Here is a 143095-nt window from a genome sequence, read left to right as displayed (position 1 = left end):
GAAGCCAAACCAGCACCTGCTGCCCACAAGGAGGCTGACGTTGTGGTGGAATTAGGCGGTAATAAAATTTCATCTGCTAGTTTATTTGACTATGGTTAATACCTTAAATTATGATTTTCATGTATAGCTGTCAAGTGTCGCTGCACCTTGTTATTGAATCTTCGGTGACATAACACAACACTGATTCAGAAGTGTTACTAGGCCACCTTATTAGGTGCAGCATTGTCAGAAGTGCTGTGTAAATGTGTTGACTCACTGTCCGCTCTATTAGATTCACCTACCTTGTTGGTCCACCTTGTAGAAGTAAAGTCAGAGACAGTAGCTCATCTTTTGCTACGAAATTGTGTTAGTCATCCTCTAATCCTTCATCACTGGTCAGTTTCTGCCCACATCATGCTGTTGGTGGACTATTCTCAGTCCAGTAGTGACACAGAGTTGTTTAAAAACTCCAGCTGCATGTCACTGCAGAGGTGAGAATGATCCAAATAATACCTGCTGTCTTGACCTGATGTAAAGGGGCTTACAAATAATGCAGGGAAACAGATGGACTACAGTTTGTAATTGTGGAACTACAAAGTGCACCTACATGGTAAGTGGACCTGATAAAGCGGGCAATAGTGTAGGTACCCATAAATCACTGAATATGTAAAGATATAGAACTTACAGGTATGTCTACCTATATAAAGTGGCATAATAATAGTAGTTTGTGTGTTGCTGATGAACACGTTTAAGTCAAGTGAATTCAGTGCACCATTTCTTTCAGGATTAGATTCTGACAGATATGAGGTGTTAAACTGAGATCTGTTGAAGATGGCTGTTTCTTTCTTCCAGACACAGCTGTACTGAAAGGAGTGGATGAAAGCAATGCGCTGGTTCTCCCAGCCACCAAAACCAAGAACCAGAAGGCAGTGCAACCTGTCTGCAAGAAGAAACCTCTGACCAAGAAACAGAGGAAGAACCTAGAGAAAGTTCTGGAACAGAAAGAGAAGAAAGCTCGAGTATGTTGTGGGTTTGTATGTGCGTGCAAGAGAGAGTTCGGTGAAACTGCCACATTGACATTGCTGCTGATGATCCTTCATGTAATCAGTGTAGCGTGAGAATATTGTCATTAGGATTAATGAACGTTGAATGAAGTGAATACAGAAGCGGTCACAACTGCACACGTGAAAGATCTGTGTGCACGTGTGTGTACTGTACATGTCTCCATTTGAACTTTGTTCTGATTCTCATGGGAATTGCAGTTAGGTATTCCTAGTGACCTATTCTTGTTTTTGTTAGTTGTAGTCCATCAGGTAATTTGAACATGATGGAATCAAAAGCTTTGTAAACAAAGGGTCTTGCAAAGTAAATTTAAATTGAGGTTGTAATGTTTCATGTAAAGCCAGCAGTGATTGGGGATTTTGTCTTTTGGCTGCTTTTATATATATATATAAATATAAATGTATATATGTATGTATGTATGTATGTGTGTGTGTGTGTGTGTGTGTGTGTATGTGTGTGTGTATATATATATATATATATATATATATATATATATATATATATATATACACATATACCCACACTGCCAGTTTATTAGGTACTAGGCTAGTAAAAGGTTGGACCCCCTTTTGCCTTCAGAACTGTCTTAAATCTTCGTTGCACACTTTCAACAAGGTGTTGGAAACGTTCCTCACAGATTTCGGTTGGTTATTTGAGTTTCTGTTGCCTTTCTATCATCTGGAACCAGTCTGCCCGTTCTCCTCTGACCTCTCACATCAACAAGACATTTTCCTCCACACAACTGACCGCTCACTGGATATTTCCTCTTTTTCGGACCGTTCTCTGTAAACCCTAGAGATGGTTGTGTGTGAAAATCCCAGCAGATCAGCAGTTTCTGAAATACTCAGACCAGCCCATCTGGCACCAACAACCACGCCACGTTCAAAGTCAATTAAATCCCCTTTCTTCCCCGTTCTGATGCTCGGTCTGCACTTCAGCAAGTTGTCTTGACCACCTCTACATGCCTAAATGCATTGAGTTGTGGCCATTTGATTGGCTGATTAGCTATTTGTATTAACAAGCAACTGAACACCTAATAAACCTTTATTAGGTACACATAATGTACCTAATAAAGTGGCCAGTGAGTGTATATACATTAGTGTTGCCTTCTCAAATGTTTACATACAGCCTGCTGTATTTTCAGACTGTGCTTTGTCTACGTTTCTGAGAGTATGACTGTAAGCTTTACTGCATTTTCTCTCTCCATTCAGCGAGCAGATGTCTTGAATAAACTGGCAGAAGTTCAGCTTCCAGAATCAGAAATGAAGCTGCTATACACAACCTCCAAACTGGGCACCGGAGACAAACTCTATCAGACTAAAAGGTAAGCACATTCACACAAACTATTTTGGATGCTGTTGGTCTCTCTGGATTCACCTGAAATCCTTAAAACCTTTTTTACTTTACCTATTTGTAGATCTCTGCATGAGACCCAAGAAGACAGTTCAGCTCCAGTCAAAATCAGCAGCCTGAGTGGTGCTAACAGAAAGAGGAAGAGGAGGAGGGAGGACGAAGGTGAGAATGAAAGCGAAGTGGATTCTTCTGAGGAAGAAAAGAGTGGAGAATCAGACTCATCTGAAGAAGAAGAGGAGGATGAGACAAGACAAGATGTTTCAGAAAAAGCAAAACCTTCAGAAAAGGTGGCGCAGCAAGAAGACGAGAAACCGAAAGTGGTGGAAGTAAAGGAGGAAAAGAAAGTGGAAAATGAAAAAGAATCAAAAATTACAATGAAAAAGAAAGAGGACTGTCAGCCGGCTGTGTTCATTCCAGTGGACAGGCTGCCGGAGATACAAGTAAGAGAAAAGCTTTGTATTGGGTCATCAGACAAAAACAGTAACTGCCAAAATGTTTGTACTGATAATGCAAGTTTGGGGTATTTGATGAAATTGTGTTATAATGCTGCTTTGTTATTTAGTCCAGCATTATCAGCAAAGGCTTGAACAATGGCTACTTCAGAACACTAGGTGGTGGCATAAGCCTTTTAATTGGCTTAAAGGGAAGGACATTCAGCAAAATAAAACAAGTGGATCTCATCCTTAATTGGAGATGGCTGAAAAATTCATATCATTTTATATCGAAATCACTGACTTAAAGTTTGAAGTGCAATTTTAAAATCACAAGTTTATTTTTTTTTATAGCCTATTCTTTCAACAACATTGCCTTAACAAGTTTTAATCAGATGAGATTTAACCTGATAACAAAACTTGTAAACTGCCTGTAGATGAAGCAACCAAATGCCTATGTGGTGTGACATCACATACACAATTAACTGACCAGCTGGTTTATTGTGTTCATTGTTCAAGACTCAAACCAGAAAAAGTGGATGTGTTGGGCTTCTTGGGTAAGAAAAAAGAACTGGCCTAATTCGATAGAAAATGATTGCAGTTTAAATCACAGTCACATTTATTGTTTACAAAGATATTCTGCTCAAATCCTTCAGCCGTATGACCACATTTCCTTCTCTTGCATCCTTTCTTAGCTCCTCCCTCTGAGGACGCTCGGTAGAGATGTGAGGGTAAGATGACGAGACAGATGCCAAAAATGCGATGCCCTTCACTCACTCGGCGCTTTCATCAGCTGCCGCTTAGCTTAAAGGATCTGCGAATATTAGACACCTGACTTTTCACATGAGCGTCTGTTATTGCTATTCAGTCAACGGTTTCTTTAAAGTTAATCATCCAATGAAAACACAGGGTGGAATTAGAGAAATTGCATTATCTATGTCATGTGCTGCAATACAAGGACTTCCGTGTAGAATGCACCTGACACGTGTTAAAGATGGCGGATTTTGATGACTTTGATCTATTCCTGATTCGCTGGCTGGAGCACAGGGGAGACCGAAGTAGAAGAGACATCAGTTAAGAATTTGAGAATCCAGCCAACAACATAAATCAGCATGACAGGAGACTTAGCTTGCTAAGTACACACACACATATATATGACATGACATACTGTTATCCTAACAAATTCATTCAAGACCATGTTGCAAAAATAAGTAACACCTCAATGAAAGTCGTAGGAGCATAGCTAAATTTTAGACAACAAAATTCTAATGAACAAGAATTCAACCACAGGTGAGACTAATTATTCATTAAACAGGTGTCCAGCAGACAGGTGACTATAAAAGGGCGTTACTTAACAATAAAACCTCTTCCCATTTCATGTCATCAATGGCACCACATGGAAGAGAAATGGTCAGGTCACAAGACCTGCGAAACAAAATATTTTCTTTACACAAGAAAGGTGAAGGCTACAAGAAGATCAGCAAAGCCTTACTTATCAGTCAGAATACCGTAGCAAAAGTGATACAGAAATTTAACAAAGATGGAACTGTACTGTTCAAGCTGCAAATTGAGCATTAGGAAATGATGATGATATCAAATGGTATTGAAAAATGTTTTGTGTTAGTAGTTTTGTCTCGGCCCTAGTTTAGGTGTCTAAAACTCTGATTTTGTGTGTTTGTGCTGTAGGAGGCTCGTCTGAAGTTGCCGGTGTTGGCTGAGGAGCAGGTGATCATGGAGGCAGTCAGGGAGAACGAGTTTGTGGTGTTGTGTGGCGAGACGGGCAGTGGGAAAACTACACAGATTCCACAGTTCCTCTACGAGGCTGGATACGCCAGGTACACCCACTCACAGATTTATAGATATTGCTGTTTGATAAAATTCAGTATTATGCTATATTCCAAACGTATCACAGTATCAGGTGATATTTCAGTTTACATTGATAAAGTTAATGAACATAAGCATAATGGGTAGCACTGCTGCCTCTCCGCATGGCACACTGGGTTCCATTCTCTGTCCAGACAAGCACACTATGCTGTATTGATATGAGTTCTTGGGCAAAACTTCTAATGTTACATTTTCCTTCCATTTTAATATGACGTAATTGTAAGTCACTCTGGATAAAAGCGCCTGCCAAATGACAAATGTAAATATAAATGTGAAAAAAAATATTTATAATTTTTATGTACTGTAAAACAGTCTGAAGCGCTTAGCCTACAGCATATATTGCAGCTGGGTGTCAGGTCCTGGATACCACATGTAAAGTTCACAAAATGGAATTAAAAATTTGCTTTGCAGTTTAATGGACTTTTTAATCGTGGATTTAATGCTCATTATCTATGAAATGTATGGGTGAAAATACTGCTTAAACTGAAAAACAAAAATTGACGGTATGATGATGCTTCTATTTAAACCTTTTATTTAGTACAGTTATGCCATAATTCACACAACAGATGCACAAATACAAACTCAAGGTAAAAAGCTGTATTGACAGTTAAAAATCAATTTTAACAAAGATAATCGTTAATATGTTGCTCTCTCTCTCTGTCTCTCTCTCTGGGTCTCCCTCTCCCACTCTCTCTCTCAGTGCTGGTGGTATAATTGGTGTAACTGAGCCTAGGAGAGTGGCAGCTGTCAGCATGTCTCATCGAGTCGCCAAAGAGATGAATCTCTCTACGGGGTGTGTGCATTGATACTTTGATGCTTTCTTGGTACGTACATCTTAACTGTCTAACCAACTGTGTGTGTGTGTGTGTGTGTGTGTCTGTGTGTTATCAGGGTGGTGTCTTTTCAGATCAGATACGAGGGGAATGTCACAAAAGACACCAAGATCAAGTTTATGACTGATGGTGTTCTGCTGAAAGAGATTCAGAAGGTAATATGCGTGAACAGGCACGCTCAGTCCTACACACCCACTTTACTTGCGCCACCTAAATAATTTATATATGTATATTAACATTTCTCTTTTTTTTGTGTTATCTCATTAAATAAAAAGAATACTGAAATGATTTTGGATATTCATCCTGGCAAACACCTTGGTTTCATTTCAGCTTAATTATGTTCATATTTGTGTCTGTTCAGGACTTCTTGTTGCAGAAGTACAGTGTGATCGTAATTGATGAGGCTCATGAGCGCAGTGTGTACACAGACATCCTCATTGGACTGCTTTCACGCATCGTACCGCTCCGCAACAAGGTAACACAGACAGAAGGAATGAGATGGATCTAATTGCGTATTATTTTGTGTTATATGCAATTATTCCTTTCATAAGAACCAATATAGGATTTTTTTGTTTTGTTTTGTTTTTGTTTTTGCTTCAACTTTCAGTCAAAACTGGCCTTTTTACGGGAAATATTGTGACCCCCTCTGCTTTTCTGTTGTGCGATTGGAAATAGACACAGGGACTCTAGCAGTGTGCAGTTAGTTCTGCGTTCAGATTCGTAACCATACTGTGCTGTTCTGCTTTACCTGGTGGAAAATAATCTGAAAAGCTCTTAAAATTCATTTCTGATGCCCCACGATGCAGTAATAATATTACCAATAAAATCATATTTCTCTTCCCCTGCCGCAACCCCCACCCATCACTGAGAGAAAACGCTCAGCTAGCTCAGAGACCCTCAGTAGTACTGGGTGTCATGTAGATATTATAGAAGGAAAAACACTTTGTGCTTTACCTTTCGTGTTTACTTTAGTGTGTTTGTTCATGTTAAATCCTACAGAAAGGGTTGCCTATGAAGCTTCTGATCATGTCAGCTACACTGCGAGTGGAGGACTTCACTGAAAACAAGAGACTCTTCCGCACTTCTCCTCCAGTCATCTCGGTCAGATCCCTCACTTCCTTCTCTTTTTACGTTCATCTATCATAGAGCTTTAGAAACCACAGTCATGTTTTGCTGTCTGTTTAGTTATTCACATTACTATTCTATACATATCTTGTACCTTAATAAAGGAAACTCTTTAAAGGCATGGCTGTGTTTGTGTGTATAGGTGGAAGCTCGTCAGTTCCCAGTCACAGTTCACTTTAATAAACACACAGCGATGGAGGATTACACAGGAGAGGCCTTCCGCAAAACCTGCAAGATTCACCGCATGCTGCCTCCAGGTCAGACAAACACACATGCTCACAGGTCTCCACTCAGCATAACCAGTTCAAATAGCCAGCTTGAAGATGTGCCGCAGTTTCTGAAACAGAATTAGTCTTAACGTAAATTTTTGATTACTACTGATTGGTACCTTGCCATCATGTTCTCATTTGTGTTTATTACCAAAAATAAATGTGTTTAGGCTAGAGAGCTGTCCAGAGCTGAAAGAAAATTATTCAGATAATAAAGCTGATGAGGCTCAGTTCAGCACGTGCTTTGGTTTGAAGTGATTTAAGCAGCTTAAGAACTTAATCACCTCATGACATGAATAGACCAAAAAGTTCATTTTTAAGAAGATGGTTTAAAAGGCACCTCTGCTTATCTACACCATGCATTACTGCTCAGGCAGCCTGCAACCTGATCAGGGTTGCCAGATTGGGCAGGATCCTTGGTTTAGTGTTTTAGTGCAAGTTGCTAAGAAAATAGTCAGCGATGTTACTTTAGTCAAAATCAACATTATTATTATTATTATTATGATTATTATTATTACTTTTGGCTAATATAGTGAAAAATGTCAAACTTTTTTTATTTTTATAGTATTAGAATATTCATAGAATTTTCAAAAATTTAAATATTTGCAGCCCCACAGTCAACTGTGTTCGAGGGTGTCAAATGCATTGATGTTTCCTTTTCCCCCCCAGAATTTATGTGTGATGCACATTTCATTCATGTGTGTGCGTATTCCGTTCTTAGGAATAAAGAAGTGTTGCAAAAATAATTATATTAAGTTTTTTTTAACATAAACACACGTAAACCTCCTAAGTGAACCTCAGGAGAAAAAATACAATATGTAAAATATGACCCCTTTGATACTAGCCAGTGTCTAACAATAAATGGAATAAATGTTTTTTTATAATTTGCTAAAATAAAAAACCCTGACGCATGTACACATGGATAATTTCCTTAGTTACAGACTGAATCTCTCTTGTGCTCTAGGTGGTATCCTGGTGTTTCTGACTGGTCAGGCAGAGGTGCACTCTGTGTGCAGGAGACTGAGGAAAGCTTTCCCCTACAGAGGCAGTGTACAACACACTGGTCAGTGCACACACGCACACACACACACGTGCACACTAACTATTGCTAACATAACCCTGTAACAAGTCTTTGCATACTTATTGTTACAGACGCAGAGGACACATCAGAGGAGCTCAGGAAGTTTAAGAAAGTAAACAAGAAGAAAACAGTGGTATTGTTATTTATTACTCATATATAAGATAAGATGAGTTTATTGTCATTGCACAGTGTACAATGAAATTGAGCAGCAATCCAACGGCATTTCCTACATACAAAACAATTTAAACATAAGGCTAAAATATATAAAGTGCAGTATTTAAGGAAAAAAAGTATAACAAATCTTAAATATAAAGAAAAAGGACTATAAAACTATATATTCTAAGACAGTCAATAGACAGTAGACAGATGAAGTAGCAGGTGTTGTTGCACATTCCTTGGACAGCTTATAGCGTTATATAATATTGCACATCTAAGAATTATTACACAGAAAGAATACAGATTATAGATTGCACTCTCGAGAACAATCACTGTAGATTATTCACTCTGCTTTTGTTCTTTCTAACTGATCTCTCTTTATCCCTCTCTGTCAGTCTCTTCCAAGGATAGATCTGGATAACTACTCTGCTCTGCCTGTGGATGAGGGCGATGAGGATCGGCAGGCTGGTATCGATGATGATGCTGAGGAAGGTTCAGACCTGGACCTGGATTTAGGCGATAACCCAGAGGACGCTGGTCAGATTTTAATCAAATGTTCTGTACAGTTTTCTCTCAGACTCTGTACCGAGGTTGCACTATTGACAGAAAAATTGCGTTATGCTTATACTGTGATTATCATCCCTGTCCCAAAATCTTATATCTCCAAAATGGTAACTTTACTGAGACATTTCTATGGTAATGTTGAACGATTTTATTTCAAGTTATTTTTAACCATTTTTATTTGTCTGTTTATTATATAATAATATAGGACAGCTATATATATATATATATATATATATATATATATATATATATATATATACACAAATTAATTTACCTTTTTTTGATTTTGTGAACACTGAACCAAAAGTGAAACCAAAGGCGTTCTGAACTTGGCCATCCAAATTTGGACATCATGTCTCTTGTTATCATTTTATGCATGCTGTGCACCATAATACATGGTTTATACATAGTTTCTGCATCTAGGTTATACTGTGCTGGTTCACTGAAACAAGGCAAGTAAAATTAGTTTATGCATATGTGTGCAGGAGAAAGAATGCAAATACAACTGCCTAATCTAAGAGATTTCTTAACCTGCTGTTTTGTTATGTTTAGTCTATGTGAAAGATTGAATTAATTGTCAATATATTATACTCCTGAAATGCATAACTGGAATATGTGTCTGTTTTTGACTCGTAGAGGAGAAGGCTGATCCCTCTATTCCGCTGTATGTGCTGCCTCTGTACTCACTCCTGGCACCTGAACAGCAAGCTAAAGTACTTTATTTCTCATGTTTGTTTAGTTTAATATGCAATATCAATTTTCTTACTACTTTCTTCTTGTTTTATTTAAAGAAAAAGTAAAAAATGCTGAATTGTAATCACATTCTGGCTTCATATGTGCAGGTCTTTTCAGACACATTAATCTGTGCCTTTTGGTGTGTGTGTGTGTGTGTGTGTGTGTGTGTGTGTGTGTGTGTGTGTGCGTGTGCGCACGTACAGGTGTTTCGTCCACCTCCTCCACAAGCTCGTTTGTGTGTGGTTGCCACCAACGTGGCAGAGACATCTCTGACTATTCCTGGTATTAAGTACGTGGTGGACTGTGGCCGGGTGAAGAAGAGATTCTACGACAAAGTGACAGGAGTCTCCTCCTTTAGGGTCACCTGGATTTCACAGGCCTCAGCCAATCAGAGAGCTGGAAGGGCAGGAAGAACAGAGCCGGGACACTGCTATAGGTAAAATTTTTATTTATATCTACATTTATGCATTTGGCAGAGGGTCTTATCCAGCATGACTTACAAATTAGTAATGTAACCGAGGTCTGTGAAGCATAGCGTGGTGTACCCACAATGCTTCACTACCTGTGTGTTCCTCGGTGTACATCTGTATCGGAAAGTCTGGTAGGTGGTTGCCTATTGAAATATCAGTTTTAGTCTGGTTGTGGTTGGTAATGAATGCATGTGTGTTTATTTTTCTGTGTGTAGGCTGTACTCCTCTGCGGTATTCAGTGATTTTAGCTTGTTCTCTGAGGCTGAGATTACCCGCCGACCGGTCGAAGACCTTGTCCTTCAGATGAAAGATCTCAACATTGAGAAGGTTTGTGGAGAGTTTCATACTTCATTCTGTTCACATCTGTTCATGCCTGTTGTTAGGGACTAATATGTGTTTATGTGAATATGCACAAACTACTCAATTAAAATAATTGCTATTAATCACATTCTTTTGTGTAAGTAATCAAGATAAATTGTTTGACTCATTTGCACAAATTTGACCCAAAAGAAATATTTTCTTTCCTTTTCACATGCAGTTCATTCTGTTATAGCTGTACGAGTGAACAAAACAAAACAATTCAGCAAAACAGATACATTTTCATTGTGTGAATGTAAACCTGAACCAAAATTAATATGAAACTCTCATAATTTATATACATTTATCACGGTTTCAAGTTCTCATCACAAACATCCAGTGAGCACAACAAAGGCTGTATGTTCCCACTATTGAGCTATATTTCCACTATATTCCCATATATTGAGCTACTATTCCCACTATCTTCCCACAACAAAGGCTGTACGTTCCCACTATTAATGTAGTCTGCCAGGTTACTGATATCGCTGGCGTTGATGGCATGTTTTGTTTTTAAATGGTACTTCAAATTCTGAACAAATTTATTTTGTTGATAAACAAAATTTCACAGCATGGCAGTGTTGACTTCAGCTGGCAAGCATTTGTTTCTCAAAGAAAGAGTGGAGACTCGAGGAAAAAGATATTTAATGAACGTGCGTCTTCCCAACCAAGCAAGTCTAATTCATCTTGCACAACCATCAAACTTAGTCACTCAGGTAACACACGCCCTCTAGTTGTCTCTTTGTGTAAACGACCCCGAAGCCCCCCTACTTGATGGGCGGCTGCCTCTACCTTTGTAATTAAAATAGCGCTGTTGAGGCCCACCCAGGATTTTATAGCCCACCCCCATCTAGAAGCCAGGATGTCTCCCAAGATATCCCTTCAACAAATGGCAATGCTAGAGTGGGGAGCTACAGATAACCAGATGTGAAATAGGCTGACCATTGGGGGTCGTTACATGACAAAATACTGGCTCTCCACAGCCCCCACACAAAATACAAACAAGATTAACACAAAGGGCAAGGGAAAACAAAAGAAAGCTCAAGAAAAGATACAAAGTTAATAAAAGCACATAAAGTGAAATAAACTAATCTTTAACAGCAGTAACTGTTTGGTTTTATTAAGAAACCCATCAATAGAACGTTTCATACAAAAGCTACACTGTGGTGCAGACGGTCAAACTAGGTGTAAATAAATCATATTAATGCATTATTACTTGTTGAATTTGAACCTTTAATCAGAATCCAAATTATTTATTTACCCAAGCAGGCATCCAATACGGCATCTGTAGTTTGAGACGTATAAAACAAATGAAATGGGTTTTAAATGACCATTAATATCACCATCAAACAAATAGTTCATCTCTGCATGCTTTTACTGTAAACAGCTACTCCATTCAGTACGTGGTGCGTTTTTAGGTTGTGAACTTTCCGTTCCCGACCCCTCCTTCATCTGAGGCGCTGGTGTCAGCTGAGCGGCTGCTTGTTTCTCTAGGAGCTCTGGAGGAACCTCCTCGCCAGGGACGGTACGATCCTTGTCTTTCTCTTCTTCTTTCATTAATCTCTCTCTTCACCACCCTTTCTGCCTTTTCAGTTGCTTTATTAAGTATATCCTTCTCTCTCAGCATGGTGGACATGGAGAGGGCTCGTTTGTCTTGCCCTATAACCCCTCTGGGTCGTGCAATGGCGGCGTTTCCTGTTGCCCCGCGCTATGCTAAGATGCTTGCTCTGGGTCGCCAGCAGGGCTGCATGCCCTACGTCATTACTATAGTGGCAGCCATGACTGTCAGAGAGATCTTTGAGGAACTGGACAGGTGAGCAAACAGCCTTTTAAGATCCATACTGTTGCTGTCCCTAGAAAACCTCATAACCCTTTTCAAAATAACCAGCCTTTACATCATTAGAGCAGTTTATGATAGACTTGGCCTAATATATTGTCTTCCGAAATCAACTTTAATGTCTGTTGATACGGATCCGATTTTTTTCCTTGAAAATTGCTCTACGTTAAAACGATTTACTTGATATTTTACTTAAAGTATTTCCTTCAAGATCCAAAAAAGTCTGCTATGCTCAAACTACTCAAACGCCCTCTACCCACAATAGGACCGCAGAGTGAACAGCATCATATGGCACAATGTGAATGTGTGTTTTATTTACATTTGTGTCATACATGTGTCAATCTTTTGTAAAATCCTGTTTAAGAGCCGTGAGGTTTTCTTTACGACAGTAACGACATGTGAAATCTGGAACATTATGTGGAGTTTGATATAAATATATCTATCTTTTTGTCGTTCTCTCGCTCAACGTGTCTCCATTAGGCAGGCGAGTAGTGAGCAGGAGAGCAGTAAGCTGGCTGGGAGAAAGGCTCGTTTTGTTCAGATGAGGAGGCTGTGGGCAGGGCAGGGTCCGTCTCTACTGCTTGGAGACCTCATGGTGATGCTAGGTAAATCACAAAAACCCACTTGCGTACACACACGTAAAATAAAGTATAAATACACTACTGTATTCTCCAATGAGTTTTATAATTGCTGGGTAGGTGCCGTAGGGGCGTGTGAGTTTGCTGGCTGCATGCCAAGCTTTTGTGAGGAGAATGGTCTTCGCTACAAAGCCATGCTGGAGATACGAAGATTGCGGGGGCAGCTTACTAATGCAGGTGAACAAACACACACACACACACACACACACACACACACACACACACACACACACACACACAAAAGAGCTGTCAAAGTTGCCCAGATGTGTCAAATTTCATTTCCATGAAGCGGTGCATGTTTGACATATTTCAATATGATCTGTTTTATAGTGTTACACTGAAATGCCAGCAAAACAAATTCATGAGCTTTTTGTATCTGCTGTAGTGATGGGGTTTGCATGTCCAGATCAGTCATCTAACACTAATTTGTAAGATAGCAGAAAATGAGAGTAAATTTGTAGTCACAAAAACAACAAACCTCCCAACAACCTTCCTACAAACTCATTCACAGCAATATGTCTTTTATGTTCTCGCTTCTGTTGATTCTTAGACACTTTCAGTATGTTCAGCACATAGTATTCAGCAATGATCGTCCATGGGTGCATGCTGAGATACAGAAGGTGAAATGTATGATACCATAATATTAGGCATGTATTGCACAAGAAAGCTAGAGGATTATGGGTTTTAATTTAGCCTTTATTTCAGACAGTGCTGTTCTTAGATGCTCAAATCACATTTACTTACGTTCAAGTAGTGCATTCTGTCCTGACCATTACTAGCACACAGTCAGAGGTGGACAAAGTACACAAATCATGTACTTGAGTTAAAGTAGAGACACCCAAGGTAAAATATTACTCCAGTAAAAGTAGAAGTCCTTACTCTAGACCTCCACTTGAGTAAAAGTACTAAAGTATTTACCTTCAAATGTACTTAAGTATAAAGTAAAAGTACTAAAAGAGTAATTCTGGCTCTGATGTCCTGTTATCATTTTTATAACAAGACTCGCTTCATGAACTCATTTCAGGTGAAAATCCTCCAGCGTCTCTCTTGGTAAACCAGTCTTTTAATAGAACGTCATTAATTAGTGACGCTGACGTCTATTAAAATGATCATAAGCACAAAACACTGAAGGTAAAGAGTTTCCATCAGGGAGAACCGAGTGGCTCTGAAATCACTTTTTACACACAAGCAAAGTTTCAGTTTAAGATTACTTTGTAAATTAGTTACAAGTTGAATAAAAACTGACTTTAAACTCAGGATCACAAATAAGTTTTCCTTTACTGTGTTGATCTGTAGGCCTCTGTTCATAAACACAAACTAACCCAAACTAATTTACTATAAAATGAAAGTGTTTGTATGAATTCAGAAAAAAAGAAACAGGCCAGTCACGACTGCATATGTGGACATATTTCTATATTGTGCTCTATTTACACAAAGTTAGATTAATTCCATAGTTTAGGTAGATGTGCTATGTATGTGCTCATGACGTTGAACCGTATGCTGCACTGGGTCGGTATGACCAACAGGTCAAAACAAGCTCAGAACAAAGTGACCGCTGGGCCCTGATTGGTGCTCTGGCTTTGCGCTTCTTTTGTTTTGACATGTTACATTTTCATACACACAGAAACCAAAAGGAATGACAGATTTCTCAAAATGTAGGAGTAAAAAGTCGGATATTAGACTCTGAAATGTAGTGGAGTGAAAGTAAAAAGTCTCCCAAAATGGAAAAACTTAAGTAAAGTACAGATGCACAAAAACTACTTAAGTACAGAAACGAATTACATTTACTTAGTTACTGTCAACCACTTCACACAGTAAATCTAAGCTTTTTGTTATATGTTTGTGAATTGTCTCTCTCTACCCCTCAGTGAACGCTGTGTGTTCTGACATGGGCGTTTGTGTGGACAGCAAAATGGCACCCCCTACTGAATCTCAGGTTGTGTGTCTGAGGCAGATTGTGCTGGCAGGCTTGGGCGATCATCTGGCCAGAAGAGTACAAGCTGAAGAGATGCTGGATCCAAAATGGAGAAATGGCTACAAGGTGACCAAATGCACTGTGGTTAACAGTCTTCCAGCATTTACGGGAACTGGGATAAGGGGATATATAATTAGTAGTTAAACACATTTCACTTAAGCTGATAATAATTCTGCTGCATACATATTGTCGCCTCATTCTAATAAAATGTGTTTGACCTGTAAGATTGGCTGCTGTACGTAGAGGACCTCTTTTCTGGTTTCCCACTTGAAATAACGTCCATTTGACTTGAAAAACATCTACTTTGATAACCAGTGTGTGTTGTTTTTGTGTAACGTGTAAAGGCACAATAAAAGTGCACTCTTTGGAAATAAAGTGGTTGCTAGGGATGGCTAGCATTTAAGTGCTTTAAAGAGCACTGATGAATAACTTCTAAAGACGCGATGCCATGAAAGTCACACGTCTTTCAGTGCGGCCAGCATATCTTGCTCCAAAAGACTCATCACAGCATGCAGATTGGGTAGATAAACCTGTTTTCCATCTGCGAAATTAAAACTAGTTAATACAGATGTGCAAATAGCCAACAGGGCTGGCAAAATATAATGCAACAATAAAGTATTAGTTAAATTCAATAAAAATGCACATATAAACATGGATAACATTCACTGAAGTGTTTAAAGCTATCTTTGCGGCCCCTAGTATGTTCTAGGCCAGTTAGGTGATAACATTATATTATAGTTGTCGACTTCCAACTGTAAGGAAGAGCATGCCATTGCTGACCATAAACAAACAAAACAATTTTGGCTTTATTTTGGATTGTTTGGGGTTTTACATTCTGAGGCGATATTTGCAAATGCCAGACAGGTTTTTACCAGCAAAGTCATTCTGTACAGGACGATAAATGTTTCTTTTATGAGCTGAATCATCCCAAGGTAACTTGGCTATCTGCTGTAGATGATAGACTTTTTTGACAAGCTAATGTTCTGAATATAGATGCTTTGTAGAGTGCTAAGCTCATAGTAATCTAATATTTATAAGGTAGGAAGGTATGCTGGTAATTCAGCTGTATGGCTATGCTACTCCACAGGTACTACAGCTGCCTGCCCCAGTTACAGGCCTTTACTCTCATTACAGTTGGTGTGTCTTAACCCTTCAGTGGTTTATAGACTAGTAGAAGTACTTAAGATTTTAGATCTGAAGCAATGTGCTTTGTCCTCTCGATCCTCGTTAAAACTCTCACAGCAGCATTCTGAGCTGTAAAAATCTGTTTAATAAAGTCCAGTTAAGACACCATTACTGTAGTCCACCCTGTTGGGGATGAAGACATGGATGAGTTTCTGTAGGCACAAATAAAATGTTCTTGCTTCAGATACTTTTGTGGATTTGGCCTCTGGCTTGAGTTTAATGTTCTTGTGTATGGCTTGTTGTGTAGACCCCCCTGCTGGATGATCCTGTATTTATCCACCCTTCCTCTGCCCTCCACAAAACACTGCCTGAGTTTGTCGTCTACCAGGAGGTCATGGAGACCACCAAGATGTACATGAAAGGTGTGTGTGAGACACTGCATTTGAGCATTTGTGCGTAATTACAGGTGTGAGGAAAAAGTTGTTTTCCTGTTTTTTTTTGATTGGTTTTCATTGTGAGAAGCCTTTAATCTTCAGTAACTGGCCTTGTTGTCGATTAAGGCTGTAGAAAAAGGTTCTGCTCTTGACGAGTGATCTGAATCCCTACTTGAACTTTTCTTCAAAACGTGCATTCCAAGAAGAAATGAGGTCTCCCTGGTGGCAAAATAGTAACGCTTGGTTTAGCACAAATTGTTTTATTATTTTTTTTTTTTGCACTGTATATGTTACCTGTATTATAGATAAATGTGAATATAGCAGATGCTATTGTGCTGCAGGCTGATGTCTGATGTTTGCATTATCACCATGGCTTGTAGGTGTGTGCGCTGTGCAACCTGATTGGATTCCAAAGCTCATCCCGCAGTATTGTCACTTCAGCGGACCAGAGAAAAACCCCGCCCCCTGGTATTGCCCACACAGTGGCAGAGTGAGGTCTCAACAGCAGAGCACCTTCTGTAAGACTCCTCAAACTTTCTCTGGACTTTTATAGTGCTGTTGATTCTTCCAGTTGACTGTTATTGTGTATGAACTAGGGCTGAATGATTTAGGGGAAAGATATTATGTTGTAAAGATGTTACATTATAATATTTTATGGTTGAGATTAATGTTTCAATATTTGAAAAACAGTAAAGAAGTAAATATAAACTAATTAAAAACTAAATAACCAAAAGGACTTAATTATCACTCCAGCAGAGGAAAGAGTGTGGTTAGAAGGGGCTGTAGGCCAGTAGTTTAATATTGTGATGAGGGCACGATGATCTAGACATAATAGCACATTGCAGTTATATGCAATGTAGTGTACAATGTATTGAAAACACAAAAATGTATTACATTTTTTTATTATTTACTTTTGTGCCTTGATTCATCCCAGCACCCAAAGAACATCTATGATAGGTCAGGATGCTCAGAGCGCCCAGTAAAACGCTGTAGATAGACTCAAGAAACTAGCAATTATGTCACTTCTTTTTGGAGGAGAAAAAGTTTGAGTTGAATATTTTTAAGTCATGAATGCAAGTAAATATGTTGTACTATTCTCTTTGCGCTCTGGTTCAGTTTGGCACATGATGAGCAGCAATTTCTGCTTAAGTTGAACATTTTTCAACTATGTCTACAAATATCCCAAAACTTTGATTAACTTACTCTATGTTGTATGTATGTTCACAGTTAGAATTGGTTGGAAGCTTCCTGCCATAGAATTGGATCATCCAGAAGGCATTGAGCGCTACAAACTGTTTGCCAAGTTTCTGCTGGAGGGACAGGTATGTGCTTCTGGTTGTCCGTATATCGACAATTTGTTATTGGTAGAGCAAAAGAGTAAACAGTGAAGTTACAGTACAGAGGAGGCTTGTACCAAGAAATAATACTCTGGATGAATGTTTCAGGTCTGTCCCAGGTTGCAGCAGTACAGTACACATTTACTGTCTAGCCCCTCGACCATGCTGAAAACTTGGGCCAAGTAAGGACACAATGTATAGAAATAAATGTTATATTTGTCTTTGTATAGCAAGAAATAGGTCGTTTTGTTTGACCTTTTTACGTGTATTTTAGGCTGCAACCTCGCACTGAAGCTCTTTTGGAAGCACTGGTGTCTGAGAAAGTCGACAACAGAGATTCCTTAGAAGCTGCATGGGAAAAAAATGGAAAATGTAAGTATGGCCAGAATTTGTTTGGGACTGATTTTGATTGCTTTTCTGTTTTGTCGATGTAAGTTAAATGTGAACTGATTGATTGTGGTGACCCTGCCATTTGATTTTCTAAATGGCTTAAGAATGGGTGTAGAAGTTTTTGTTTGTTCCATGAAAATTACTCAGATCAAGTAATCAGGAATTGAAGAGATCAGTGCGCTTTACAGTTACAGTGCTCTTAAAATGGTATGTATAAACCCCTGATCTTGACTGTAAGAGCCTAAAATTAAATATGTAATCTTCTAAAGGGAAGAATAAAATAATAAATTCTAAATATTGACTGCTGTATCAGGTCGGCATGGTGACAGGCTGAACTGGTGAATTTGCACGCCAAACACCATCATGGTTAAAGAAACAAAAACATGATATTAACCACAAAATTTTCATATCAACTGAAAAACGCACTACAAAGTAGTACCTTTAACCATTAGCGCACTACAGTCATGCATTAAATTCACATTACATACGTAGTGTAATTACATTTAAATAATTAGATACTGTAATTCCATAATTATTTAAATGTAATTACAGTACATTTCTGTTGCATAATTTAACTACATTTATGTTCAGTGTATATGGTGAATAGATTATATGAATTTAAAGTCTAGGATGGACAGTATTGGTAGAATATTTTCACCTTAAATTTCAGTGCTCAATGAATGAGTGTAGTTATAGAAAGTTACATCATGTTTTTTGTCATCGCCAGTGATAACTTTGACTTCTAAGGGTTAAATGGGGAATGGCATGCGTTTTCATTAAAAAGAAATGTTCATCTCTTTTGACAGATCTCCTGTCAGCATACTGTCAGTGGATTCCAGAGTCGCTTCACCAAGAAGTCATGAAGAGCTGGCCCCCTATCTGACACACACACACACACACCCACACACACCCACACACCCACACCCTGTCTAACCACCTGACTCACCTTCACTCACAACACACTCTCACTCAAACTGGCCCTTTGAACTGTAAACCGGTCTCAGAGGATTTATGTCTTTGTAGCCACGAGGGATTTTAAAGACAGATTCTCCCTCGACTCTGGTGGAATGGACCCAAGACTTTCTCTACATTGCATGAGAAATCTCTGGGAACCAAACCAGCATCTGGGCTGATACATCAGTGTAGTTTTGAATATATTTAAATATGCCTGTTTTAAATGTGCATATTATTTTGACACACACACAACAATACATCAACATTATTGGCTGAAGTAAGCAAACCAGAAGAGAAAATAGTGTGGATGTTATGTTTTGTCCACATGGAAATGCTGTGCACATTTGAATCAAGTAAATTCAGTGAATTCTTTTTTTATATTTCATTTTTCTTTTTCTTTTTTTCCAAGAAGTCACGAATGAAAAGAGTCTCTTGAAAATGAGAACTGGGGCTAATCTGGTTTAGTCTGTGTCTAGGACTAGACCTTAGGCTGTAAACGCTATGAGACGTTCAGGGTCAGACTGGACACTTGGAACGTCATCAGCTGTGCAACTTTTTGGGTTGTGAAGCTATAGCAAATAAAACCTTTTCTTTCTCTCGCACGTGACATAGCAAACCATTTTTCTCTGTATGATGTGCATAAGAGGTTTTCATTTTAAGGTTATTTTTATTTGGAAAAACTAATTTGAACAAACGGGACAAACTAATTGGCATCACACCCACATGAGGAACTCCGGTATTAAGGTTGTTTTCTCAATGAGGAAAATTAGTGGGGTTTCCAAAATCGGTGCTATCATGCACCGTGGCAAAAATGGTCCAAGTATGATATGTTTTGCCCTAGACATTTTTCCTCTGAACGAGATGGATGATGAATTCTCTGAATAACGAAGTCATTAAGGAGCTGAAATATAATGCATTGCTGCATGTGAACTAAGACTGCTGTACACTGAATACACTGGCAGCCTCACTAGAACAGCCCACACAAACCAGCGTTTGGCTGGTGGGGTTGCCAAGTTGCTTTGGCAGTTTTGGGCTACAATTTAAGCAGCTGGTAACTGTTGAGCAGTGTGCATTCTATGCTGGTCTAAGTTGGTCTGGTGCTGGTTTTGATGTTCACCCATACACACAGTGCACTGCACAATGTTCCACAGTTTCTTTCTGTTTAAAAGGCTAAAGAGAGGCTGAAAATGGTAAAAATGAATCATTATCTTTTAATTATGATATTAATATAGTTTTTGGCACATAAATCTACACATGTTCTAAGTGCGCCTCAGAGGGGAAAAAAAGGAAAATGTAAGATAAGGACCCTTTGAGGGCTAAATTTGTATGAATGTGCAGGAATTCTGGAACATGGTTTTTAAACAAGTAGTTTCTTCAAGAGTCACTAGCTTCAGTTTTTCAGCTGCAGGCTGTAATTCTAAATCCAAGGGCTGCGTGTGTGATGGGAGGGAAAAAGAGACAAAAATCTCTCACTTTAAATGTCACCGTTCATCACTGGGTGCAGTACGAGTGATAAGGGAATAGGTGGGGATTCCTGTGAAAGACGGATCAGATTTGGAATAGTTCTCAACTTGTCCGGTGAGTTTTATTATCAGGTCCTCCCATGGCTGCTCTGGAAAGGCAGCGATGTGCTAATTGATACTGAAAAGGTCAGTTTTGCTCTATGTGAATGGGCATTCATGGCTTTTCCAAGGCACTGGCCAACTCTTTAGGATCATAGTGTAACACAATTTGGTACTTTTTCCCATTAAAACAGACATCATTGCTGTTTGGAGGGCTGTTACGTAACCATGGTGCAAATGAATGCTCAAGGGCTCCTGAGCTGCTGCTGGCCACTGTGTGAGTGGATCGCATGCTTTATGAAGTGCTTGTTGATGGTCACATTAGCGTGGTGTTATTTGGGCTGACATGCCTTATTGATTAAATCCGATTACTTGATCTTGAAAACTTAATCGTTGATGCAGATGGAACTTCGCACTGTATTGGCAGTGTTTACTTGGCAGTTTGTATGATTGTAACACATTTTCCAATCTGATAGACTCTAGAGATGACATATCAAGATCAATGGGTATTGATGTCAGGCTGTTAGGAATGATCAGGTTTGAAGGAGTTCTATCGGCTAGAAAAAAGACGACATCTGATTATTCCTGAAATGATCCTGCGGGATGGTATACTTAGATGCTTATCCTTAAGGAAATGCTTCAATTAAAAATGCAAGTTTTTAAAGAAACAACATTGGATTGGTACCGGTATTGGCAGATACTCACAATTTCAATATCAGCTTTGGTATTGGACACAAAAAAGTGGTGTTATGCTATTTACATTTGGCTGACACTCTTATCCAGAGCGACTTACAATTTGATCATTTTACACAGGTAGGCCAAGGCGGTGTTAGGAGTCTTGCCCAAGGACTCTTACTGGTATAGTGTAGGGTGTTTGCCCAGGTGGGGATTGAACCCCAGTCTACAATGTAGAAGGCAGAGGTGTTAACCACTACACTAACCAACCACTATATATGGTTGTATTTCCACACAAATGTATATATGTATAGATGTATATATACAAAATTAAAAAAAAAAAACCTGTTTTCAAATCACAGAAAAATGAATGACAAAAACGGAGTAGCAAGGTTTCGTTACAACAGCATGAGTATTTTAATGCTCCCTAGTTTATATATTTTTAATAGTTCTTAAATGCATGGGTTGTTATTACACAGTTAAGTCCATTTTCTAGTGTTTGCCCTTGTAATAATAAAAAAAAACCATTTAATTCAAAATAATTATTGGCTTGTTTAATCTGTAGTGGCAGCCCTGCTTCTTACTGAGGCCTCACATTACAAATGGAAACCCTCAGGCTGTTGATGCAACAACTGTTCTTTCGCCTCAATACAAAAGAAGCGATTGCAGACTCCCAGAAGAGCAGATTCAGGACTGGTTAGGTGTGTGAAGGACTAAACTGCTCCACTCACACACACTTTCTCATCTGCCCTTTAACATCTGAGCCACTTGGGTTGTACTGGATTGTGTTTAAAACTGCAGAACCTATATTCTTACACAGAACTACAGCCAGAGAATTCCTGACTGAAGCGGAATTCCACCCTTTTGTCGCCAGAAATGTTCACAGTGGAGGTGATGGGAACCAGACGGCCCAAGTGTTAAAGGGCGGCTTAAACTGCCACTGAAAGTTATTACCTGAAATGGCTGGAAATACACTGATACCTGAGACATTGTTTAATGAAAGCATAAGATCAGGCTTTAGTCCAAGACATTTTCTAAAACCATTGATGCTGATGAGGTACAGTCAGGGTGTCATAAGTCAAAAAAGCCCCAAAATAATTTTTTTTTTCCAGATTTGCTGCTGTTTTAATAAATATTACAAATTGTTTTACAATATTACATGTACACTCACCGGCCAATTTATTAGGTACACCTGTGTGGACGAAAATGCCTTGTTGATGTGAGAGGTCAGAGGAGAATGGGCAGACTGGTTCCAGATGATAGAAAGGCAACAGGAACTCAAATAACCAACCAAAATCTCTGAGGAACGTTTCCAACACCTTGTTGAAAGTGTGCCATGAAGAATTAAGGCAGTTCTGAAGGCAAAAGGGGGTCCAACCTTTTACTAGCTAACGTGTACCTAATAAAGTGGCAGGTGAGTGTAAATACTCAGGTGTGTAGTTTCATTAGTGGTTTTGGACAGTGATTTGACTTGGAAACGCCCTGGCTCGTGTCACCACTGCTCTAAAGAAATCTCACCCAGTAGGTTTCTCTACAAACATTTCACATTAAGCTACTGAGAATGGCCCCATGTGCATCTCAATGGTTGAATATTCGGTGGAATTTCCCTTTAATAACGCGCTGGATGAAGGTTAGAGAGAGAGAGTGTGTTCGTTAGTGTGCAGGGCTCCACCTTTGCCTGAGGGGAGAGTGAGTGAGTGGAGGAGGGGAGCTCTCTCTCTCTCTCTCTCTCACTTTCTTTCCTCTCTCTCTCTCTCTCCCTTTCTTTCTTTCCCCTCTCTCTCTCTCTCTTTCTTTCTTTCCCCTCTCTCTCTCTCTTTCTTTCTTTCCCCTCTCTCTCTCTCTTTCTTTCTTTCCCCTCTCTCTCTCTTTCTTTCTTTCTCTTTCTCTCTTTCTTTCTCTCTCTCTCTCTCTCTCTCTCTCTCTCTGGCAGATGTGTCGAAGAATGAACGGACACACCCAGTCAAACATGTCTGGCTGAGGCACGTCCAGGGAGGGAGGCCAGAGGCTACTGAGTAAAAGGAGGGAGTGGCTGACTGAGGAAAAGAAAAGCGAGTAACAAGTTTTACTTCACCCACACCTGATAGCAGGTCTCGTGCTACAAGAGGACGACGGAAGAGTTCGGAAGACTTCTGAAGAGGAAAAGAGGAAACGGAGCAAAGAGGAAAAATGAAAGACGCAGCGAAAAGAAGAAGCGGAGAGCAGAAACAAACGGGTGAGAATGAAACGTCGGGTTTATCTGGAGACGCTTTCGTGGCTTCTCCTGCTTCACAACTTCTCTCCCCGTTTCCCTCGTTTTCCCCGTTTCTGCATTGCCGTCTTTTCTCTGCGCTTTCATGCCGAGAGTCGAGAGTCTGTGTGGAAGGAGAAGGAAAATACGCCTCTCCTCCGCGTTCAGTCAGACAGAAGTCGTGCTGAGCGTGAGCTTTCTCTCAGAGCTCTCTCATTGCTTTATTAGTGTGAACAAAGCCGTCTTTACGTGTGGAGTTTCTTATAAACGCTGTTATTCACTTCATGGAAGAGCTTTCACTCTGCAGCTCCGCTGATTGGATCCCAGAGCTCCTCCTCCCGCAATATGTACACTCACCGGCCACTTTATTAGGTACATTAGGTGCTAGTAAAAGGTTGGACCTCCTTTTGTCGTCAGAACTGTCTTAATTCTTCGTGACACACTTTCAACAAGGTGTTGGAAACGTTCCTCAGATATTTTGGTTGGTTATTTGAGTTCCTGTTGTCTTTCTATCAGCTGGAACCAGTCTGCCCATTCTCCTCTGACCTCTCACATCAACAAGGCATTTTCGTCCACACAACTGACCGCTCACTGGATATTTCCTCTTTTTCGGACCGTTCTCTGTAAACCCTAGAGATGGTTGTGTGTGAAAATCCCAGCAGATCAGCAGTTTCTGAAATACTCAGACCAGCCCGTCTGGCACCAACAACCACACCACGTTCAAAGTCACCTAAATCCCCTTTCTTCCCCGTTCTGATGCTCGGTCTGCACTTCAGCAAGTTGTCTTGACCACCTCGACATGCCTAAATGCATTGAGTCGCGGCCGTGTGATTGGCTGATTAGCTGTTTGTGTTAACAAGCAATTGAATGGGTGTGCCTAATAAAGTGGCTGGTGAGTGTATAATCATGCTCTTCACCTAGGCACTAATATACTTGTTTCTTTACAGATCCAACAAATGTGATTCTGCTTTTTTTTTCTGTAACAAAAGCCCCACCATCGCACATCTGCTGCAGATCGACAGTAACCTCGCTCTCTCCTGGCAGAAGGCCAGCGTAATCCACTGCAGGGCATTCCTGCCTCTTCTGAAGGACGCGTTGCACTCGGGGCAGCTGCCTGTCACTGTCAGACTACGCTTTACTCTGCACCTTTGCTGCCAGGCTTACTAGAGAGAAGCAAGGAAGGTCGAAGCAGGAATCTAGTGTAAGACGTAGGAATTTCTCTTGGTGCCAGGGCTGTAACTAGAACTTTCAGAATAAGGTGGCCAAGTAGGATCCAGAGATTTTGTGGTGGCACACTGCTATACACTTAAAGATGGTTCTTTAGTGAACAGAATGGTTCTATATAGCACCAAAAGGGTTCGAACGTGACATCATAACAGTAGAAGAACACTTTTGGTGCTGTATACAACCATTTTCAGAAAAGCTCTATGCAGAACCATACACGACACATCCATCTCCATCAACCTGAAGAACCATTTCCCCCTGCAGAGAACCATTTAATCGTGCTGGTGGTTCTTTGTGTTCCTGATTCTGTATAGAACCAATGTCGTCACAGTTTCTTTTTTTTTAAGAGTGCATTTTTCTCTGTATATACCTCATTCTGTCCGTCATTTAAATGTGAATAAATTACATCAAAGCAACTTTTGCATTGCAACATACTCACTGGCCACTTTATTAAGTACACCTGTTCAGGTGCTTGTTAACACAAATAGCTAGTCAGCCAATCAAACGGCCACAACTTAATGCATTTAGGCATGTAGAGGTGGTCAAGACAACTTGCTGAAGTGCAGACCGAGCATCAGAACGGGGAAGAAAGGGGATTTAAGGGGCTTTGAAAGTGGCGTGGTTGTTGGTGCCAGACGGGCTGGTCTGAGTATTTCAGAAACTGCTGATCTACTGGGATTTTCACACACAACCATCTCTAGGGTTTACAGAGAACGGTCCGAAAAAGAGGAAATATCCAGTGAGCGGTCAGTTGTGTGGACGAAAATGCCTTGTTGATGTGAGAGGTCAGAGGAGAATGGGCAGACTGGTTCCAGATGATAGAAAGGCAACAGGAGCTCAAATAACCAACCAAAATCTCTGAGGAACGTTTCCAACACCTTGTTGAAAGTGTGCCACGAAGAACTAAGGCAGTTCTGAAGGCAAAAGGGGGTTTTACTTTTCCTAGCCAGTGAGTGTATTTTAGTCATTCGTGGAAATGATGATGTATTTGATTTGTCATTTTAATTACACTAAGTGCACACTAAGCTTAATGCACATTTCATGAAGAGAGGCCATAGAAGTGATTCATTTAGGTTGCTTCACTACAAGTTATGTGGGTCTGATGATTAGGAAGGTAGCCAGACAGCACAAACGTGTGTTCAACTGTAAAAAGAAATTAGATAGCATGTTTTCCTCTTCCTGTCAAATATGCTACTTCATGATGTAGCTCACAGAGCAGCACCGCTGAAGGGACCCTGCACACATTCACTCACCCGTTTGCTCAGCAAATTAGCCTGTCACAGCAAGATAGGCTAACTATTAAATGCAGCAGCGCCACTCTCACAACTGCCCAGATGTCAGATTTTCAGCATAAAGTATAACTGATACATTATTAACGATGACTGACTGTTTTACGCTCCATAGCTAAGGTGACCAGAAGGGTTTCCAAGCTTCATTCCAGGTTGGCACTGCACCATGCCACCCCCCCACCCCCATGGCCGGCCCTTGGCCTCTGCTGGGTGCAGAAGTCGCCTTAAATTTCAGTAAAATAAAAAAAATACAAGTAATACAAATCTGCAAATAACAAAAAGGTGAAATATCTATAAATAGTCTGCAGTCTGGTTCGAATTCTTCTCCAGGGTTTCTTCACACAAAGAGTCTACCATCGATTTGATGAGTTGCTAAAATGTCTTTTTGACACATTTTTTTGAGACAACCTCAAGCTATCAACCAGTTTGATGGGGCCCATTCTTTAATTACTTATTTACTTTTTTATTTTCACAAGCTTAAAGCTGTGGATAGCCCATTCTCTTACATGGAAAGTTCTTTGCAAAGAGTTCTGTTCAGGTCTACCACCTGGTCATCAAAGCTTTGTTGGCAAAGTCCTGTGTGCTTGATCTGTTCTGCCAATGTGTAGCACATTGTCACTGTGCGAATCTTGGACTGCTTTCCGTTTGTCATACCCCAGCTGTGCTCACTGGAACAGGACAAGCACCACGTTTTTTTTTTTCTCCAGAAAGCCCCAGGATGTCCCCCCCGACCAGGCAGTATTTGATGTTTTCATCTTTCTTGTAGGCAAATTTGTGCCTGGACAAGCTTACATAAAGTCAAGCTGGGTCTTGCTTAACCTTTGCTGAGTGAGAACCTTTAACCAAAAGGTTCATCTCTAATACTTCGTATTAGGTCGTCAAGGTTGCTCTTGCAACTCTTGTCATCTAGATTGATGGCATCTGCTGTATGGCTCTTGCTTTTGCATCTTGGTTGATTTAAAAAAAAATGTTTTTCTTTTCTTAGAGTACTTCTAACTCATGTAATTTTTGCAGAGTGTACGTGATACCCGGAGGCACATTCTTCTTCTACATTCTTTTACAGTATAGTTTCATTCTACAGATACCTCTCAGCAAATCAATGGCAAAAGGCCTGGAGGAGGCATTAAGGAAGATGATGGGATGCTTTCAGTGAAGGTCCAAGGGGCAGGGGTTGATGCTTTTGAGATACAGGTAAGATTCCTTATGTCTCAGAGAGAATTTATTTGGTTCACACCAAAATATGATAGGTGAGTTTAGGTGATATTTGCCATTTTCACACCGAACTAGTACATCCAGCTTTCATATCAGTTATATTTGAGGTCAGCCTTAAGTAGGCATCTAATCTGCTTAGACTAGCAGGGATCATGTACGATACAGTCTTACTAAACTTGGTTATAAACAGAGTTGAATCAGGTGTATTTCAGCAGGAACAACACCAAACTCTGCTGGACAGCAGCTCTTCAGGGCCAGAAGTAAGGACAGCTAGTGTTCAGTTTAGTTTTGAGCGTCAACCCTTCATGGGCCATTTTACAAAGCAAGATTTCTCAGTTAGCCAGACAGTTGAAGCCCAAAGGTGAATATCCAAGGTTTCCAGTCGAAGGGAGATGTAAAAGGCCTATTGGACAAATTTTGAGCTTAAATGATCCGGCTTTGTAAAATATCCTCTATGACAGAGTTTGCAGTGTAATCATGAATGTATGTATTGTCTGTGCAGGTTAATGGCTTCTGGCTGGTCCAGGATGCAATACTGACCATTCTAGGTAGAGAGGATGTGGCCCCCCGTACATCCCTTGCTCTTGCCCTTTCGGGTGTAACCCTTGATCCCTTCACTGAGCTCCAGAGCATCAAAGGCTTTAAAGCAGGTGTCACCCTCCGACTAATAGAAGGTAAGTAGAGCACTGCCCTTCATAAGGTGATGTTATGTTGTGAATCATGTGCTGTAAAACTGGCTAAATTGTTTGGATGGTGGTAGATGTTGAGTCACTCATCGTAACGTCTGCCCAGATTCTATGATATAATGATTCGTGTGTAATCTTCATGGACAGGCAGCATGGACCCACATGGACAGGGCTACGATCAAAGCATTCAGCAATAGTTCTTATTCCGTTACATTCAGCAAGTGTTAAAATTGATGTAGTATTTAGATTCTATTGCTGTGTCCAGTTTTGTAAATTATAACTGCATGGCAAAGCCAAGTAAAGAGTAGTGCCGAGTTTTGCTGTACAGGTTTTGCCGCTTTACTTTGGCATGAGTGCTTACAAAGCCAGCTGTAACCAAACAAGTCTAAGCTTGCCATAAATCACACACAGTCACTCACTTTGATAAGTGTGAGAATCTGAATGTGCTAGGAAGGAACCGCTTACTCATCTAATGAATGGGAGGCTTTTTGTAGTAAAGCTTTATTTGCAGATTTGAGATTTTTCTCATCTTGTTTTCAACAGCTAGCTCAACAGATGACATGTAATTAACATATAAAATAGAGAACAGCAAACATTAAAAGAAGGTATAAAACAAACTTACAAATATGTTTTATATAAAAAGTAAAACATGACTGATTTGAGCATTTATTTCAGTTCTCTGAACACATTTGGAGCTATAGTACAAGAAACTACATGAAACTAATGATGCATAATCAGAATCACCTGGTTTCTATTCTAAACACTTGTCCAACCTCTGTTGCAATTTTCGGATGTAAATACGGTGAGGCAGTACTCGTGCAGTATTTAAATGCCGCTACACCTTTATCAAAATAATGTGGCATAATCATATATTATGTTGTGCTATTTTGGTGTAGCACTTTATTCACTCTGTAATGAGCTAAACTTGCATTGTAAATTCACAAACTAAACATCGGTTGCGTATTTAAGTAACACGAATCAAATAACGTTATTGTATTGGAACTTTGGTTAATATAAGTGTATATTAAAAAATTGAGCCTCAATTAAAAGAAGATGGTGTGTGTTTGTTACAGAGCCATACTCTCCACGATCAGCACGAGCTCATCTGGCTCGTGTCGATGAGCTGCTGAGAGCTGCCAGCCCCCAGGACGCTCTGCGAGAGGGCAGATCACCCAGCATACTCAACACACTCACACACACACCCGGTAAGTGTGTAAAAATTTTTCAAGGTTATTGTCCTAAAGTGCAGTACTTCCCCGCCCTGGTCCTGTAGTGCACCTGCAACTAATCAACTACGTACAAAGCTCTTTCTTCAGCTGAAATGAGTGTGTTATAGAGAGGAAACATTAAATGCACTTATTTTTTGTGTACTTGTTTCAGAGCTCCCTCCTGCTGGTCACTCAGCAAAGGGCAAAAGAGCTAACAATAGGACTGAGCAGCCCAATGAAGCTCCTCCACCTCCTGACTACATCCTACCCGGGGCCACAGAGCTCCCCCCGCTGGCCACACTTCTACCCTCCAGCACATACACTGAGGTAAATGGAGCGCACAAATGCCACATTCGTTCATTAGCATTAACACTGCTTTAGATGTGCGTTGCACACAGTGTTTGAGGTTGAGACTGAGAACTGATGATCTTTTCAGGCTCCCAGATGCCTGGTAGACCTGTCACTCAGCTGTTGGAACCCTCCCCCTGGCTCAAGGAAACTGCAGGGTGACTTTCTGTATATTAGCGTTCAGACTCTGGAAGGAAAACACTGTGATCTCACTTCCTCCCCACGAGGATTTTACCTGAACAGGTGAGAACACTGTCTTTGCTCTCAGCAACAGATACATGGGGATGAATTTCAGTTCCATAAATGTACTCACAGATGAAGCTGAGTATGTAACCAGTAATACCCTCTCTCACTGGTTATTTGTGATTAATTTCATTTATTTAAGGTCCACTCTAGATGCGTTTGATCCTCGACCTGCCCCGTCCACTCCAGTTTGTCACTGTCTGACTGACCTCCTGTCCCAGCTCAGCCCACAGTTTAAGCACAACTTTAGTGCACTCCGACACAGGTAATCCATTCAAACAAACACTTGCACACATTTAACCCCTTAAAGCTTTAATGCCCTCAGAAAAAACTGCAGCATCTGTTATGATGTCTTTTCTCTTTATTAACCTGGCGTCTCTGTGAAATTGCATTTATATCACAAAAAAAGATGATGAAAAGATTTTGTGTCTGTATGACAAATTATCTGGGACATTATTTCGGACACCTTTTATTGTTGCTCTTGACTAAACAAATAAAGTCTAGTGCTTAATAAATTTCATTCTGCATGTTCAGAAAATATTGCAGCACATTTAGCAACAAAAGGCAGCTTTATACCTCTTTTATGTAATGATGGACAATAAATCCACATGCTGTACGTTTACTTACTGAACACAGACATGCACAAAAATGTAAAGCACATGCCTTTGTTAAGGCCAGAAATGGCATCTAAGAGGTTAATGTCCTATCTAGTATCAGTCTAAATGTCTGTCTCACTACCTCAGGCCCACCCTGCCTACTGAAGAGTCCATGTCCACTCCTTACCCTACTCTGAGCTGGCTGGGAGGCACTGCACTCCACTCTCACAAAATCAACTACAGCTGCAGACTGGGCCTGGAGCAGGGCCTTAATACACAGGTACTCACCCTTTTGTCTGTAATCATAATCTTCCTCTTCCAAGCAAACAATATAACCATTCTGTTTGTCAGATGGTTTGTATCTGTAGTCGGGGCAGGCTTGGTGCAAACATTGTTCATTCTTAGTGGTGCAGGCTGTGTGCATTGCTGAGATGCTTTGGTGTGTCCACAGGCCCCAGACTGGAATGAAGAAATCCAGGCAGCAAGAGATCTACCACAAACCACATTAGAAGAGAGACTTCAAAGAGACAAAGCCTTACTACAGGTATACATTATTCGAATGCCAACACATGCACATCATTTATTCTAGGTGTGTTCATTTTTACAATCATACACAAAACCCATCCTGCTGGTCCAGTGTGTTACTAGCACTGCACAATCATTTTTTTTTTGTTAATCGTTATTGAAATGTTGCCATTATTGATTGCTGAAAGCTGCAGTGTCCAAATGAGCCTTCAAACAAATTGCACTTCTTGTATTGCAATATGCGCTTTCTTAACAATCTCTGACGTTTCACATGCGTTTCTGTTTTGTTTTGATGATTGAAGGAATTGAAGTGAACCAAGAACCATAAATAATTTTGGTCAAAATAATGCAGGCCAATATTTAATCAAATTACAAGTACACAAGTTCTCCACTGTTTTAAGACATGTGATAGGATCGCAACATTTTACTTCGTCCATATCTTGCAGCTCTGCGCTTAACTCTGATTTGCTTTCTCCTACAGGTAAATAGTGCCTTTGTGTGGGCTGTAGCCCAGGGTGCTGAAAAAGTGATTGACGGGTTTGTTGACCCAATCAACAGTTGCAACGACAACCCAGCCTTTCTGTGGGGTGGCTTATTTCTGAGTATGGGTGGGCCAGGGCAGGAGGGGCTGGGCGGTGAGCGAGGTCGCAGGGCAGCGCAAAGACTTGAACTGAGATCCATCCAAGCTTACAGTGATTTAGAGGGCGACTTACAGGCACTCCATACTCTCCCTACTGCTCTGGCGGAATACAGAGGGTTACGGCTTTCTGCTCAGGGCCTGGCCCCTGGCCTGCAGGGTCCCGATCAGCCTGGAGTGTCCAGGGGTCTCCTGTATGGCTTCAACATCGGGCCACTGGAGAATCCCGCACGAAGGAAGCTCCTGGAGCTTCTGGCACAAGCAGCAAAGGCCCTGAGCCTGCAAAGGCACTCGGTTCAGGGGCCCAGTGGCTACCAGCTGCCCCTGTTCACCTCCACGGATGCCCAGGGCCTGCTGGGAGCAGACGGTCGCTATTACATACTGGATGTGTTTCGTACCATGCCTGCTGATGCCAACTTCAACATAGTAGAGGGGGAGGAGGGTGAAGAGGATGGTGTTTCTAGACGCTTCCCCCATGGTCTGTGTCGCCTACGGCCGGAGCTAGTCAAGGCTTTCATACAACTCAAGTAAGTATTGATCTGTGCTTGTGTATTTTTGAGAGACCTAAAGTAGATCAGTGTATCTGTTTTTGGATTCTGAAAATTTTGTTCTCAGTCTCTGTTTCCTCTTTGTTTCAGGCATTCTCAATTCACAAAGCGTGTGAGAGAACGGATGGAGGAGAATGGAGGAGTGGAAGAGTGTGTAAAAGCTGGTAAGGAGGAAACTTACTAAGGTTGTCTCGTAGGTCCTGAGCCAGAAAATACCTCATACAAGTATGCAAAAAGAATTATGAAATAAATTTCACATTGTGGCATGCGTTTCGCCCCTCCACACTCGCAGCTCTCTCCCTGCCGTCTTCGCTGAAGTTTGTCGCCGCTGGGTGTTTGGGCCCCACCTTCCTGCCGGCTCTTACGGCTGTCATCGTCGGGGCCCGGGGGGGCGGGCGCATGCCACACACATTGTTCTAAATAAATTGCATATTTTCTGTTCTAAAATGTGTCGTAACACAAACAGGACAGGTTGGTGCTTCAGTGTGCATAACCCAGGCATAGATTGGGCAAGAGAGACTGAATAAACGCATCTTTCCTCAGAAAACAATTCCACAGTCACACACTTCACCTTCTTTTCCTTTTTTTTTTTGCCTAGAAAACAAATAAAGTAGCTCAAGCTCCTCAACTGTCACAGTGTTTATTGTTGTGACTACTGGAGTAACAACAGATCCAGTTTACAGACAGGCTGATTTCTACTCTATCACTTTGACTTGATTTTCCTTTGCATAAAATGTGTCTTAAACATTGCACTATTTGATCAGAAGGTTTTTACTAGTCATTTATACTAAATATTAGTCAGTAGTAGCTCAGTTTTTAAAATTTGGTGGTGGAAAAACTGTGTACTAACTAAACAGCCTTGTGTAATTTACAGGCGATTCTCGAGGCACAGAAGCAGTGAGAGGTGCTTGTAAAGATGTCGGCTCAGTCAGTGACCTCATCTTTGAGATGCGTTTCAACCCCAACATCTTTTCTCCAGGCAAGCCCATCCCATATAGATATAAACAGCACCCAATCATCAAAACTATACACCACAAAACATTACCAATCAATGCAGTAAATGTTATGGCCACAATTACAGTATATTTCCTCTCTTTGTAGATGTGCAGTTTCCCAGTTCAGAGAGTAGTGCTGTGTCCTTACAGGAGACATTACTGAAAGAGGCTGCTGCATTCATTGTCAATGACCAGATACCAGCATTTGTGGGTGTCATCATGTTTATTGTATCTTCCATACCTTTCATACTTTGGGCACTTGTATATCTTTTGAAGTATGCCTGTTATATGAATCTGTGGCGTTGTGTGGGCTCACTGATAGGTAAATGACTGTTTACAAGGAACTGAGATTCCTATAGATGGAGCTACACTGCGGCATGCCCTTCATCAGAAAGGCATAAACCTCAGATATTTGGGTCACTTAATATCTTCCACCAGCCAGTCAGAGCACAAGGACCGACTGCGGCATATCACGGTAAAAAACTGGCAATGCAATCAGAATTCTTTTAGGGGGTTAAAAATCTTGTAGGCTGCTACATGTGGGACCAATATTTCCCACCATATGATGTGTCCTCATTAGAGTTTCTTGTTCTTTTTCTATCAGAGACTGGCATATGGAGAGATTGTAGTGCGTTGTGCTCGAAGGATCTTCAGTGGGTACATACAGGTATGTCATTGCTCTTCTTTAATAGAGCAGCACCACAGATGTTTCATGGTGGCATTTACAAATACGCATTTTTATCCTTTGATTTTCAAGGGAGTGGAGCTGGCGAGCCTATCAGCTGCTGCAAGTCACTTCCTCTGCTGCTTAGTGGTACCACACTTCAACCCTGCCTCAAATGGAGAGGAATCTAAGAAGCGCTCCAGGAGGCGTGGCCATAAAGGAGGAGGAACTGCTGACAGTATTGCATGGAGCAGTCTCAGTGGGAATGAACTGTGGAGCCTCATTTGCCAGGATGCTCTAGAGACCTATGGCCTTAAACAGGGACTGGGGTGAGACATTACTTTAAAATATCCCTTTATTTTACGCATAGTCACCCTAATTTGTGCCCAGTACACCAGAGCAACAGAGACAGTGTAGTTATACATGAGTAGTTACATAAAATGTTCATTGCAGGTCGAATGTTGACTACCTGGTTGAGCAATATGGTATCCAGAGGCTATCCTTGTTACGGGAGATCTGCCTAAAAACTGGCATACAGGTACTATAAGCCCACATGTAATACAATCACAAATATACCTAATGCATCAATTACTGTATGCGATAATGCTCCACATATGTTGTAATTTAGAAAATAACAGGTTTAGTATAACATGTTTAGCAACTATAATTATTTCATTGCCTTTTTAACGGCTATTTCTTTCATGTTTGTATCTCATAGCTGCGGCTAAGAGACTATGTCCTTGACAACCGCAACAAAGCCCCAATCACTGCAGACGATGTGCTTAATCTCCTGCCCGTGGTCAAGCACCTCACCATGACGACGACTGATGCTTCACAAGCATTCCAGGCAGCTCAGAACAGCCTTCAGAAAGGTTTCATTTTTAAGTCAGAGTAACATTATAGTTCTTGATGGTTGGTAAGGATGAGATATTTAATTACCAGCCCTCTCCATCTGTAGGGTTGCTTGAGCAGGCGTACGACCAGTTGAAAGAGGCGGCATATTTGTTTGGCCGTGTATGTGACGATCTTCATCCTGAGGCCTGCCACTGTCTCAGTACACTGGCAAGAGTGGCCTATCTGCAGGGCCACCCTGCTGAGGTGGGTGTTGTGGAGTGGGTTGTTGTCAGTGCCAGCAGTGCTTCACTAATGATGAAGGTAATTCTGAAATCAGTCATAATCTTCCGCTTTCTTTTTCAAGGCTCGCAGTGTGCAATTGAGGGTAGTCGTCATCAGTGAGAGAGTGCTGGGCTTTGACCACCCAAATACCATTCAACAATATGTAAGTTGCACAAAGTTTAAACCACTACATATATAACACTACAGAAGCTTTACCATGTGTTTTTGTTAATGTTTGGGCAATTTTAACAAATTCTGAGGATTTCTCAGAAATGCTAGCCAGACCATGAACATGACAGCTTTGAATAACTATATATATATATACACACACACACACACACACACACACACACACACACACACACACACACACACACACACACACACAACCATTTTTGTTCACTTAAGTTTTGTTTAACTAAATTGACTTCATTGCAGCAGCTAAGTGTATTTTGGCAGTAATCATTTGTAAGGCTTTCAGACTTTGGGACACATTTACTTCAAAGCAGTGAGATCTAACTGCTCACCATGTGTCCATGAGGGACAGGGATGCAGTCTCACTTCCTACTCTGGAATGCAGCGGTGTGGCTGAAATAAGGCTCCATTTGGGATAGCCACCTCCCAAAAGAAAATGCCTTAATGTCCCTGTTAATGCCCTGAGTATAAATATACAAGAGAATCAATGTAAATATCAAAGGTCTGAATAATTTTTAATTTTTTGTCTTATTTTGGCACTGCTTTTTGAATTTATTCTGCAAAATGCATACAGTGCTGTGAAAACAGTATTTGCCCCTTACTTGATTCCTTCCAGTTTTGCTATTTGTATGTACACTCACTGGTCACTTTATTAGGTACAATAACCTATTCAATTGCTTGTTAACACAAACAGCTAATCAGCCAATCACACGGCTGCAACTCAATGCATTTAGGCTTGTAGAGGTGGTCAAGACAACTTGCTGAAGTGCAGACCGAGTATCAGAATGGGGAAGAAAGGGGATCTAAGTGACTTTGAACGTTGTTGAAAGTCTGCCATGAAGAGTTAAGACAGTTCTGAAGGCAAAAGGGGGTCCAACCTTTTACTAGCAAGTACCTAATAAAGTGGCCGGTGAGTGTATAATGAGGAATTTGGTTAACTAGTGGATTTAGTGGCAAAAGGGGCAATTGCTTTTTCACGCAGGGCCAGGTAGGGCTGAACAGCATTTTTCCTTCCATAAATGAAATCATTTCAAAACAGTATTTTGTGTTTACTTGGGTTAGCTTTGTCTAATAAAAGCAGTCTTTTGATTTGGAACATTCAAGCGTGACAGATGTGCAAAAATAGAAATTGTGAAGGGGCGAATACGTTTTTCACAGCACTGTATATATTTTTATCAGCTTATATCTTAAAACAACTTTTGCGCCTTCTCTCTAGGCTTTGTTGGCAGTGTACATGTTTGCTGGAGGAGAGACTGCTTTGGCGTTGCGTTGTATGTATCGAGCTAAATTGCTCATGCTGACAGTACATGGCGAGGATCACCCCTACACAGCAGTCCTGGATGTGAGCAAGTCACAACAAACTCTCCACACAATCAGTTGAATGGCACTAATAAATTCTCTACCATGATGTTACATAACACTAATATTAAATCAAAATCTCTTCCAGAGTTCTCTGGGCTTAATGCTGCAGGGGGAACAGTCCCTGCAGTATCTGCAGAATGCACTGAAACTCAGCACCTCTTTCAGAGGGGCCATGGACCTGACGACTGCCCTGAAGTAAGACGAAACTTTCAAAATATGTGCTTACTTAACTCAGTGCAGTTCACGGTTGTTCAGAAGGCTTTACTGAAGATAAGTTTACCATGCAGTCTGTTATCAGATTAAATTTAAAATTTCTCTTTCCACAGTCACCATCTGATGGCTCAGCGGATGTGTGTAGCAGGAGATTACAGGGGAGGCATGACTCAAGAGAAAGAGGCGCACAACATTTTCCAGAGCCAGGTGAGATGCGTGTGAATTTGCAGTCTAAATGTGGGAAAGAATGAGTCACAGCTCAGGGGTTGTGGGAAAACCCCACAGGATTTGGGACTGCAAAAGTGTGAAAGCATGTAATAATATGGTGTGACTGAGTATGTGTGTATTGTGCGTTCTAGTGTGGTGAGAATCATCCCCAGACCAAATGCAGTTCTGACTTTCTGAAAGCCATTACCCAGCAGGCAGTGCGTGTGGAACGATCCATACGTCAGGGAGGGGCAGAGCTCACAGACTCGAGCACACCTGAGGTAAGCACCACTCGGATAACTGCACTCTTGATGTGTGTTTTTTAAAATAAATTTAGACATGAGCTTTCTTTCTCATCTTTATTCAGAGTTTGGCTCCCACTGCTGAGACCACACTGGAGCAGTTGGCTCTGGTAAATGGCATCCTGAAGACTTCTTATAGGTAAGCTGGACCTAAGGGACTGGTGAATAGCTGTTACACAGCACAAACTGGGTTGACAGTAAATCATTATGAATAATTTAAAGAACTGCACTAGATGCCTATGTATTTTAGGAGATTTTTTAGTTCTTCTACTAGAATTTAAACCTCACTAAATCTGTTCTAGTATGTGATCTCTGTAAATAGCTTTCATAAAATGCTTTTAAAATCTAGAACTCAATTCTTGATCTTTTATTAGAAAGTTAAAAAGTTAAAAGCTCGGCGCACACTTAAACATTCAAAAATGTAGCTCTTTAATTTAGCTTTTAAATAAATACAAAAAGTTAGAATTTTATCCTTTTCAATTTGATCTGTCATTGCTTCATGAGATTCAATTTATACTCAATTCAATATATACTCTACATTTATTTTAGTTTTTTTCCCCTCTATAGTTACCAAACAGGAACTATAATGGAAGAAATCGGCTGTAATTTTTGTTAGTAACCTGTCTGTAAAGCACTTTGAGCTGCCATCCATATGGAAAATGCACTGTAAATAAAGTTATTATTACTATTATTTCAGCATGAGGATTATGGAGTTCAAAGAGAAGCTGAAAGAGAGGAGGGCTGCTGAGGAGGCTGAGAAGGCCAAGGCGGAGTCTTCAATTGAGGTCAAGGTTGATGAGGAAGCCACAGTCAGTGTAAAGCAGACTGAAGAGGTGAATGAAACGAGGGAGGAGAGTCAACAGGAAGATTCAGGCGTTCTCGAAGAGAAAGCTGAACATTCAAAAACTGGTGAGGTGGAGTCTCACTTGAAAAATGGAGATGCATCGACTGAAAATGAGCAAGATGCAGAAAGTTCAACTGATCAATCAGAAATCCCTTTAACCAACACTGTCTCGGCTAAGAACCAATCAGAGTCAAAAGAGGTTATTATGACAGCAAAAGACACATTAGAGCCAGCTTTGGTTAACGGAGAAGAGAGCAAAGTCACGGAAGAAATAATGACTGTGGAGAAACAGGCTGTAACAGAGACTCCAGCACAGAACTGAGACAACTGCAACTGTAGACATGCACTACATATAATCACCATTAGGTATGAAACTAAACAAGGTGACACTAAATCTAACACACAAGAACAGGAGGACATCAAAAACATTACATGCTGACCAAATTAAACATGGTATTAGAATTCTGGTGTATGGCTTCTGTCTGCAGAACCAGACTCCTCTGTAGTCATGTTTCTTTGATTTACCACATTATACTCACTCCCTTTACAGTAACAGCTTCCCTTTGGGGGAAAAAAAGCGCAAAAAACAAACTTTTTTACAATTTTTATAGCAGAAAATGAATATGCAAAATAAACACTCATTATTCCCAACACTATGCCATGTCCTGGAATTTATACTCATCTCTTATCCTGCACACACCCCTTGAAATGCACACTTGTTTTCCTTTCAACTTCTGTTCTCTCTTTGGATGATCTCCAGATCTTGGCAGTGCTGGTACCGGGGTTCTGAGGGATTAGCCCAGATGAGTTCTGGGAGTTTATGAAGCTTGTCGGGTGGGAACCGGATGAGTGCAGTGTCATTAAAAACATCCACGAAACGCTGTGAGCAGGGCAGGCTGGTCTCCTCACACACATTTACGATCTCGATACACAACAGCGTCAAGGTCTGCAAACATGTTCCACAACTACAGCAATGACTGTGATATTTCCCTAATTGGATTTAATGTCTTTGCAGTTAAATCTATTGATATCTTTCACATTCATGATCCTATAACCCAATAAATGCCAGCAGCCAGGATACACCAAGCTGGTTTTGCTTTGATTATTAGGCAGTAAAGCGAGTTTAACTAACGTACCTGAAAATTCCTACAAAAACACACTTTAGAGACACACACGGATCTACCATGAAATAAACAAGATAATAGGTTGGACCTTTTAAATGGCACCAGGCAAATTACTGCAGTTTGTCTTTGCAGTGCATTACACTTCTTTTACTACTGGGTTTTTATTTAATCGTGTTGTTAAGAGACTCATTATGATGGTTAGTTGCCATATTGTAAAATGAAGTATACAGCAGCAACAATTCAGAATCATCTGATTTGAGGTTTTGGACAAGTAACAACACAGACATAAATATCTGAAGGATACATCTGAGAGAAAGCTGTAATCTCTCTCAAGCTCCCTCTGAAGCATCCTAGAAAACACATACAAAACAAAACAACAGTGCTGTTCTTGCAGCAAATAAAACAGCTTTTTAATAGCTTTAGTAACATCAAGAGGTTTTCCAGCAGAGTTTAAAATAGGCATTATCACCATGTAAATTGGCAACAATTAAAAAAAATCTAATTTAAGTAACAGTGACAACCCTACATCCAAGATTCTTACTGCGTCAAGGGTTTAAACATTGTTTTGTCATGAGCTCACATTCAACATACACTGTCCTCAATATACAAACAAAGTCAACCTGAAATCAAAATTGACCTTTTATTGTTAGTTCATGTCCCTGGTCATATTAATTAACATTATGGAAAAAAATAATCCTCATAATCTATGAGAATATAAAGGCTTTTCCAAAACATCTGGTTCTAATTTCCTGTCTTGTTGTGCACCAGTGGGCAGGAATAATATTAAACAATAACATCAGGTTTCATCCCCACATCACTCAACTATTATCAAGCAAAAACACAAAGTTTGCTCAGAGACCCTGTCTAATGCAACGTTTTGTATGCCATGCGTTGTGATTTCCAATTCTTTTTAACATTAACCTTGTTTTGATATCATCCATTTGTCCTGGTGACAACTTTGTTTCTGAAAAAGTACTTTGTGATGTGCTTTCAAAATGGTAAAATAGTATTCTGCAATTTCAGACAGAAAAACAGAAATCATGCAATAGAGAGTCGTCTGCTAATAGCTTATTGCGTGAACTGTACACAGACTGAATGACTCAATCCTGGGCCTATGTTACAATAGTATAGTCTTGTGTCACATTACCTCTCCTGAATGCCAAGAAAGCTGTTGCCAATAACAATGACTTTGGGCAGGATATGAGGACTCCAGTTCCTCCAGAGGAGATTATTGTACAGAGCCTTTCCACAGTGCATGAGGTAGAAGAGGGTGGGGCGACACACTGCTCGTTTCCCTTCCTGACAAAACAAGATCATGGTATAAAGATTCAAACTTCATGCCTGTTAATGAAGTTCACATGTGGTATAATAATGGAACAAAAGGAGTCATTTCTTTAGCTACAGCTGAATTGTAGTCTTGGTCTAAAGTGAAAATGAATAAATGTAATTTATTCACTTTATCAAGGTTTCTAAATGGTCCTACACTTCTAGGAAAGGCCTTTAATTAGTCCTGTGAGGATAATGAATTTTCAGCTGACAATTATTTGTCCTAGAATTTATTGTGATTAACAAATTCTGTGACTTTTTACCAATGAATAATAAAAAGAAAATGAGCAGTAAACTGGCTCGTTCAAGCCAACATAACCGCAGTCAGTTTAAATAATCAGCTCGAATAACGAGTTCAGAAAGGATTACTTTAAATAAGTATAGTACTTTTACATTATGTTTAGGTTCTTCACTGCAACACATCTCATTTACAAAAATGGTTCTTTAGAGACCTGCTTACTGCATGAGTGCTCCAGAGAACCTACCTCATTTTCAGTCAGCACAGTGAAGCCCAGCTCTCTCAGAATCTCACGTTCAGACACCGTGAATACTGGGTCATACATGCTGCACTGGCCCACAGGAATCTGAAAAAGATTTAAAAAGTGAGCAGTGAAGTCGTTTGCACTTATAGATAAATACATTGCAAATCCTCGCTGTACAAGAGTAGATGAGTTCACCTGCAAAGCGTCAAAAAGCAGCAACAACATGGCAAGCTGATATCTGGCTGACACACAGGAGGAGAAGTTGCCCAGGCCATAGCACACGCAGTCCAGCAGGTATTCATCCTCTCTGACAGTCTTATCTGTACAGCTATGTCCAGCAGACTCTGCAAGGCGGCCACACAGGACATCTACAAGACAATGGGCCGGGGTGGTGGTCCAGACATTTTTGTCATGTTTCAGTACTTGAGTGTTTGAGCCACAAATTCAACATTTGCTTAAAAAAAAACAAAAACAAAAACTGGCAAGTAAAATTCAGTCACCTCTCCATTCCAGCCAAAAGTCTTCATCTCTCAGGTCATTTCTGCAGAGAGAGGAGGGGAGCGGATTACAATGGGCACCCAGCATCTTCCTAAGTGCACGTCTTACCTTCTCATATCATTATGTCTTGTTGAAGCGTGGAGTATTGCACAATTTAAACATTTTGGTATTGACTTCTGCCAGTACTTTAGGCTACGTTACCTGCAATTTAAAAAAAATAATAACATTTTTTATTTTAGATTCCAGGGATGAGAAAAGATTCATTCCCAAATTTTACATTTATGACTTGATTACACAATCGAGGGGCGTCACAGCAAGGGGGGCCTGGGTTTGATTCCCCGGCCAGGCGACCGGGGTCCTCTCTGTGTGGAGTCTCCATGTTCTCCCCGTGTCTGTGTGGGTTTCCTCCAGGTTCTCCGGAGTGTGAGTGTGCTTGTGATTGTGTTTGTCTGTCTGTCTGCCCTGCGATGGACTGGCAACCTGTCCAGGGTGTATCCTGATGAAAATCCTGGAGTGGCCCGATGACTGCTGGGATAGGCTCCAGAAATGGATGTAAATGGATGGATGGATGGATTACACAATTGAGGCGAGTAAGTCAAGGCTCTCAAATAGGAATTTTTCGATTCATAAATGTCCCAGTTGTGCTGTGATGAGATTTATGCAGAATACTGTGCAGCTTCTCAGAAGAGAGGTACTTTACATTCCTCACTCTTAAAGGCACAGTACCAACAGCAGTCTGTTTACAGGTGAATTATACTGACATTTCAAAACTTTCATATAAAATGTCCAGTGTAATTTCACTGAGGTGGGTAATCCAGTTCCAAGAAGTAAAAATCCTCCCCAGGATTTTGTTCCAACAACTTGACTTCTCTAATTTGCTCAAAGTAGCTGCAAAGGTCTTGAGGCAGTTGGAACAAAATCCTGGAGTGGGTTTTTTGTTTTTGGACCTGGATTACCCACCTCTATTCACTCCACACGGTTAACATGCACTGCGATCTTACACTGCTTCTGTTATTCTGCGTGTGTCCCGCTGTCGGTCTGGAGGCTCTGGAGGTTCTGCTGGTTCAGATGTGGTTGGTTTTTCCGACCTGGCTGCTTTTCCTCTCCGCGCTGCCGCTTTACCGCGCCGTACACACTGCCACTCTCCGCTGCTGGACATAGCGCTGATACACTGCCCAGACTGGGAGTTTCACTAGTTAAACCGTGGACACACAGCAGGTCATCGCCTGCAAACATCAACACGAAGGCATTGACCAGCTGGTCACGTTATCTTTCCTGCCTTGTAATATTATGGTGTTACATTTTAATTGTTCCGTTCTGTACTCGAAATGTAGTTCCTACTTAAAGCTTTTATTTGAATAACGGACAGTTCGGCTTTTTTTCCTTATAAAATTAATAACACGTTATATTACACTGTGAGCCCCCGTTTTGCTTCGTTACATAAGCGAAAGTCTTTCTTAAAATTGGGATTAGAGGTGTGGAATATATTTTATGTCACTTATTAAAGTAAAAAAAAGATTGCATTTGTAATATTGCGTTTGTTAATATTCTATTAATTAATCTACTCGGTTAGTAATCTATTTCTGCTTCGATTATTTTATTTAGGACAAAAAAAAATATCTCAGGAAGAATATAAATCTCAGTTTAGAACTGGTTTCTTACAGAAACTTAATTCACACTTCAAGTTTTATACTGGGAAGTGATATTTCCATTTCATATACACTGTGCTAGTGAAACTTGTAGTGAAACTGATGCACGATTTACAATTATCATCTCCTCTCAGTGCAAAATCCTTCATGGGGGCCCATCTACACTCACTTTATTAGGTACACCTGTTCAGTTGCTTGTTAACACAAATAGCTAATCAGCCAATCACACGGCCGCAACTCACTGCATCTAGGCATGTAGAGGTGGTCAAGACAACTTGCTGAAGTGCAGACCGAGCATCAGAACGGGGAAGAAAGGGGATTTAAGGGGCTTTGAACGTGGCGTGGTTGTTGGTGCCAGACGGGCTGGTCTGAGTATTTCAGAAACTGCTGATCTGCTGGGATTTTCACGCACAACCATCTCTAGGGTTTACAGAGAACGGTCCGAAAAAGAGGAAATATCCAGTGAGCGGTCAGTTGTGTGGACAAAAATGCCTTGTTGATGTGAGAGGTCAGAGGAGAATGGGCAGACTGGTTCCAGATGATAACTAGAAAGGCAGCAGGAACTCAAATAACCAACCAGAATCTCTGAGGAACGTTTCCAACACCTTGTTGAAAGTGTGCCACGAAGAATTAAGACAGTTCTGAATGCGAAAGGGGGGTCCAACCTTTTACTAGCACAAAAATGAAAGAATAAAAACGATTACTGCTTCATGAAGTCCTGTGAGTATACAGAACAGACTCGATTCACAGACCGTAAAAAGGATCGATTTCAGAAAGATGCTTCCATTCTGGTATTTCATGTCGTGGCTTTTTGGAAAAATACTTTAATTGTGTTAAATGTCTTCAGTCCGGGCCGTGCGCCGTGTACACATTCAGCATTTATTCAAAGGAATCAGTTTAAAGACAACAATTCATTCGCTGGTCGATTCATCCCGCCGCTGATGCCCGAGTCCAGTGTTGCCAACTTAGCGACTTTTTCGCAATATTTAGCGACTTTTCAGACCCTCTTGCCCCTTTTTCTGGTGTTATTGGAGACTTTTGGACACGCACATGTTCTTCAGTTGCGGGTCCCACAGCGTTCACAGAGCTCGGTCTCACAGTCAGAGGACCACGGCCACGCTGCACATGAACTGCGCATGCCCAAAGCCGCCGCTGACCCCGCCCCCTATTTACACAGCGGAATGTTAATATAAATAAAAAAAATAGAAAAATAATTAAAAAAAGGAAAAAGAAAGAAAACAAAAACGAGTTCCTCCGCCGAAGTGTCTCTTCTAAGGTCGCTTTGCCGCCCCAAGCCCGGATAGAGGAGGAGGGTTGAGCGTAGAGCAGCAGCTCCGCCCCTCACAACAGCCTTCTGATTAAATTTGATGCGTTAACGTTTAACAACACAGGAAAACATTGATTTATGTAATTTGCGTAAAAATGATTAATGCTTTGTCTAGAACCACACTACATAAAAGTCATTAAGTTATTCTGAGAAGTAACGTCCTATTTCCAAGGCCAAAAAAAGAAAAATAATCATCCATCCATCCATCCATTTTCCAAGCCGCTTCTCCGTCAGGGTCGCGGGGGGGTGCTGGAGCCTATCCCAGCAGTCTTCCAGTCCATCACAGGGCAGACACACAGACACAGACAGTCACTCACACACTCACACCTAGGGGCAATTTAGCATGTCCAATTGGCCTGACTGCATGTCTTTGGACTGTGGGAGGAAACCGGAGAACCCGGAGGAAACCCACGCAACAGAAGTTAATTTATTCAGAGCTCATTTGCAGTTCTAACACATTTACGGTGTTTTTTTACTCACCTTTTTCTCTTCCACACCGCTATTCCTTTATTCTACAGCTTCAAATACACGCAAATGGACCATTATGCAAATTAGGCGATGGCGTCATCCAGTGACTGCTAGCGACTTTTAGGACCAGCCAATAGCCGCTTTCCTTACTGAGGTGTTGGCAACACTGCACGAGTCATTTCGGCGACCAATTGGCGCCAAGTGCGATCGCGAGCCTCTAGTTAGCAGCGAGCTAACACGACTTTTACCAGCAAACACGGTTACGTACCACTAATATGTCCTCTGCCTCGAGGACAGACGAGAAGTTAACTATTTTTATAGTGACATGATTTGTTCATTACTGGCTCCAGTCCAGTAAATCGTGTTATCGAGCCTCTTGGACAACTTAACGCTACTAGTATTAGCTATTGCTTCATAGCTAAGCTAACCTAGCTTGTGACCCTCTGTTGCAAACAAATGAGGTGCATTATTGAAGGAAATGGTGTGAAGGGTATGCTGCGTTTATTCTAACGTTATATTTTCTTTAATTTCAGTCATATCAGATGTTTACCATAAAGAAAGATGGGTAGCTATGTGGTTTGACTGCTTTTTCCTCACTGACAGAGAGCATGTCCTTTTCACAGTGTTTGGAAGGGCTGTTCATGCTCTATCACGGATTGGTGATGAAATTTGGCTGGAGCCACTACAGAAAGGGGTAACTTCACAACGTTAGTCAGGAAATATACAGTTTTAATGGACAGCTTAGGCAGTTTCCACATTCTGTGTGTTGTATCTACACTCACTGGCCACTTTATTAGGTACTAGGTGTTCAATTGCTTGTGAACACAAATAGCTAATCAGCCAATCACATGGCTGCAACTCACTCCCATGTACTTTCACTTTTTTGACCACTTTATGAGCTCCACCTACCTTATTGGTCCACTGTGTAGATAAACTGTAGCTAGTTCATCTGTAATGATGAACTATAACAGCTCTGTGGTCACTAGCTGAACATTGACGAAAGGCTTTAGGAGTGGTTCTCAACACCAGGACTAGATTTGAGTACCTCTGGGGTAGAATGTACTTTGGCTAGTACAGATTGTGTAGGCAGCAGTTTTTTATTGTGCTAAAAATGGGTGAGTGACTGTATTTCAGTATGATATCCTGATATAAAACAGCCGTAGTTTTTTCTTGTAGCAGAGGTGGGAAACTGTGAGCTGTTGTCCGGCACAGTTCGGTGTTTTTCCTGCTAAAGCGCACCAACTCAACCTGATAATTAACTAACGTGTTGAATCAGGTAGGAGAATCACCAAACTGCGCAGGAGTCTGCCTGTCCAGGACTGAAGTGTCCAGCCCCGTCTTATATCCTCACATTAGCTCTGTCCTTCTTTTACCCCTCTCCACAGCTCGCTGTTAGGTCGGTGAACACAGCACATTCAGCATATGCTTGCTTCCTCTTCTCACCCCTATTCTTTAAACACTATACCTCAAACCTAGATGAACTAGAGGAAAATAAAGTTGTCAAGTGCAAAGTGTCTTTGAAGGTATCAAAAAGTGTTTTCCCTATTTCTATATATTTTCTGTAGTTTACACTGTATTTGGCCTGTGTAGTATATCATTTCTAACCAGATTCACACCAAACAATTCTCAGTCAGCTGTATTGTATCTTTTAGCTGCAATAAGAGCTGTCAGAATAGCAACCCCATTTGCCTCGACAAGTGTACATAAGCACTGGATGTTTTCTTTATTCTTCAGTCGGTGCTGCCGCTCTTCCGCAGCGTGGCCACAATAGAGCGCAGTGTGTACAGATGTGAGATATCTATTAACGTCTTAAACAACAGGGTGATGTTCCAGTTTAACTGCAAACATGGTAAGTTGGCTCCGCATGAACCAGCCTTCCTAAATTTTAGAGCTGCATTACTGAAACTCTAAGCACCCACTAGGGGGCAGTATATAATAGCCTACTGCCTCCAATAGTAATCTTTCTAACCAGCATTGTGCTTGTAAATTGTGAAGTATCCATCTTATACAACAAGTTCACATATTTAACGATTATGATGTACTGATTACATGGGAAAACCATAGTTGTAAATGAAAAAAAGGGGGATGCAATTGTGAAGCTAGATACACTATATTTCCAAAAGTATTCGCTCGTCTGCCTTCACACGCATATGAACTTGTGAGATCCCATTCTTAATCCGAAGGGTTTAATATGATATCGGCCCCCCTTCTGCAGCTATAACAGCTTCAACAGTGCAGTCATGTTGGAACAGGAAGGGGCCATCCCCAAACTGTTCCCACAAAGTTGGGAGCATGAAATTGTCCAAAATCTTCTGAAGGACTTCTGAAGCATTAAGAGTTCCTTTCTCTGGAACTAAGGGGCCGAGCCCAACTCCTGAAAAACAACCCCCCTCCATAATCCCCCCTCCACCAAACTTTACACTTGGCACAATGTAGTCGGACAAGTACTGTTCTCCTGGCAACCGCCAAACCCAGACTTGTCCATTGGATCGCCAGACAGAGAAGCGTGATTGGCCACTCCAGAGAACACGTCTCCACTGCTATAGAGTCCAGTGGCGGCGCTTTACTCCACTGCATTCCACGCTTTGCATTACGCTTGGTGATGTAAGGCTTGGATGCAGCTGCTCGGCCATGGAAACCCATTCCATGAAGTGCACTATGCTCCTCAGCATCCGCTGACCCCGCTCTGTCATTTTACGTGGTCGACTACTTCGTTCCCAATCGCTTCCACTTTGTTATAATCCCACTGACAGTTGATTGTGGAATATTTAGTAGCGAGGAAATTTCACACTTGGACTTGCTGCACAGGTGGTGTCCGATCAGGGTACCACGCTGGAATTCACTGAGCTCCTGAGAGCGACCCATTCTTTCACTAATGTCTGTAGAAGCAGTCTGCAGGCCTAGGGGCTCGGCTTTATACACCTGTGGCCATGGCAGTGATTGGAACACCTGCATTCAATGATTCGGATGAGTGACTGAATACTTTTGTCAATATAGTGTATTTTTTAGGTCCTTAATAATCGCATGGGCTTTACCATGAGTTATAAATGGCAGGAATAACCAAGACACACAACTTGAGGTACCAAGAGTGTGAAGCTCTGCAAGCTGTGTTTCCAACTCACCTTTGTCCCAACATTCTAAAGTCACAGCCAAAGTAAGTCTTTTCTTCTTACCTAGAATTTGTTGAGATTTTTCTCAGTGTTTGTATTTCCACATATTGATAGAGATGTTTAATGAAATACAGGTGGCGTCCTACAGCAATCTATTTGGCCATTGAGATTGGTCTTTCAGGTTGAATTGTGATAGCTTTTTGTAAAGCAGAAACTGTTTATTTCTCCAGACTTCTTAGTGATGTTGTGATGCACTTCCCAACCTCACAAGAGGAGATCACACTCTCCATATCACCCATAAAAGTAAAATTTAAGAGCTACTTTGAAGAGGAGAACGGTCAGTTGCTACTTCAGTTGATTTGCTACAATACCTCTGAACACAAAAATATTACAATTGTATATCCAGTGATAATGTAATATTTATTGACTTACAAAAATAAATTTTACAAAATATTTTTCTATCTTGTTTTCTTCTGTTCCAGATCACATCAGGAGCGTGTGTACAGAGATGTCTGTGCATCCTGATGAGTTTGACTACTTTCAGGTTGGGGTCGACTCGGAGGCAACCTTCTGTTTAAAAGAACTGAGGGTAAGAACTTACAGTAGTGACTGAAAAGGACCATTGAGAAGCACTTCTGTGAAATTTTGATAAGTTGTTAATGAAAAAATATTACATAATGTGCAGTGTTCCATAGGAATGAAAACGTAGCTTATATTGGTATGAAAATAGCCTCCGTTTTTCATGATGACATGACCTTCCATTTTGGGAAAAGAAGAAGTGGGTTATGGCTGCTGTGAATGTTCCCATGTTTTATTACTTGCGTTTGCATTTGACTTTGGGTTTATATTATAGGAGAGGTGTGAGGCTCCATTAGGGGAGCCATATTCATTTTTATGGTGACTTATTTCTGTCCCAGTACCCAGATGTTCAGAAGCCAGTGTGCCTATCATGTTCACTTGAACTCACCCTTGAGAAACTATACTTGTGAGCTCATTCATTTGTGTTTTTATTCCAGGTTGTAATGACAGTTCTGGCAGCCTGCTGGTATTTTCAGTGTTAGATTTTTACAGTTCAGAATGTTCACGAGTTCTGTAGCATGAGATGGTCAGCAGCATAGCTGAACGAGTAGTGCATTCAATGGGTAATGAGTGAACGAAAAAGAGCTTTATAGCTGTTATGACAGAGGAGCTGCTTGTTGAACACAGGTGAAAAACGGCTTTTACAGTGTTTATAATGTGTGGACCCAGTCATCAAGACACTTTCTTTAAAATTTGAAGTCAGTTGTTGGTTTGTGGTAAAATATTTTTCTATCTTTCACTGTGATATCTGTTTTTCAATCCCATATTCATTCCCAGTTCGTGTTTGTTTTGCTTCTTGTGTTTGAATAGAAGCACAAACAGGCCCAGTCCAGTTTATTTGCATCGAGTGATAACGGTGATCGTTGGGGTTTTGAGTGCTTTGTTGTAGCTGAAACTTATAATGTGCATGATGCCCTAACAACAAAAACACAAGAAGTTCTGTGAAAGGCCGTCGTTATACGTGTGGCGCTTCTGCTTTTCAAAATATGCCCAGCTTAGTTAATTATAAGCCAAGGTTTGTTCTATACCAACTCTTGTAACTCTTGACCCTCATTTCAGAAGCTTAGGGGACAGGGAGATCCCCCTCCAGTGTTAACATTTATTACGCATGTCTGGGTTGGCTGTTCTGGCCAGTATCTCTGCTGTGTTTGTTTGAGAGACTGAAGCAGTAGGGTAGGTGGCAGCTACATTGGCAGGCTACTAAACTGTCACAGTGAGTTACAGAGTTGGAGAGCACGCTGTGTCCATAACACTCATGACCGTTTGGAAGTACCCCAATCATGTTGCCCAAAGTGAGGAGGTCAACGTGTCCTTAATGGTTACATAGTGTACATTGCTTGTGTGGTGGATGTTAATACATGTTGTGAACTTTTATGATGAATGTGTAGAAGTTTGGTGTCAGCACAGTTAAAGTATAGGCACCTATTTTTAGGGTTTACTGTCATTTGCTGAGACCCATGGTCTTCCAGTGTCTGTCCACTTTGGTGCACCTGGAAGGTAAGTGTGCATGTACTTTGATACACAACAAAATATAAAAAACATTGTGATGCACCATTTTTTCAGTTATATATTTGCTGATGCCGATACATAAAAATGAGGGCCTATGTCTATATCTAACTTGCACTATATTTCCAAAAGTATTCACTCACCCATCCAAATCATTGAATTCTGGTGTTCCAATCACTTCCATGGCCACAGGTGTATAAAACCAAGCACCTAGGCCTGCAGACTGCTTCTACGTTAGTACATTACATTAGTGAAAGAATGGGTCGCTCTCAGGAGCTCAGTGAATTCCAGCATGGTACCGTGATCGGACGCCACCTGGGCAACAAGTCCAGTCGTGAAATTCTCACTACTAAATATTCCACAGTCAACTGTCAGTGCATAGAGAGCTTCATGGAATGAGTTTCCAAGGCCGAGCAGCTGCATCCAAGCCTTAAATCACCAAGCGCGGTGCAAAGCATCAAATGCAGTGGTGTAAAGCGCCGCCACTGGACTATAGAGCAGTGGAGATGTGTTCTCTGGAGTGGCCAATCACACTTCTTCATCTGGCAGTCCAATAGATGACTCTGGGTTTGGTGGTTGCCAGGAGACGGTACTTGTCTGACTGAATTGTGCCGAGTGTAAAGTTTGGTGGAGGGGGGATCATGGTGTGGGGTTGTTTTTCAGGAGTTGGGCTCGGCCCCTTAGTTCCAGAGAAAGGAACGCTTAAAGCTTCAGCACCAAGAGAGTTTGGACAATTTCATGCTCCCAACTTTGTGGGAACAGTTTGGGGACGGCCCCTTCCTGTTCCAACATGACTGCGCAGCAGTGCACAATGTGGGTCCATAAAGACATGGATGAGCGAGTTTGGTGTGGAAGAACTTGACTGGCCTGCACAGAGTCCTGACCTCAACCCGAATACTTTTGGCAACATGGTGTATATCTGTAAGGTTACTAATGCAGTAAAACAGATAAAATGCAGCTACATTAGCAAAGTAGCCTAGCATCACATTCTGTACAATAAATGCATCATCAAATTAGTTTTGTTAGAAATGTCAGCCAAATGTAAATATCTGTTCGTTGGCTTTTTAAAGTGAATAGCTGCCGATACCAATATTATTCCAATATCATCTTGCATACCAGTTTTTGGTGATGTGCTTCGTACTGTCTCACAGGCCAGTGTCTTTCAGTGTGGAGGATATGGTGCTGGAGGCTGTTGTGGTATTGTCCACTCTAGTGATTGCAGCCAGCGAGAATCCGTCACAGGTTTCTATTGTACAGGAAGCTCCAGTGCCAAGGTGAGTTATTCACTTTGAATGTCAAATATATCTGCAGTAAATATGTCACAACTTATAACTGGTTTGTTTATGAAAACAAAACAAGAACAGTTGACTGATTGAACTGTCATTGTGTCACCATTTCGTTTATAGACTGTACAGTAGCTTCTAGTTTACAGGCAAATTTCTTCTGTACACAGTGACCAGACATGTGCCTTTGCATGTACTAATGGAGTTGAGATCCCTGCCATAGACCACTGAGACCTTCACCAAGAGCTGTAAAGCTGCTCCAAAATTAACGTACCATAAAAATAGCCAAAAATTACCATGAGCATGTCACACATCATTATACACTTGCCACTTTATTAGGTACATCTTGCTAGTAAAAGGTTGGACCCCCTTTTGCCTTCAGAACTGCCTTAATTCGGACCGTTCTCTGTAAACCCTAGAGATGGTTGTGTGTGAAAATCCCAGTAGATCAACAGTTTCTGAAATACTCAGACCAGCCCGTCTGGCACCAACAACCACGCCACGTTCAAAGTCACTTAAATCCCCTTTCCTCCCCGTTCTGATGATCGGTCTGCACTTCAGCAAGTTGTCTTGACCACCTCTACATGCCTAAATGCATCGAGTTGCGGCCATGTGATTGGCTGATTTGCTGTTTGTGTTAACAAGCAACTGAACAGGTGTATCTAATAAAGTGGCTGGTGAGTGTATAACTTCACTTAATGTGGAACTCTTTACTTTAGTGACCTGAGTTTAAAAAAAAAAAGCAAAACACAAATGAAGGGCAATAAAGACCGATAACTTTATTTACTTTGTATGTAGCTTCACACTGAATTCTTCAATAAACATTATTACATCAATGTTAGATTAACCTTCAGGCTACAGATGCAAACACTGGTACACACTGCAGTACAGGTTTGGAAAAAAATATGTCTGAGAGGGCAAATTCGAGTGACTAGTGTCCACGATAATATTAACATTCATGCTTAACACTGTAGTACATCAAATTACAGTACAGGATAATATTAATGCATTTCCCTAAAATGTGTACTACCTTTTTCATTACTGTCCTATTGCTGCTATTTCTTATGCAAAACCAACCTCCTCTCCTGTCTGCCAGCTGTCACCACTAAGCTCTTAGTTGAGTGGCAGCTTGCAGTATCCATCCCTTTACTTTGCTATATATAATAAGGCATAGCCAGGGCCATATATGCTGCATCACCCCCTGTGACCTGCCCAGCCGGGACAGTGAGGCTTTCCGTGCAGTGTACTGTGAATTAGTGTGCCAGCCGGGTTACTCACATCTGGGTCAATCGTAAGCAGGTCCCGCGTCATAGCTGACCTGTTGCACAGGCATTTGAAGGCCATGTCTTTGGCACACATTCATTTATAAGGCTGTTCTCGGCTTCTTTGAGCTGACTCTGTGAGATAAGATTTACAACCACAAATTATTAATGATTGTACATATTGTACAATATAATTTTTTAAAGAATGCACAAAATAGAGGTCAAGGAAACAGTGGCCAGCCGGAGCCTGGTAGCAAAAGTAATAAGGAAGGAAGGTTTGGTCCAAAATGTAATGTAGGTAGCTGGATACCGATAACAGCCACTGTAGCTCAGACCTGTGGTTGTTATCAACAACCTGGTAATTAAAGCAAATTTGCGCCAACACTGATAACACATGTAGCTTCACCACAGAAATGGAGTACGCATTTGCAAGCCCTAATTTATTGTATTTGACTCACCATCTTTTTTTTTTTTTTCTTTTTTTTTTTTTTACAAAACAGAGTTGCCTTGTTCTTATGAGTGCTCAGTTTAGCTGGACCTCACAGAATTATTCCTGGATATGTTTACCATTTATAATTTGTCCTCTCTGTCATAGATGCCATATATTTCTACATCAGTGGTGTCCAATCATCTGCATTCTTAAATTCTTTAAAGACCAATTAAAGATCAATTAAACAAACAGAATAAGATGTGCTCCTGCTTGTTCAGAATGAAAAACTGCATCCGCACAACCTCTGTGTTACACATGTAGAGTAACTTGGGTGTAATATTACTGAAATTATTCGATTTGCTGTCTGTTTTACTAGAATTAATTAAAACAGCAGCAAACGAAGAGCAGTAATACTGGGGACAGCAGGAAAAATGAGAAGACTATACGGTCATCTGTCCAAAACCTGTTGGACTGAAATTCTCAGTCCTTAAATCAATATTAACGATTGATCATAATATTCAGATGTTCATAATCTTTGATTATCTACATTGGGCGATCGTGAACTGAATGCTGAAGGGTCACTTTTTAAAGCAAATGTGTGCCACCATTAAAATTCCAAGAACAAATCAGAGGCAAAACAGTATCAAAACTGGGCAGAAACTATGTCCCTTGTGTCTTGCCAAGCTTATTAGTGAACATATGAACCCAGCTGTTCAGGCAACATCATCAGTCTTTTCCCAGTAAAGAAGATAAGACTGGCAGAAATATACGTTATGTTTTTATAACACCGTTATAGCGTAACAAAGTAGTAAACTGTCTTCTAGTTTGAATGGAAAAACGGCGCATGCATTCCACCTTAGTTGTTTGCCCAAAAAGTTAAAATCACCTTAAATGAGATGAAAATACTTTAAAATGCTGTAATGTCAAAATGTTTAAGGTTGCAGAGGTGAAAATAAAGTAACTGCATTTCCCAGTCAACAATCCATTTCAGTTGCACTGCACTAGAATACAGAAAAGGTTTGTAGAAGTCAGTGGACAGGTCTTTCACTTTGCTTTCTTTCAGTTTCTTCCAACTGCTTCTACATTTGCCAAAGTAATTTAGTAACCACATATTTCAGCATTTGCATAATTCAGATATTGTATAGAATAAAGTCAAGAGACTGTAGACAGTGTCTTAGCTGTTGGCCAACCCTATGCTTCTAGGCACATGCAGAAGAGAGGAGGTTTTATAGCCGTCAGAGCTGAGACAGGGCCAAATCCTAATATAGTACAATCCCTGAGGGAGAATTGCATTCGCTATCCAACATTTGCCATTCCTTCCCTTACTTTTGCAAGCCCCCCAGCCCACCCTCGGCGTCCTTCACTGGCCTCTTCTCATTCTGTTCTGTCACCCGTGCGTACACGTGCTGTAGTAACTACAGATAGAGTAGCCCAGAATATGGTTATGTTTGCAACAGATGCAAGTCTACATCATAGCTAATGATTTAGATTTGTTTTAAAGGTTGAGAATTTTTTCTTGCTAGACATTGAATGTTGCTGTAATTCATCTTTACTTAGGAACATCAGTGATGTCTGTCCAGCAAGCACCCCCATAGCTGACAATTCCGTAGCAAACATCTCCAAACACGAGGGTCCTTTAGAGGCAGAGGTTGCTTGCGTGCCATCCGAGAATTCAACTTTCCCTCTTGGGGAGCAGGTGGCCTCCAGCCAGGGAAGCCCAGTCTTCTTCCCAGCCTCCTTCCACATGAAAAATCTCTTGCAACTCCACAGAGAAGAAATGGACCTTTTAAGACCTAAAGGGGTGTGTGGTGTTGGCGCTGGATCTTGTAATTTAAGCTGAAATTTGTGGGTTATGCACAAAGATTGAAGTAGTAAATGTAATATTGGAATATCTTCATTTTCTTACCAAAATAATTAAATACGGGGATACTCCATCCTTTGACTCAATATTGTTTTCCACCAGATGCATTCTCTGCTCTTTGGAGCCGTATCAAGCAGCATGGCAGATGGCATTGCATCAGAACTGCCCAGCCTGGTGTGCGCCAGTGACACCGAGGATGATGCTGGAGATGATGGCGTCAGAGTGGAAGAGTAATTCAGGTAACATACCCCGAGGGAGACGAAGAAGATTGAACATTTGTATGTAGTTTAGAGGCACTAAGTGTGTGCAGATATAGAATACACTCTTCCATATTGATTGATACTGTAAAATATTTAAACCAGACTGTTTAGCTTTGATGTGGCCTAAAAAGCAATCAAATATTATATTGGGACATTGATTTCCTACATTTTTAAAACAAAATGCCATTTTCTTTCTTTTTCTGTTTCGGTTCTGTGTATGTAAATGTTCATTTCAGTTATGTGCCTCACTCAAATGTTGTACTTTTGTAGCAATTACATATTCTATGAAAATATTTAAAAAGTTGAGATTAAAGCTTCAACACAAAGTTAGGAAATCCGCTTAAATGAATCCTGTGTTTTACCACTCCAGTGTTTGTAGAGGAACATTTGCCTAAATGTTTTATTCAGAATTGCTTGGATTTCCAAAACGGCTTTGAAGGAATGTACTTTTGCACTATTGAATGCCTTCTGCATTAAGCTTACATAACGACATCAGTGTGTGCATTAGGACAAAGGCTTTGTATGTGCGTAATACAATCTTGTTCTCAGATAAATCCAGCACACAATTTAAAAAAATAAACCTTTATTAGATCATGTGATCCATCACATATCCACTTTAAGCATTCACAGATGCTAGCATTAGCCTTGTGCGTTAACAGTATACACCTCAAGGAATATTTAAAATTAAGTTTAAAAAAAAAAAAAAGCAGAGCAAGAAAACAAACACAGAACCCACACACTTATCAAATATAGGTTACTTTCATATACAATGTCTGATGTGTAATAGCCTACACTTGCCAAATGTATACATCATACATAAATATACAGCAAGTTTGTATATACCTTATACATCTCATTCAAACACACATACACACATTTGTGCAAACACATACACACAATAGCATAAGAACCTCCAAAGTGGTTGACATGGCATTAAAAGTTTTTTTTTTCCTCTTAACATAAAACCTTTGCAGTCTCTTACATTGTCAGTTACATAACAGCTCACATTAGGTGGTAAGGGGAGCAACACTGGTCTGATACAATAAATATGTAAAATATTTAATATTTAAAAAAAAGAGTGACAGAAGGAAAGAAAAAAAATTACAGTTATCTCCCTTTGCAAAGTTACTACAGCACTTTGCCCTGGACCCTGAAATGTGGTGTTATGCTTACTTGCATCATTACAGAGCCGAGGCTGATCACATTACCAACCTTTGCCAGATAAAGCATCCAGAACAGGTTTCTTTTTCGCCGTTTATTTGGAGTAAGGCATTTTCACTTTATGATTAATTAACAATGATTCAATTGTATATGCACTCAGTTTATTCAGACTAAGCCAAATGAACTTTACATGACACGATTTTAAATTTACCAGGCTCAGAACATAGCCCATGTCCATCAAAGGCTCATTTAGAAAGATTTCATTAGATTTGCATTTGAGAACTCAACAGGCAAAAGTGGGCATTTGTACAGATTCCTCTCAGATGAGTTGATCTCCCCTGGCTTTGCCAATAGCACGGCAACATGTTTAGCCCCAACTCTTCGCTAGACTCCTCAGATATAGTCTAGTATTGGCATGATGGTACCATTTCCACGATAATCACTCACGCATGATGTGGGATCAGTGTTTATCGTTTCGCTGGCTATTTTTAGGGTGCATATTCCTGCTTAGATGTACCTTTTGGAGAGCTCTTTTATTGTGCAGCCATAATGCATCCATCTCTCATCATCCTGAGCTTAGCTCTTTCTTCATTTGTTGGTTCCAGACCCCTTAATCTTCGACATTCATATATCATCTCTCCTCAAAAACACTTACTACATGCTGATAGTTTACCATTCATTGCAAGAGCACTGTGAGACCAGGCACCTGTAAAAGCTCTCATCAAGCCCTGAACAGCTAAGTTCCTGAAGAGCAGATGCAGTGCGAACCCATTTTAACTGGTTCATACCAAAATGTAAAAAGTGGACTATTATTTCCTCTTCAGCCTCATGCTGAAGGTAAAAGTCATAACTGAAAATGAGAGTGAGAAAGATATGCTAAAAACCAGCGGAAGAGGTTGAAGGTTGGATCCTTGCCAACAAAAGGAAAAATTTAATCAGCCCTCATCCTGCCAGCAGGAAGCAATGAACACTCCAGTGAACAATCGGAAGACAAGAGGAGCAGTCAGAACAAGCATCAATCTGTGTACTCTGCAACGATTGACAGCAGAACTGTGATGTCATCTGGCTTTCCTCCTATGGAATTTATAAAAAAAAAAAAAAAAAAAAAAGAGAGGAGTCTTTGTTAGAAGTCTTGTCTGAACAGCTAGACATGTACAAGAAATAAAATATTTGAATATTACTCACCTCTTACATTCAATCCATTGTCATTGGCAAATTGTGCAAAAGGTGACATGTAATTGGGATCATAGGCCAAAACATGGGCCTGCTCAGCAATACTCTTGGCTGTCTGCTGGATGCTCTCATAATTTGTATACTAGAAGACAGCACAACATAACTTTAGCACCCCACTTGAAAACATTTCTACATATAGTGATCATCAAAAGCTCAGGCCTGTACCTTTAGCTTTTTGAGTTCTTGTAAGATCATGTAGTCTGGCATGTTGTCAAAGAGTCCATCTGTGGCTGTGAGGATGATGTCTCCTAGCTGAACGTCAAAGGATGAGCTGTCAGCAGCTTCAGGACTATGAGAGAACAGAGGCATATGATTGTAATGCATTGCATCCTTGAGAAACCAGGAGGGAACTGAAGTGTGTAGGCTCTTGTAATTAAAGGGATTAACTGAAAGCATATTTTGACAATTTTTTTTATCCTAACAGCTTGTTTTTGAGCTTCGAAAGAACTATTTGATATTTATCGACTTCGAGGTTGCTGGCATGTATATGACACATGAGCAGCATTGATGAATCTCAGTGTTTCCTTGTATGGGACGGTTAAATTTCATTTGTGACCAATCGTGCAGAAATATTTTTTATTCACCGACAATCTAAGGGGCCTGGAATGTAGCACAACACTTGATCAAACTGTAAATGTTGTATACTAGGTTCCTCACAGGGTTATCCATGAGTGCAACAGTACTACAACTTTTGCTTCTGAAATCAAGATCAGATTTGATTTTTGAGTTTATCTTTAAAAAAAATGTCTTTATGCTACAGAGCCCCAATTATATCCGACACTGATTGGTTTGATTCTATTTGAGCGCAGTCTTGGATTTCATTTGTAGTTCATATTATATACAACCACTGTACCTCCTGGAGCATCTAACACAGTCAAATGTGTTATGGTCACAACTAGATCCACAGTATATGATTTTCACTCCGCATATTCTTTACTCAGGAATTCAGCCAAATCAGCTTGTCACTTTGATCTTTCTCAGCAGTTCTAAAAGAACTGTTCATCCCAAGTTCATTAGTTGTTATGTATTATGCTGCATGAGTACACTTTTAGACCTCTGCTAAAGTGTCAAGTTCAATTCTTGGAAGGTCACTAACTCTGGGCTCTCATGCTGAAAACATTAGCTGTGGCCATCTCTCTATGAGCCCAGCCAACTCAAGCTGCTGTCCATCCCCTTCATTTTTAGATTTATGCTTTTCCTGAGTTTAAAAATAAGAGAAAATGGAACAGATTAAAGTATTATAGATTAGAGAACATCTGGCCACAAATAACTATTTCCTCTGGCTCACCTATTAAGGGGCAAATACAAATCATGTAAAAATTGACCTTGGCTGCAGTGTCACAAACTAGGTAAGGGTTTGATAAACCTGGTAATCTAACTAAACTGAACTTAATAATAATGCTTTTTTTTGTTTTTGGATGTTTGATCAATTTGAGATGTTTGTTTAGCTCCCTTTGTATTTTATTATTTATTTATTATTTTTCAGCAATCAGAGTAAAAGCACGCTGAGAGCTGTGACATTAGATTAGTAAGCAAGTTCAGATTATTGAACAACAAATACACGCAAGAGGCTCAAAATAATTACTTGTTAAAAGTACAACAGAAAAAAAAATCCTCCTAGTAGAGTAACAGGATTGTTTGATATGGAGAGGGCCTCTAGTCCACCCTGTGTGTCACTAGACTTTGGACGAACACTATCAGTGGCAGCTATCCAGCCCTCACTGGCTGCCTCCCCGCCTATTAAAATTCCCTTGGTGACTGGACACAGCATGGCTCTTGGCACACTGCTGGAACGAGTCACAATAACACATGAAAATGTTGCTACCCTTGTAATCTGTGGAATCGCTGTCCTATATCAAGATGTTCCTTGAGAGCAAGATAAAGATATCTTGCACCAATGGTTGCACATCAGTGTACAAAGCATATGCCAACATGCAGGCATGCTGCCAATGACAACATTAAGGAAAAAGTAAAGCAAAGCTGATGACTCGCAAGCACTGAGCCTAATATTTCTTAAACCTTTGCAGGAATAACGTTTACTATTCAGCGTTTCAACAGTGACTTATTTTCCACCAGTGGGGGGCAGTAATCCAGAGAAGTTAGTAGCCAAACACTCAAACAAGTTAATCAAGCCCTTCTGTTACCAGTAAGGATTATGTCTTATTCAAAGAATCTTCCAGCAGGGAATCCTGCCTCTGTTGGATTACTGTTGCAAGTGGAAAAGAGGGAAATGTAGTGATGCCTTACCTGTCACTAAGGACAGAGCCCTCTGCCTCTGGGGGAGCAATTGAGAGCTGGAAAGGGGTATTGAAATAGTGCTGTTGCTCATCAGACCTGTGTACTACCTCCCCTCCACGAACAACCAGGAAGCCTGAATCGCCCAAATTTGCTGTGTGAAGCTGATGGCTTTGTCTGTCCAGCACCACTATGCAGGCTGTGCTGCTTCCTGAAGGGACAACACAGGTGTCTATTAGACGCAAAGACATATTTAAATACTAAAAAGACCAAATGAATGTGAGAAATAAATAAACTAGAAAAGACACTGTGTAACAACGGATAAGTCAGCACAATATTAAACAGGGCTTCACCATTTACTTGAATCAAGCCAGTCAACTGTGGTGGCTTACATGAGAAGTAATGACAAGTGTTGAGCAAGGCAAGGAATATAGTTCCTTTGGAATTCATTGCTACATTCAGCACAGAGAAGTAACAAACTGTACAGATGTTATTATACAGCAATTACAAATGTTTTATACAACCGAAATGCCCCAAAAGTCAGTAAAAATGAAGCCTAAATAAAGTCTTGCCTCTTGAGTGGGATTGCATGCAAATTTACAGTCTCCTGTCTGTATTTTAATCCCACATGTTGGTGCATGCAAAGCATGGCAAAGAATTTTCTGCATGCAAAGCCCCTTTGACAAGAACATCAGTCTCAAGACTCTAGAAGCACAACTGTGGGAAGCCGTTCTCTGACTCATACAGTAATGGAGACCTGTGGTCTATACAGACTTAAATTACAGTGTTCAAAAAAGCTTTCTCTGACTTGAAGGTCAGAATGCAAGTGTAGTATGTGGGAAGTCTTGCTTGAAAATTATTTTCGTAGAGCATAAATTACATTCTGGTGTTTTTGGCCTGTAACGTTTCGTTATTGAATGCATTAATTTGTATATTCTAATCCATACCAAAACGGGGGTATTCAAGAATGTATCATTACACTTAGTGATTCGTTTGAAAAGACAAAGGAAGTCCTCATGTACTTTGTCCAAAAATATCACTGTGTGGGGTCTATTAAATTTAACTGACATGTGGCATATATAAAAAAAAGCTGAGCAAGCCTAGTTGACCTTAATTTTGGATGAAGATGGTGTCAGGAAAAGATCTAAGTGAATTTGAAAGAGTGCTCATTAATGGGGCACAGATGGCAGCAGCTTCAGTCACAAAAACTGCTCAGTAGGCTAGTGTTTCAACCAAAGTGACCTCTGCATTTAGATCTATGGAAAGACATCAGTAAATAAGAGTCAGAAATCGGTGGTTGAAAGCGTACATTCATTGATCGTGATGCTCTTGCATTATTGCAATATATATAAGGAAAAACAGGAGCAGCTGTTCCTCAGGTGACTGAGAATGTCAAATCAGGACGTGATCAGATGGTCAGCAAGAGTCCATCAATAACTACTTACGGAGGAATATAGTAGGGCTGCAGTGTGTAAACCCTTCATTTCAAAGATACAATTGCACATAAGAGTTCATAGGTGCAAAAAACAGGCAGTGATCAACAAAGACATGGAAAAATTGATTGTCAAGTAAACGATCCTTTGCCATATTCTCAACAAGTAGGCTGTGCATGTATGGTGTGCGCAAAGGAAACGGTACAAGCCTGTTTGCTTTAGCCCTATAGTGGGTGGGTCTGGTGGCTCTGTCATGCTACATGACATGTCTCCCATACCGGGAGCATTTAGCGGTCATGGTTTGCTGTCATTCGTTTGATCCCTTAGAGGGAAGGGTCACAACAAATCAATACAAAGTAAATCTGACTGATCCCATTTATCCTGTGATGAAACATTTCTCTCCTGATGGGAGCGGTCTCTACCAAAATGACCGTGACCCATCCACAGAGCATGAAGGATCGCTGAATGGTTAGATGAGTATGAAAATAAAGTAAATCGTATGCTATGGCCTTTGAAGTAACCAGATCTCAGCTCAGTTCAACATCAAGGGGGGATTGTGGACTGATGTTCTAAATCCTATTCAGGCTGGATTAGTTTTACCTGGGGAGATGCTGTAATTTCAGAGATTACCAAAGAGATCTGTGATTTTAATCCCGTGCGAATCTGCTTTTTTTTTTAACAAGTCTGCAAAGTAATAATTCTGGAGCAAATTACCTTCTAGAATTCCCCAAACTCAGCGCTCCCTCAGTCATCTCAGTATAATAGTAATCCTGTTCAAATCAGCATCATAGTGTGTATTAAAAAAACTGGGAAACAGAAACTGACACCGAAACTAACAGCTCAAATGGAGCTTGATTTGACCCAGTTCCTCAAGTTCATGACAAGACTGCTGAAATCTACATTATTGTTTTAACGGCCAAATTATAAGGATAAAGAAAATAAAATACGTCCAGAGAACCCTTTCTCAAGGCGTTGTGTTTTCTATTTTTTTGGGTCGCATTTTGGAAACTAAATGGACCCACATTGCCAGCCTAATGCTAGTCTAAATGTCATTGAGCTGGATAACGTGTTACTGTTCAGAAGTGTGCCGCTTATTAAAGAATGCTGATGTAAACGTCCACATTATGTTTCTATTTGGACTGTTGGGCGTAACGTACACAGATCCTTTATCCTATACCAGTCGACCAGCCAAGTCATGCACAAATCCTCTGGTAAAACTGATCCAGCTAGAAGAGGGCTTTACACAGCCACCATCATCCTACCACCTTTATCAAAACACCAATTGAGGGAGTGTCATTTGTAGGAATGGCATTGCATGCATCCCGTACAGTTCAAGAAACTTGTGGAATCTCTGCCAAGGCACACTGACGTTTTGTGGTGGTTTGTGGTGGGTCAACACCTTCTTGAACACTTCTTCAATTCATCCAGGGGCATAAGGTCTGATACTAAACACTCACCTAATAGAGGTACTTTGTTCTGAAGGAGCTCATAGTAACTGGTGGTAAGGATTCCCACTGGGTTACTGGGTACAAAGCGACCTTCTTTGACCAGCCTCTCGCACGTCCTCATTAGGGTTGCAGAGAACTGAGAGGGATCTACTCCATAATCACGCCAACCACCCACTCCATCAGCCACACCTACAGAAGAAAAGAATCGAGAGAAAAACAAAACGTTTAAGACCACAATTCTGAGAGGAAAAAGAGAACATAACAGACCGCTCATGAGGTGACCAAGTACAGCAGCAGTTGTGACGTCAGGCAGCTTTGGCCACTGCAGAAGAAACAACACTGTCGGCACACAGGCAGGAAACAGGCTTTGGCAAGATAAAGGATAAAGGACAAGGACACTTTGTAGGACTTTTTGAAACGTTCATCAAGAAAGAAAAATAGCATTTCAATAGCAACAATTAACTGCCGAAAGCCTAGAGCATTTACCACAGCCTAAAATTGTCCTGCACATTACCCAGACTTTCCATTTAAAGACAGCCCTCCCAACTGGTCCCTTGACAGAGATAACGCAGAGACTCGTGTTACCATACAAGGCAAGTCCCTTTGTATATTCAACCTGCTTCTCATGGGCTTCATAGCAGCAGCAACTCTTACACGGCCTAAAACAACATGCCAGTATGAACCAAAATCAACTAATGAAGCTGACTCCAAAATATATAAAAAAATATGGGATCACATTCTTTTTAAAAGTGGTCCAATATTTTGTTTGGTTTGGTAGTTTTGCCGTTTGAGTTTAACACTTCTGAAACTGAGATCTTACAGTCATGCTGAGGCAAACTTGCCTGTTGTCAATTCAGCTGCAGTGATCCACACACGAAGGTTTAGCTATTTACGACCAGCCACTTCTATCTACCATGTCAGATAACATGTTGAACCCATCTGAATTAGAGGGTCACCTCTCTGACCCGCTGACTAAACTACTCCCCTCCTGAGTGCCAGTGCTGCTCCTCAGACTCTTTGCATGACAGCTCCCAAAGTGTATGAGTAACTGACCTACCAGAAGAGTGAAGAGTACATTTAATTGCCTGGGTTGAATAAGCCATTCTTCACCATCCAAACGAAGCGTCATTACTGGCTTTGTTTCCCCAGCAGCAAAGGAAACTACGAGTCACTTTACCGAACCGACTCTTTAAACGTTTGGATTCAACGAATCGAATGCTCGATTCAATAACTCGTCGATGCCCGTCAAGGCAACTTTGTTCTCCGCCTTTCCACACAGACATTGAGATCAACGTCCGCGAGTCTGATTTTTAAAACGTCTCCATGAGATGAAAGTGTAATAAATATATGAATGTTGTTATTTAGCTAATAACGTCATAACAACAGCCTGGATGCTTCGGTCGGATTTGTGCGTCAGACCCTCTGATTTGGTAACGCGAATCTGTTCTTTCACGAGTCGGTACATCCCGCGACTCAGAAGGAGAAGCGGCTTAGACGGTGTGTGTGTGTGTGTGTACACTACTAGATGGGTAGCCCGGGGCCAGGGGGTGTTTAGCATCATCTGATCTCTCTCGTTCTCACAGTTAGATTAGGTATCGACTAAAAGGGCAGCTGGCCTCATGTAGCTACGTTCTGGTATAACTAACCTGCTGAAAATCCAGCCCAAGTTTCTAGTTAGCTGCCACATCTGGCTCTATTAAGTAAATACTGATGTTTACACGACCGTCGCCGAACAGGGAAGACAACTGTTCTACCAAAACATTAGCCTAGCTAACGTTAGTCAACCTAGTTAGCTAGTTCGCTAACCCAAGTGCCAATATACTGAACGTCTTACCGGGTCACAGAGAGAGAGAGAGAGATGACGTTATATGGCTACTGATTTAAAGATTATTTTAGCAGAGGTATAACCAACAAAGGGCACGGCATAATGCTGAATTAGCTGGAAAGCATTCCGATAAACCGACGCGAGGTTAGCTGGACATGCTCGGCTTTGTTGCCGAGCAAACCGCATGTTCTGGGATCCGCTCCAGGACCGACAGTCACACAACTCACCCAAAACATCAGCGGATCTGTGTCTGGCGATGAAACAGGCGTCATCGCCGTAGCACATGCCTTTCTTCAGAATCCCCTTTCGGAAGTCTTTGCCGTATCCAAAGCTCGCCGACACCAGGCTGTAATCGCGGCTGTCCGTCTGAGAGAGACCGCCGATCACAGCCCTGGCGACCAGCCTGCCGTAGGAGAGAACGGACAACATCACCCGAGCAGGAGCAGGAGCAGCAGCAGCAGCAGCAGCAGCAGCCCCACCTGAACCGACCTGCCTCGGGGCTAGCCTGCCTAATCACAGCCGATCCGCGTTTCCAATCACCGCCTTTCGGCTGTTACAACACAGAAAGCGAGCCGTGCTGCGGCCGCTGCGGCGCGGCGCTGCTAAACAAGAGCAACGGTCCAACTTTCAGCGCCAGCCAGCGTCACAAACGACCCTCTTCTCGTTCCCGTACGTCGACACTTTACATCAGCCCGTCCTTAACGTTTTGGGCCCACACGTGTTTTTAATTCTCTAAACGCATCCAAAGGTCACGACACTCGCGTTCCTGTTCGGCTCCATCCCACCGGTCGTCCTCTTCCGCGCACGGCGTGCTAACGGCTAGCCTGCTGGCTGCGGAGGAAAACCACTACCAGAGTCTTGTGACTGGCGTGACGTCACTGGCTCTTACACAACTTGGACGCTTTTCATGGACAGCGCTCATTTACAGTGAAGCCCTGGAACAGCGGGCCTGTAGAGCTGTCTTGTCCTCCTGTCCCTCAGTCTGTCTATCTGTCCGGCTAGAATAGACTTCTCGCTTCTTCACACATTGGAATGCATCCGCTTGACTGTGAAAGGGGGTTTCGCACATTCTTACAGTGTGATGTACTAGTGTTTTTTTTTCACCACTTCCATTAGTCCATCATGGGTATTTTTGCTTTACGTGTAAATATATATACACACACACACACACACACACACACACACACACACACACACACACACACACTCACCGGTCACTTTATTAGGTATTAGGGGTCCAACCTTGCTACTAAAAGGTTGGACCCCTTTCACCTTTAGAACTGCCTTAATTCTTCATGGCACACTTTCAACAAGGTGTTGGAAACATTGTATCTACACTCTTTATCTATTTTATCAGGTCCATTTACCATATAGGAGCACTTTGTAGTTCTACAATTACAGACTATAGTTCATCTGTTCCTCTGCACACTTTGTTAGCCCCATTTAACCCTGTTCTTTAATGCTCAGGGCCCCCACAGGACCACCCCAGAGCAGTGTAAGAATCTGGATTAAACATTCTAGAAGAAGTTAGTTAACTGTAGCATTGTGAATATGCACCAAATCCGCAGTATACAGCTGCATATTATCATACTCACTGGCCACTTTATTAGGCACTTTATGTTGTGTTCTTGTTTCTGCATTGGAGCTGAAATGATTTTGCTTGTAACTCCATCTTGTGGCCATAGAAGGGCAGCACAGTCTACTGTGTGCTATGAAAATAAATGTTGGTGGTGAAAAATTCTAAAACTAGAGACTGATGTAAAATTCAAAATTAAATACCCCTTTAAAACTCTAAAATTCAGGGAAATATATCATATATTATCCTCATTGCTTTAAAATTATGTACATTTTATTATAATTATCGAGAACCTGACCTCTTAAAGCCCAAGGAACTGCAGTTGCACATGTCCATTCTCCTCTCCTTACATATTAGATTGCATGCCAACCAGATAATACATAGCAACTAATAACTGAATGATAAGCGTAGACTTGGTTTCCTGGACAGGCATCGCATCTAGTCCTGGACACTTTCTTTTAATGCATAATGTCTGTTGTGTAGTCCAGGATGTGGCTTAATCCCTCACTGGAATTAAACAGTTCAGTTAAAAGTCTGCTCAATCAGAGTTTAACCCCAGGCTGCTACATTTCATTTAAAAGGTAATAATGCATGTCTTCAAAAGACTCGACTTAAGTCAAGTCAAATCAAACTTATTTGTGCAGTGCTTTTTACAACTGATGTTGTCACTAAGCAGCTTCACAGAATTCCAGTAAAGACAAAGTTTTAACATGAATTTAAAACCCCCAGGTGAGCAAGCCAGGGGCGACAGTGGCAAGGAGAACCTCCCGCAGAGCTAAGGAAGAAACCTTGGGAGGAACCAAGGCTCACAAGGGGGGGGACCTGTCTTCCTCTGGTCAAACTACCTACAGAGTTATTATACTACTAATATTAATAGCAGTAGTATTAGTAGTAGTAATATCTAGGAGTCCATGAAAACTTCAATGCAGTTTTCCGGGCAGATAGTCCAAAGCAGGTGGCGGTAGCTGGCATGAGGGCAGCTGGTCTGAAGTGTGTAGCAGGAGGGCTCGACAGTCAGTTGTCCTTCAGTGTCCAGCCGGACATGTGGGCGGTCGTATACTCGGAAAAAGGCAGTGAGATGGAATTAGTTTTATTCTGTTTGGGTGTCTGTAAAACAGGGCATGTAAACATTTACAGAGTGTGGCTAACGACTCTGGCAGATCTGACTATGACAGCTTAACTAAAAGGAGAGGACCAGAAGGACACACAGACACGGCAGCACTCTGAAACAGTTCGGCATCCCTCCGCTCCACTGTCCACAAACCTGAGTGACCGCGTGCGAGCGGCGGGACGACAGCACCAGCATCTCAGTTTACTATAATTCCCTGTGTCCATGGATCTGCTGCCTTTATCTAAGGGGGAACATTACCTACCAAAAGCTGAACAAGTGAGTTGTCAGACTAGTTTTAGAGTCCCGAACATTTTCTGGAAGATCATTCCAGAGTTTGGGGGCTTTATAAGAAAAAGCTCTTCCCCCAGCTGCAGCCTTATGAATTCTAGGAACTATTAATAAGCCAGCACTCTGGGTAGTCATCTGAGTAGTCTGAGTAGTCATGATGGCTCGTAATAGGAAATAAGGTCTTGCAGGTACTCAGGAGTGAGCCCATGTAGGGCTTTATACGTCAATAAAAGAATTTTATACTCAATATGGAATTTAACAGGCAGCCAATGAAGTGATGATAGCACTGGGCTGATATGATCAAATGTTCTAGTTTTAGTGAGGACCCTGGCTGCAGCGTTTCGACTAGTTGAAGTTTGCTTAGATTCCTGCTCATACATCCTGACAGTAGAGCGTTACAATAGTCTGGCCTAAAAGTAATAAAGGCATGTACTAGTGTTTCTGCATCACGCAGGGATAGGGCATTTCTTATCTTGCAAAGATATCTTCCAATGTTGCAAAGATGTAAAAAAGCTGACCTAGTGATGCTGCCTATGTGTTGATCAAATGATAAATCTGAATCAATTATGACACCAAGATTTTTTGCTGCTGAGCCAGGTGTTACTAGAAAGTAAGTGAGATTTAAAATTAAACCTGATCATTTATTTCTTGAAACTTTTGGACCCAGAAGGAGAACCTCTGTTCTATTACTGTTTAGTAGGAGGATGTTCCGTAACATCCAGCATTTCATGTCTTTTACACAGTCCTCTATTTTCTTTAATCTGTAGTTGTCATCAGGCTTGGCTGATATGTACAACTGGGTATCGTCTGTGTAACAATGACAGTTAATGCAATGGTTAATTATAACTGTGTCTAATGGTCACATGTATAGTGTAAATAATAATGGTCCTAAAATAGAGCCTGGCAGAACTCCAAATCTTACTTTTGAATAATTGGAAGATAAATTGTTTACATTCACGATCTGATAACATTTTAAGGAGTACGAAGCGCTCTTTTTTGTTCACTATATATATTTTTTACAAAATATAGCAGTCAGAGGTACATTTTATGGCCTTTAAAAATATGTGGACACACCTTCTAATTATAAAGTTGATTTAGCCACACCTGTTGCTAACAGGTGAATAGAATCACATAGCCAGGGAGTCTCCACAGACAAACAGTGGGACTCATTCATCAATATCTTCCTATGTTTTAGTTAGAAAGTTAAGAAAGGTCCTAAGAAAAAGTCTACACCAGATTCATGATGTGTTCTTAAAACACAGAATTATGTGTGTAGGAGTGTGTGTAGATTCTGTTCTTACCCAAGAACAAATCCCAAATCTGAGAACGCTGGTGAAAGTCAGAATCTTCCTGAATTTTTTCCTGGATTTTAAGAAGAAATCTCTCCTTAAGAATGGGTGGTGAATGAATTGTTTGTTCTGAAGAGCTCAGTAATTATAAACCTTTGCCAAACTTTCTGACCTGCTAGAGTTACCCCAGTTGACTGAAAGCGCTGTTATTGTTAAATGGAAGTATCTAGGCACAACAACGGCTCAGTCATTAGTTAGAACACTAACCTGAATGCATGGTGCACACAGTAAAGGTGTTGGTGAAGGAGACATGATGGTCTGGGGCTGTTTTCTAGGGTGGGTTTGTGGCCCTCAGTTCCATTGAAGAGTTATGTTAATGCTACAATGTGCAAAGACATTTTAGACAATTATATGCTTCCAAATTTGTGGCAACAGTTTGGGGCCTATTCCTTGTTCCAGCATGACTGTTGATGACTGGTTTGATGAGTTTGGTGTGAAGGACCTCCAGTGGCTTGAAAAGAGCCCCACTGAACACCTCTGAGATAAAATGGTATGTGAAAGATGTGCTAGCCGCAAAGAAGGAGTGAGGGGGCAGCTCCATATCAATGCCCATGGTTTTGAAATGGGTTGTACACTCCACCGCGACAAAAAAATTTATACTTAAAAACTGGAAATCTACAGAACCTCCAAGCCAGAAACATTGGATTAACGAACTGCTATCATACTGTACTCCTGAAAAGATCCTCCACTCAGTACGGGGGACTGTAACAGAGTTTGATCGGACATGGTCTCCCTTTTTAAACATTCTAACACGACTGGACTTGCAAGACTGATTTGCATCACCCTTCACTGGTCTGCTTGTAGCTCTTATATTTTATCTTTAATGGCCATTTATGTCAAATGCAAATGTAAAATTTAATTTATACACTGTGGTTTAGAGAGAGGGGTGGGGTGGGTGGGTTTTTCTCTTTTTTTTTTTTTTCTTTTTCTTCTTTTTTTTTTTTCCTCTTCTTTTTTATCTTTTCCTTTCTAAAAAAAAAAGAAAAAAAAAAAGAAATGTACTGTTGTTATGTTCACTAACTGTTATCCTCTACTGAAGTTTTGTACATTTTCAATAAATATATCTATACAAAAAAAGAAATGGGTTGTACACCAGCTTATGATGTGTGATGACCATATAGTGTACCACGCAACATTATTTATTCTAATTATTCTCTTCATTGGTTAGCTACACTGTACAAATGGATGAGTAGTGGTTTTGAGGTTTGAAATGATGTATTTTAACTTAATGTATTTTTACCACTTTTTTTTAGAGTTGAATAAAAGTAGTTACATGTTGCCACATGAAGTAATGTTTTTAGGTCACATGGACAGAATATCTTTTACAGCATAGTTAGTACTTAGTAGTTGGTAGTATTTCTTTAAAAATCGTTTCTAATTATAATAAAAGATAACAGTAGAGATAACAATAGAGCGCTTTTTCAAGCTCTCTGATAACCAACCAAAATCTCTGAGAAATGTTTCTGACTCCTTGTTGAAAGTCTGCCATGAAGATTTAAGGCAGTTCTGAAGGAAAAAGGGGGTCCAACCTTTTACTGGTGTACCTAATAAAGTGGCAGGTGAGTGTATGATAATATGCAGCTGTGCACTGCAGATTTGGTGCATATTCACAATGCTACAGTTAGCTAACTTCTTCCAGACTGTTTAATCCAGATTCTACACTCTTTGTCTTGTGTCTCCACCACACTGTTCTGGGGTGGTCCTGTGGGGGCCCTGAGCATTAAAGAACAGGGTTAAATGGGGCTAACAAAGTGTGCAGAGAAACAGATGAACTATAGTCTGTAATTGTAGAACTACAAAGTGCTCCTATATGGTAAATGGACCTGATAAAATAGATAAAGAGTGTAGATACAAGCATGTGTACTTACTGAAGTAGCTGGTCAGTGTACACCTAACTATGAATAGCTGACTGAGAGTCAGTAGGTGGCAGCAAAGGTTCTTGTCTATGAACTGCTTCATATTTCTTATCATTACATGCTTTGAAATTTTTTCCGCAACTGCTATAAAACTAACTGAAGCCAGTGAAAGAATAGAAACAGGTAAGCCAACAACGTGTGCATGTTTTATTTAGATTTTGTTTATATAGAAGGTCACTCTGTGTGTTTTATAGTAAACAATAGGCGTGTGCCATGCACCTTCTACTTACATTCCAGTTTTATGAAACCAGTGCAGACAAACTAAATAAAACATTTTACATCAAACTGTTTGAAGCCAAAGAAGGAGTGAGGCTTGTTATTTACTCCTAGTCCTTTTCTTCTCCATGTGTGATGATGTACACCAGGTTCTTGTAGTCAAGTTTACCAGCCACATCTGGTGGGAAAGCCGTGAACATCTGCTCCATCTGAACAGACGGAGAGAAAACAGAGAGCTGGGAGTCTGAAAGGACGTCAGTGCAATATATGCACTGAGAACTTTTACTGTGGGATTATGACACTACGTGGGCAAGATGCCATTTTGCTGGTTTTAAAAATATGAAATGTAATAGAAGATGACAGAGTAATGAGTTATTTTACCTCTTCCTGAGAGAATCGGTCCGCTTGGGTTGTCAGCATCTCAGTTACACTATAGAAAGATCAACATTTTATTAGTGGGTATCACTATAGGCTACCAGTGTCATAATAGGTTTGTGTTTTTAATGTAATCTTGTTTTCTAAAATATTTTCCATTATCTTGGGGAGAATCTGTTGAATTTCAGTTACTGTTCAGGGAAGTTTATTTATTCCGTTTATTCAATTATTTATTTATTATTTGTATATGTATATATATTTTTTGTACAACCCCATTTCCAAAAAAGTTGGGACACTGCAGAACGTAAATAAAAGTAGAATGCAATGATATGCAATAATGTAAACCATATTTTAAAGGAAAATACTATAAAGACAACATATCACATTGATTTGACATTTGATTGTTTTTTGAACAATATATGCCCATTTTGAATTTGATGCCAACAACACATTCCAAAAAGGTTGGGACGAGCATGTTTACCTCTGTGTTTCATCAACTCTTCTCTTAACAGCACTCTGTAAGCGTTTGGGAACTGAGGAGACCAACTGCTGTAGTTTTGAAGTGAAATGTTTTCCCATTCTCATTTGATATAGGAATTCAGCGGCTCAACAGTTCGGGGTCTCCTTTGTTGTGTTTTTCATTTCATAATGTGCCAATTATTTTCAGTAGGTGACAGGTCTGGACTGCAGGCAGGCCAGTTTAGCACCCGGACTCTTAATGCAGAGCCATGCTGTTGTAATACATGTGGTTTGGCATTGTCTTGTTGAAATAATCAAGGCCTTCTCTGAAAAAGATGTTATCTGGACAACATGTATATATCGTTCAGCATTAACTGTGTCTTCACAGATGTGCACATCACCCATGCCATGTGCAGTAATGCACCCCTATACCATCATGAATACTTGCTTTTGAACTGTGCACTGATAACAAGCTGAGTGGTTTTTAGCCCAGAGGACACAATGTCTATGATTTTCAAAAAGAATTTCAAGTGTTGATTTGTCGAGCCTCAGGACATTTTTCCACTCCCCCTCAGTCCGCCTCTATTTTAAATGAGCTCTGGCCCAGAGAAGGTGGCAGCATTTTTTGGATCCTGTTTATATATGATTTCTTCTTTGTGTTTTAGAGTTTTAACTTGCGTTTGTGGATGCAGCAGCAAACTGTTTTCACAGACAGTGTTTTTCAGTGTGTTTCTGAGCCCATACAGGGATTTTCACCACAGAATTATGTCTGTTCTTAATGCAGTGCTGCTTGAGGGCCCAAAGATCTTGGCAAATACTGGTTTTTGGCCTCGTCCTTGCATACAGAGATTTCTCTACCATAGCTGATGAAAAGGAAAAGTTATTTACTATTTTACATTGAGAAACATTTTTCTTGAATTGTTGTAATATTTGTTCATGCAGCCTTTCACAGAATAATGAACCCCTCCTCATCTTTACTTCTGAAAGACACAGTGTCTCTGGGATGCCTTTGTGCACTCAGTCATGTTACTGACTTGTTGTCAATCAACCACCAGGCGTTTTTAGCATTACACACTTTTTCAGCCTTTTTTTGATTGTGTTGTTCGCAACAAATTCCAAATGTATTAACACGTGATATGTTGTCTTTGTACTATTTACAATTAAATATAGGGTTTAAATGATTTGCACATCATTGCATTTTGTTTTTATTTGCCTTTTACACAGCATTCAAATTTTTTTGATGTTGTATTTTAGATTCTGTTTTAGTTATAGTACTCAGTGTTGTAGAGGTTTTTACAAATTCCGTGATCTGTTGAGAAAATGGTGTAACGCCGGGGAGCGATGATGAGGCGGACACATACACTGAGAGAAGCGAGATTTATTAAGGGCAAATCCATAATCAAGGTCAAAACGGTCCAGGGTCAGAGAGCCAAAATGGATAGATTGGGGAACAGACATGACAAAAAAGGAAAACAGACTAAACAAAAACCAGAGACTAGGAAATATAACTGAGGCCAGAAGATATAACACCAAACAACACAATACAATACAAAGAATACACTACAAAGACCAGCAACCTAACAGGGGAAAACACAGGGCTTAAATACAGGAACAGGTAACAAGACACAGGTGGTTAACAAGAGGGTTAACAAGACACAGGTGAAAATGATCAAGGGTGGAGTCTAGAAACAAGGGGGCAGGACCGGGAAGAAACAAAACAAAAGCACATGGAGGACTGGGAGGGGCCAATCGTGACAAATGGATGGCTAGAAAACTAAAAATAATTCTCAATATTTTAGAGAAATTCAATTAGTTTTAATGGAAGAATGATATGTGTTTATATTATTTTAGTAGTTAGTTTTTAAAGTGTTAATAATGTAATAGGAGTGAGTTCACATTGTAGGTTATGTACAGATATCACCCTAAATCTTGCAATCATAACAGCCATAACAGCTCCATTTAAAGTTCAACACTACGGTCTTGAGATTGTACAGTCTAGGGGTTCCCAACTTTCAGCCCACTAGAAAGTTATCCTAACCCACCCGCACACACTTCCTGAAATAATAAAGAATAACAAAATATAGCGTGGTGTTATAAAATAACACTGAAAACATGTTTTGAAGCTTACCTTCCTTCGTGTATATTATGTATAGTATATACATTCATATTTGGGTACCCCTGGTATAGACTCTGAGGATGAATCACACAGTCTAATCTAATAAGGTTACTCACAAATCCTTCTTCAAATACCCTTTCCCTTCAGGGTCGAAGACTTTAAAGGCGTTCAGAATGGTCTCCTCTGGATCTGCACCTAATGACGGAAATACAGAAAAGGGATATACTAATATGGTACGTAAATTGCAGGTTTTGTTTTGATTTTCTTTTCACATAAGGCATTTTGGCTACAGTTTCCATAGAGGTTCATTATACTTTTATAACAAAAAGTCCATTTTACTGTTCATTTTACTTAAATATTGTGTTGTTTTTATTTTCCAAATACAATCACAGGTCACTCTCTTACTGCCCCCTACCTTTGAGCTTTTCTCCAAACATGGTGAGGAAGACGGTGAAGTTAATGGGTCCAGGAGCCTCCTTCAGCATCTCATCAATCTCCTCCTGTTTCACATTCAGCCGACCTGCAGCACCACAGAGTGTCAGGAGGTCAAAGCCCTTCATACACACACACACACACACACACACACGTTCTACATCCTCATTCAAAAGGCCCATAGGGCTAAATTCGTTCCTAAATTCAGTTCATCAGTGTTTTCATGTATATTACAGTATCACGTTTTCAGGTGATGTTTAACTTTGCTTTAGTTAAGTAAATCAACTCATGCTCACTGAGAACTGCCACTCTAGTCTTAAAGAAAACTGACATGGCTTATTTTGATTGGACTGTTCTGTTACACAGCATTGCAAACATTAACCAGCAAGATCTCCAGGATCGTCTCTCTATTTAGTTTTAATATAATTTGATCAATTCTTTCAAAACCATCTGAAGCGCCAATCAAATGTGAAATTGAAGTTAAGCAATATATTGTTATCTGACAATACCACAAAAACTAAAAATCATTACTGTCATGTGATGACAGTTTTAAAAATGCATAGCACAGGCCCCTCCCCTCCCCACCCACTTAACTCTGACGGGATACATCTAGATGCCTAGTTGTGTGCATTGACAGTGGTCTCTGTGAAAGACAGTAAGTGAGAGAATCTTCGGAAGAGACTGCGTGATGTATTGCTGATACAGTTTTAAATTTTGTTTTACACTGTTTTGAACATTCATTTTTACTTTTTTTTCGATACTGTTTTGAAACCCTAACCCAACACTGCATGATACATTGTGGTAATTTGTGGTTGTTTGCTCACCGAGCGCTGCAAATGTGTCTCTCAGGTCATTCTTGTCGATGAATCCATCTCTGTTCTGGTCCATAATGGTGAAGGCCTGTGGCAGTTCAACAGGGACAGAGAAAGAGAGAGAGAGAGAGGGAAATAAAGAGAGGGAGACAGAACTGATGGGCGTTGCAGTAGAGTAACTGAAGTGCAAAGCTGTATTCACAGCTTTCCTTACAAACTCTGCCAACTTTTCCCTCTGATGCTTTTCCTCCTTTTCACTCTCTTTTTTTTCTAGCTGAGGCTGACTCTATTTTTCTTCTGCCTGTAGCCGCTCTCCCTTTTAGCTGTTTGTGTGTTTGCAGTTAGGTGTGTTTGTGTGTAGGTGAGCGAAGGAGAGTAGAAAGAGGGGAGTGTGTGTGTGCGTGCGTGTCCATCACTGCCATCTCGGATTAGCTTCACATTTATCCTGTTTGTCGTGCTCTTTCCACGGTCGCCTTGATACTTGGAAGAATGTCTGTCCTTCTCTATTTTCCACCCAACTTTCAGACAGCTGACGGTATGTGTGTGTGTGTGAGTGCGAGTAGGAATGTGTGTATGTGTGTGTTCAGAGTGTAAATCACCTCACTGCTCTAATAGCACCTGACAGACTTTGAATTATTCACCAGTGGTGTTAAACGGTAACACCGAAGTGCCATACGCACAACTCGCGCTGTAGTTCAGAGCTTTTAGAGCTATTCCAAGTAAATGTAGAGAAGACTGCTTTACATTTGTAGTCTCATTACATTCATCTGCAGTAAAGCTGAAAATGAGAGTGTTGTGATTTAGTTCTGGTTTTCTTAGCATTCCAAGGCATATGGATAAAAGAGGCATAATTGATTGATCAGATTTTATGCCATACGTTTGCCTACAATTACTGGGATAATATCTAGCGATGTTTATGAACCATGTAGGGCCGCCCACAATAATTTGATTACTCGAGTATTCCTTTCTTAAATTGGTATCTGGTTCTCTGTTTAGTATGTGGAAGCCTAATCTTTTTTCATGCTTTCCACAAGGCTGTTTAGCTAACAGAGCACAGATGCCTAAGAAATGATGAGTGCGCTTTAAATTATCGGATGGCAAAAAATTTGCTCAGTATAAATGTGCTAAAACAGGCTGGTGCTTTTGCCCTCGTATGCACACAGGCTCTTTAAGCTGTGAAGCAAGAACCAAATGACTGAGCTCAGTTCAGCCTGAAAGTTGGTACTGACTAACCCTAACCCTATAGTAAAAAAAACAAAAACAAACAAACAACAACATACTAACCAAACTTGATTAAATAAATAAAACATTGTCTTAAAAATGCAGAAACAAGACTTATAAATTATATACAGGCTTCAGCCTTGCAGGTAATTCACAGGTGGCCTACTGGATATTTTGGACAGTACTTTGAACTGCAGTAACAGACATACTTGTGTTAAGGCTTGTGTTAATTATGAAATATAAATGTTGTTGATTTTAAGGTTTATTCTGAGAACAATTTGAGTGCTGGTTTGGAAATAACCAAAGCCTGTAAAGTGTTGTTTGGGCCGGATCTAGAACCATGCTGTACACTGGCACAACTGAGCTTGTGCGTGTTACTTATGTCTTATGTATGTCTTGTATGCTTAACTTTGTCTTATGATATTCTAAAGCAGCCTAAGCCTAAGCTAAATAAGCCTTAAGAGGCCGTGCTACTATGGTTTTCCCTATAAAAAAAACAGGTTTTGCCTATAAATGTCAAAAAACTTGCCACATTAATATACAGCACTGTGCAAAAGTCAGAGACCACATTAGTGTATTTAATTTCCAGTAAAAATGGAAATGAATTGATTAATTAATCCTTGCTTTCTGAGAGATCGGATATAAGATAATGTACTTGCATAAGAAAAGAAAAGTCAAAGGAAAATAAGCACAAAAAAAAAAAGACATAAGAGATAACAAGACTTCTAACAACTATGCAACGCCTGGTAGACCACCAAAACTGTCATCATCACATAAACAGTACTTAAAGCTTATATCTTTGCGAGAGAGGAGACAGCTCAGCGCAATGTATGTGTAGCTGTCAAGAATCAAATAAAAAACCTGATATTGTTCTTTCCAGAACAACTGACTGACCACCCCTGAGCTCAGACCTCAACATGATTAAACGTGTTGATCAGCAGAAAATGCAACCAATTTCTAAGACTGAACTTTGGAGGTGTGGAAAAACATCCGTTCAAATTTCTTTGAAAAAAAACCGTCTCCTGATAAGAATTTAAGCTGTTATAAAAGCAAACACCAAATGCTGAAAATATTGATATTATTTTAGTTGTTGAGGCTTTTGTGTAATTTTCTGCTTTTTGCTTTTAAATAAATACCTTGTACTGAAAGTATGTGACTGGAAGTGAAATAAATGAACATGCAACCCAAACATCATTTATGAGTGGTTGCATGTTTATTTATATGGAGTATTTTACAGCAGCTTTGAACAGCTAATTACTGACTTAGATCTCTAGATGAGACGACCAAGCGCATGCACAAGCCAAACGGCCAGAAATGAGTCACCAAATAAGGAATGCAGAGAAGTGACTCAGTTTGAACGGTTCAAACTAGCGATGTAACGGCGATGGCAACAGACTTCAATAAACAAACTGAATATTGGCCAGATGTGTCTGATACTCATTCAGTACTGTCTCTGAGCCTCATGGCACTTCACTTAGGCTATGTTTACACAGCAGGTAAAAGTGGCCCAAATCTGATTTTCTCAACAAATCCAATTTTGTGTTTTGTGTTTTGTGTTGTCTTTTAAATGTGATCTGTATGCGACATCAGTCTGAACAGATCAGCTCCCAAACCGACCCACATGTGCAAAAGAACAGAGCATCACGCGGCTCGTCCAGGGGTAAACAGTCATGAAGACTAGCGAAAACTAGTTGCTCCAGGTTTCGTCTTCACCAGCATCGCAGGAGCGATTATGAATGATTATGAATTACATCACTGTGCCATTCAGATGTACCAGCATTGAGATAGTATGGGACTGTTTCAGGTCACTCCCACTTTTCATAAAACGCCTCAGTCAGAGACCGCCTCAGTCAGAGACCGCCTCAGTCAGAGACCGCCTCTATCAGTGCAGTTTCGAAAGCTTTACCATCCAGTCTTCAAACAGAGATCCTCTTAGCTTTTATTTGGTATTTAGCTTATTAAACTGTAAACACTGTTTGACCAGAGGAGGACGGGTCTCCCCTTGTGAGTCTTGGTTCCTCCCAAGGTTTCTTCCTCCAGACTGAGGGAGATTTTCCTTGCCACCATCGCCTCTGGCTCGCTCACTGGGGGATATATGTTGTAACTGTGTGTTTTCAAACTTCTGTAAAGCTGCTTTTTGACAACATCGTTATAAAAAGCGCAATACAAATAAACTTGAACTGAATTGAATTGAAGGAAGTTCTAGTGGTTGACAGCTGAACTCATCACCCCCAATGTGTTCGAGTTTGCCGTAAAAAGGGCGCGTTATTTGGCCACTTCTTTGGTTTGTGTCCTCGGGTTGTTTAAACCGTTCTCTGACCCTGCGGCCTCAGGCTCCTCCGGCCGTGCTCGGCCACTTCGTTTGAAACCTCTCCAGTGCAGTTGCTCCGAGTCTGAGTCTCCTCTATTTTCTTGTATAGAATCATCAGCCTAAATGTTTCTGAGTCTCAGCAGCGCGAAATTATGACGAGTTGGACGGACGTAAAAGTCGCATGAATTGTGATCTGGCTGTTCAGACTGAGTTGCATCACCACAGATCAGATACGGATCGGATTTCAGTACCACAGGTGAAAGTGTCTTGAATCGGAATTGAAAATGTCAGATTCAATGCATTTTTACCGTTCACACTGACACACAAATGACAAATCTGTGTCACAAACGAGGGGAAAGATCAGATTTGGGCCGCTTTTACATGCTGTGTAAACGTAGCCTTAAAGCGCATTATTCCGAAATGTGAGAAGTATCAGGAACAGAACGGAAAGCTCATAGACTGCCATAGACTGTACCTAATAAAGTGACAGGTGAGTGTACAACAGTGTACAAATTTGCCACTCTTGTTCCTCTGTGCTGCTGTGCATCAGAATAAAACTAATGCACAGGAACATTTCCCTGTACTTAGTGAGCGTTTTGTATTAAGTTCAGTTCACAATACATGCGACACGACTGGGTAATAACAAACGTCTGCAATTTGGATGTATTTTACACTTGATGCAGCTGCCAGCACCACAAAAACTTCATATTTGGAAAGCTAAAGTTTTTGGGGTTAAACTCGCATTTTACAATGCACAACTTTTTTTTTGTTTAGATGTTACAACTTTGCTATTACACTGGAATTATAGTGAACGTTTATTTTGGTGTTGCAGTATCCAGAAGCATATCATCTCCATTTTTGTTGATTTCAATTTTTCATTTCATTTTAACACACCAGCTGTCCTGTATGTTATATGTACGTTGTAAAATTTCATTATGAATGGACCAATAGGAATCCTCTAAAACCACTCTCTTTACATTAATTTAGATTGAAAGGTAAAAGCGTTTTAAGTTACTATTTTGGAGAGGCTTGTTTTTCTTTGGACAGTGACAATATTAATACTTTCGTTTTCATTTTATTGCTCTTTTGCTCTAGTTACAGCCTCATGTTAGATAAAATGAGATATACAGGATTTAAGTGAAAAAAGCACTGATCTGATATCGGATTGGTAGTTCAGATATCAGAATCAGTACGTGAAGAGAAAAACAGTGCGTCTCTAGTTCGAACTAACGAGAGTTCATTTTAATCGAAGCAAACCTGTTAAGTGTGAATACTTTGTCGATTAAGTAGCACCAGACTTCATGTGTACCTCTTTGAACTCCTGTATCTGTGCTTGCTCAAACATGGAGAAGACATTGGAGTTGGCCCCTTCTGCCCTTTTCTTTGCCTTCTTAGGTGCCTAGATAGAAAGAAGTATAAATGAATGATTTAAATACTTTAGTGTTAACACCAAGCATCTTTTTGGTCTGTTTCAGGTCTAGAGAACTAGTGGAAATGTTTGCGTGGGATTTATAATTAGCACAGTGAGGGAGTGGTCCCCTCTCAGGCTCAGCCTGTGGATCAGATGTGGGATTACACTCTGGCGCTGGCTTTTGACAGGCCCAGCTTTGAGCAGTGTTTGAGTGGTAATCCTATGAAGACAGGGATTATTCTCGACTATTTACATTGCTGCCACAGAACCGGGAAAACAGCGGAGAATGCATTTCTGCTCAGTGACATCACACTCCTAGATCCGTGGCAGCACAGACAGCTGCTTGTCGGTGGTGTGTGGATTACATCCGAACAGCTGTGGTGTAGAAGTAGAGGTCAAAGAATTGCTGTGGAGCAGAGCGCAGATTTTCCACAATAATGAACAACTTTAGCCTGAGTAATGAGTCAGTGTCCCCCGACTTGGAAAGCTAATACAAGTTTCTTGGGCCAAATCACACAACAAATTGCTTAAATACATCTTGACACACATTGACGTACAACAACAAGACATCTTACAGTTATACACTCTTAAAAAGATGGTGCTTCAAGGGTTCTTCTGCGAAGAAAATGGTTCTATATAGGGCCTTGGACACTCGAAGATCCCTCTGCATGAATAAAGGATCCATTGCATTATGAAACTGTTCTTCAGGCTGATGGAGAATGTGCTGTAGCACCTTTTTGAAAATGGTGTCAAGCTTGTAACAATATAAGGACCCCTTTGGGTGCTATACAGAACCCTATATAGAAAAGGTTCTATATAGAACTGTCCATAGCACATCGTCAGTCAATTTGAAGAACCTTTTCATGAGGCAAAGCATCTTTTTTTCTCATTAAACCAACCAAAAGACGAGATATATAAATCTCCAAAGTTCTTGTTTGAATCTGTTTTTGTTTTTCTTTGCAAAACAGAGACAGAATTAAAAGACTTTGCTGAACACATGAAAAAAAAAGCAGGCATTCTAAGGAAAGCTATGCAAAAGCTAATGATGAAGATAAGACTCACCATAGCTGTGGTCAAAAGACTCCAATATGAAAAGCAGCGCTTGGGAGTGTTACAGAGAGGGGACAGTGATGATTTTATATAGTCTCACTCCCCATCCTTGTCCTACCCTTTTGCTATAAATATTTCATGGTGCATGTCCAGGTAGCCGACAGCGCGCCTGAACCGCTTGTCTATTGTAGGAATCCTGACTGAACAGGGTTTAGAGTATCAGCCAATGGGGCTTAGACACATAGCACAGCAGATGCGTATTGAAATGTTTCTGGAAGCTTATAAGTCTGCTAGTTTAGTTCAGATGGCCACTTCTTTCTTCCATCCACTGTTGGTTTGGGTTGTCTCCAGGATGAATGCAGAAACAGGGAGGTTCATGAAGGAACTAGCAATCAATTGTTATGAGTCATTGTTATAAACTATATGTAACACACATTGCTTAATATCGCAGCGCTTGATGTTATGTGAGCTATTGTACCGTCTCCAGTAGGGACTGTTTAGATTGCCCCTGATGTTGTCATATGACTGCTCTATTGAGATTCCTCCAGTGGTTCCCGATTACCAATATAAAGCTCTAGATATTGCAAGTTCTGAAAGACAGTGCTCCTCTCTATACTCTAACAGAGATCCAGAATTGTACCCTGTGCCAGTCGTCCAACCCATGGGCACCACCTTCCCATTCTCCCTTGTGGCTGTCATTGGTGCCCGTGGGTGGGGTAACTGGCACACACCCCTTCGATGCTACTAAGATCTTCTACCGTAGGATGTCTGGCAAAGCCTTCTATGAGGAGCAGGCTAGGCCTTTCATACTGCTTTGGGAACCTGGGTGCTCAGTGGTAGTTTCATGCTTCTTTCTGGCCCAGTTTAAAAATAATCTTTTCAGTTCATATTCCCACGGACCCATTACTGTTCTTGTTGGAGGTGTTACCTGAACACATGTTTACCAGTGACCAGTGCTACATACTGCATGTTCTGTTGATGAAAATTAATTACGGTTAATTGGAAGATGCCTAATCCCCCAACAATTGTACAGTGGTCACAAAAAGTCAAACATGTTTATACGATGGAACACATGACAGCCCAGCTAGAACTAAAAGTAATTGTTTTTCTAAGAAGATGGGAAGCTGTTATTGTCTACCATAGCTAGGGGTGGGCCCTTTTTTATTTTAATATCTTTCTTTTATTTTTTTATTGTTTTATTTATTTTTTTATTCTCATGCTCATGTACTGTCCCTGCAACATGTATGTTAAGTGAAGCCCCAATCTCAAGGTGAATTTGTTATATGTTAATAGCCAGTCAAGGTATGTTAATGGCAATAAAGGAAAAAAAAAAAATTAATAAATATATATATATATATATATATATATATATATATATATATATATATATTCCTACACTATTTAAGCATTCTCTTCTACCTGTGTCACAGTTTTATTATTTTATTTATTATTGTGTGCTTCTATGACTGCGTTACTTGCTATTTTCATGAATTGAGTGAAATTAATAATTGATACATTGTATATATTTTCATATACCCATCCTGCTACTGATTTATTCATCTTTACTTTGTACATTATCTACACTCTATACATTACTGCTGCATTGTGTCTATGGAATAAGTGCTTGGCCAATAATTCATGCATGTCAGGTTTAGACCTCCACATCGGGAGCCAGCAGGCTAACTATTTGCTTGACCTACTGGAGACACTTTTTCTGCCATTTTGCCTTTTTTCCTGTCATTTTTAAAAACGTTTGCTATTTTTATGCAATATAAAGAGGGATTTAACTGATATTTCTAAGAGGGGCTCAGCACATTTTTACCACTTTATTTTCTATCCTAAACAGCAGGTGAGCCTACACTCACCGGCCACTTTATTAGGTATTATTGTTCAGTTGCTTGTTAACACAAATAGCTGATCAGCCAATCACACGGCCGCAACTCAGTGCATTTAGGCATGTAGAGGTGGTCAAGACAACTTGCTGAAGTGCAGACCGAGCATCAGAACGGGGAAGAAAGGGGATTTAAGTGGCTTTAAACGTGGCGTGTTTGTTGGTGCCAGACGGGCTGGTCTGAGTATTTCAGAAACTGCTGATCTACTGGGATTTTCACACACAACCATCTCTAGGGTTTACAGAGAACGGTCCGAAAAAGAGGAAATATCCAGTGAGCGGTCAGTTGTGTGGACGAAAATGCCTTGTTGATGTGAGAGGTCAGAGGAGAATGGGCAGACTGGTTCCAGATGATAGAAAGGCAACAGGAACTCAAATAACCAACCAAAATCTCTGAGGAACATTTCCAACACCTTGTTGAAAGTATGACATGAAGAATTAAGGCAGTTCTGAAGGCAAAAATGATATGTGAAATGATAATGGTGAAAGAGTCATAAATGGGAAAAAAAGCTTGCTTTGGGTACTATTTTGCCTTACAACAACCTGCATATACCTCTGCACAATGATAGTATGTAAGACACATTTTTGGCCTAAACCATAGCTCAAAACTATTATTAAATCATTTTCTGATATCAGGCAGCACATTTGTAACCAATACCTGTGTGTGAGGTAGCTTTTAGTGGAATCAAAGGCTTGGGACATCTGCTTCCTTGAGTTTCATTGAGTTCCATTGAGTTTTGGTTTGGTAAATTTCTCTATTACAGTATGAAACTACTTTTAATGGCTTTGCTTATATCTCACCAATTGTGGACAGTTTCCCCTGTGCACAATCATATTTTACAATGCAAACACATCTTCATGTATATAGTGTCCTATTAAATCTTATGGCAGGAATTGTGTATGTATATATACACAGTAGCTGGTAAAACACTGTTTGTAAACGCACAGATATAAATAAATGCAAATGTTTGTTTGTACTATTTAATTATGAAGTATAGTGTTGGGTCTGTAAATATGCATCGTGTTATGTCAAACAAGTGAAACAGATCATTTAAATAACCGATTTCTGTCTTTTTTTGAGAAACACTTAAAGTAAGCATACCTATGTCATACACTATAGATATAAATGCCTAGAAGGGTGTCACGGTTGGCTCCTCCCACTACTCCATGTGCCCCTTTGTTTTGATCTTCCATGTGCATTTGTTTTGTTTTAGCCCCCTCGTTTCATGACTCCACCCCTGATTGTCTCCACCTGTGTTTGCACCTGTCCCTCGTTACCCTTATGTATTTAAGCCCTGTGTTTTTACTGGTCTTTGCGTGAATCGCTGTCTGTGTTTAGATGTTTATGGCTGTGATGTGTTCATTTTGTCATGTCTGTCTCTTCTGCTCTCCGTATTGGCTATTTGAACCTGGACAGTTTAGACTATGACCCTGGATTTGCCCATAATAAATCTTGCTTATCTCCGCATATGCGTCCACCTCCTCGCTCCCCGTTACAAAGGGATTCAGCCCATAGTTGTGTCTCAGACAGACTTATTCTGAGACTGGTTTGAAGAGGTGCTTGGCAATATACTCTTATCCACACATCATACCCTTTGGATGACTTGCTGTATATTTGTGTATGACAAGGGATGTGCACTCTACACTATATGGCCAAAAGTATGTGGACAACTTCTAATTATTGAGCACGTTTTATTGAGTGTTTCAGTCACATCCATTGCTACACATTAAATCATGTACAATCTGTTGCGCTAGATCTGCCCCAGTCCAGTGTAAGTGCAGTTATTGTGGAATAGAAGTGACTAGGAGCAACAACAGCACAACCTCAAAGGGGTACCCCACTCACAAAGCAGGGATGCCTGAGTGCTGAAGCGCATATTGCATAAAAATCACCTGAATCACTCGATACACGGTTCTAAACTGCCTCTGGAATAAACATCAGCAGAAGAACTGTGCACCGGGAGCTTCATTAAGGGTTTCTATGGTCGAGCAGCTGCACACAAGCCTAAGCTCTGTATGCACAATGCCAAGCGTACAGCTAAAGTGTGGTGTTAACTACACTGCTGCTGGACTCTTGAGCAGTGGAGACGTGTTCTCTGGAGTGATCAATCACTTTTCACTACATGGCAGTCTGATGGATGAATCTGCGTTTGGTGTATGCCGGGAGACCTTTATTTACTGGAAGGCATAGTGCCAACAGTAAAATTTGGTGGAAAAGGGATAATGGTCTGGGGCTGTTTTTCAGGGTTTGGGAAAGGGCCCTTAATGGAGACATGTTTTTTTCTTCTTTTTCAGTTTAATATACTTCCCTGTGCTCTTTAAAAGACATCTGTGATGAGTGGGGAAATACTTTAAATGAGCTTTTTAACCTAGAAATTTCTAGCAAAAAAATTTCTAGCAAAACAGCAGAGATTTATACACAAGTACACACTCACTGAAAACTTTATTAGGTATGCCGAGTTTATATTTACACCCATTCTCCATTTTATCAGATAAGTGCACTTTGTAGTTGTACAATTATCTTTACTCCGTTTATCAATGGTCAGGCCTCCCACAGGACCACCACAGATCAGGTTTTATTTGGGTGGTGCATCATTCTCAGCACAGCGGTGACACTGACATGTTTAGTGTGTGTTGCGCTGGTATGAGTGGATCAGATACAGCAGTGCTACGGGAGTTTTTAAACACTGTGTCCACTCACTGTTCACTCTATTAGACATTCCTATCTGTTGGTTCAACTTGTAGATGTAAAGTCAGAGACTCATCTGTTGCTGCACAATCTGTCTAGTCCTTCATCAGTGGTCATAGGATTTTGCCCACATGATGCTGTTGGCTGGATAGTTTTGGTTATGGAGAATGATCTACCACACAAATAATACCCGATTTGTGGTGGTCCTGTGGGGGTCCTGATTATTGATGAATGAGGTAAAGTTGTGATAAGAAATCATGCAAAAAAATACAAGGACTACAGTCTGCAAAGTGCACCAATGCTAAGTGGAGCAGATAAAATGGACAGTGAGTGTAGAAACAAGCCAGGTGTACCTAATAAAGTGCCCGGTGAATATACAGTGTCAGGCAACTCCTGTGGATTGGGAGGGAAAATCTAGCTCTGGTTCCTTGCTCTCCTTCCTTTCCAGTGTACGTTAATGTTAATGTTACAGTATACAAAGGTATTTTAAACAATTATACGCCTCCAATTTTGTGGCAACAGTTTGGGGAAGAACCCTTTCTCGCTCCAGCATAACTGTGTCCCTGCGCACAAGGCAAAGTCTGTACAGATGTTTGATGAGGATCTCCAGTGGCCTGCACAGAGTCTTGACCTCAGCCCCTCAACCCCACCGAACACCTTTGGGATGAAGTGGAACATTGATTGCTAGGTCTTCTCATCCAACATCAGTGCCTGAACTCCCAAAGATTCTTTTGACTGAATGTGCACCAATTCCAATATCTTGTGGGAAGCCTTCCCAGAAGAGTGAAAGTAGTGGGAGGGGGGTTCCATATTAATTACCATGGTTTTGTAATAGGACGTCCAATAAACATATATACACTCACTGGCCAGTTCAGTTGCTTATTAACACAACTAGCTAATCAGCCAATCACACGGCCGCAACTCAGTGCATTTAGGCATGTAGAGGTGGTCAAGACAACTTGCTGAAGTGCAGACCGAGCATCAGAACGGGGAAGAAAGGGGATTTAAGGGGCTTTGAACGTGGCGTGGTTGTTGGTGCCAGACGGGCTGGTCTGAGTATTTCAGAAACTGCTGATCTACTGGGATTTTCACGCACAACCATCTCTAGGCTTTACAGAGAACGGTCCGAAAAAGAGGAAATATCCAGTGAGCGGTCAGTTGTGTGGACGAAAATGCCTTGTTGATGTGAGAGGTCAGAGGAGAATGGGCAGACTGGTTCCAGATGATAGAAAGGCAACAGGAACTCAAATAACCAACCAAAATCTCTGAGGAACGTTTCCAACACCTTGTTGAAAGTGTGCCACGAAGAATTAAGACAGTGCTGAAGGCAAAAGGGGGGTCCAACCTTTTACTAGCAAGTTCAGTACCTAATAAAGTGGCTGGTGAGTGTATATATGTAAGGGTCAGGTGTCCACATAAGTTTGGCCATACTGTATTTTTTCAGCAGGAAACTCACGAATTCATGGCATTGACCCTTAAACAAGAAGTTCTTTTCTGAAGTGTGAAGTACTTACAATTGTAGCAAGATGTATGTAGACCTTGGTTAGGGTTACACATATTACGAAAGATTCATTTGTATTACAGGTAGTTTGAAAGCATGAAGTTAGGAGCTTGAGAAATACGTTCCTGTTTCACAGTGGAAAGGTCACACTGGAGAGGTGCTGCATATTTAAGTAAAGTGCTCCATTGTGGCTGTGTGACAAAGAGGAGGCATACAGTATCACATCCCGCAGATAAGTTGCTGCCTGCATGTGAAATGTTAAAACGCATAAATCTCGTGTACGGTTGGAGAGAATGGGCCGTTGTCAATATTTTACATTGAGATGTGTTGTTCACCTGCAGGCACCTGTTTTGATGCCTTTTGGACCCGAGAGACAATCAATACATCAGAGTTCAACTCCATTTCTAAATATTCCAGGAACGATTTGTCCAGGCATAGTCAAACATCTGTGTGTTCTGAGGACACAGGACTTACAGCATCGGTTCAAAACTGCTGCAGTCTGGTGCCGTTCATTCTAAATATTGTATTGGCACTAGATTACAGCGCGTGTCAAAGATGATGCCGTATCTCAGTATATTCGTTTTATTCAAAACTGCATGCCATTTCATATCACCAAATCCCATCGAGTCACCTCTGGGGAGTGCAGCACTGCCCAGAAAATCCATGGAAATGCCTAACTCTCATTGTTTTGAGCAAATGACACGGGGAGGGCGGTGGGCGCACCCTCCAAATATTTCCATATTTAGATTCAGACAAAAGTAATATGTGTTGGTGCATCCGGCTTGTATATCAGCACTTATTTAAATTTCAAATTTAACAATGAACCATATGAAAACAGGATACATTATTGCCTTCTTATGAGACTGATGCACTCGATTCCCCCTGAAGCCATAAATAAAAGGCAATAAAACTGAAACTTTTAATAAGCACCTATAATGCATCCCCTAGGTGGTTTGTAAAGCGTGAACGCGTTTCTAGCTAAAGATAGACTTGACTTGTAGGCCCTGTTTGATTTTAATAGGAAAAAAAGAAGAAAGATGACAGATGTGTTCCTGTTGTAATTGCTCACAGTCATAGACTTTCATAATATTTAACCCTGAGAAGTGAATATTATCTGAAAATGAGGCGGTTTTGATCAAATCAGTTCATAAATAGCTGCATACAAGGAGATAATACGTTTCGTAGTCTGGTAGCTCTGGCATCTAATATTGCGTGTGGTGCACCTGCGAGAATCAGGACGGGAAAAATGCACAAAATGCATCCACTTAAAATGTTGTGCTGATGGAGACATTCGGCCTGTGTGAAGTGTAAGACTGTCTTGTGGTGCTGCTAATCCTTATTTTTTAAGAACCTACGCGTTGACACTGGGGCTTTTAAAACAGGCCGGTGAGACCACAAGAGGGAGCAAGAGATGTTAAAAAGTGTGTGAAGAGTTTTTTACCTTTAGCATTTGAAATGATGGAATCAGCAGACATTCTGACAAGCCGTGTGTCTCTGAAACCACACAGTGCAACAGAGACATAAAGTAATGTATAAATAAAGAATATATACATTAAAGGCCTTTCCCAAAGCCTCCATCTGCAGCATGACCCACAGAAACAGCCATCACTCAGTGACAAGAGTTCTATATAGAACCAAAAAAAGGTACTATATAACAACTTAGCACATTCTTTAAAAAGCCATATAATGCATTAAACCATTTAACCACGGACAAAACTATATATGCACTCAAATGTTTGACTGGCAGTCATGGTTCTACCACTGCCTCTGCTAAAGAACCCATGAAGAACCTTTTCAAGCCGTTTTGTGTATTCAGACATGCTAAAATGACACGGGTGGATTTACTTTTTATAACAAACTTTATTAAGGAATATTATTTCAATGCAAACACATTTTCAGATACAAAATACAAAATCCACATTCATCAACATTTCTACAGTATTATTTACATTAGAAACATGCACTGGTTAAAAATCCAGCAGAGTCCAGGGGAACTTTCTCTTTCCTCGAGTGTCTATTGTCCTCAATCTTTTGATCTCACACAGATTTACTCTGACACACTCTTCCTATTGTTTTTGATGGATGTTACTAATTATTGGACCCTCCTGTACGCTATTATATCACTCCACAGATCACGTTTAACACGTGCTGGCCTTTCAGTCGTTCCCAGCGTGGTGTTTTATAGGCTTGTCTCTGTAGTGTTTGCACGGATTTACCCTAAACTGGCTTTTTTCAGCTGCTTATTCGCTGTGAGGTGTTTACACGGTCACCTTCATTTACACGAGTCTGAACCCCGTCGTTTTCCTACGCGGCTTGTAAAAGACTACAGTTCGCACTGAGCCTTTAACTTTCACGTAAACACGCATTTCTGAGGGGAGCACATGCTTAAAGGTGCCCCCCCCACCTCGCACCCCCCCCCCCCCCCCCCCCCAACCCACGCGTGATCCTTCTGTTGTTCTCCTTCCCGTTTCCAGACGTTATCGATCACGCCGTTACGTCAGTATTGATAACTTTACCAAAGCAAAATCAAGTGCAATCGTCCACCGAAAGCCCGGGACTGCGAGAAAACGCGCCCGTGTCGTTTTCCTCCCACTTTCCTCCGCTCGGCTTCTCCCCCTGTTTCTCCTTTTCTAAGCGCTGTTGTTGTTTTCCTAACATCATTTCCCCCCTTCCCTCTCTCTCTCCCTCTCTCCCTCTCTCTCTCCCTCTCTCTCTCATGTGGCGTGCGAGGCGTCGACGTCGTTTATCGAGGGGAATCCAGCCCGTGTATTTATTGTAGCCGGTCGGAGAGAAAAAAACAAAAAAAGCCCTCCTCGATATACCCCAAGATGGCCGCCGATGTGGGATCGATGTTTCAATATTGGAAGAAATTTGATCTCCGGCGGCTGCAGGTTAGTGTCTCGCGCTCGGCTCACTGCGGGAAAACGCGAGCGGCGCAGACCGTCCGCGCCTCGGCGCCACAGACGCGGGCTCTCCGGGGCGGCTGTGTGAGGTGAAGCGGGCCGCGCTGCATTGATACTTATTAGAAATTGATCCCCCTCCGCTCGAGCCTTTGTTCGGTTCACTCATCGATCAGCGAGCGGCGGCGGCGCGAGCCGGGCTGAGCCGGGGGGGGCGCGCGCTCCAGGCTCGAGCCGCCGGGGCGCATCGCCGCGCGCGCGCTGCGCTTCTGCTTTTAAGCGCGGGAAAACTTTTCACTTTTTAACGAGCGTTGCTTCTGAGGACTTAAACTTTTGTGAGAGTGTGTGTGTGTGTGTGTGAGAGAGTGTGTGTGTGTGAGTGTCTGATAAAGCCGCAGCGTTCCGCTCGGTTCGCGGTGCCAGCGACCGCGGCTCGGTCGGCTCGGCTCGGACCGCTTTAGGAGAGACGTGGGAACGTTCGGCGGAGCTTTTTGAGCGATTTTGGGGCTGCGCTGCTGCCGCTGGGCTCCTCGACGGGTTGGTGCTCAGTGTGTTGGTGTTGGTTTGAATGGAGCGGCGCTGGAGACGGACGGACCGCCGCTGCGTCGTGTGGCGGAGCGGCCGTGCTGAGGAAACTTCTCGGGTTTATTCAGTTTGTAGCGGTTTTCTGGCACGTTCTAGGTCCCGTGGGTAGCCAGCGGTGACAGTTTATGATGTTTTTCTGGAACGACAACTTCTGCCGAACTGCTCTTCGGGATTTCGGTGCATTTCAGGTACATTAGCCTGTTTTGTTGGATGAAAAGGTGTTGCGTTAAAATGTCACTAACATTCGTCGGCTGTGTGTTTTTTTAATGGTATATTTTGTTTTCTTTTGCGCACGTGCGTTAACGACTTCGCTCAGGTGTCGCGTAGCGTTTCGCTCTTTGAGACAAAACGCTGCTGTATCTCGGCGGATCCTGCGTTACAGCCATACGGACCAAACCAGCGCAGCCTATGGCTTTTTATCACCGTGTGGCACCTTGCAGAACGCAGCCGTGTCGCTTTGTGTGTGTGTGTGTCCGTGTGCCTCCTTCTCCAGCCGCAATGTGTGTGTGTGTGTGTGTGTGTGTGTGTGTGTGAGCGCCGTGTAATCGCTGCTCTCTGCTAATGTTTGTAAATCAGACTCGGCCGGCGAGAGGGCAGCAGCCTCGGCCCCCCCAGTATGATTGATGTCCTGTAACATGAGCAATGACAAGAGCATGCCAGGAGCCGTTCGAGGGGGCTGGGATTGTGTGTGTGTGTGTGTGTGTGTGTGCGCGCGTGTGTGTGGCCGCTTTGCTAGTCGAGCCTCTCCAGGTCGTTTTGCTCGTGGAAGCCGTTCATTCATCGTTTTAGTCGCCGTCCACACCGCAAACGTATTGATCCTTATAGAGAGCAGGTTTGTGTTGCTCGTGGAGATCAGCGGCGTTTGTCGTGGCTACAGTGGAGCAGGACGGAATGGGTCAGTGGGCACACTGAGGCAAAGAGTAGAATCAGTCAGTAAGAGCTATGAGGCCGCTGCTGTTTCCAGCATGTCACGCTGAGATGCCGTTCTCCGAACCAGATCAAGAAAGTTCTGAATGTGCTGATGTTATTGCAGAGCTTTGTTTTCAGGAGAGCTGTGCGAGAAGCGAACACGTATTTCCATCCTTGCACTGGCGTTTTGCGTTCACAGACGTGTTGGTTTTACCCACAAAGACGGCGCAGTCTGAGTGCCTCATAATAAAGCCTTGCGATAATGTTACAGTTGTCAGAACTTTCTTTCTCGGAACGGTATCGGACTTGGCATGACCTGTAAATTCTCATTGCTCTGCCTCTTCCACTTACTCTTTGCTTCAGTGTCACCCATTCAGTCCTTCTCCATTATAGACTCCTCAGAGATACCACGCCATCAGTTACCATTATCCGCACCAGAGTGAGAAAGCTCTGAACTCTGTTACGTTATTATGAGGCTTGATTTGACTGTTTTGAGGTGAGCTGTGCAAATGATGGACAGATATTGCTCTTTCTTCACATTGAGGTTGAAAAGAAGAAACATCTGAATAACATCTCTACCTCAAAACATTAATATAAAGTCCTGCAATAATGTTACAGATTTCGGAACGTTTTTCTGTTTTTTGAACGTTGTCTGACGACCTGTAAACATCAGTGCTCTCACCTGACTGCTTCTGCTCTTGTTTTAGTGTCCTCACAAACCCATTCTGTTCTACTCTGGAACCAGTTCTGAAATCTGCTGAATTGAACTGAATTGGAAGAATTGCCATTCACGTATATTCTTTGCCCTGAGACTGCTTGTTGTTTGAGGTGTTGTTTTACCTACAAAGATGAACTTAACATGGCACTGTCCACGTTCAAGCTCATTTAGATGGTGGCATGTCAGCACGAATGGCAGACGCTGTTGGGAAGCCATGTAACAATTCAGATGGTAGATCTTGCTGTAGATTGGACCACTATGCTGTTGTTAGACGCTTAAAAGTGTGCTTCCTATCACGTTGCATGCTTTTTGAAATGCACACATTTGCACATCTGAGCCCTGAGGATTTACTTTGTTTCTTGAGTTTGTCCAGGTTGCACCTGGTGTAGGTTATTGATGCGCTCACCTGCACGTGGTGACAATTCGAGGCTTATTAAGTGTGAGCTGAAAGCAGCGAGCAGATGCCCTGTCAGCACCACACATTTTTGTGGAATCCTGTTGAAATGGGGTTTGGACATGTAAACCCAAAAAGTTATAACCCTTCAAACTGTGGAAAACTGTGTGGCTGACTGCTGTGTTTTTGAGCAGCGTATGCTCTACACTGTACATGCAAGCTTGACTGCAACGTCCAAAAAAATCAGGCAGCTTTTAGGTTTTTAAACACTGGTCTGTAGATTAGGAACACGTCATGTGTTCCACCGTTTTACGGGGTACTCAAAGGAGCATTTCTTCGATAAATTGCCCAGACCTTTGCTCTACCCTCTTAGGTAGGAGGTAAATGTTCCTCGCATTCTCCAAGTGTCATATTTAACCATTATAATAGGTCCGTAATTGTTTTGACAGAGGTCTATGAATATTTTATTGGCCTCTTTTTTGCATTTTGCACTTGGTTCCAGTTCCCTTTGATTCATACCCTTTAAAATTACACATGCACGGATAATAGATGCTAAACCACTGCTCCGTCAGTCATGAAATGCGCCGTTCTCCCACAGTCTGCTGTAGCCGCGGAGGTATCCGAGCACAAAATCTCAGACTCGGGCTGAACACGAATGTGCTTAAGAAATGAACTGGAAAAAATAAGACAGGAAGCCAGAGGTACTTGGTTAAATCAGAGAAAATGTGCTAAACTTCAGATTAAGTGCAGATTGCGCTGCAGAAGCACCATCCGCTCGCTGTCATGTGCATAATGGTCTCAAGTGCCTTGGTTTCATGTGTCAGTGTCCAAGAATTGAAACCTGGGAAGAATACCATATTTGAAGTGTTCCTTACATTGATGGAACAAAATCTTGATGGGTTTTGGGTGGTCGTGACCATTGCTTGTTCTTGTAGTGTCATTGTGATTCTTCCTTCATTTCCCTTGTGGGGACATCATGGCTATTGTGTCTATCTGCCCCTCACCCACCCTTGAACTTGAGCTTGGTGGAGATCTATAGATTAGCCTTAAATATAGAAATATTGGAAAGAACAAAATACCGCATGGAACATCTGTGAAACCCTAGAAGTTCTTTAGCAGCAACGCATCACCTGCAGATGAGCTCCAAGTGCAGATCTTGTACTGTCTTTCTCATCAGCTGTTGTGTTCTAACCTTGGACCCCATGGGTGGAAATAGTCTGCTTGTATTGACCAGTGGGGGAATAAGTGGGGGATCTGCAGCTGACAGTTGATTTATTACCCTCTTTTGTCTGTGTTGGTCTGCAGCGTTGCATATGGCTATGTCATGTGATATTTGTGTCTGGACTCTTATGGGTCCTGGGTGTCGGGGTGGTTGCCCTCCAATTACAATAAGTTATAAGCCAACTGCTATATTGTTATCAACCTTGAGGGTGTTTCCACAATGTCCACTGGTTTATTAGTGTTGTTTTCTTGAAGAACGAATAGAGATAGTAAGGTTGAGGGTCTGTCAGCAAATATTTGCTGCACATACTGACATCTGTGACAAAAAGACATCACCTACATAGACGAAAAATAGATTATTAAAACTTTGAGATAGTTTACTGGGTGACACATTTGGTTAAAAACAGTATAAGCCTGTACGCAGTAGTTATCTATGAAGTACAAAGTAACTCTGTCTCAATGAGAAGTCATCACAGGCAAAAGGAACTTGTGGGGTTTATAACTCATAAAAGAGATGACACAGAAATGGAGAGAGAACAGGTTCTGTGACCTTGGTTCCTGCTGCTCTCTGGTCACTCGGCTGTTGCCGTGGTAATCATTCACACCAGCCAGATGGCATTTCCATGGGCGCCCGTGGAAAGGACAGGTCAAGAAGGTCCTGCTAGGCGCTGCCGGGCCTGAACACAGGTCCTGGCCAGTAGGGAACGGGCTTACGCCATCCTTTTGTACAGGATGATGAATAGTGTGGGGAGTGTCATAGACCACCATAGCATGCGTGTCGCGAAAATGAGTCTGCATGTATAACAGCACTGTGTCATGGTGTTGCCTTCGTGTGGGTTTTGCCCTCCAAATCACTTGAATTTTGCACTGAATTAAGAATCTGGAATCTGTAGATGAATCTTATTAATGATTAATCTGTACTTGCATATCAGTGACCAACTGCATGTTTCATTATAAGGAATAAGGTTTTCGTTATAAGGAACACTGAACAATAGCCATTGTACTTATTAGAAATGTAGCAGTAGCTATAATTTTCTTCTTCATTCCAACAGATCAGATGTCTGAAAACTATGAATATTATGACATAGTGTGTATCGCGAAAACTTCTTGGAGTATCGCAATATCATTTTGCCATATTGCCCATTTTGACATATTGTTTGCTAATAATACAGATATCACTTTGTTTTATTGTACTGTATCCTACAACTCATTTAGTATGTATTTCCAGTCTTAATTCCTTCTCATACTAAAAACAAGGGCCTCCTGCAGCGACACGTATTTACTGCTTTACTGGACTTTTCATAGTCTGACAACAGGATGTCTTGGTCATTTGGGGGGTGTGTGTGGGGCCCAGTTTCTCTGAGGCGACGTGAATGAGATCAGAAACACAAAGCTGTGATTGTGCCACACTCTGCATGACTCAGGCCTTTGCATGTCAGCTTTAATCCGAAGCAAGCGGCAGCAGCGTCGCCAAATGGTGCCATCTCTGCGCCGTTTGTGAGTGTATAGCCGTAGCCAGGCGTCTTTGTGTAAGCTTTGCCAAGAGCTTTTCCCCAACCGGCTCAAATTGGCCGTGAAAAAGGCCCGTTTCAACTTTGCACTCGCTCATGGTGGAGTGGATCTGTGTTTATTGTTGTTATTGTTGTTCTTGAAATGCGCCGGATCCGGAATGGTTTTGAGAGATTCTGCAGGGCGGTTGGGATTTGCGATGATGAAAGAACCAGTGCAGTTGCTGAGAGGAAACCTTGGATACCCTCAACAACATTAAGTGGAAAGCGCCCTGAGAGACGACCAGCAGCATAACAGCACCGCAGAGAATTCACACAGTAATGCACAACAATCAGGCCCTGTAACCAGTCACAGATAATCCACATACTATTAATTATGATAACTACAAAGGAATATTGAATGCATACATGGCTGTCTGGTGTGTGAATTGTTGCTCCAAAAAGCAGATCAGAGAAGGATGGGGATACGACAGGCTCAAGTTTAGGCTGTAGGGCTGGAATCAGTTTCTGTAAAATTGCCATTTGAATAAATTGGTGTCCCCATACATACTTATCTTTTGTGCTTTAATGTGTGGATGTGTGCGATCTAAGACAGTCTCTTGTCCACCGTGCTTGTACAGTGATGCCCTTTCTCTTTCACAGTGTTCTCCAACCATGGAAACAAAAGGGAGAAGAAAAAGCAGGGAAAAAAGCCTTTACAGTGTGGGCAAATTGAGTTGTGAGATCCAGGAGTCACATTCTCCAGCTTTGCTGACAACATTAGAGGGGAAGTGAAACTGACTCAAGCTTTAAGCAGTTTAACCTTCCTCTGTAGAATTAATGCTCAAGACTTCAAAGCAGATACTTCAGCATGAGGAACGGAATGATAAACCGTTTTTTTCCCCCTCCTTCTTCTCCACACAGCGACGGGTGACTATTCATAGAGGAGAGAACAGGTCTGTCATAAAACGTCGGCTTAATCACTGTGACCCTCCTGGGGTTTGATTTTCATACCTGTCCAGAGTCATTTTCTTCCATTCACACCCACTGTTCCAGGATAAACACGGCTGCTTTGATACGGCTGTGATCTTTTTTGTAATGACGGCGGTTTATGCTTTCCCCTGCACAAAGCCAGCAGCACTCTTAACGTGCCTGACGTGATTTTGCGGGCATGTTTTTCGCAGGCCCGGCGCCAGCTCCGAATCGAGGTAACGCGGATCAGACACGAGAACGTGCGACTACGCCGATGAAGCATGATGTTGACCTTCATGCTTCGGTACTGACCCTCACTACACATGGGAGCTACGCTGTAGCGTTAGCTTACCGCCACACTTGATGCATAACCATGACGTGCACCTTCAGCTTAAGCCAGTTCCTCTTCGAAATCCCTAACAATGTCCCAGATGCATAGATCCTCAATTTTTCACTATCGATCCGTACCGAGCGCGATAGTCCTTCACGGCAATGAGTCTCAGCATTTTCATATTAATACCTTGTTCCTTGACGCTTCTGGGGACCGCGATAGGCTCGGCGCAGGAGTAAATAACGAGCCTTTAACAAAACTTTGGGGACGCATTAGTCTATAGGAGCAGGGGCTTTCCGTGTGTGAGAGTCCTGGCTCTCGGCGTCCGCCTCAACCTCAACATCATCCCTCTAAACCTTCCTTTCAGAGGGGATCGAGTGAGGGAGAGAGCTAATGGCTCATCTGTATGAGTATAAAGCTGTGTCTCCTCTCCCCCGTTGGCAGCCAGAGCTCGGCCCAGCGAGGCCATATTGAGCTGTGTACCTGTACAGCGGCCCTCTTTATTTGTTTTGACTGTCTGATGGCAGACGTATTGAGCACCAGCCTTTCTTGTTCATTTTACAGAGCCCTTATTGAATCCCTCCATTCTTCTTTCCCTCTCTCTCTCTCTCTCTCTCCGTCATTCTCCTGCTCTGCTCTCTGCCTCTCTCATATCAGGCAGTGCTTCAGTCGCCGTAATTCAGCTCCCTATTGTCCATTCTGCCCTTCAGGGATAAAAGGAGACCCCCTGATTGTGTGTGTGTGTGTGTACACTCCTATAGTGTTTACTCAATCTACTGTGCAGTGGAACAGTGCCAAGCCTTCCACCCCCTTTATGATGATACTCTATATATTATATTTGAATGCAAATTCTCTATTTTATGCTCCTCCGCTGTGAAGTGGGTCTGAGAGATCATTGAAACATTTATTCGCGCGCTTCCTAGATTTGTTTCATGGTTATTTTGTCATGCTTTAAGGTGCTAGAAATGTATGACGAGCTAAGCCTTCTTTATTTTGTTTTATATTCATGGGCCTCATTGTAATCTATCAACAGTCTCATAAATAAAACCCCACATACAGTGTAGAAACATTACAATTTCTTGATCTGAGATGGTGACACGTAGGTCTAATTATAGACTAAACAGGCAGTTTCACAGTGGTTTATTAGACTTCCTTTTGTTGTGCGTCTTGTGTAATTAATTACTCCGTTCGTCTCCGACAGTGGAAGGTTCTGAAAGTGAGCAGCACCATCATAAGCAGTTCATCATTTTTAATAGCAAGGAAATGGAAGCATATCCATGTGGCAGATCTTTGAGATTTACACACTTTCCTCTTCACTTTGAATAATCGGTTTCTGTCTTTTTTAGAGGTTGAACAAAGCCTCAAGATCACACACTATATAATTTATTCTAACGGCGTCGTATTAATGTTATGACTGTATATAAGCACCAGCTTAGTTGATGCTATTTTTATGACACAACATATATATTCATGCTGAAAATTACGTCTCGTGTGACGTGTCAGGGGTATCCCTGGCTGTTATGTTCAGTGTTGCATTCATTGTGGCTGTGACAGTAGAATGAACTTGATGGCTTGCTCATATTGCTCCCTGCTAGGGAGAACAATTGACCATGTATTGTCTTTTTGAACTGGACAGCCTGAAATGATGTTTGGGTAAAGAGTGCGTAAAAGAAGTAGTGCTTTTTGCCGATAGTAGATGAGTCATTAGACCGGGCTGCAATATTAGAATCGACCAAGATGGGAATCCATTGGTGCCAGTACATTATATGGATGTAAGGTCTGTTTTGCAATTTTATGATGTAAATTATGTGATTATGTAAGCCACAGCTATACTTATGCCAAAATGTTGTAGCATAATTATACTTATTGGGCTTGCCAGTTGCTTCTTACTTTAGATTTTTTATTTGATTTAATTCATTTCTCAAAAAAATAATAAAAAATAAATAAAAAGACAACTGATTCATTTATTCAAAATTTGAAATGCTGCTTTGGCTGAATGAGAAAATATTTTTTACATTGTGACTTCAGTTAATAGTAATTCCTGTAAATGTGCTCGTGTGTTTTTGTTCATCTAGTCAACACGTTGTGCGCTGTAGGGCCCATGTGTTATTTTCCCTTTAGGTGCATTTTTACATTTCAGGAACACTCCTTATAACTTGAGTGTGAATGAGTGGAGCTAACATCAGAAAAACAAGGATATAACAAAAATAATGATTTCAAAGTGGGCTGTTTTTTTTTTTCGCAGCTTTGTTACCATGTTGTTGTATGGGCTGTGTGGACTGGGGAATAAGTGGTACATTTAGAAACTTCAGCAATGTTTGCATCCGAAATAAAACCTCAAAAAAGTGAGAGACACATTTTGTCCATGATCAGAGCCTTTCAAAAAAGTCTAAAGGATAATAACGAGATGAATTGGCTATAAAGACATTGCAATTGGCCATAAAAATTCCTGATTAGATTGTCCCTGGTATTGTATAGATGGTTATTTCTTGGGCAAAACTATTACTCTGTGTAGAAATTCTGCAAATCATTGAAACTTCAAGTATGAATCAAGTCATATAATCTTCTTCTTAGGGACGTAAGTGTTGAATCAATTCCCCTAATGGCTTAGATGTTAATCGAACTGTACAGATTATTAATATGGAGGGACATATGAAAGATATGAAAGACTGCGTCTACCAAACCACTACCTTTGCTAATTGTAGCAGGTAAACAAATAAACAAATAAACGAGAGAGCTGCTCTCTCACCTAGTTCGAGTGTCCACTTATGGTGCCCACATTGTTATGGAGTTCCAGAGAGAATACCGCTTAATTATGTTAAACAGCTCATCGATTTGCCGTGTTTTGCGATGAAAATGATCAATGGAATCTTTCTGTGACTGTAGTGGCACTGTAAACTGGGCTGTACTGTTAGGAGCTGGATTCGTAGTTGGTCTCGTGGTGGTTCAGGATCCGGGCCTTCTTTGTCTATGATGGGTCTCTGAGTCTTGCATCAAATATGAGCTTTTGCAACATTAATCACCTTCATATTTTTATTTCAATCATGCTTTATAGAGATTAGTATTTGTGGCAGCCTTGTTGATACATTGCAAATCTTAAAACGCAGTCGGTCGTGCGTCTCATGGTTGATCCTGAACTCTTTAATACAAATTATATATGCATTCCCTCCAACCCCACCCCCCACCCCCCCAGATCGCAAGGGTCACAGGTTTTGCATGATAATGTAGTGTCAGAACCCCCCCCACCACACACACATACACTAGGGGTGAAAAGAAAGGATTGTTCAGGCATTTTGACTCAAGTAATTAAAAAAATAAAGACAGGAAGAACAAAGCGTTGAATTGAAACGTTCCCATTCAAATCCCCTTGTTAGTAGCTTACTGCATTCCCCCTCTTTCCCCCTCTCTCCTGATGAATTTTATGATTTTTTTTTCCCCTCCCTTCCTTTCCCTCTCTCTCTCTCTCTCTCTCTCTCTCTCTCTCTCTCTCTTCTGCACTTTTCCCCAGACAGGTTCCACAGTGTTTTAGAGGGGATGGATTTAATTGCTCTGTGGGGATTGGTTGGTGGTGCCGGGCTCGGCTGTTTAATTAGTGTACCCTGCCGGGATTGGTTTAATGCTTCGTGATCTTGAAATTGTCTGATTGTTCAGCCCTCTGGGGACCCCCTCTCTTTCTCTCTTTCCTTTGCTTGTGTTCTCTCTCTCTCTCTCTCTCTCTCTCTCTCTCGTTTCTCTCTCTCTCTTCTGTTTCTCAACATCCCCTTCTTCCCTATCACCTCTCTCTCCCTCAGTACCCCACCGAGAGCAGCAGGTTTAGTAAAACGGTGCTGCAGGCCTCGCTGAAGAGGGCGGGAGCAGCACTCTTTCCCCCCGAGGCTTGAGCAGCAGGGTGTAAATGTGAGGGCGAGTGTCGTCACGGCGACTCACTCGGGGCCCTGCTCTTCACTCTCTCTGTCGCTGTGAGTGGCCTCTCGCGCTGAAGCAGGCTGAAAACTGCTGTTCGGGTTACCCACAGCTCCACTGCAGGGACTGCAGAGCGAGGGCCTATGGGATCAGCCTGCTTTTTTTTCTTTTTTTTTTTTTAAACTGAAAAGATTTACTATGAAATTAGTGACAGTTTCGTATGCTGTGAAGTCGCATGTAGCTCTACTGTGCTTTGAGTCTTTCTGTTGATAATCTGGGCTGGAAAACCAGAAGTAGCACTGTAGCTCCATCTCTCAGACCGAGTAATTGTTTGTTTCCTTCCAAGTTGGAGGTCATTGTGCCCTAATATGATACCTGCCCCAGTTTGGTGGTGGTAGAGGGGATGACCGATGATGGTGTTGCAGATGACTGTACTGCATGAAATGCTTCTGTGAAATCAATATGGAGAAAATCAATCTGATGAAAATAAAATTTGCCTTCCTAACCATGACTGGATGAACATATTGCCAAACCTAAAGTTTGAACGTTAAGAGTTGAAGCTGTAACTCTGTCTCCAGCCAGTGTGGTCTGTTTTCAGTGTTGGTCATCTATCAATTCAGATCAATTCATCATTACCTGATGTCCCACGCTGCCAGTATTTTTAAGTTTTTCAGGTGTCATCTGTGTGTCTTGAGAACTGATATGTATGTATATGTCTCTGTGTGTGCGTGTGTGTATATATATATATATATATATATATATATATATACATTATGTGAGTTACCATTTTTCCTGTATTATCTGAGCTTTGATGACACCTGGGTCACCAAATGTTCCTGCATCTACTACAGCGTTCTCTATTGTGTCCTTGAGCACTTCCCAGATTAATGATCAAAGTGCCACAAGAGGCATCTTTATCCAAGCCCATACTCTTCACCTCTATATTCATTTCATAACAGCCTTCTGAGGAGCTCCGTTCCATTTCTAGGACTGCTAATAGTCTGAGCAGGTCTCTTTGAAATGTTGTTGGCAGAGCCTGCTGCGCCCATCTGCTCACTACAGTAACTTCTATCCTGTAGGAACGAGGTGAACGTCTGCTCTTTCCGTAAGTTCAACCTCTGCTTAAACTTTTTGTGCTTGTCAGTGGCTGGGAGGTGTTAGTTGCTATGCTGAAAACGTTCTGGACACTGTGAATGAGATGTGTGAAGTGTGCACAGGACCTTGTGTGTTTCCTATTCACTGGTCTCTTTCGTTTCATCAGCCGTGCTAACGTTAGTCATGCGCTTACTCAGCTGTCCCTGTCTGAAGGATACGTCCGAACCGGTGCTTATTGAAATACTAAATCAGTATTTGGCTTGTTGTATGCTGTACATTTGAGTGGTGCTTTTCCTCTTATGCTAGTATCCTCATTTTCTCTGGTCCTTTTTTTCCTGTTTGCTATGACGCGGCCATCGGAATTGTCCCAGGCACTGATGTTTGAGTTATGTGCACAGTCACCTTGATGGAAAGAGGTGGGGAAATTGCATTGTGCAAATGGGTGAAGGGGGTGTGCGCGTCCCCTCCGCCGCCCAGGCTGCCTGCCCTTGGTTTTGGCTCAATCACCGTAGAGACTGTTGACCTTAACAGTTATGGCACCCGCCATCGGATGCAAATTAAGCATTTCCTCTCTTGGAACTTGCATACTGGCCAGAGTGGAAGGGTGTGGGTGCTGCCAGTTAGATGGGCTCTGTGTGTGTGTGTGTGTGTGTGTAGGCACCATTTATCTGAGGCCAAAGCTATTTCACTTCATCTGACTCATGTGGCACTCTGTACTTTTGAAGGGGCTCGACCTTGATATGTCTGAATGCTGAGATTTCAAAGTGTGTCTGTCCACCATGTATAGTGATTAATGCATTTGCTATGGCAGACATCTGCAACTAGGAATGACTTTATTACTAGATGGTTTGGGGGCCTTGGTGGTCACAGTAAAATCCTTATTAGTAAAATCCTAATTTCTGCCACTTTTGCTTTTCTGCAAAAAAGGAAAAGCAGCCACAGATGCTTATAGAAGACAAACATTAACGTAGTATTTTACAGATAATTCCAGTGTTAAATGAAAAATAGTGATTAAAATACTTTTTTGTTTCCCTTGCTCTCCTGCACCGTCCAGCGCGGACAAGTTCGAGCCGTTAAAGTGGCAGCAGATAGTGTCGGCCATGTGGAGCTGTTTCGCAATTTCTATGAGGGACATTAGAGAATTTATAATCACTGTTCATACCCGGCATCATCACTCCATCACAGGTTTTGAGACTGTTCGAGAACCGCTTAATATGCAGGTTACAACGCAGGAGCAGAAGGCAATGTTTATGAATGTTTTTGTCATTTTGAAACAACAAAAACATTCGTGAAGGACAGTGCCAAAGTGCAAAGTGTAACCTAAAAAAATAGCGAAATTCATTGCCTTAGATGACAAACCATTTTGTTTTGATGAGTACATAAAATTTTGTGCCACACACAAAAATTTGTGTGTTTGTTTTATGTGAACTATTTTTATTTGTTGTTAATTTTATTTGTTGGTTGTTTTCAGCCCAGTGTCCTGAGTTTCGGTTTTAGCCAAGGTTTTTCATTTTAGTACATCACTGCTCTGAACCAGGGCCACATGAATTATTTTCAACTCATTAGTGAGTGCAGACCTGATGCAGGGGAGTAGGTGTTTATTCTTATTGCCACACTTAAGGCAACAGCTGATGCATCGGTTAGTCATGCAAAAACAGAAGAATGAGAAACGCAGAGCATTTTGTTGCTGTAATATCAAAATTGTTTGGCATTGCATTACTTGCCTTAACTTAAACATTTTTTTCACTCTAATATAACATCAGTTAGGAGATGGGTATTGCAGCGAGAGCATGCTGCCAGTTTTTGTGACTTGCCAAACCATTTCTTGGTGGATTAAGAATGGAGTATATGATGGCTGTAGAATCAGAAAAATTCATTCCCAGTCAAGTGTCATCTGTATTCATGAAATGAAAGTGTCAGTCATTATACACTGCCTCACAAGTAATCTAATATTGTGTATGAACAAACTCTCTGCCCGCAAGCTATAAGACAGTACTTTCAGTGTGTTTCAGTCTTCCCCTTGAGCTTGGACTCCAGGCTCTGGCCCAGGATCACCAAGGTGATTGGTCTCATGACAACAATGCCGTTGCCACCCGCTTACCAGCCCCCCCCTCCCCCCACCACCTCCTTCTTCCCCCTTTTCCAGGAAGAATGGCGTGATTACTAAATGCGCCGGGGTGGTGGAGGTGGCCCTGGCGGAGCAGTAATTGTCTGTGTAATGATAACGGGTTGAGTGTTGAGTGCTGGATGAGGAGTCTCTAATCACAGGCTGCCGTGTGGGCGAAGCTTTTGACTCTTTGGGTTTTTATCAGATTAAAGGCAGCTCTGCGCTTATTAATTCAGCTCAGGCTTTAACATGAACCTTGGACTGTACGGAGACCGAAGAGCGCTCGGAGAAGGGCTGATTTGGCCCCATGAGGGGGCCGTGGACTGGCGAGGTGTTGGTTAGCCACGTCGTCACAGAATTTCGTTATATTTAGTCTTTCTGTAGTTGCATTGCTTGTTTGAAGGCGTTGAGTGAGTTAAACACGAACGTTGGTTTAGATGTGTGAGATTATTATTGTTGTTTACTGCGGGAGAGAATGTGGAATGTTGTATTTTAGTGGTGCTGAGTGGTCCTGGTAAATTTCAGCATATCAGTATTTTCCACAGTGTATAATGGCATTAGATTAGATGAATTTTAAATTTCCATAAATTGAGGTTGATCTTTAAAAATGCGTTAAAATCCCAATGTTAAAGAATGTTTTTCAAATTTGGCTTGTTTTTACATCACAGTGATCCTTGCCCAGTATGGTGCAGTTAACCAGTGAGAAACTTGATGTTTTGAATGGTCCTGTCTGGACAAATGACATGCATTGCAACTTAGTTTTTATTATATATCTAAATATATGAAAAAGGTGTCATCCAGCGCTAGAGGACCTTGGGACTAGAAAGCACTATAAAACTATATTCTCTGTTTACAATATAGTTTTATAGTCCTTTCTCTATATATTTAAGATTTTTGATACTTATTTTTTCCTTAACCTGCAGTTCATATATTTTAGCCTTATGTTTGATTTTGTATGTAGAAAGTGCCGTTGGATTGCTGCTCAATTTCGTTGTACACTGTGCAATGACAATGGCATCTTATCTTATCTTAGAGTTTAGTATTTAAAGTATTTCAATCAGGTTGAAGTGGAGGGTGTTGTTTTTGGTGGGAATGTTTTGATTGTATGCCCCAAACCAACATTTGAAATAAATGAATACATCTTGGCATTATAACCCATTAGCGCCTTTAAGAGCCACTGGTATACCGCCCAAGCAGGAGGGTCTTTTTGAATTCTAACTAAAAGCATGAAGAATCATGAGCATTGGTTGAAACATGATTATTATGGCTTGTGAGGCATTAGGAGCAGTATTACCCCCAGCGCTCCCATTCCACCCCCAGCTGGCTCGCGGGCAGAGGGCAAGAGCAGCGTCCGTCTAGACACGTGGCATCATTAACCTGCCGTGACCCTTGCTACACTGCTGATGAATTCATTCTCACATCTCCCCAGTCCACTAGCCTGGTCTAAAAGGCTAACTCTGCCTTACCCCCTCTCAGCTGTTCCTGTCGTCCCCCAGCCTCCTCCCTTGAGCCACTGTTTTGGAAGGCCTAACTCTTGGGGCCTGGATGGTCCATTAAGGCTAGTAGCCTGGCCTTCTGCTCGCATAAATTGACACGAGGTGGCCGTAGACTCTTCTCTCTCCCAGACTGCTGAATAATTCAAGGTGTCTGGGCCTGAGTCTGGCCCTGGGCCATGAGGAAGTGTGTGTGTGTGTGTGTGTGTGTGTGAGAGTGTTTGTGTGTGCGTGCGTGTGTGTGTGCGTGCAAGTGCATGCTGGCTTTACAAGGATGCATGCGGAGGAGCAGGGGTTAATAACAGGTCTGCACCCTCTGTGTCAGCAGCTGCGCCCTCCACATATGAAAGAATCCTGTTCTGTTGATTAGATTTTTCGAAAGGGATCAATTTTTAATCAGCAGAGCATCTGACTACGGTCAATAAGCGCGTCGCTGGCAAGACAGTTGCTGGACACCCGTCTTTATTTACAGGACTGTTTGTCTTTTTACTGTATGCAGATTTCTAGACAGGAAATGGCCACAGCAGTCTTGGGCTTTACTGCAAAGGGCAGAGCTCGGGGGAAGTGATCATTAAAAACTTTGTCTCTGTCTTGCAGGGGTGTTTAGGTGTGTTGTAGCTGTGTGTATATCTTTATTATACATATACGGAGAATTCCGTATACCCATGGCTAAGATTCTTGATGTTATTTAAGGTTTTGTTTGTGTGTGTGTTGTGTTTATGTTTGTTCATTCTTTCTTGCTCTTGCATATAAATATGCTGCTGTATGTCTGCAGCCATGAGGAGCTAGTGAGGCATCTTAACACCGCCATCAAATTTTCACCGGACCACAGGGACGCCGTAACATTTAAATAATGAGAGAGTCATAAACTGCTTCCCTCTCTCCATTTCAACTACCATAGCATCACTGTAAGTAGTGGTCTCTCTATATTAACACATGGGCTTTATATGTGAGCACACAAGGGTCTAGCCCAGGGGTGCAAATTTAGTCTGAGAGGTGGAGGGGACCAACATCAGGAGTCTGTATTTTACATGTGATGCTACCTGCAGATGACATGATACCACTTTTTTCTTTTTGATATCGAGACTATCAGCCAGTGCTACAGGTTTCAGATACTGATCCAGTGCTTCCAGTATTAAATAATTGAAGCAATTCACTTAAGATGACCATAATAAAGTAGGCTCAGTTGATATTTGTGATGTAGAAGACATTTCAACCATTGAATCATCTTCTACCCCACAGGAAGAAATACATTGTCACGTCACACAAATGGATACATTGGATCAGATTTATTCCACTCATCCCAATTATCCCCTTTATCACAATATCCGATCCAACATTTTCTGCTGATAACCCCATAGAAATACCAGTACCTATTGAAAGGTATCAAATAGGTCATTTCTACCAGGACCACATAAAATCGCCTGATTTCTTACATACAACTAGGTAAATTAAGTGCTATGTAGGCAAGCTGACATGAGTTACACATGTGGGAGCTTTGTAGTGTAGACAGATGATGATGATCATACAGTGTTGATGCAAATAAGTGAAGGTCGCTGCTGCACACGGTCAGAGACTTGTGTTGTCGAAGGGTGTTGGGTCATTTTCACTTAGTCACTCTCTGTTTTAGCTTAAGAGGTTTAACTCATTAAACTCACAGATTTATTACTTAGCAAGGCTTATTATTCAGTAAGTACAGGGACTTCAATGCAAACTGGCTGAGCTGTTCTTAGGTTATAGATGTGTGTAATAAAACTGTGGTTGGGATTAGGCTTTTTAAGAGTTAATAGACAATGTTGGACTTTTTTTTTGAGAGCCGTCCTGCTCGCCCATGCATATTGTCTCGTGTAGAGGGGATATGTCACTCTTTGCCAACCCCCTCACCCCAGTGCCTTGACAAGTCTGAAAGTTTTGTAGTAGGCCTACAAATTAAGAAGTTAAACATTCCAATAAAAATAATTGATGACACAATTTAATACGGCCAATAGCTCAGGTCACATAATTAAACAGTGCTTTGTTTGCCCGTTGTCTGATGTCCATTTTCAAGTATGATTTTTCTGAAATGTCACATTTCTTAGATACACACACACACACACACACACACACACACACACACACACACACACACACACACACACACACACATTTTCTAAGCTGCTTCTCCTTCAGGGTCTTGGCGGTGGGGGTGGGAGGGTGGATGGGTTGCTGGAGCCTATCCCAGCGGTCATCAGGTGGAAGGCAGGATACACCCTGGACAAGTTGCCACTCCATCGCAGGGCACATTTCTTATATAGTAAATATATAATAAACAAATCAGTAGAAGTACAGCACAAATAAAAATATAGCTCGGGGAGTGCAGCTTCCTAGTGTTCTTTACTGTTTGTATGCTGTTATTTTTTCAAGTTTTATTCATAGAAAGGTATTTTTTGTGTTACGCCGCTGTAATGTACAAGTTCATGTTTCATTGTCAGATTTGATGGTTGGCCGAAAATATCAGCAACCCGTGATTTCAACAGCCCATCTTACTTCTTGAACTGTATAAAATTTTAATTTTAAAATAGTTAATTTTATAATATATCTTCTATAATATTGGTTATCATAATTGCTAGCCACTTAATCTACAGTATTGGCCACAATAAGTTCATGTTGGTAGCGCCCTACTTTTTACATACTATTTCAGGGTTAATACCACAGTGGTGTTCGAGTTCGTGTTCGAGTTCAGATTTACCACTTCAGCCTATATTACTGTAGTTGAAGTGAGCATGTACTGACCGACAGTTTGGCAGATTCTGTGCTGGCTTACAAGCATAAAATCATAAATCAAAACTTTTTTGTTTTCTCAGTAGTTTTTTGCAGTATAAATCAAGTCACTAAATTTTGGAATGTTTGCATTGATCCTGATAAATTTGTCGGGGCTTATTTATCAGCCAACGAATGTATTGGTTCGTGCCTAGAACACGTGATGTTAGGGATGCAAATTAGTCATTATTTGGCGATTGTCAGTCGACATGCCTAAATTATGACATGACCTGTCAAAATCGAAATACTTATGAGAGCACACACCAACTGAATTTTGGGTTATCTACTGATGATATTGAAAATTTCACTTATGGCTCTATATAAGGACCATAGAACGTGCTGATACTAATGGTTTTTGATAGATAGAACCAGGCATAAATGTAAATATGAAGTAAACAGCCTGGAATCATTTAAAGCATTCCCTACATAAGATCGGCTTTGTTGAAACCAAGGGAATGACAACTACATGCTCATGACTGCAAGACCAAATATGCCATGAGCTGCTGAAATTTCTCTGTTCAAAACTCTAAAGTTATATCCCATTACTCACTGCTAGCCCAGGTTACTTTGAAGGAAAATACAAGAAGCAGGGAGAGCTTTGGCTCAGTGCACCTTAGTAGCTCTCAGAAACCTTATTTTTTTTTGCATCATTTCCTCCCACCAAGGTGCGTCACGTTCTCACAGAGAAAATGGGCATAGAAAAGTGGTCCCGAGCTCCACATTTCATTTTTACTAAGCCTGTCCAGCAGAAACGTCTGCCTATTCCGCACTGCAGACCCACTTATTCAGATATGAGCTGTTTATTTAGAATTCAGTTCATTGTTTTTGTTTTTTTAATATTTATTTAATAGCTTTGGTAGAGCAGTTGTCTATTTGCTTAACAGTTAATTGCTTAATCATTTACATCACTGCAAGTATACCTTGATAACTTGTGCATTGAAGGCTTTGTGGTGACCAGAGTGGTCACTCTTCACTTTCAGTTCAATTTGGAAAACATTTACGTATGAAATATGCCACACAATCCTATTTCTACGTTCATTCTTTTGCTTGTAATAGGCTTGATTTGGCTTCATTTAACATTGTGTGATTTAAATATTGGTTCATTTCTGTGCACGCTGCGTCGAAGAGAAAAGAAAACGTTCTGCTTTTGTCTCAGAACCCTTCATCCTTATCATCCTCATGTCTGTGTTATGTAGTTTTACAGTGCTGCTACTTCTGCTCGTTCTGTCTCTCTGTTTCGTCGCTCTTTCATTTTGGACCACACATAAAAACTTGCACTTAACCACGTCGGAACAGAGAGACAATAGCCGATCTCGCTTTCAGTGCTTTTGATACTTTTACTGACTCGCATGGGGAAAATGTTTGTGTGCATGCGCTGCGTTGCCGGTAGCGCTCACGCTCTCTCTCCCTCCTCGCTCCCTTATTATAGCGCTCTGGAGGCCGGGCTGGCTTTTGAATTCCTCGCTGATTGCTTGCCTATAGCAAATAAGCTTTCCGTGCTTCTTCTTCAAAACTTCGTCCTCTTGTTAAAGTGTCCTACTTTTAACAAAGTGCTGCAATAAATCAGAACACCACTTTCCCCATGCATGGAGAAATAATAAATATGTATAGTACACTACACTGTTATTTCAAAGTGTTGTGAAATGGGGAGTAATTGTGTGTTTTTTTTTTTTTTTTTCTGCTTAGCTCTTGTGTGACAGTGGGGTAATTAACTGGAGTCGTCAGCGTCACAAGGCAACCAAGAGAAGTCATTTTAAAGTAGAGCAAATGTAAAGTAGATTAAAATAAAGCTGCCGTTATTGGACTGTGTGGGTTGACCTCATCAATGGTGAGAGATAAATCATACCAGTCCCATCGTGAGTTTCCCACTTTTTCCCCCTTTCTCGGTCTCTTTTAGACGAGCGACTCAAAGACAACTCCCTCTGGAGGAGAATGCCTTGCACACTCTGCAGTGGCCGTAAAGTGAATACAGCGCAGGTCAGTGGGGAGGGTGCCCCCCTCTGGCTTATCAGCCGCTTACCTGTGTGTTCTCAAACACCCCCGCCGTGTCTCTGCATTCAAACTCGCTCAAGCTGGTCATTTTTCATATTAGTGGTTTATGTAAATATCATTCTGCATCTTTTCACTTTCCACTAATGCCCATTTTTCTATTGTATCATTTCATTGAAAGTGAAACACAACAAAACACAATAATATATGACCACACGCAAAATCAAGTGCAGAATTAACAAGGCATTATCATTTCGTCCGGTAATTTCCAACACAAACTGTCAGCCCGCCGCGCTGTTTGACTTAGGCCTGTTTGATATGCACTGTAGTCATTCAGGGAGTCATTTTGGACCTGTGCAAACGAAACGGCTGCAATTATTAGCTCGGACTGCGGAGTATCAGCCGCGAGGAGCGAGTTCATTTTGAGAATACGAGGGCCTTTCTGCGGCGCGGCTGCCGGGGGCCCTGTGGCCTCCAGCAGGGAGAGAACCTCTGGCAGTCTCACACTTCAGGGCCAAAACAACTCTCTTCTGATTGACTCCCAGTTCGTCACTATTGCATCATGTAATAAAGTTAAGGAAAGTAGGAAGAAAGACTGTAAGTGGTTCATTATACTTAATGCATGGGCAAATCTGCCATGCAACAGCACATGGCTGTGTGATTCTTGTACACAAAAAGCTCTGGAGAACATTGCATCTTATTTTTTACCTCTGGCTCATGAAGTTATAACAAGATGTTAATGCAGGGAAATGTGCCTGTTAAAGAAGCATTTTGGGCAATTTATAAATAATGTCATTGCAAACTATCGGCAAGGCACAACACTATCGCATTACTGTTGCATTTCAGTCGTGTCAAAAGTCAGAAGTAGCCAGATGCAAATTTAGCAGTGGAAGTAAAGTATTATACTAACTTTCTGATGCATCCAGCACTATGGTATTGATTTATATTGCTAAAGCTGTTTTTTTTTTTTTTTTTTTTTTAAGATAAATTTGAGTTTTGTTTTTTTTTTTTATTTACAATGGCAGAATGTACCCTCCTGTGACTAAAACAAAGGCTCCTGAGTGGCGCGACCGTCTAAGCGTTGGTCCTGTCATAGGGGATTGCAAGTTTGATCCCTGGTGATGCCACAGTCATCCGTAGCCAGGAGGCCAAGAGAGCACAATTGGCCTCGCTCTCTCTGGGTGGGTAGGATGGCGCCCCCTTCTCCCCCCATCACTCAACGTGATACTAGTCAGCGCAGGTGTCTGTTAGCTGACGTAACAGATCTGGTGGTTGGCGCTTTTCTCTCAGCTGTCCCGTGACGTTGCGTGAGCGGCAGTTCAAAAAGAAGTGGTGGCTGGTTTCACAGGTCTCGGAGGAAGCCTGTGCTGCCTTCACCCTCCTAGCGTTGGTAGTATCGCGTGATTGGGGGCGTCCTAACTAGCGGGTGGAATTGGAAATGGGTAAAAAAAAAGTACAAATTATATTTATTTATATATATATATATATATATATATATATATATATATATATATATATATATATATATATATATATATATATATATATATAAAACAAGGTTACAAAGAACAGTTCCACACTGGCAGATGAACATACCTAACAAGCGTTCAGTAGCACTGCATTCCCCAAACTGACAAAATAAATGAGATCAGTCGTAAGAAAATAGAAGAAATGAGTTACAGTTTTGCTCTTTCTCTGGCTTCGTCCAGTCTTACCTTACCCAGGAACCCAAGCAGAATGCCCAGCTGTGTTGCTGATCAGTTCTGAATTATTTGCCTTGCTAGCTTTTCTCAATTATTCATCAGCTAATTCTAGGAGACGAATACCTTGGAATGCACTTTTACCATTCTCACAGTGCAAGTCAGTGCGGCGATGTGACGGAAAATCATCCTTTTAGCTGCAGTAATTTCTGCTAGCAGTAGGCATGCTTCATTAAATCGTACATCCAAGAAAGGTGGCTGAAAATGAGAAAAGATGGCAAAACAGGAGTGCTTGAAAGAAACCTTTTGCTAAATGAAACATTTGACAGCTGTGGGGAATGTGGGTATCAAGCTACGTCATCATTTTTAGTGAGCAATTTCCCATCTGAATTATCGTGAAACGCACAGGCCTACCGTCTATCCTTCATATGGCAGCACCATTAGCATCCAGCGGGACGTGGCGTACGCGCCCTTATTTATCAGAACCTTTTTAGCTGTGGTTCAATAGCGGTGGAGTCTGGCGGGGCACATCCAGAGAGGAAGAGCAGCGATCTGGGCTTGGCGTCAGGCCACTGACAACTTCTTATTTACTGTTCAGATGGATGACTCATTTTATGCACCTTATCGTAATGCATTTGGATTTATGGTAGGTAATGGGACGGAGGGGAATACCCCAGGAGAGGCACTAACTGTGGTCTGCTCCTTCTTCTCCTGTGGAATTCAGGCTTTAATACTAGCAAGGACAGGGCTCAGATAATATGACAGAAGGGAACTCATTGAAGGGAAAGTTCATATTTCTGTCTGATTGAGATAGACGGCCTAATAAAGCCAGAAGGCCTGTTAAACGCTGATGTGTTAATGGCTGGTTGTTTTGTGGTAAGGAATAGGTTATGGTTGGGACGTGATGACCCAAGGAGGCAGTAACAGCACACCAGCTACCTTTGTTCAGTGTGAGGCTCTGAGAAGATGAAGAGCTTTCTTAAAAGTGCTGATTCCAAGTTAGATTTCTTGTTCGCTTGTCTCTGTCTTATCTGCCGTCATTCAGAAAGTAAAACTGGTTTAGGATCTGACCGGCATGACGGACACATGTCAGCTTATCAGGAGTTGGTGAAGAAGAAATGCTTTGGACAGTGAATGAGCCATGACACATGAAACAATTAGGGGGTAATTCAACTGGACTGATATCCCTCAGACTGAAGCTGAGAGCATTTTAAATCCCCCCAGCAGTCGAAATGTCTGATGTAAATTTGAGGAGGCCTAGTGAGTGAAGCAGATGAAATATTGTAGACGAATGAGATGGTTCTACCTGCTGTGTCTCTGAGCGGATCAGCTTTCAGCCTGTGATTATGGTTTTCGAATGATGAAGAACTCATGGTGTGAAGGCCTTAGATTTAACCTCAGCAGTCTCACCTCTGAATTATAGACTTCACATCTATTCTTCTAATTGTTTGCATTAGGCTTGCTGGAGGATTGGCTTGCTGAGCTTGCTTCCTTATGAAATAGCGCATTAGTAATTGGAGTTTAATGGAAACCTGCAATCATCCAAGTCGTTTTCTTTTCACAGCAGTGCATGGGAACAAACAGAAGTAACGCCCTGTCAAACTCACCGATGTTTCAGCTCTGCAGTCTTTACAGATTCATCTTTTATTCCGTTTAGAAGGCGTTTGTCTGTTTTGATGTGGTTAGTGTAGGTCCAACGCTGATGCCTTTAGCTTTTTAACATTTTGTGAGAACAATTGAAGTACACCGTGTTTCCTGATCCAGCAGAATGATTAAGATCAAGCTCCACTGTGACTTGGAGTGTCTCAACTTAGCGTGGCAGACTGGAGAAGACAAGAGAAGGAAGGAGGGGAGAAATATGTGCTTATTATAATGCCGTCTTTGTTCTGACAAGTGTACTCCCAAAGCCAGCTCTGTGTGTGCATGTTGTAAATGGAAAATGAAAATTTCATTGTTGTGTGTGTGCTGTTTAATCCAATAATGATCTGATGTAACAAACTGCCGTAATATCTCTCAGCATACTTAATCAGAGCGGACTTAGCCCTGTCGCTTTTTATTAACCTCTGTTGAAATGGGAGAAGGGCTTCACTAATCTGCAATTGTTGGCTTTGGCAGTCTGAAGCTAGCGCAAAACAGACTTGGCAGTCGGCGAGAAAGTAAAGGCTTTATAATGACGACGAGGGCCTTGCTGCTATTTGAGCCTATTAAATCTAATAACGTGCAGCCAGCTTTGAGGGGCACGCTGCTTGAATAAGGGTGCGTGGTGTTGGGATGGTTTTCCCCTCTCCATCTCCCTTTTTTTTTACCGCCCCCCCCAACCCTCCTACTATTTTTGTTCTCAATGGTTTGGTTTCCCCCTTGTGCCCCCCTCACCCCGTGTGTCACTTCTCTTCCCCACAGGGAATTAGCAATGCAATTAAAACCTAATGACCTTTAAATCAAGGCTTATGCCATTCAGTGTCTCTGTGCATGTGTCCACGTGTGTTTGTATGCATAAGTAATGGAGATGGAAGGAGTGGGCCTGCATATCTCTCCTTTAAGGGATCACCATTAGCTCACCTTCACTGGTGGTGGTGGTCTTGGGGTTCTCTTTTCATTCATCACATAGCGAGGGCAGGCAGATGGTTTTAGAAACATTATTTAGGATATGTACCATTTCTTCTTATCATTACTTGAGTAATTGTTTTGTTGGTATTCTTTTTCTTTCATTTATAAGCCTTAAGGCTTGTTTATCACTGTTCTAAATAAAATAGTTGGTGATATTGGACTATAAAAAAAACAGGTTTTTACGTGCTTTAAATGCCCTCTTTCCTTTGAAAGGCCGATGCAGGTTAGTGAAAGATGTTTTTGTTCGGCTGTAGTGTTCAGGTGAGGAAGCTGAGTACATCTGTCACTGGTTTAGCCCTCACAGAACTGAGAGGTAAAGATGAACAGATAGCAGGCAGTCTCATCAGTTTAGCTGATTCCTATAAAATATCAGCAGCTATAAATCTAAACAAATGTTGTATAAAACCCTGAAATGAGGCACCAAGCTGTCAATCCTGTGTTAGATTTATGTTTCGCTTGTGATGGAGTTGGACAGCTAAGTAAACGTAGAAATACGAGCTTAAAATCCATTCCATAAACCAGCTTAACTGACTATGAAACTGTTTAACTAAACAAAGATTTCAAAAGATTTAGATCTGCATTTACAACTTCACTGCTACTGAAGTCCAATCTGCTTTCTTGTCTGACACTATCCAGTAGGAAACAGTAGGAAACCATGTACAGACATGTGAAAATTTCAGAATTCATAGCTTAAAAAGAAACAAAAAAATAAAAATAAAAATCAGTGGCCTCATTCATCCTTTTTTTTCTTAAATGTGTTATTCAAAAAGGTCCTAAGAAAAAGTCTACGTCAAAACTTTTCTCACCTTTGTGCTCTTTGAGTGTGTGGATTCTGTTCTTGCCTGAGAACAAATAAGAAAACATTGGTGAATCCCAGGACCTTCGTGAAAACTGCGTAAGAAATTTCTTCAGGACGGTTGGTGAAATGAGGCCCAATATGTGGCAATAAATATACAAATGGGAGTGTCTAAGACTCTTTTTCCTGTGGAGAATTTTAAAGATGCATAATTATCATGCAAATTACAAAAATTTCCGAGCTCAGTGTTTTTTTATTAAGTTTAATTGAGAAGTCAGACCCGCTCTAATGCGAGTAGAATATTGCCCTTTTGCATGCGGTTCATGCTGCAGCGCTGCAAGAACGTGTGTGCTCGCTCTAGCTTTTATCTGGATTCTCTTTGGCAGGCCTGTGTGTTGTACAACTTCCCAATCTTGTGTAACAGCCTCCACGCAAACTGTGATCTTGTTTAAACTTCTTCTCCAGTAGCACTCCAAGCCTGTAATAATCATGTTCACACAGGAATATTTGCTTTCTGTAAACTCACTTCCTCTCTTGTTGAATTAACACAGCGCCGCTCGACTCTCATCCTTCAGGTGGAATTGCGCGGCGCCACTCTTCTGTTCAAGCTTCTCCGCCCCCAAAATCCTGGAGCGTGGGGTAAGGCCTGGCTTCTCAGATCAGCTGTAGCATGGCCTCTGGCTGCCTCTTCCTCCTCCCTCCTCTCTCGTGCCCGCACGCAAAAAAACAAAAAAAAAGCTGCAATTTAAACGGGAGATTAAATGGCATTTAGTTCTCATGTGCTCTGCTCATTTTGTCAGCTCCACTGTTCCTCTCTCGGCGTCTTTTTTGGACTCGTCTGAGCCGGAGGGGACAAGAATGCCATGCCTCCACGCCGGCAGATCGGAATTGTGTTTATTGAATTAGACGAAGTCGGGGGATAATTAGGGACTGCGAGGCTCGGCAAAACTGTCTGCTCTCCAACTGGTGAGAACGAGACGTTGCCACATCAATGAGGGAGCTGCCGGCACGCGGTGTCACGGGGAGGGTTATAGCTGTTGACGTGCTACCTCTGAGCCCCTCAGACCATTTCTGAAATGATTTTTGCTGAACTGAAACCTCCCACCCTCCCTCCCTCCTTCCCCAGTGTGTGCTCGTTTTTTTTTTTCTCTCCCCATCACACCAAACCTGGGAAAACACTATTGTGGTAGCATTTCTGTGCAATCAATGACCATAACTACACATATGAATGCACTCATTTTAAGACTGTAATGAGCATATTCATATGTGGAGTTAGTGCTTTGGGAAATAACTGCTTCTTTTCAACATCATATTTAAGTGTGTGATTACAGTTAGCTGATATCAGATTTCAAGCTTTGGAGGTTTAAAATACTATTTTGTACGTCGAAATTTGGGCGTATGTCTTTTGAAGGATCTGCGGTGTTCTGTGGTGAAATATTGGTCATCATATGCAATAAGCAGGGCATGCATATCGCTGCTGATGGAAGAAAACCTCGTATCTCCATTTTTGCCATTTGTCAGTTTTTGACATAATTAACAAAAATAAAAGGACCTGTTGTTCTTTACATTGTGTGTAAATTTCATGATGAACAGATGAAATGACCCTAAATGGTTAAAAAAGACGTCTGGTTCCATTGACTTCCATTAAAACTACAGTAGGTTTTTTCTTTCTCCTGTAAAGTTGACATTTTGGAGATACGAGGTTTTGTTCTGACAACAGCGAGGTTTATGTATATTTGACCCGCATTATATTTGTAGCTCTCAATCTCCTTCAGTATTTCTAAGGGAGACCAGACAGAGGTCAACCTAGAGACCCTGGACACTCCCAGTCTGGACTGGTCATCTGTGTCTGTCTCACAGATATTGATCCCTCTGTTGTGTCTCCTCCTTTTGTTTTGGTTTCTCGTAGGCCGGCATGTCCACTTCACTCTGATACGTCCAGAGTCGATGAACTTCAAACCCCTGAATTCTACTGTTCACTATCAATCTGCGCTGCCAGCTCTCTGTCTTTTTTCCCGCTAAGTCCCAGCCCCTTTATTAAAACTATATAATCTATTCCACCAGCAAGGAGAAGTCCCAAGCAATTTAGTTCCTTCCCAATACCCCAGAGTTCCCTGTATCAATAAGCCAAAAGGTGAAGCATAATGAACAACTGCAGGCCTGCCTGAAAAACAAATACTTTCCTGTATTTAATATAGAGCGCAAAAAAGGGCCGCTCAATGAAATGTCAATCTTGTTTTCTGGAGATGAGGCGTGTATATATATATATTTTTTTTTTTTTTTTGGAGTCACCGGCACAATGAAGTGGCCGTGTGAGGGCTATCGTATTTGCATTCGCCAACACTAATAGGCTATCGGCTGTGGCTGATCGGCCATCTTGTGCTGGCATCTGGTTCTGCTCTACTTGTTAAGATAAGGTGCCGCAGCAGATATTTTCCCATCGTTCTGTTCCCTTGTACGCACGGTTCTGGGTCCGCTGAGCATCCAGGCTGCGAGTTGATGGGGGTGGGGCGGCCGAAGCAATGGGTCGCCGCCCCATTGTGTGGTCTTGCATTGGGTGTGTGTCTCTGTGGAGGGTGTACGTTTTTGGAGAAGGGGGGTGCGTATGTACTAAAAAGAGGAGGGTGTCAAAGGCTAATTTCCAAAGCCACTCTCGGGTGCCATCTCTCATCACGCGGCGGCATGCACGGTGAGCGGCTTGCGCGTTGTCATGGATACTGAAGCATGGTACCCCAGAGAAGGCGAACAGGGATGAATAGCTGCCCTCCGTATAGGATTCCTGTCAGCCGGTCTCTGATAGATGGCATTGATGGGCCATTTGTCATACTGTAATTGTTCCAACAAACACGGAATACCCACTAGTATAAACAGTGGTCTGCCGCGTCGCTAATAAAGCGGGGAAATGGGGAAGGAAGCAGTGATACAGTGCTGCCCTCAGTTAAAGAGACAATGCCTCTTTTGTTTCGGCCCGTCGTGCTGATTAGACCAAGGGAGGACGGTATAAAAAAGAGGGGGGTGTAGGAGAGAGAGAAAATAAAAAAGGCAATCATATAGCAAACTGCCATCACTCTTCAGTATTGACGTGGCCAAGTGGGGGAGCAACAGTGATAGGCTTTGGAACAACAGTAGCAGCTTTGGGAGTGATTTGTTTTCTTTCCTCTTCATTTTGCCAGTGAAGTGGTCAAGGAGAGAGCCTGTTGACAAGATATGGGGAGGGAAAAACACAGCTAAAGCTCTGGATATTCTCTCTCTCTCTCTCTCTCTCTGTATCTCGTATACCTCTGCACAAATTATATCAGGTACAAAGGTGTCATTTGTTTACACTTTGGTTTCATGTCCGCGGTGGTGTTATTGGGAGTGATTTAGAACCCTAGAAAGGCTTGTCTCCATCCTGTACCTCTGGATATCTCTACTGAAGGAAAGTTGATATAAATCTGGGCAGATCCGCATTTGATAAACTGAATGGCACTGGTGCAGATTTTCTGGGCTGGCAGAATGCCAGACCTATGGCATGTGGATGTGTTAAAAGATCTACCAAGTGTCATAAATGGATGATACATAAATTGGCAACACTTTACTCTCGTAGAGTGTTCGTAAGGCTACATGACACCTACATGTGCTCGTCATAACAACTGACAAACTTACATAAGCGTTTATAAATGCTTCTTACAGTATGCATCATCTGTCGTAAATTCTTCTCTTGACTTTGATGTCAAGTTGATATAACATCTACGTAAGATGACATTACTGACTGTCATTGACTGTCACGACACTTTTTTGGGAAATGACAGAGCATGTTACACCAACTGAATTCATATCTTAGTGTATATTACACTGATAGACTACCAATAGGGTGATATAGTTTACACCTTATAAATGGTCAAATTAATCTCGGTGAATGTTCACTTTGCTGTGTCATATCACCATTATTTAATTGTGACGTACACTGAGCTACAAATTCTGTCATTATTTACTTTGAGCTCAGCCTTCATGTGGCGTTGGTTTGGTTTATACATTTCACAATCCTATTGCTCCCACCCTAATAGGTCTATATTCCCTTCTGCATTTAGCCCAACATTTCTTATGGTTGCCACCCAAGGTTCTCGTTACGAGATCATGTCTGGTCCCCACGGGACTAGTATTACAGCTCTGGACAAAATACAGTATTGCAGTTGTATTACTACCTGAGTGAAGGCTAATCTGCACACTGATCTTTGTATGTTGGATCATATGCATGCCTTGATTTCATCCAAACACACAAAGAGCATCTGTGATTGGTCAGGATGTTCACAGCACCTGAACATTCAAAGATTGAATAGACTTTTTTTTTAGCATGTTGTAGCTTTCAACGATATCAGTATTGTGAAGGTCAGTGTCCAACAAATAGCAGCCCTAGTATGAATTTCCATAACACACATGCTTTGTACAGACAGTTGTATGCCAGATGTAGTTTGCAATGCAGAAATTGTAAGGATACATATTGATTTGTTCTTGGATATAGTTTTGAGCAAAAAAATCCCTGGGGCAAAGCGCCTGTCTTATCTGTTCAGATTTTTAGGCCAGAAGGTGGTTATGGCCATTAAATATGAATTTAGCCCAAGCAGTGGATGTGAATTTTGAAGCAATTCTCTTAAAACACAATCTGATACAGATCAGATGAAATATTTCAGTACCTGAATCAGTCTCAAGGATTCATTGGACAGAAGATATAAAATATTATCTACACATTCTGATTTTACGGTACAGTCCAGACAAAACAATAGTGTTGTCAACAGCTAGTCACTGCCTCTGCTTTAATAGAGGACTTATGTTGACTGTTTCTCTCTCTCTTGTTTTCTCTCTTTCTCAGTGCCAGTGTGTCTCAGTTCTTCTCTCTTGTGGTATACCGAGAGTGCTGAAAGAATGGTGTGTGTGTGTGTGTGTGTGTGTGTGTATGTGTGCACCTTGTGTCCCATAACCCTCGTTTCCTGGAGAAATGTGTGTGTTGTGGGCTGGCAGCTGCTGTAGTGCAACCTCTTGCATCTGTCCTGACACAGCGCGGCCCTGGAGCACTTTACCGTGACCCCTCCTCTCACCTCCTCTCTGATGGACAGATTAAAGCACCATTAAGTGTAATTACTATTTCAGGAGAGGAGTCAAGAGAAACTCACATTGTCAGAAATTATTCTAAATTGCTCAAACGCACCCCGTATTCTCTGCCACCCCCGACCACCGCCACCCCCTCCCCCCACCCCACCCCCCCCAACACATACATTTTAATTTTACCCTTTTTGACTTCTAGCACTTCAGTTACTCGCCAAGTGTGCTTGTTTGCTTTCTGAAGACTATTCAATATCTAAAGTTTTAGAGGAGCCACATAGACATGCGGACAGTCCTCATTTATTACTTATTCCCATTAACTTTCTCCTTTGTGTGGTATTGTGTGTGTGTGTGTGTGTGTGTGTGTGTGTGTGTGTGTGTGTGAGAATACACTTGCCATCCACTTTATTGAAAACTACTTTTACTTTCACTTACTGAACACTTTACCAGACAACCTCAACTGTTCTTCATTGGTCAGTTTCTGACCACAGGACTAATGTAAGTAGATATTATTTGGGTGGTGGAGACTGTTCTCAACACAGCCGTGACACTGACATGATAGTGTGTGGGGCTGGTCAGCGGAGAAAAGCTCTCAAGGCGTTCAGAGAAGGCTTAGGAATTTCAGTGAAAAAAGCCATGCTTTTAATCCATTTTTATGTAATATCGTATATTTGTGCTGTATTTTAGTGATACTCTTATTACACTATAAATTTGGGTTGGAAACACAAAGGTTAAATTCTTGAAACATCCAACGGAATATGATCCGATCAGGATTTTTATGTCCCTCTGGTTTCAAAGTAGGTACAGCCATGCAAGCTCTCCCATTGGTTAGGGCCTCAGGAGCCTGCACAGAGGCCTTACTACCACTAACATCATTATAACCTGATGATGGAGTCAAAGTTTTTTTATTTACAGTGAGTGGGATGTCACTGGGAAGTGACGAGTATGAGTAGTCTGACCAGTGTTTATAAAACCGCAGCATCTCCATCTCTGGGGCCCTTTAGAGATTCACAGTAAGACTCCTACAAGGTAAAATCTGTGTTAATATGTCGGTTACAAGTTTTGAATAAAATGTCCATGTTTAATCTACAACAACAAACAATAGTTCTTGTCAATTGCAATTTGTGCAGCTCTAATGTACTAGAATTCCATAGGGGTGCTAGTAGAAATTAGGATTATCATTGAGGTGTTTTGTTTTGTTTTTGACAGCGTGTTGAAATTGGCACAAGCCTAACTCCGACAATCATGGTTCACCACTGGTGCTGGTATGAGTGTATCAGGCACAGCAGCATTTTACAAATATCAGTAACACTGCTATATTGAGAGTGGTCCAGCACCCAAAAATAGCTGGTCAAGAGCAGTTCTGTGGTCAGAAACTGATCATTGATAGAGCTAGAGGATGTGCGTGGCAACAATCTGGCAACTGTTTGTCACTGTACACCAGAAAAGTGGACCTACAAGGTAGATATTTCTAACGAAGTGACAGTGAGTGTGTGCATTGTGCTGTACATATGTAGTGTATTTGCAATATTTTCAAAGACTTTAGAGTAGTTTAATAGTTTTTTAACACTATAAATAGTCTGAAACATGTATTTCAGTACTAACAGTTCATAAAAGGATGTGCTTTGCTGTTTCACTGACTTTATGTGGTCTGATGGTATGGATTGCTTAGCAGAGAAATAGGCAAGAGCTTATGAGTTGTTTCAACATTAGCTAAGCCTGAATCATGCAAACACAACTAAAAACAGCTTGGTAATTTGCTCATAGTTGAAACCACAAGAAAACCCACACTTCCGCCCGATGGGAAATGGTCGATGCCATCATCTCAGCAGGCAACCAAGGCCGCAGACCAGCTTCTCCTCGAGTCTACATCAATGGCAGTATTTATTATAAAACGCTTCCATTGCACCCCCCCCTCTCTCTCTCTCTCTCTCTCACACATACACACACACACTCACACACACACACACACACACACACACACAAAAACACACATACACACACACTCCCTTATTCTCCCTTCCCTCATTTGGGTGATTATTATACTCTGGATGAGAACAAACAGTATCTCTACTTAATAATTCACATCACTTTCATCTGATATTCAGTTACCATGGGCAATTTAGTAGTTGAATAATTTTGTGAAAAATTCATTTATTATGGCTGCGCGTTATGAGGCAGCGGTGATGGCAGCTGAGAGTGTTGGAGGGGTTTAAATTGCGTCTGTGGAGGGGATCCAGGGGAAGGTAATGTGTTCTAATGTTCTCAGCCATATGCATTGTTTTCAGGGCTCATCAGTTTTACATTGATTCCCACTGAAGTGTTTAATTGCATCATGAATATGATCTAATTCTGTCCTTTTCGCCGAAACCGGAGCGCTCGCCGAGAATGATGTACTGCCACGACAGCGCCATATCGGGACGTATTTTATATGGAACGTAAATTATAGTGTTAAATTAGCCTGGAAAGATAACTAGCTGGCACGGGGAATGGACTCAACAGTTTAATTTAGTGTCAAAAGGCCGTGAAGGGATAAATCTCCCCCTTCTCTCGTTCTCTGCCATTGCGTCTGGGGCTTTTACTGGAATAGTTTGATTTGTCTTTTTTTATTTCCTGCGGTTTTCTCTCTGGGCTGCACTTGCTTGTGGCAGTTAAGCCAAAGGCCATAGAGTTAGTTTGAGAAGAACTGAGAGCAGCCTCTCTTTGTTCAGTGAGACAGGGAGATGTGCATAGTACAAATGCCTCAGACAACCTTTCCCTTTCAACATTGTCATTGATTTTCTTACCAAAGCCAGTGAACTGTAGGACTCATCAAAATGGCCCATATATCCAGATTTCCCGCCAGTGTTTAGGCCTTGTGCAATGAGTGAGGTCTCTTTTACTCACGTATCAACACTTAGTGAGCTGGATGGGGGAGATACAATCCTTTATTCCTCCTGTTTTTCATTCTGTCCCTCGCTCTCCATTCTGAGTCTCCTCCCAGGGTAAGCATGAGAGCAGGTGAATGGGTCCAGCTTTGAAATGGTTCCTTCAAGCTGGGTTATTCATTGAGAAGATGAAAGGCCTCGAGTGTGTGGGCCTTCTTTTTTCGCTTCGGGAGGAAACATTTTCTCTCTCCCTCACTCTCTCTTGCCCTTAAAGCTGGAGTGCTCTGCTGAGAGGCTGCCAGTAGCCAGCCTTCCCCCTTGTGCCTGTCCTGCGCCAGCTGGTCTTGAAAGCAACCGTTCTTTGGCCTTGGTGCATTCTCTTATCTTCAGCACTTATTCAATGATAACGGTGGGCCGCAGTGTTGTGGACAAACAATTATTATTATGTGAGAACGGTCAGTGTTGTGGATTCCCAAAACTTCAGAATAAGCAGCGGTAGCCAGGGTGAGAGTGAGACATTTCCCGATCCTGGTATTTTCTGGCTTGCAGATATCCTGTGTGTCCATCTGCTTTTGTGACTGCTATCCTCACCAAACAGGGTGAACAAAAGCATGTGATCTCGATGTTGTTGCCTTCTTGGTTACTTGCCTTGCTACTTTTGAGTTTCCTGTTTGAGTTGAGCTGTGCTGCTGTAGCTAATTAAGACTCGGCCGGTTGGAAATGACAAATACAAATGGGGGCTCCCGAGTGGCAAAACCAGCTAGGGGTTGGCCCTGTCATTAGGTCCCCAGCGATGCAGTAGCCATCGGTGGCTTGACCGAGAGATCATAATTGACCGAGGGATCATAATTGGCCTCGCTCTCTCTATGTGGGTAGGATGGCTCTCCAGCTGAGGTGTCTGTTAGATGCAATAGAATTAGAAGTTAGTGTTCTCCTCCAAGCATGTTAAGGATGTTATTTTGGGCAGTAACGAAATGCTAACTTCCACTTTTGCAGTTTGGTAGCATCATGTGATGGGGAAGACCTAGCTAGCAGGTGGAATAGGACACAACTTAATTGGGGGGAAGTGAACAAAAGAAACAAAAAAACAAAAGCTGATGTCTGGAATACATGACGAGAAACTACACTTGATCTCACCAAACTGTGTGACCTTCTACATACATGGAGAATAAATGTAATTTGAAATTTTGTTGTGTGCTGTAGTTTCTTGTTAGGCTGGATGAGATTTTTGCCAGAGTTTTGCAGAGCCTCGCAACCACGCAGCAGTTGCAATGAAACGGCGCATTTGTTGGTGAGGCAAGGATAAGTCAGTTAGTTCAAACTTCTAAAAGCGGCAACATGACTATAGAATCCAATCAGGGTCCTTAATGTTCAGTGGAAATATATGTAGACGGTGCTCCAACAACATACTGCCACGGATAGCACAGAGAGAGGGAGAAAAAGGCTCCTAAATGATCAAAAAGGCTTTATTTTTTACTTTGTTTCGTTTTTTCTTCTGTTGTTTCTTCCTCCTGGGAGGGTATTGCTGGAGGGATAGGGATGTTAAATGAGCTATGGCGGTCTACTGAGGTGTGTGGAGATGTGTTTGTGTGTCCACATTTAAGAGTGTGTGTGTGTGTGTGTGTGTGTTTTGCGCATGTTTTGGCGTTCCGTCAGTGGAGAGTTGCCGTAGCGGGCCGTTTGCGAGGCAGCTGTGAGAAGTCGTTTTACAGGAGCACGAGCAGGAGAGAGGTGAGGATTAGCCAGCGCCTTTGAGCCGGAACACGCCTGTCGAGGAAGGAGTGAGGGCTACAAACCATGGATCTAATTTCCTTTCTTCAGTCTCTCTCTGTCTCGCTCTTTCTCTTCGTCTCTCCATTCCTCTTGTCCTTTTCTCTATCAGACAGCTGAGATGTTCGTACATGCCGACTGGATTAGGCCGATTTGCTGCCCTTGGTGGACTGAAATGGTCTGACAGGTATTTTCTCGGGCTGCCCCTTTTACAGGCCTTTCCTCCGCCAGCCTTTCATCTGGCCAGCACAACACAGCTCTCTCCTCTGCCTCACCACGTTGAGTAGTCACTCTTCATTACCACTGACGTGTACACACACACACACACACACGCACACAGCCTACAGCCAGCTTTCAGTTTAAAAACCGGCATTCCTCCACATTGTGCAGAAAAACGTGCACCTGTGGCCTCCATTGATTGTGCAATTGGACTCCTCCCCTCATGCCTTTAGAGTTCAGTCCTTTAGAACGTGGCTCATGTTTTCCGCCGCAGGTCCTGAGATAGCCTCAAGGTGAACACAGGGCCAGGGGTGGCCATCCCACCCCAAAAAAAGGAAAAAAAGCCTGTCTGAGCTCCCCAGGCAGACCTCTGGGGCTGTGCTGGGGGAGGGGATCGATTGGGCCGACCCAAATAGATTTTGTCACCTCCCCCTCGCCCCCTCTCTGCCTCCGCACACTCCAGTCCTGCCATCAGGGACACTGGGCTAATGGGTCAGCGTCCAGTAGAGGGAAGTATGAAGAAGCTGCTTCTTCAGGAGGAGTTTATAGCTGTTTGGATGACTTGTTTCCAGAGGCTGGACTTTAACTGCGGCAAAGGTGCACGATCAAACTCGCACACATGCTGAGAGTGTCCCTTACATTGTAATGGTGTTTTTGTGGAAGAGAAGCTTTAGATGATTACTGCATAGTTCAGCTTCCATCTGTTATACTAGGTTTCGTGGTAATGGATAGGTATTGATGGGAGGTATGCATTATGTATGAATGTTTCATGTATGCATGTGGGCTAGAGCTGCACAATACTTCATTTGTTAATTGTTATTGTGATGGCACAGATCTGATACCCATTCTAGGTAAAGGGCTGATACTAGCAGAAAATGAACTAACCTGATCTGACTCGCTAAGTCTGGGTTCATACAGCCCAGAGTGGCCCAAATCCGATCTTTTTCTCTGTATGTGTGATCTGTTTGTCAGTGTGAACAACAAAAAATGTATTGAATCTGACATTTTCAATTCCGGTTTGAGACTTTTTCATATGCAGTCCTGAAATCCGATCCATATCCGATCTGCAACAATGTGACTCGGTCTAAACAGCCACATTTATGCAACTTTTATGTCAGTCCAACTCGACATACATCATAATTTCGTCTGCTGAGACTTGTAAACATTTAGGCTGATGTTTCTGCACCACAAAATGAGAAGAGACTCGCTGCACCCGCTGCGTGTTCAAAGAGATTTCGAAACGACTGAACATGGCTGGTATAGACCGAGGCTGCAGCGTCAAAGAACAGTTTAAAGAATCGGAGGACACAAACCAAAGAAGTGTCCATGGCCAACGAACGTGCCCATTTTATGCCAAACTCAAACACATTCTGGGTGATGAGCCCAGCTGTCAACCATTGGAGGAGTGACTGCCGTTTGTTGGCCGTCGTGACTGTTTATCTCTGGACGGGCTCGTGAAGCATTGATCTTTTGCACATGCGGCTCAGTTTAGGAGCTGATCTGTTTAGACTAATGTCGCTTACAGATCACATTTAAAAGGTAATGTGAACAGCCAAACATTAAACATCAGATTTGGGTTGGAAATATCAGTGTAAAGTAGGTCACTTTATAACAGTAGCCACTTGTAGATTAATCATAGACACATGTAGGCACCTAAATTGCTGATAACGTGTACACAGCAAAGTGAAGCTGCTTGGATGAATACTAGTGCTTTCTCTCATGCAACATGATTGCTTGTCTGTGGGTAAAAATATAGCTAAAATGCTGAGATGCAATGCATTTTCCTGAAATGATGCCAGTTTTAGTGGCTGTGGCAAGACCTTTTATCTGTAAACTTAAAAAAAATGTTTTATTTGTGTTTCATGACTAATAGAACCTTATCTGATCCTTCATCTTAGTATTCATGTAGCTTACTTTGGGTACCTGAAATAGTCATGTAGTCATTTGCATTTACAAAAAATAAAAAAAGAGAAATGAGCGAGCACGCACACACACACACACACACACACACACACACACACACACACACACACACACACACACACACACTGTCTAAGCCACTTCTCCTTCTGGGTTGTGGGGGATGCTGGAGCCTATCCCAGCTGTCATTGGGCGAAAGGCAGGCTACACCCTGGTCAGGTCGCCAGTCCATCACACAGCAGAGAAATGAACAATACTCAATAAATAAATGAATGAATTGTGCATCATCCTTCTTATTGCGTAGTTCGGCAGATTGCTCAGAGAGCTCAAAGAGACTCAGTGATATTCAGGGGACGGCCTTTAGTACTAAAATCAGTCTGGAGAAGTAAAAGTACACCTCAGTTAGCTTGATGCTACCATATCATAGTGATTCACGTAAACATAATAGAAACAGTCGAAATCTAGAAAAATATGTTTCAGAAGAAGAACACAATGTATAGCGAAAAACAAAAAAACATGCTGTAGCAGATCTTGAAGAAAACATCTGAAATCAGTGCAGTTCAGTGGCAATGGAGAACGCTCCCTTCTGGAGAGTGCACCGCTGGAGTGGTGTTGTACTGTACTATACTGTACTGTACTGTATTATATATTATTCTAATATATCAGAATTAAAATTCCATTATTTTACATTTTGCACACATTTGCACTGTAAGTGATCATTTTTTGAGTGAAAGTTTAACTGAATATAAAAGTCCTTGAGGATTGCTTTTGGCTATGTGGTTCTTCCTGCAGGGTAGTAGAGTGTTTGAGCAAAGCTTGGTGCTTTTATATGGTCATCTAAAGTAAAGAGCTTTAATTATAGATAGCTCATTTGAAAGTTTTATACTTCTTTAAGAAAAAATATTGGAATGGTATCAGCTGATACTTAAGGGCTTGGTATTAGTATGAGAAAAAAAAATAGCAGCCTCACGCCATCTCTGTGTATTGATGAGTTTATTGATTCATTTGCATGAATACCATCATCAAACCACGCACAGAAATGCTCATCTGACACTGTGATTGGTCCAGGGCTACAAAAAAGAGTGTCTTGACAGTTGATAATTCATGTGAGGAACTAAATCACCACCATGGCAAAAAAAAATCTGGCGCCTTGTTTAAGCTTGCCTGTGATTTTGAACTGCAGTAAATAAGCAGTAGCTACAAATAAGAACATACTGTTGGTCAAAGTAATGCAGGCTATTCTTCAGTCATATAACATTATTACATAGCTAATGCCAGTACCTTGTTCACATTGTGTAACACTAGTGTAGACTCTAACTGCTAATGGTCAGTGCAGTTGAGAACTGGGGCCTTCTTTGTGTCTGTGTTCTTCTGTCTCAGGTACTGTTTCTCTCCCATCTCTCAGTAATAAGGCATTTTCCTCTGCTGTGCAACTGAGGCTTCATCAGTCTCCTCTTTCTCCTCTTCCCCTGTCCCTCTCTGTGCCTGGCTCACAGAGCCACTCAGCTGAAACGGTGTTCACTGAATGAAGTTGATGAGAAGTGTGTCCAGAGAGGATGCCCAGCAGGCAGGGCTGTGTGTGTCTGTGCGTATGAGCAAGAGAGCGAGAGAGAGAGTGAGAGAGAAACAAGGGTTCATCTCAGTGTTTGTGTATGCAGCGGTTTGTATGTGTGTATTATGCTCGAGTCTCTGTTCATTTGAGGGACGGAGGGGAAGAAGGTAGGGAGGGGGGTGAAAGAGAAAGTGCGCGAGAGAGAGAGAGAGAGAGAGAGAGAGAGAGAGAGAGAGAGGGAGATGGCAAGAGAAAGGGATACTCGGGAGGTTACGTTGATGCACTATTATTCGGTTTACTTACCGTGCATTTTCAAATGGCCTGCCAAATGATATATCAATGAAAATCTGCTCTCTGAGTTATGGCCATCCACTTATTCATCTGATGACGGAGAGACCGAGCGCCATGTCCTGGAACGCCTCACTCTTATTGTGCCCCATTACTTAGCCTCTCCTAGTAGCACTAAGTGATTTTTAGAATGCATTACCATGGGCTCTTTTCTTCCTCCTTGACTGTATTTTTTCCCCCTTAAATGGCAGTGAACTACATTTGCACTTAAAACATATTCTTTAATCTTCTGTTATTTTACATACAAATTGCATCCTGGGCAATGCATTCATCATTGCTCATCTCCTCCACTCCTCTTCTAAATGAAAAATGTATCTTAAATGAATAATGGATCGCGCTGTAGCATAATTTTCTTTGTGGCGTGTTTACAGTTTTGGATGTTTTCTTTATTTCTTTCGGCTAGCAACACAAGGCTGATATCCTCCCACCACCTCATTTGGGATCTTCTGAAGAAATGATCAGTATTCGGAGTGTATTGATTGATATCAACTGGAAATTTGACGGTTGGAGCCTTGAAAAGCATTCCCGCTTTGATTACATGGGGCCTGAATAGACGTGCATGAGAAGGAAAGCATGGTTGAAGGAGAGTTTGGGCTCCTGAGATGCTTCAGATCAATTAACTTGTGGTATCTGTGGAAAGGCTCAGATAACGCTGCTAAAAGCCTCCTGATTTAGTTTGAACTTAATTTCTTTTTTTAGCTGCTGTCCCCTCGCTATCTCTCGCTGTGGTGCTGTCACTCCAGCTGGAGCAGAAGAGGGCCAAATCCCTGACGTCCTTCACGCACAGCCAAGAGGAGTGGTTAGGTGTGAGCAAGACGAGAGCGCTGTGGGTGGTCGGATTGGTCTAGGGCTTCACCACATTGATGAAATCGCTCCAACCAGCACAGAGCCACGCACGGACATGTGTTTGGTGGTCTTGGCCAGCTTTTAAAATCGTCCATGACTTCCTTATGCTTCTGTGCTTACTTCTGTGACCTGACCCATATACCACGTATTTCTGCTGTATCTGTTGCCATTCAGCCCCAGCGTTGGTCTGCTGCGTCATCGTGTAGAATTAATCTAATGATGGATTTAGTTTAGGGGTCCGTAATATGGAAAAAATATATCATGTTACTTAAAAGCGTTTTCACAGTGCACAGCACAATATTATGTTTACAAACTGAGGGTTTTACAAGCTGTACTACACTAAATCCAGTTAAACAGGCAGTTGATCAGTGTTGTATGCTCAGGAAAGTGTATTGTTTATCATCATAACAAAATTTACTGCAATACTGATAGAATATTGTCGAATTCATAGCAATACATACCCAAGTGCAACTAGTCTTGGCCAGTGCGACACTGAGAGCTCAGAGCATCAAACCAGTTTGTTGTAGTGAGCTCAGGCTGATGAGGAGGGAATCACTGGTGCTGCTGATGTCATGGTAGCTCCTAGGCACAGGTGGGGTGAAGGATGCTCTAGCTAGAGAGCCTTTAGGCCTTGGACCAAGAGCGGCATTCCAGGTGTGATCATGGGGTTGAAGTCAGCACAGTTTCAGTGGTCCTCTTTCCTTGCAGCCTGTCTAGGAGGGTAGGCCGCACCAGCCAATTGGGGTACGTACCAAGCTAGTTCCAGAGAGCTTCTCAGTCATCTGCTCAACTCTATGTAGCTCAGCTAGTAACAAGTTCTACTCCTGCTTGTCATCATCGTTGCTAATCTAAACACAGGACACAAGCCGAATAAGAGAACGCAGTAAAATCAAGAAAAGTGATGGACTAAAACAAGCTATCCCATGATGTTCAATAAAATAATAATGTGAATTGTTTATACCTTTTGCTTCATTAACCGTTATACTTACAAAAGCTGTATTTGAATGAGAGAATTACAATCGCGGCTTCTAGAGCAATATATGGCATGCGAGCAGCTGGTCAGTCTCAGTTTGAATACATTGTGGCCATCTACTGAATATATTTCGAATTCCATAAATATTGATTTTGGGAACAAGTGTTGAGTCCTCATTCAGAAGTAAAATGCTGATTGAGCCAGCCCTGAGGACTGGGCATGAATGTGAAGCAGGACTGGGCATGAATGTGAAGCCCCACTTGAGCATCTCTTTGGCTGCGGGACTCTTAAGCAGATGAGAGCTGTGTGAATGAGCATTATAACTATTTTTGCTATTTAAATATCCATATTTTTAAACAAATAGTGTCAAATATGTTGCTATTATTGATATGGAAAAGCATAGCATTTGTTTATTGCTCTTTTTGGATGATTATGAGAAAATCGCCATATTGCTTAATGTGACATGCAATATTATCTGCTTGTGTTCTAACGTTAGTTCTACTCTGCTCACTCAGGAAAAATATATTTTTTTATTCTGCACTTCACACACTGCCTTATTTAAACACCTGATTAAACAGTAGTAAATATTAGTTCAGATATCTGTAACTGTGTACAACCATGCCTCATGTACAGTAGCTGCTACCTTCTCTTTGCCCAACTTTGCCTGTGCTTCCATGCTACTTCTCTGCCTCCATTCAGCTCCAGCATTGGACTTGCATCTGTGCGTGTAACTGATCTAATGATGGATTCAGTTGTCTGGAGGACTGGGCGTGATGATGAAGGGGGTTCACACTTCACAAAACCCCACTTGGGCGTCTCTTAGCTGGCTGTGGGATTCACATAGTTGCCCCCTCTCTCCCATCTCACCAACTCAGGGGTAAAGCAGTGCTCCCTCCTCTCTTCCTGTTCCGCCATCCAGACTGTTCTGGCAAACCCAGGAGGGAAACGCATGGCTGGGCCGAACGGAGGCGGCTCCTCGGTTTTCGTACATTTCCGTATTCCCGCGGTGTTCCCACTCCCCTCTGAGACGGCCTGTTACAGATGGGAGCCGCTGGACCGCGCCGGCTCGTGTCACGATATGCCGCCGAATTCACGGCTGAGCAGAAAACAGCTTTTAATGTGTTCCTCTGCCGAGAAAAAAAAGAACAGAACACAACGGGTCCCTTTGTTCCTTCCCTTCATTGTTTGTCTTGTATTATGAGGGATAGGGGCTTAGTTGATTTGTAGCTTGATGAGAGCGACTGAAAAAAATTAGCTGTCATCAAGGCTCATGATCACTGCTTGTTCTAAAGGTCGTATGTCTTGAATTAGCTGTTCATTAGAAAGGCTGGGTGGCGTAGTCCATGGATCACAAGCATAAGACGTGAGTGGGGAAATGTTTGGAGCAGACAACGGGATTCTTAATATCTCAACGGTCATCATTTATCCGTTCGACTTGAGCCCTCCTGTATGTGACTGATCGCACACCTGCGACGATACGATCCAGGCTGGCTCTGATACATGGGCGATAAATGGATTGATTAATAAGTAGGATGGTGATGGAGAGGGAGTTTTTGCTATCAGTGCGGACGCTCCTCTGAGGTCAGCCATCTATCACCGCTCCATCGGCCATGTTAGTTTGCTTTGGTAATGAGTGAGCTGACATTTACACAGAGCTCACCAACTAGCCGCCTCACCAACCAGCCGGCTGACCCACTGATTACCTCTGAATCTTTGTGCTAGCCGCCTTTTGATATGATATGAAAAAAAAAACCACAAGTGTGACTTCTCCCCCAGCCTGTTCTGTGTTTGCATACATCATTACAGGAACAATAAAAATCAATTGGACATCGCAGAGTAAATATAAACAAATGGGTGGCGTGGCGTAACGTCGAGTGGCCCGTGTTTACTTTTAGGCAAATTTCATTTAGCCGTGAGTTTAAATGGTGATTTACGAGAAGATGGAGTGTGTTGCCTCGGCTTGCCCGCTTTCCCCCTGCCTGCCTGCTCGGAATATGAGATGGAAGTTAAACAGTGTGAAGCTGCGGCATTGAGGGAAGGGCTTTGGACGTGTGGGCAGTGTAGCATCAAATAGATTGTGTTTCCTCCCATGTAAACGGCTAATGTGTGCCGAGTGCTCTGACACAGATGAATGTAAGGAATTTGCTGGAAAGGCTTTACAGCCCGTCTGAGAGACGACGCGGGGAACTGACTGCATGGTACCCTCCCTCAGACGTTTTGTATAGCACAGACACACACATACACACTCTCTCTATCTCTCTCTTTCTCTCTCTCTCTCTCTCTCTCTCTCTCTCCCTCTCCCACACACACTAACACTCCCTCACTCGCCAGTCCCTCTCTCCCAAACTCCCGGCGCTCCTGCCATGGGCAGCTGTTGAATGGCGGTGTTCAGATTGGTGTGGACACTGGGGGATGGCTTTTTATTGGCTGTGGGATCAGAGATGGCTGCTCAAGCGGTGAGATGCATTTGCACACACGCACATATACACACAGGCTCACCATGCCTTAGATCCCACACGGGACATTTGGCAGCATGTTTCCACAATCTTCCCTGCAGCTTGAGGAAATATTGCCATGCAGTTGCAGGTCATGTGATGTGGTGGTGGACAGTATGACGCAAATATTCTACTACTTCACTGTACACTATACTTCACTATACACATCACTATACGCGTACTTCACTATATACTTCACTATACACATCACTATACACATACTTCACTATATACTTCACTATACACATCACTATACACGTACTTCACTATACACATCACTAGACACGTACTTCACTATATACTTCACTATACACATCACTATACACATACTTCACTATATACTTCACTATACACATCACTATACACGTACTTCACTATATACTTCACTATACACATCACTATACACGTACTTCACTATATACTTCACTATACACATCACTATACACGTACTTCACTATATACTTCACTGTACACATCACTATACGCATACTTCACTATATACTTCACTATACACATCACTATACACGTACTTCACTATATACTTCACTATACACATCACTATACACGTACTTCACTATACACACCACTATACACGTACTTCCCTATATACTTCACTATACACATCACTATACACGTACTTCACTATATGCTTCACTATACACACCACTATAAACGTACTTCACCATATACTTCACTATACACATCACTATACACGTACTTCACTATATACTTCACTATACACATCACTATACACGTACTTCACTATATACTTCACTATACACATCACTATACACGTACTTCACTATATACTTCACTATACACATCACTATAGACGTACTTCACTATACACATCACTGTACACATCACTGTACACATCACTATACACGTACTTCACTATATACTTCACTATACACATCACTATACATGTACTTCACTATATACTTCACTATACACATCACTATAGACGTACTTCACTATACACATCACTGTACACATCACTATACACGTACTTCACTATATACTTCACTATACGCATCACTATACACGTACTTCACTATATACTTCACTATACACATCACTATACACATCACTATACACGTACTTCACTGTACACACCACTATACACGTACTTCACTATATACTTCACTATACGCATCACTATACACGTACTTCACTATATACTTCACTATACACATCACTATACACATCACTATACACGTACTTCACTATACACATCACTATAGACGTACTTCACTATACACATCACTGTACACATCACTGTACACGTACTTCACTATATACTTCACTATACACATCACTATACATGTACTTCACTATATACTTCACTATACACATCACTATAGACGTACTTCACTATACACATCACTGTACACATCACTGTACACATCACTATACACGTACTTCACTATATACTTCACTATACGCATCACTATACACGTACTTCACTATATACTTCACTATACACATCACTATACACATCACTATACACGTACTTCACTGTACACACCACTATACACGTACTTCACTATATACTTCACTATACGCATCACTATACACGTACTTCACTATATACTTCACTATACACATCACTATACACATCACTATACACGTACTTCACTGTACACACCACTATACACGTACTTCACTGTACACACCACTGTACACGTACTTCACTATACACATCACTATACATGTACTTCACTGTACACACCACTATACACGAACTTCATTATACACATCACTATACACGTACTTCACTGTACACACCACTATACACGTACTTCACTGTACACACCACTGTACACGTACTTCACTATACACATCACTATACATGTACTTCACTGTACACACCACTATACACGTACTTCACTATACACATCACTATACATGTACTTCACTGTACACACCACTATACACGTACTTCATTATACACATCACTATACACGTACTTCACTGTACACACCACTATACACGTACTTCACTGTACACACCACTGTACACGTACTTCACTATACACATCACTATACATGTACTTCACTGTACACACCACTATACACGTACTTCACTATACACATCACTATACACATCACTATACACATCACTATACACATCACTATACACGTACTTCACTATACACACCACTGTACACGTACTTCACTGTACACATCACAGCAATTAGTTTTTCTCAAGATTGATGAGTTGAAAGTCCCGGTGCACCAGCAAAAGAAGCGAGAGACTCAATTTTCCATGATGACCATGTTATCTGCCTCCCACCCTTAGTGTGCAATAAACAAAATATTGACATATAAACGGTAGGGCTTGCTTAAATAAATTGAATACTTGTTTCTTTCAGTGGTACTCATTTCTCTGTTTAAAGAGAACAGTAGAGAATAGTACAGTCTTTTTTGTTAAGGCCCAAAATTTATACATTTCAACAGCAAAGGCCTTTAAATAGAACTCAGTTGTTAATGTATGGCAAATTGAAAAAGAAATAAATTGTAATGAGTTTAATTGAATTTATCATAAATCTATGCCAGCCGTCGACATTCCTCAGAACATAACAAGCTTCACCACTTTCGCCATTGAAGGTAACTGAAAAAAGAACAAGAAGAATGCTTAGCGTGAAGTTTTCTGTAGGTAAAAACATGTAGGCTTAGTAAAAATGATCTAAGTACGCTACATGCAACACAGCTGATTCGCATTAGCGCCAGTATACGCTATCAATACATCATCTGCCACATACTGAACACATTTACAGCTGTGGTATTGCATGCTTAAAATTATCCATGATTAAGAGAGTAAATATTGTTTTTAGGGGAGATTTTAGGAATAAGTATTTGAGTACACTTTCAGAAAAACTACTGGAAACCTAAATGGATTTTTAACTCTCTAATATTCTAGTCAATATATTATCTGTACCAGAATACAGAAATATTGAATTTTCACAATGTAACAATAATCAGTATAACAAATGCATTTTTAATTGATTTCCATTCATAACTAAAAAGTGGCTAACTGTGTTTTATGCCAGTTTCTAGGTTCTTTAGTATTGTAAGAACAGTTCAAAGACAAAAACTATATAAACTTCCTGTCAAGAAATCCAGTTTTTCTCTGGTTAACATTTATAATTTGTAAATTAACATTTCTAAAACTTTTAATGAAAAAACAGACAAAAGCTAAACAAAACAAGCAATGTCCAGCACTACCTATCTGGAGTATCGTCCATACAATGCATTCGCAGATATTTGCTGAAACACATCTATGATTGTATTTTCTCTTTCTGTAACAGTTCTGTAACCTCGCTAGTGAGCACATCATCCCTATTTTAAATTTACATCTTCGATGTAGGTTATATTCCCAATCTCACCGCTCTAGATACATTTATTTTTATCTCAAATGAGGAATATTGCATCGCACACCCACTCAGGCGCTCTCAGGCACATATTAGGAAGAAGAAAGCAGCCTGACTCTGACAGGTGGTCCAGGTTGGTGTCGCCAGGCCCTCAGGGGCCCTCTGGTGCTCAGGTTTGTGAGTTGTGAGAGGCTGGGCCTGGTTCACTGTGACACAGGTGGTGCGAAACTAAGCCTGCTCCCCTCACCTGAAATATTCACATTCTTCCGGCAGCAAAGCTTTGATCTCTCGCAATCAGCAAGGGAGCGAAGGTGGTGGTGGTGGTGGGGGGGGAGGCAGGGAAAGAAACAGCACAAACAACAGGAAAAAGGAGCACACCTGAGGAACGAACAGATTGACATTTCTTAAGAGAGAATAAACAATGGCAGGTTATCCGTGTTATCCATTGCTCTGTTTTTTTTTCCCCTTCTCCCCCACCCCTCCGTCGATCGCCGCATGAAAGTGGGCCAGCATCAACGTCGCAGTCGCAACTTTGCCGAGGTAAACTCCTGATTTGGTGCAGTTTGTTATGGATTGTCATGTCACTGGCCCCAATTTATATTCCTCTCCTTACCCAGGTTATATTTACTCTGTAATAAATTTTAGGAAGACATTTATATATATATTTATTTATTTATTTTAGCTACTCATTGGGGTGAGCAGCGCCTGTGTTCCAGGCTGCACTGAGATAGACGATGCCGTCTCGTTTCTTGCCCTTCTGCGAATTTATCATTCACTCTGAGGAAACACGTGAAATGTTGTTTCAGCGTCTTGCCTCAAAGTGTACAGTCAGTCCCTGACCATGTATTAAAAATGACATGGATGGTCTGATTTCAACCACCGAGTGGAAAGTGAAAGGAACAGTGAACCGTCATGATGATGATGAATAATGTGTACTAATTGGACATCCATTCAAAATGTATGTTCACACAAAGCAGTGTTGGGAGACTAATTGGAGATGAATACAAATCATACTCAGCAAGGCAGGGAAGAAATTTGGTAGAAGTTGACGGAGTTATAGGACAACATCACCTGAAGGAGGGAGCCACATCTTTTAACTTATTGTGTATATATTTTTATGTAATGCAAACGGGTTGTAAAGAATTGCTAGATTTTCTGGCTTGCATAAATTGAAAACTGCACAGGCAAGTTTTGGAAGGGAAGAGGCTACTGAGCTACAAATTGACCCAATTGATTTTAAATGTCACTGCGGATAGCGAATAGATTGTTTGCATGATTAAGATTAGACGTCCTGTAGGACTTTTACATGTTAGAAAGTCAATAGAATCTCTCAATCTATTAAGCCTTTGGCTTGAGAGCTAGATGGTAGTTAGTATTTAAGTAATTGGACAGTTTTTGTTGCTTTGGCTCTTTACTAAAGCACTTTGGATTTTAAGTGAAACAGTGATGTTAAAATGTTGAGCTTGCTTTCATTTGAGAGCATTTGCTTATATATTGGGTTCACCATGAAGGCATCGCAGGCCTTCTGAAACATAGTGCCCCTGTTTCGGTCCATGAGTAATCAGACATTTGGCTACTCAGTTATTCCTTGGTCAGCTCATTAGTTTATGCACAGGCTAGCAGGGGCCTAAGATCATTTTTGATGTGGCAATTACATTTGGAGTTTTATGCTATTCGCTGACATGAGGATCAAATAAGTGTTGGAAGATCACAAGATGCACGCTACTGGAAAACCTCTACAAAGGTTAGTGTTTTAAAGAGCTTATACAGAAGTCTATGGACAACTGACATGAAGGCTCAGCTATACCAGAATGATGGAAAGAAGAAAATATGCTGCTCATGATCCAATAAATTTCACCTTGTCTGTGAAACAAGACAGCATGAGTATGCATGAGTTAGTAGTCAGTACAACTGATGATATTGGAGCTATTGATGAATTCTGAAAGGTACAGAAACATCTTAAAGGCTGAAATCTGACTAGGTGCCTCTCAGTGGATAGTACTTTACCTGGCGTTGAAGCATGCTGCCAAAGAAACTATGGAATTTTTCAGGGTCAAAAACGTCTTGACGTGCCAAGTCAATCATCCGATCTGAAACCCCGCTGAGCATGAGTTTAATTTACTGAAGACAAGGCTGAAAGCAGAAGGCCCAAAAAACAAGAGGGAACTAAGAGTGGTTGCTTTAGAGATCTGGTGGACTATCACAAGACAAGGCTTTGTTTTTGATTAGATGTCAAAAAAACCACATTCACATTGTAAAACAGCCATCACCTTTGGAGCGCTATTATTGATATTTCCTTTCCATCTATATGTGAGATTTACACACTGTCTAAGTCGTTCTTGTAACACACACAAGTTATGCTCAGGGTAGGGCGTTCACCTAAAGAACATGTGGTTATGTCGTATCATGTGCATTTTGTTGGTATGCATGTGGATTGTTTGGTACAGGGATGTTAGGTTTGTGGGTTTCCTGCCTGCAAATGCATTCGCAGAAGATTGTACTACAGGGTGAGTCAAAAGTCACAGGACACCGTTTTATTTTGTTTTTCGTGCTGTCACCAGCCTCCACGATGCGGCGCTGAAGGTGGTGTTTGTTTTTCTCAGCACACAGTTTGGTTGAGATAACCCCAGAGATAAAAGTCAATGATAAAATAAAACAATCAAATAAAATAAAACCTGTCCGGTGACTTTTGACTCGCCCTGTATTTCCGCTTCTAATGAAAGGCTTATTTAGGCTTCACCTGGCAACCCTGCCGCTTTAGAGAACTTGGTACAGAAAGATCTGTGGACACTTTAAAAAGAAAAACAGCTATGATAACCAGAGAAAGATGTTTGAAGTTAATTAAACTGAAATTTGCAGTGTATGATCTTCTGGGATTGTCTTAATATTTAGTTCAATAAAGTGTAAAAATAAGGCCAGCTGCATGTCCAGAATAAGAATTGGTGCAGTGGTGTTAACATCATGGTGATCGGTGTTAACATCTTGCCTGATATTTTGAATGATGTCAGTTTTGTTAGGTTGAGTAGGATGCTGATTAAAGAAGTAACATGTCAAGATACATCAATAAGCTTTCCATATAGTGAGCAGTGCTGAGTAGCCCAGGCTTTGCAGTGTTCTTCAGGAAGGAAGGTGGCTACGTTGGAGAGCTCAGCATTTTGCCAGAAACCACAAAATATCACAGAGTCTTGGGGACGTGACTGACGACGACAGCAAAGCTAATGAAAATCTGAGGTTGAAACATTGTGTATGTATCAAAACTTGCCAAATCTGCTTGTAATAGTGGTGCCGCTGCCATCAGAGGTGTTGAACCGGGGGTTCAAGCTCTTTTAAAAAGCCGGCAAACTAGCCAAATAAAATAATGTGACCAAACAAAAAAGGTGACTAATAAAAATGAACTAGAACTAAAACAGTGATTGTGATCAATCTGGCAGTAATTCTAATACAATTTTAAGTCTATGTGACTCATAAAAGCTGGCTAGTGAACAAAGCTGGGCTTTAGCTTGACTGTTATTACATAATTGCTACCTATTGGGACAGTTTTTAGACCACCGTATCTGACATGCTCAAAATTACGGGTAATTGTGAAATTTAAATAGCTTATTTTTTTATATTATCTTGAGAACAGTTACTCATATGGACATGCCAACTGGCGTTCAAAGATCTAAATAGCTGTTTGGACCAGTCATGTTCAAAATAAAACGGGTCTAATCAGCAGTATGGTTTTAATACATGAGGTGTGTTGCGGTCACAATACATAGCAACGAAATCACACTGCAGTGCCTGTTTTGTCCATATCATTCAGTGCTAGCCAGGCAAGCAAGAACCAAGTACAATTTCAAAGACAAATTCAAAGACAACTTCATTTAAGATTGTTAATCCAATAACTTGTGGCCCCCCTTATATACTTCCTTCAGAAGAGATGTAAACGCACGTGGTAAAGCAGAGATTTGCATATCAACCTCATAGTCAGTGTTTCGTTTAAACCCAATGTGCGGGAGTGTGGATCCAAAACAACATTGTCTCTGTTCAGTTACTTACAGACTGTACTGTATATTTGTTTAAAACCTCCTGCAGCGTTCGTGGGGAATTCACTCTACATCCTACACACTCCCACCTGGCCAAGCGCAGTTCTCCGTCGTGGCGGCGAGGGAAAAAAAAAAAGTGTGTTTTTCTCATCTCTTTCTAAAACTTTCTTAATGAAACCATAAGGAACAGAGGGATGTGTGTTTTAGATGAGGTGTTGATGGATTGCTGCGTGCAAGGCGCTAAAACTCCTAAATGAAGTGCAGCGTGACAGCTAATTCCTGACAACACAAGTCACACCTTCGCTGATCATTGTAACGCTCACGTGCTGCTGATCCTCGTCTCCATATCCCTGCCGTTGTCTGCGGAGAGGCCGCCTGAGTGACTGGGGATTAATTATTTGGGATCATTTCCCAGGTTCTGCCGGCAGCTTTAGAAGGGTGTCAAAATGAGATTTTTCAGAGATGGTGGTCGCTAAATCACCGCACCATAGCATTATGAACGTATTGTGCCTGGTGATTTACAGTGTGCACCCTGCGGCGCTTTTTGTTTAACGGGTAATTGTGCGTTTTTTAGCACCATTTGACTCTTTAGTTTAAATCTGTTCTGGATTTTCGTTTCATTTTAGAAATGCATTTATGCTCGAGTTTGTATACACCGAACGGCGGTACTGTACGTTTTGTTGATCAAGGTGCAAGCAGTGTCGCAAAAGGTATTACAGTGATATTAAGGTCCAATTCTGTACCTTAAGTGGGTTTTAAAGGGAGACTACATTCACTTTCCCATTGAAAAGGTGCATATGTATACCTTTTTCATCACTTTGATATTTTTAAATAGAAGCAATAAAATTAATTTAGAACAAATGAATTATTCCCTCATTCTAAATGTGATCGTTCAGCCAAGACATGCTTGGTGTCTGATGTTCGCTTCGCTTCTATGGGTTACTTTTGTTTTTCAATTGAGCCACAAGGCTGATGTAGCTTACAAAAAAATGGAAACTTATATTGAGCCAATTGGCCAAATTACTGGTTGGTGTAGCATAATAGGTAACACTGCTGCACCTCATGGAGGAGGCAGGGGTTTGATCTTCCCTCCTTTTGGGCCAGCACTCTACACTATCCCAGTAAGAGTCCTTGGGCAAGACTTCTAACATGGTTGAACTGCAAAATGCATAAATGTAAATGTATTTTGAAAATTGTAAGCCTAATTCATCCCAGGCTTTCCTCAAACTGCAGTATTCCTCTGTTCTGTGTTGTGCTGGTGCTTTAACTGGATATTTCAGTGGTGTCAGCAAACTCCAGCTTGAGCTGCTGTCTCCATGGACAGGTCACATATAAATACACAAGGTCTTACTGAGCGCGACTGCCCACAGCAGTGTGTGGTGAAGCCAGACTCTCCCCTGTCCCAGCCAGAGCAGATAAGAGATCATCTTCCATCTCTGCCATGGCCTCTAGCCAGCAGTAGCCTTATTCTGGACCCCCCCCAAAAAACTGAGTGTGGGGCTATTGTGCCCCCCTTCGCCATTTCCCGCCTTTCCTCATCAATGAGAGGCCTATGGGGACTGCGCTGGGGGTGGGGTTGGTGCCAGTAATAACGCATGGGCCAGACTAGACTGCAGCGATCGGGCCTATTGATTGTGTTGATTTGATTTATTGATCGATCCCCTCTCGAATGTGGCGTCTGAGCAGCAGCACTAATCTGAAACAGCTAAGGACAATCTTCTGCCTTACAGAGAAATGGAGGAGATAAGGAACGTATGAAAAGAAACTACACTTATCTTAATCACGCGCTAGCCCTCCTGCTCTACCTCGCAAGGTTTGAGGCCAGTCTTTCTTTGTCGGGTTCCCTGTGAGGCTGTGGATTCGGTTATGGTTATTCCTATACATGTATAGATGCATAGGTAATGATCCCGTGTCTGTGTGTGTGGAAGATGTACGGCTGGGTTTCATAAACATATAGATAAAGCAGCCTTGTTTGTGTGGATTCATGTTCTTTTGTAAATGTGTGTACCTTTTGTGAGTGTGTGTGTGTGTGTGTGTGTGTGTGTGCTTCTGTGTGTGTGCAGCAGGGGTTTAGAGGCAGTGCAGTCACCAGGCAGAACAGAGTGGATCTATAAATTGATGGAATTCAAAGCCTCCAGCATCGATTACCATTATAACAAACAGCAGAGCCCAGAACGTCTGATTATTTTTAGACAAAGATTCTGTGCTCTCAGCAGCAATTCTGCTGATGCTGTCACACTTTCAGACATCTGCCTATGATTGCAATTAGATGGGATACAAAAAGAAAAATAATACCTCCATCTGCATTTTCCCTTTTTTTTTGTTGTTACCACCCACTCCCTCTCTCTTGTTCTCTATCTTTTATTTATTTATTTATATATTTTTTTTGAGATTCATTTATGCTGGTGTGACTACTCCTGCTCACTGGGTGGAACCAAGTGCTGTCTGCCGTTCCAGATGTCAACACCCCCCCCCCACTCCCCACCCCCCACCCCCCATGTGTTGTCATCAGCTTCTCGCGCCACATATTT

At 41.5% G+C, this 143095-nt stretch overlaps 7 protein-coding genes across 19 annotated transcripts in view; 4 read left to right on the top strand and 3 right to left on the bottom strand.

Annotated features, from left to right (window-relative positions):
• Window positions 1-19588, top strand: part of dhx37 (DEAH (Asp-Glu-Ala-His) box polypeptide 37) — a 20526-nt gene extending 938 nt beyond the window's left edge. For both annotated transcript variants that reach the window (XM_017702794.2, XM_017702793.2), the window contains exons 2-28: window positions 1-58; window positions 832-998; window positions 2253-2365; window positions 2459-2834; window positions 4512-4660; window positions 5410-5502; window positions 5601-5697; window positions 5904-6017; window positions 6542-6643; window positions 6810-6924; window positions 7901-7999; window positions 8089-8150; window positions 8569-8710; window positions 9374-9450; window positions 9676-9908; window positions 10158-10269; window positions 11715-11821; window positions 11921-12109; window positions 12614-12738; window positions 12832-12948; window positions 14640-14812; window positions 16179-16293; window positions 16686-16823; window positions 17533-17627; window positions 17751-17824; window positions 17917-18014; window positions 18839-19588. The exon at window positions 1-58 is cut by the window's left edge and continues 57 nt beyond it. In XM_017702794.2, the coding sequence (XP_017558283.2) occupies window positions 1-58; window positions 832-998; window positions 2253-2365; window positions 2459-2834; window positions 4512-4660; window positions 5410-5502; window positions 5601-5697; window positions 5904-6017; window positions 6542-6643; window positions 6810-6924; window positions 7901-7999; window positions 8089-8150; window positions 8569-8710; window positions 9374-9450; window positions 9676-9908; window positions 10158-10269; window positions 11715-11821; window positions 11921-12109; window positions 12614-12738; window positions 12832-12948; window positions 14640-14812; window positions 16179-16293; window positions 16686-16823; window positions 17533-17627; window positions 17751-17824; window positions 17917-18014; window positions 18839-18915 (3417 nt within the window). In that variant the 3' untranslated portion in view covers window positions 18916-19588. The remainder of the gene's footprint in view (window positions 59-831; window positions 999-2252; window positions 2366-2458; window positions 2835-4511; window positions 4661-5409; window positions 5503-5600; window positions 5698-5903; window positions 6018-6541; window positions 6644-6809; window positions 6925-7900; window positions 8000-8088; window positions 8151-8568; window positions 8711-9373; window positions 9451-9675; window positions 9909-10157; window positions 10270-11714; window positions 11822-11920; window positions 12110-12613; window positions 12739-12831; window positions 12949-14639; window positions 14813-16178; window positions 16294-16685; window positions 16824-17532; window positions 17628-17750; window positions 17825-17916; window positions 18015-18838) is intronic.
• A 3515-nt stretch (window positions 19589-23103) lies between these two features.
• si:ch211-166a6.5 (clustered mitochondria protein homolog) lies at window positions 23104-38523 on the top strand. Its single transcript, XM_017702795.2, has 26 exons — window positions 23104-23438; window positions 27048-27157; window positions 27681-27852; window positions 28938-29069; window positions 29245-29399; window positions 29509-29663; window positions 29806-29928; window positions 30407-30539; window positions 30711-30803; window positions 31266-31948; window positions 32060-32133; window positions 32844-32948; window positions 33071-33171; window positions 33287-33439; window positions 33569-33631; window positions 33722-33957; window positions 34082-34166; window positions 34347-34500; window positions 34587-34726; window positions 34827-34907; window positions 36156-36281; window positions 36387-36496; window positions 36628-36721; window positions 36874-37002; window positions 37089-37162; window positions 37721-38523. The coding sequence occupies exons 1-26, from the start codon at window positions 23393-23395 to the stop codon at window positions 38187-38189; spliced, it is 3996 nt and encodes a 1331-aa protein (XP_017558284.2). The 5' UTR covers window positions 23104-23392; the 3' UTR covers window positions 38190-38523.
• Window positions 38457-42604, bottom strand: srrd (SRR1 domain containing). The gene is made up of 7 exons (XM_017702800.2): window positions 42299-42604; window positions 41300-41340; window positions 40995-41167; window positions 40803-40901; window positions 40139-40290; window positions 39296-39341; window positions 38457-38789 (listed from the first exon to the last, which is right to left on the bottom strand). Exons 1-7 carry the CDS (start codon window positions 42454-42456, stop codon window positions 38595-38597), a joined length of 864 nt encoding a protein of 287 aa, XP_017558289.2. The 5' UTR covers window positions 42457-42604; the 3' UTR covers window positions 38457-38594.
• A 771-nt stretch (window positions 42605-43375) lies between these two features.
• Window positions 43376-55288, top strand: rad9b (RAD9 checkpoint clamp component B). 4 transcript variants are annotated; one of them, XM_017702796.2, is made up of 10 exons: window positions 43577-43666; window positions 45365-45435; window positions 46476-46590; window positions 47796-47895; window positions 48082-48188; window positions 48334-48440; window positions 49863-49927; window positions 51088-51210; window positions 54469-54712; window positions 54875-55288. In XM_017702796.2, exons 1-10 carry the CDS (start codon window positions 43657-43659, stop codon window positions 55004-55006), a joined length of 1074 nt encoding a protein of 357 aa, XP_017558285.2. In that variant the 5' UTR covers window positions 43577-43656; the 3' UTR covers window positions 55007-55288. The 4 variants fall into 4 exon arrangements, with proteins under 4 accessions (XP_037391847.1, XP_017558285.2, XP_017558288.2 ...); XM_037535950.1 differs by lacking the exons at window positions 43577-43666; window positions 45365-45435 and adding an exon at window positions 43376-43415; XM_017702799.2 differs by lacking the exon at window positions 54469-54712.
• A 310-nt stretch (window positions 55289-55598) lies between these two features.
• On the bottom strand, window positions 55599-65230 carry pptc7a (protein phosphatase targeting COQ7 a). The gene is made up of 6 exons (XM_017702802.2): window positions 64595-65230; window positions 62552-62731; window positions 59674-59872; window positions 57592-57715; window positions 57379-57508; window positions 55599-57267 (listed from the first exon to the last, which is right to left on the bottom strand). Exons 1-6 carry the CDS (start codon window positions 64794-64796, stop codon window positions 57209-57211), a joined length of 894 nt encoding a protein of 297 aa, XP_017558291.1. The 5' UTR covers window positions 64797-65230; the 3' UTR covers window positions 55599-57208.
• Window positions 65231-70740: 5510 nt separating this feature from the next.
• myl2b (myosin, light chain 2b, regulatory, cardiac, slow) lies at window positions 70741-81156 on the bottom strand. Its single transcript, XM_017702728.2, has 7 exons — window positions 81023-81156; window positions 79859-79948; window positions 75030-75105; window positions 74189-74293; window positions 73890-73968; window positions 71205-71253; window positions 70741-71032 (listed from the first exon to the last, which is right to left on the bottom strand). Exons 1-7 carry the CDS (start codon window positions 81023-81025, stop codon window positions 70934-70936), a joined length of 501 nt encoding a protein of 166 aa, XP_017558217.1. The 5' UTR covers window positions 81026-81156; the 3' UTR covers window positions 70741-70933.
• An 8545-nt stretch (window positions 81157-89701) lies between these two features.
• cux2b (cut-like homeobox 2b) overlaps window positions 89702-143095 on the top strand; it is a 182679-nt gene continuing 129285 nt past the window's right edge. For 3 of the 9 annotated variants that reach the window (XM_037535856.1, XM_037535851.1, XM_017702805.2), the window contains exon 1: window positions 89905-89982. In XM_037535856.1, the coding sequence (XP_037391753.1) occupies window positions 89920-89982 (63 nt within the window). In that variant the 5' untranslated portion in view covers window positions 89905-89919. Of the gene's footprint in view, window positions 89983-90367; window positions 90765-101525; window positions 101617-109902; window positions 109983-132823; window positions 133128-143095 lie in introns of those variants that run through there. The other 6 variants (XM_037535854.1, XM_037535852.1, XM_037535853.1 and 3 more) reach the window with 5 other exon arrangements.

Source organism: Pygocentrus nattereri, chromosome 28, assembly GCF_015220715.1.
Source record: "Pygocentrus nattereri isolate fPygNat1 chromosome 28, fPygNat1.pri, whole genome shotgun sequence".
Taxonomy (NCBI): domain Eukaryota; kingdom Metazoa; phylum Chordata; class Actinopteri; order Characiformes; family Serrasalmidae; genus Pygocentrus; species Pygocentrus nattereri.
The sequence above is the reverse complement of the archived record's forward strand: the minus strand, read 5'-3'. Positions and strand labels throughout refer to the sequence as shown.

Excerpts from the sequence above, each read along its gene's own strand:
- srrd (XM_017702800.2), bottom strand. The coding sequence starts at position 42,456 with ATGTCCAGCAGCGGAGAGTGGCAGTGTGTACGGCGCGGTAAAGCGGCA. Across the intron at positions 41,341-42,298 it reads CGCAGAATAACAGAAGCAGT|AAATGACCTGAGAGATGAAG; the intron begins GTAAGATCGCAG and ends CTCTCTCTGCAG. Across the intron at positions 40,291-40,802 it reads CTGTGCTGACTGAAAATGAG|GAAGGGAAACGAGCAGTGTG; the intron begins GTAGGTTCTCTG and ends TTGTTTTGTCAG.
- myl2b (XM_017702728.2), bottom strand. Across the intron at positions 73,969-74,188 it reads GTTTGGAGAAAAGCTCAAAG|GTGCAGATCCAGAGGAGACC; the intron begins GTAGGGGGCAGT and ends TTCCGTCATTAG. Across the intron at positions 71,254-73,889 it reads GGGTATTTGAAGAAGGATTT|TGTAACTGAGATGCTGACAA; the intron begins GTGAGTAACCTT and ends ATCTTTCTATAG.
- rad9b (XM_017702796.2), top strand. Across the intron at positions 45,436-46,475 it reads TGGAGCCACTACAGAAAGGG|TCGGTGCTGCCGCTCTTCCG; the intron begins GTAACTTCACAA and ends TTTATTCTTCAG. Across the intron at positions 48,189-48,333 it reads CTACTTTGAAGAGGAGAACG|ATCACATCAGGAGCGTGTGT; the intron begins GTCAGTTGCTAC and ends CTTCTGTTCCAG.
- si:ch211-166a6.5 (XM_017702795.2), top strand. The coding sequence starts at position 23,393 with ATGAAAGACGCAGCGAAAAGAAGAAGCGGAGAGCAGAAACAAACGG. Across the intron at positions 27,853-28,937 it reads CACCCTCCGACTAATAGAAG|AGCCATACTCTCCACGATCA; the intron begins GTAAGTAGAGCA and ends TGTTTGTTACAG. Across the intron at positions 36,282-36,386 it reads CCTACACAGCAGTCCTGGAT|AGTTCTCTGGGCTTAATGCT; the intron begins GTGAGCAAGTCA and ends AATCTCTTCCAG.
- pptc7a (XM_017702802.2), bottom strand. The coding sequence starts at position 64,796 with ATGTTGTCCGTTCTCTCCTACGGCAGGCTGGTCGCCAGGGCTGTGATC. Across the intron at positions 59,873-62,551 it reads GAACAAAGTACCTCTATTAG|GAAGCAGCACAGCCTGCATA; the intron begins GTGAGTGTTTAG and ends TTGTCCCTTCAG. Across the intron at positions 57,268-57,378 it reads CAATGGATTGAATGTAAGAG|GAGGAAAGCCAGATGACATC; the intron begins GTGAGTAATATT and ends TAAATTCCATAG.